A 124,804-nucleotide genomic window follows, 5' to 3' on the forward strand; every position below is an offset into this window, starting at 1 on the left:
GCACGGGTATCTTCAGGCCCAAAGCCAGGCCCAGCTATCCTGGGGAGTCTATGCAGCCGGAGAAGCCCCACCCACTCGCGCCAGAGCCTGGAGGCTGCCGCAGCTTCTCACCGGAGCCTGGGGCTGCCGCAGCTTCTAAGACCCCAGCAGGGAGAAGGAGGGGCCTTCGTGGGATTAGCGGGGGCCCAAGACACCCCCAGGCACCCTCCTCCAGGCAAAGCCTCCTGGGTGTGTGCGTGTGGCATGCGGGGGGGCACTCCCATGACTCCCCTCTAGAATCTGGAATCTAGAATCTGGAATCACAGCTTCTGGGGATGGTGAGATCCACACCTCCCCGCCCCCGCCCATCTGAGCTCCAGGAACGTTCCTGCGCAAAGTTCCACTTGTGCAGAGCTCCCACTTGGGAGCTCTGCCGTCTGGGTCCTCGGCCCTGCAGCCTGCCTGCCTTCCATCCCCTCCCCCTTCGGTCCCCCACAAGCCAGCTGCTCCCGGCCCCAGTACTGCGGGTCACTGTTCCACACCACACCTGCCTCCCACGGAGACCACCCGGCCCCACCGCGGCTGCCTGTTCCAGCCGACCCTTTGTGAAGGCTCAGCTCACCTCATTCACCCCACCTCCGCCCGCCCCTCCTCCACCCGCTGTTGGCTAGGAGGGACCTCATCCCCATGGGTCTCTGTAGCAGTTACTCTCTCCCCTCTCCTCACCTCCGTCCCCACCTGACCACCCCCCAACTCATCCAGGGAAAGGTGACCCTAAGAGACCGAGGGGCCAGGAGGACTGTGGCCAGCCCAGAGGAACTGTGCGCACGGCCTGGGGGAGGGAACAGAGGCCAGCGGGAAAGGGGGCTCCAATCCTGGAACATGGCAGGAGGAGCTACAGGGCACTGGGGAGCCATAGAGGACTCCTGTGAAGGGAGGGCCACTGTCAGATGGGCATCTGACAGCCATGATGCGGGCTGCACTGAGGGACAGGTTACAGTGGGGAGAGCCCCGGGGAGCCCGAAGCTACCCTGGAGATGGAGCAAAGTGGCCCCTGGGGGGCTGTGCCTGAAGCAGGGGAGTGTGTGTGTGTGTGTGTGTGTGTGTGTGTGTGTGTGTGTGTGTGTGTAGGAGGGATAGAGGCTGGGAGAGCGAAAGAGCTGCTGAGGCCGAGGATGGAGGTGACTCAGGGCAGCAAGGGAAGGAGGCTGGGGGTGGCGGTGGAGGAGACGCAGAATCTAGACTCAAGATGCAGCAGGGATGGGAAGGTCATCGCAGGGGCAGGACTGCCCGAGCAGGCGCTGAGGCCAGGCAGCAAGTGTAGACGGTGGGCCAGAGGGGCTTGGCGGCCCAGGGGACAGAGAGGAAAGAACGACAGGGAACGGTGAGTTTTTGTCGTACTTTCTTCAGAAGGGAGGCTCTCACTCAGGTTTACAAGCTGAGCCGCTGGACCCAGAAGAGGGGGCGTGAGCTGGCCTGTGGCCAGGCCGGAGGGGGTCCCTGCAGGGGGGGCCAGGACCTGGGGAAGGGGAGGTGGTCGGTGCACAGCGGGGGTTAGCCTGGCGTGAGGAGGGTCGGGGCAGAGCCGGCGGCTGGGTCTCAGTTCCAGCCTGGCCACTTCCCGGCTGCCTGACCTGGGGCGGGTGTGCTGAGCTGTTGGTATCTCTCTCGAGGAGTGGCGTTAGGATGGGACTTTCTGCCTCCATTTCGTCTGATACTGAAGGTCTGAGCCAGAGCAGTAAGTAACATCTTGCCTGGGGCTCCCAGCTTTAGGGGCCCCTACCCCACCCCTCCAGCCTGCTCATCCTCCGCAGGGGACACGCTCCCTGGCGCTCACCACCCCGCACCTCGGCCCAGGTACGTGGGCCTGGGAGTCGTTGCCCAAACGGCACAGGGTCCAAGTCCAGGCTGTGCGGGCACCTCCCCCAGACACGTCCTCCCACTGCGGACCTCGCCTGGGGCTGCATCTCCGTCACCTTGTTCTAACCCAGAGGGGTCCAAAAAGTTCTACGTGGCACTACCTTCCTGGTGTTATGTGTCTCCAATAAATAGTTTGGAAGAGCTCTCCTCAGAGCCCTCTCCTAAGCGAACAGAAGAATTTTGTTACATCTAAAAAAAAAACCCACTCATGATTCTTAATATCATCAGAGTTATTTTTTCAAGCAGGATATGATCCATCAGGATCTCCCTTTTGTCTATTTTTTTTTTTTTTTTTTGGCGGTACGCGGGCCTCTCACTGCTGTGGCCTCTCCCGTTGCGGAGCACAGGCTCCGGACGCGCAGGCTCAGCGGCCATGGCTCACGGGCCCAGCCGCTCCGCGGCATGTGGGATCTTCCCGGACCGGGACACGAACCCGTGTCCCCTGCACCCGCAGGCGGACTCTCAACCACTGCGCCACCAGGGAAACCCCCTTTTGTCTCTTTTTATCCAGAAAAATCCCTCCACCTTTTTTTTTTTTTAATAATGGCATTGATGTATTGAGAATGATTTATCATTTTAAGTGGCAGGCACAGTGCCGGGCCTGCCCTGTACTTTGGCCCTCCACGTGCTTGGGGTGAGGGTCCTGCGGAGGAGAGCCTGATTCCTCCAGCCCGAGGGCGACGGACTCGCTCCTGTTTGCCTTGACCTTCCCAGCGTTAGCTCTGAAAGTTCTGTGTTCTGCGAACCCCTCAGTTCCGGGCAAACCGAGATGGCTCATCACCCTAATTAGTCCACCGCCCACCTTGAGAGTAGAAAAGCGTCCCCTTCAACCCGAGACTGGCAAGAGGGGCTTCGAGGAACCAGGTGAACATACGTTCCCTGGAGCTGTGGTCCGGGTGGGGGACAACGCATGGGTCTGCTGCTTGCTCCATGCCTGACACGTTAAAGGCCAAGGTTAGTGCTGTAGCTGCCTTGCCAGCCGTGGAACTGGATAGGTAGCCATGTTTCCAGGACGACTGGTCAAAGGCGTTATGTCCTGGGGGTCAGGCACCACCTGAGAAATATCTAAGGTCCCACAAAGAGCCTCAAAGAGAAAGATCAACATTCAGGATCCCCCAAACCTACAGGGTCCCAGTCCCCTCTGGCCCTCCCTCCATCCCCAGCCCCAGCCTGGAGGAGGAGAGGGAGGCGGAGCTAGCCCTCCCCCACTGTGGCTCCCCTGCCTGCAGCCCAGTTGAGCTGGAGGAGGGGAGAAGCTGTCACTTTGAATAAACTTCCGTTTTCATCATTAAACCAGAGCTGGAACTGCAGCTCCTGGGCTGACGCCATTCCTGGGACTAGAAGGCAGCCGCACACCTGTCTGGCCCAGGTGTCCATCCAGGTGCAGGGAAAGGTCTTCCTGCCTTGCCCTGTGGAGTCCTGCCTGTTCAACTAAGTGAACGTGGTATGCCTGGCCTCAATAAAAGCCAGGTGTTTGCAAGCCACCATGTAATTCCAGATAGCTCCTCAAGGTCAAGGATGATGGGCCGCCCACTAGGTCCAGTGGACACGTGTCCATGCCCATCCCACTCATCTGGCAGCGCCACACGTGGCCCTTCCCCTCCAATCACTGTCTTCCCTGGCTCCTGGGAGCTGCTCTCTTCTGGTCTTTCTCACCTCTGAGCTTGGGGGGCCCCAAACGCTCAGCCCTTGAATCTCTTTCTTCGTAACTGTTCCTCTGGGACCATGGCCTTAAATACTGAAGACTCCCACGTTTCTAAGCCCAGCCCAGCCCTCTTCCCTAAAGCCCGGTCCCTGCCCACGCTACTCCTCCACTGGGAAGTCTACTAGAATCTCAACTAGACAAGTTCAAGGTGGGACTCCAGACCCTTCCATTCACCAATGCTTTCGTCTCAGTGAATGGCAGCCCCTCAGCCGGCCTCCTTGGTCCCTCTCCTGACCCTTCAGTCTCGTTCCCACACAGGAGCAGAGGATCTATAACATGGAAATCAAGTCCCATGGTCCCTCTGCTCCTGGCCCTCTGATGGTCCCCCAGCTTACTCAGAGGAGGCAGCTCCCAAGACCCTGCAGAGCTGGCCTGCTGCTCTCTGACCTTGGCTGTCTCAGGCCCTCTGGCCCCTCACTGTGCCTCAGGGCCTTTGCACGGGCCTTCCCTTCTTCCGGGTCTCTGCACAAATGTCACCTTCCTAGGGAAGCCTTCCTCACCCCTTGCCCTGCTTTACCTTCTCTAGAATGGGTATCACCCCGCTAGAGCAGGAGTGGGCAAACGCGTCTATAAAGGGCCGGTGGGTAGACACTTTAGGTTCCACAGGCCACACGGCCTCTGTTGTGACCACTCGCCTTTGCCGTTATCATATAAAATAAGTTGGAGATGATACCCCTGGACAAGCCCTTACCTCTCTGACCTCAGTTTCCTTCCCTGACAAATGAGTTTGTGAAGATTAAGGACTGTGTTAGACTCCTGTGGCCGCCATGACAAACCGCCACCAACTGGAGGGCTTAAGACAGCAGCTGGTCCTCTCTCACCATCTGGAGGCCAGAAGCCTGAAATCCAGGTGTCCGCAGGGCCGTGCTCCCTCCAGAGGCTCTAGGGGAAGACCCTTCCTCACCTCCTCCAGCGTCCGGGGGCTCCAGGCATTCCTTGGCTTGTGGCTGCCTCCCTCTGTTCTCTACTTCCAGTTTTGCATGGCCCTCTCCTCTTCTGTTATCAGACAATGTCATCGGATTTAGGGCCCACCTGGATAATCCAGGGTGACCTCCTCCTCCTTCTTTTCTTTTTTTGCCCTTGCCACGCGGCTTTGCGGGATCTTAGTTCCCTGACAAGGGGTTGAACCCAGGTCCTGGGCAGTGAAAGCCTGGAGTCCTAACCACTGGACCGCCAGGGAATTCCGTATCATTCCCATTTTATGAATGAGGAAACTGAGGCTCGCAGAAATGAGGTTCACCTGTGTCCTTCACACCCCAGCTGTCTCCGTAGAAACCAGGAACGCTACCTACTAAGCCTTTGCACTGCCCACCACCGCACACCGATGGCAGCCCTTCCTTGCCTGCTCCTGGTGCAAGATGCTGGGCACTGGTGCCACTGCAGGGAGAGGTCTGTGGGGATCCGAAGGATGGCCAGTCAGTGGACGTTCCCACTGCGCGCCTCCACTGAGCTGCCCTCGGGAGGACGCCTGAGGCTCAGAGGGCCCGGAAATGCTGGAGCTCAGGGCACACCTCTGACCACAGCGGCCAGGCCTGCCGGGCGGGAGGGCTCGCATGCCCAGAATAACTCACCAGAGTCAGCATGTTCCAGCTTGGGAGGGAAACCAAAGAGGCACTTTTCCCCAAGTGTCATGGGGCTGAGACGTCAACCACTGATGGGCCCTAAATGGAACCCAATTGAGGCCCTGTCCACAGAAACGATTAGATCCGACAGGTGCTGAGCCCCGCCCTTGCTTCATTGTGATGGAACTCACATCTGAGCAATGAACTGAGAGTGAACACTTCCAAACGCACGGCCTAAGAAAAGTGTGGTAGCGTGATGATCTGTGACAGGCAGCCTTCTGGGGAAGTGGAAGCTTAGCACGTTCTCTGGTTGCTTCTTACATTAGTGAAGAGTCTAAAAATTACTGCCCTTGTGAGGTTAGAATTCTGCAGAATCAAATAGTGCTTCAATCTCATTGTTCTTTGCAAACAGCTTTTCTCAAAGCTCTGATCAGAGTCAGGCAACTTGGGCTATCGTTCTGATGCCTTGAGACCCGGGGCACAGTCCTTTCCCTCTCAGGGCATCTCTGGTGGCCCCTGCACAGCTGACATCCCACAGGAAACCCTGGGGCACCCCAGGAGATGCTGCCAGCCCTGCCATTCCCTGACTTAAATGGCCTCGTCCGTATTTACTGAATTCTCCCATTCTGAGACTCAAGCTTTCTATCTCCCTCTTTGAGAATAAAGAATCCCATGGTGGGCTTCCCTGGTGGTGCAGTGGTTGAGAGTCCGCCTGCCGATGCAGGGGACACGGGTTCGTGCCCCGGCCTGGAAGGATCCCACATGCCGCGGAGCGGCTGAGCCTGTGAGCCATGGCCGCTGAGCCTGCGCGTCCAGAGCCTGTGCTCCGCAATGGGAGAGGCCACAACAGTGAGAGATCCACATACCACAAAAAAAAAAAAAAAAAAAAAAAAAAAAAAAGAATCCCATGTAATAACTGTAAATGGAAAGTAACCTTGAAAAATTGTACAAATGTAAAATATTTTTAAAAGATTAAAAAAATGTAAATCCAAGGGTAGTTACTTCTTTCTGAAATTAACTGGGGTGTAATAGAACTAGTGACTACATACAATAAAAATGTTCCAAATTTGAAAAAAAGAAGAATCTCAATGTCTGTCAGTTTATATTCTTGGTTCACTTTCCTTTTAATCATTTGCATAACTGAGCACAGGGTCTTCATCTTCTCCACATCCTTTCTCAGATTTAGAAACTTGACTTGAACTTTGGACCAGCTGTTGTAATAAATGTCCCCTAGCAGAGCCCCTATGGTGGGCCACCCTGGGCCCCCTTCCCCTCATCCCCACAGCCAGTGCCCTTAGCGAGTCCCATGAGCTCTTCCTAAAGCATCCTGAATCCAGTGCCTTCTTGCCATTCACGATCCCCCCATCGCTACCCATCCAAGCTGCCATCTCTCCTGGGTGCTACCATGGTATCCACCTGCTGACCAGTCTCCAGCATCCTCTCTTCCCTCCTGACAGTCCTGTCCCCACTCAGAAGCCAGAGTGCTCCTTACATAAACATAAATTGGGACTTTCCAGTTCACTCGGTCATTCAACAAACATTTATTGAGCACCTACTATGTGCCAGGCCCTGGTATAGGCTTGGGGGATACACGTGGAACAAAACAAGTGAAAGTTTGTTCTTGTGGAAGGAAGAAAGATAAGTAAACACTAGTATGTCAGATGTTGGTCAGTGCAAAGGAGAAAAGTGAAGCAGAGAAATGGGGCAGGAAGTGCTGGTGAGGATGGGCGGTGGAGGGGGTGTGGTTTGCAATCTCCAAAGCGGGTCAGGGAAGGTCTGGCTGGGGAGCTGAAGATGTGATGGAGTAAACCATGTGGGTAACTGTGGTAAAAGAGTTCCAGCACAGAGACCAGCAAGTGCAAAGGCCCTGGGGCAGCAGTGTGTGCTGTGTGCATAAGGACCAGCAAGAAGGCCACCGTGGCCAGAGCCCGGTGAGGGAGAGGAAGAAGAGTGCATAAGGAGGTTGGGGAGACAAAGGGAGAGATGTAGCCAGATCAGGCCCTGTAGGTGCCATAACGCCTTTTGGCTTATATTCTAACTGGTATGGGAGCCATAGCAGGTTCTTGAGCAGAGTAGGGATGTGAGCTGACTTGTTTTGACAGACTCACTGGCTGCTGTGAGTTTAGGTTGAAGGAGGTCAAAGCTGGAAGTGGGAGACCCACTGGGGTGAGATGTGACCCAAACCGGGGTGGTGATATTGGAGGTATAAGAAGTGTTAAGAGTCTGCCTCTATTTTGAAAGTAGAGCCAATAGGATGTGCAGCTGCTGTTGGGCATAGGGTGTGAGAAAGGAATCGGAAAGGATTTTGCTACAGAAACCCCTAAATGGCTTCCCATTGACTTGGGATAAATTCTTGACTCCTTTTCCAGGTCTGATATGCACCGGCCCCAGCTGGCTTCTCTGACTACTCCATCTGCCCATGCCACTCCTTGGTGGTAGCTCAAACGTCCCTACCTCTCTAAGTAAGAATTTCCCCAGACATTGCAGCGCAACACGCTTCATGTTTTGGGGCCTTCCTTGGTCTGTTAATGGTGTTTTGGTTTGTTTGTTTTGGTTTTAAATTTATCTATCTTCTTTTTGTTTTTGTTTGTCTCCTTCCCTACAATATAAACGCCATGGGCCAGAAACATTCTGCCTGACCACTTGCTTTGTAAAGTCGTCATGAACACGTGAAGAACGCCTGCACCCATGTAGTACCGGCTTATTCATGTGAGTTGCCTATAGTTGTCTCAGCACCTGCAAGGTAAGCATTGTTCTCACTGTTCTATAAGGGAGGAAAGTCTGCCCAGAGAGGTTATATTTGGACCTACCCAAGGGCACACCTAGTTCTAGGAAGCCACAGAAGCAAAGTTTGAACTTGGGCCTATGGGTTCCAGAGCTTGTGCTGCCCCTTCCCAGGCCTTCCCGTGCTCTGAGGGTTCAGTGGCTGAACTTGATGCTTAGGTGGGCACGGCGGAGGGGGGGGGATGGGTCGGGGGTGGCCGGGCTTGTTGAATGATCAAAGGTGAGGTCTGCCATCCTAGAGGCCGCCTACAAGCATATTTGGAAGAACAACGTGTCTACCGCTCGGCCTTCGAGTACCATAATTAACGTCTAGGGTACACATTTAGTTTAAAAATAAAACCTCAACCCCCCACCCCGTCCCACCCCACTTCCCAGCCCGTGCAGCCCCCACCTGACTCCATCACCCGCCTCTGTCCCTGCCCTGCACCGACTCGCGGTCGCCCTCCCCAGTGTGAACAGGTGTCGCAGGGCCGCCCCCGACTGGACCCCGGCCGGGGTGGCTGCGGTCGCTGAAAAGCGCACGCACCTGGCTCGGGGCCCCTGGCTTCCAGCCCAGAAACTGCCTCACTGTGTGCTCTCGAGCAACCCCCTTCGCACGCTCCGCCCCCGTGCCTTAGTTTCCCCAACGGTCAAGCCCGGTCCCGGCAGCTCTACAGGTAACACACCTGCTTCCGGGACTTGATCGGTCCCCGGGCCCCGCGGGGTGCAAACCCGGCGCCCGACCCCGCGCCTCCGCGGAGCCCCGGCGGCCGGCCCCAGGGGGCCGGGGCCCCAGGCAGAGCAGCGGGGACCTCGTGCGGCGGCCGCCTCGCCGCGGGCCCGCTCCGGGGGGCGCCCGCTGGAGGGCGCGGCCGGCGCGTGGGGCGCGGGAGGGCGGCGGCGGCGGCGGCGGCGGCGGGGGGCGGAGACGCGGAGCCGCTTCCGCTCCCGCGCCTCCTGCCTCCTCCCCCGTCGTCCTGGTCCGCGGCGCCCGAGGGGGGAGGCGGCAGGCGCCCGGAGCCGCGCGAGGAGCCGCGGCCGCCGCGCCATGGAGCCCGAGTGAGCGCGGCGCGGGCCCGTCCGGCTCCGGACAACATGGAGGCGGCGCCGCCCCGGCCTCGGCCGCCGCCGCTGCTGCTGCTGCTCGCGCTCTGCTGCAGCCTGGCCCCCGCCGCGGGTAGGTGGGCGCGGGCCGGAGGGACAATGGCCCGGCCGCCCGGGCGGCTCGGCCGCCCCGCGGCCAAGTGCGCGGCGCCGCCTCGGAAGCGACTTTGGAAGTTGGGGGCGAGTTGGGGCGCGCGCCGCGGGTCCCCGCCGCCCCCCTGCCGCGCCCGCTGCCCGGGGGCTGCGCGCGGGCCCTTTGTTTAGCCCGCCCGAGCCCCTCCTGGGGAAGCCGGGTCCAGTCCCGCGTCCCTGGCCGGCGAGGAGGGCGCGCGGGCGGCGTCGACCCCGCCAGGTGCGGCGCGGGCGGGTCCTCACCTGCCCGGCCCCCGGGGCGCGCTCGGAAGTGCGCCCGCCCGAAGCCCGCCGGCCGAGGCCGTGCGGGGACCGGGGGGGACCCCGGCCCGCGGGCACGCACGGCGCGGGGACTTTCGGCCCGGAGGCAGGCCTTGCCGCCCTGTGTCGGGAACTCCTTCCCGACCCTGTTTCCGATGGCCGCGCGGCCGGCCTGCGAGCTCCGGGAACTGATTTAAATTGCAGAGAAAGTTCTGAACCGGGCGCCGGGCGGCCTGGCCTGTGGCGCTACCCCTTTCACCTGAGTTGCTGTCGGTTTCCAAACGGACTGACACCTGCCAGGTGCCCGGACGACCCGTTTGGCCGCTGGGGCCCCAAACAGTGACACCCGGCCGGTGTCCACCCCGGGCGCCGGCTGCGTGGGGCCGCCTCGGGGTGACGTGGTCCCAGCGCGCGGCGTGGGGCCTCAGCTGGACACCCAACCTTTGGGAGATCGGGGACTGGAGACCTTTCTCTCCAACTTTTGGTGTGTCCCAAGGGGTGGAGTTGAGGTCAGGAGGACTCAGGAAACGAAGCGCCTTGTGAAAAGCTACACATGTTCTTTTAATTTGGAGATTGCCATGTGGTTTTTGAAGCAAGCCTCTCGCTACCTAAATCATTCTCTTCCGACGTGAGTGTTTTGTTTTTCTGGAGTGTGGCTGGCCAAGTGGACACGGGAGTGCGAGTCCTGTGCTCTCCAGGCTGCTGTTCTGCTGCGGGCAGTTGCGGGTGGGTGGGGGGCGGCTCCGGTCCCTTTGTCTGGGCCTCTTTAAGGCAAACAGCTGTCTCCCTGAATATTTCCAGTGTGGACACTGCAGGGAGGTGTCCTGGCCTGGCTCTGTGGTCACATTCCCAGCGCTGCGGCCCCTCCATTGAGGTTTGGGGAGCGGAGAGGGGGTAGTTTCCTCAAGTCCTCTCCCCTCCCAGCCCAAGCCCGGAGACTCTTGACGGTTTCACCCCAAATTTGCCTGTGTCTCGGGAGCGTGTTTACATTATTGGCCCTGTCTGATACGAGCAAAACAAGGTGACGACAAAACAATGACAGTATCTGGGTAGTTCAGGCCAACCCTGCTCCTTCTCTTTCCGGAAATGCCTGGATCACGGAGGCAAAAGGGTTTTTTTTGGGAAGATGTTTGTTTTAAAGGTGGGGTTTCTCAGCCGGCTGCGTTGCTGTTCACTGTGTTGCAGTCTTGGATTTCCTGGACCTTTGGGGTGATGTTGCTGGGCTCCAGTGCCTGTCCTGCGGTTCGAGCCCCCAGGGAGAAGGAATCACATCTGTGGAGTTCAGTTGTGGAGGAGGCAGAAACAGACTCGATTATTTTAACGTTAGAAAGCATGTCGACGCGAGGTTTTTAGAGCACCGGCTGATGTGGAAATCTGGTCCTGAAATGGGACGAAAAGGAGGGATCTTGCTGCATAACTCTTTTGACTGTTCTTGACATGTCATGTCCCTGATCTCTGTGTTAGATTTATGCCACAGTCCGGAGTGGAGCCAGTAAGTTGGTAGCTAATTATTTTTCCTGATTGCTTCCTGTTGCCATTTGAAGCGGTGAGCCCACGGAAATGCCTTTGTTCTAGTGGTCCCGGTGCTGGGAATGGCCTGCCCCAGCCCCACGGCTCAGGCCTCTCCCTTTTAGCCGCACAGAACTTGCTCCAGGACTGCCCCCTGGGTGGTTACTGCAGATGCTTACTGCCTGGCCCACGGGGAGGGCCCGGCAGGTGGGTACTGAGTTAACTAATTGCTGCGGAGAGTCCGCTGAGAGTTCCCCTAAAGGACCCTCTGCTTCCCAAAGCAGGGCCCACGTGCCTTGAACCCTCCCGTTCAGTTCCAAGAATTTACCCAGTGTACCCACATGATCCAGCATTTGCTGTGGAGATCCCGTCATATTTGGAACCCGTTTAATTTCAGCTGCACTGTGTCACCGCTCAGGCATTTAGCAGAATTTGCACACGGGATGGGGGTGTGTGCAGTTAGGTGAGGACTCAGCGTGCCTTCCTGCCCCACAGCTTGGGCTTGCCAGGGCCGAGGGCGGGGGCTTTGGGGTCAGATCACTTGGGTCGAGAGGCTCAGTACCTGTTTGACTTGGGACACCTTACTTAGCTTCTTTGTATTCTGTGTCCTCACCTGGTCCCCCCACCCCCCAGCCAACATGGTCCGGAACGTTAAATGCTGCCTGGGAAACCCTTAGCACCATTCCTGGCCCGGGTGAGGAACCGGTGGTGGCAGAGCTGCAGTGCCTGTTGTGTAATGGGGTCCTTGATCTTTCTGCCTGGAAGGTCTAGAAGCTATTATCACACAGTCCGGATTTTTCTACTGTGTGGGACCTTGGACCTCTAGCCCGCTGTCTGACTTGTTTATCGCTGCAGCACTGGGTGAGGGTTCTTGTGGTGGTTAACAGTGTGGGCAGAGCCTCGCTTGTCGGGGGAGCTTGGGCAGCTGACTCCACCTTTGTGTACCCTAGTTTTCTCTTCTGTAAAATGGGTATAACAATACTTCCTCCCAATAGTTCAGTGAGTTGACGCGTGCCTGTATCAGGTCTTATTATTGTTGCTGCTACTCTTGGTGCCTGGTGAAGCCCTGGGGAGAGGATGGGACGGAATGGCAGAGGAGGCCCGGGCCTTCGCTGTCGGGGTGTCCGGTTGACGGAAAGGCAAACAGAAGCTGACTGTGCAGCTCTGGGAGAGGTGGGCTCAGTCCCAGAGCCCTGTCCTCGAGAACTGGCGGGTCTCTGCTGAAAGAGGCCGGATCGCGCGGCAGAGTCTGGACATGGTCCAGAGAGCGATGGAAGCTTCCGGAGACTTTAGTTGGAGGAGGGGGATAGGAAACGCAGGGGAAACGTGTTGAATTGATTTTTTTTTTTTTTAAATTGAGGTGAAAATCACGTAACATAAAATTAACCATTTTAAAGTATACCATTCAGTGGCATGGAGTACGTTCACAACGCTGTGAAAGTTCCCCTTCTGTCAAGATAAAAACATTTCCATCACCCCAGAGTAAAACCCTGTACCCATTAAACCATAACTTCAACGACTTCCCATCCGCCGATCCCACGAATCGGGGTCTCTGTGGACTCGCGTGTTCCGGACGCTTCGTGTACAGGGAATCATAGGCTGTGCTGCCTTCTGCGTCTGGCTTATTGAGCGGGATGCTTTCGAGGTGCGTCCACGCTGTAGCACTTGTCACTGCTCCGCTCCTTTCACGGCTGAACAGCCTTCCGTCACGTGGAGAGAGCACATTTGCTCATCCGTCCACCTGCTGATGGGTTGACCTTGCTTGAGTACTTCTCCCAGTGGGCACGGGATGGGAGCCGGTTGTCCTTGCGGGGTTTGGACAGTGGAGGCTGTTTAAAGCTGGGCCGGGGACGTGAGCAAATTAGCTTCAGAGCTGGGAGAGCCGGGCCAGGGGACAAGCTAAGGGCCCAGGGCTGGCCTCTGGCAGGGGAGGGGCGCTGGGAGGTGGACTTAATGCCATGTTCATAATTACAGAAGCCCTGGGAGGAACTGGACATCTGCGGTTTAGGAGGCCTCTGGGCTGGTCACTTACCACGCTCTCAGAATGGGGAGCCTCTGACGGAAGCAGGGGGCCACGTGCAGCCCCTTCCCCTGCTGGGCCTGGGACACATTTGTGCAGGAAGCAGTGACCTCTCTGCTCTGCAGGCATCCTGGTGACAGAGTGGTTCCAAGCGCTGCTGACAGCTGTGGGCGGCAGAGGCACAAAGAGCCGGCCCCCTGGGCCCACCCGCCGCTGCGGGCTGCTCTCTGCTTTCTCTTCAGCTCAGGAAGTGGTGGTCTGCTAACTCTTGGCCTCAGCTTCCTCATCCACAAAATGGGGACGATGGCGTGTACCTTGCAGGGTGCTGGCTGGGGTTCAGTGAGGAGGAAGCTGAGGCGGGCCATCATGGGAAGGACGTGGTGGCAGGGGGAGTCCTGCCCTAGGCGGCCGTTTCCTTTTAAAAGAGTCCAAGGGTCAGAGTCCCAGACACCATCTTCCAGTGGGGGACTGGGAGAGGGGAGGGGTGTTGTGGGCGTGTTGACCTCAGGCTCCAGCAGTGGTGGCAGCTGCCTGGGGCTGGAACCTCAGGGTCTGATCGTATCTGTGCCCAGGGTCACATGTCCGCTGTCCTCTGTCCCCCTGACTCAGGATCTCTTTTGCCCAGGACCTTGGGAAGTTGTCCTGGTGACATCGCCTGTGAGCCCTTTTGCAGGGCTGGGAGATACTGTACTTGCTGGGTATTTTCTTATTTTCTTGGTTGGTATTTGATTCAATGTAGATTTTTTTCAGTGCTTTCAGTTTGCCTGCATGTAGTTTTTCTAGTGGTTAAACTGAAGCCAGGAGGTGCCTCATCTGCCCACCCCCGGGCCCCACTGCCCTTTCTCTGCTGGGCCTGGGCCGTGTGGCTTCCCCGAAGGCCCAGCCGGCTCCACCCTTACCCCTCTGGGACCCTGCACTCTCAGGTCTGGAGTGTGGCCTCCTGAGGCTGTGGCAGGCCCCAGCTCTGCCATCCCGGCCTGCTTTTTCCCACCCTTAAGTATACAATTTAAGAGCGGCATTGATTACAGTCACAATGTTGTGTGACTGTCACCACCATCTGTTTCCAAACAAAATTTTTAGCACCCCAAACAGAAACCGTATCCATTAAGCAGTCACTCCCCAGTTCTCACTCTACCCCCAGCCGCTGGTAACCTCTGTTCTTCTCTTCTGTGTCTGTGAATTTGCCTTTTCTAGGTATCTCATATTTGTGGACTCACATGATGTTTATCCTTTCGTGTGTGGCTTATTTTAATACTTTGTTTATCCATTCACCTGTTGCTGAACACGTGGGTTGTTTCCACCTTTGGCTATTGTGAAATGCCACCGTGAACACGGGTGTGCAGGCATCTGTATGAGTCCCTGCTTTCACTTTCGGGGGATATACCCAGAAAAGTGAAATTGCTGGATCACACGGCCATTCTGTGTTTAATATTTGAGGAACGTGAAACTGTCTTCCATAGCAGCTGCACCATTTTACATCCCCGTCAGCAACACACAAGGGTTCCAGGTTCTCCCCATCCTGGCCAGCGCTGGTTATCTTCCCTCTGTTCGGTCCTCACCAGCCTAGCAGGTGTGAAGTGGTGCCGCACTGTGGTTTTGACTTGCAGTTTCCTGGTGGCTTATGATGTTGAGCATCTTCACACGTGCTTGTTGGCCACTTTCTTTTACAAATATGTGTATTTTAAAATGCAAGACCTACATGAATACCTATAAACAGCTTAGACCCTTAACTGCGTGGTACCTCTTTCTGGGAGGACCAGTGTCCTGGTCAGAGATGACCGCACCTTCAGCACGTAGTTTAGCGTGTTATTTTTGTTTTGAACGTGTACTCGTATTTTTAAAAGCTAAGTAGTATTTTGTAGTACGGGCACACCGTATTTCATGGCTTTTACGCGCTTGCGGAGCACTTAAGTTTTTCCAGGCTTTATTGCTATTACAGGGCGTGACACAGTGAATAACGTTGCATATGCATCTGTGCACGTGCATACAAGCATTTTTGTAGGATACCTTCCTTGTCAAAGAGTATGTGCATTTATACAATATTTTTTTAAATGAGTTAAGATCATGTGCTCTTTTGTTTATTTGTTTGTTTTTTGGCTGTGTTGGGTCTTCGTTGCTGCATGTGGACTTTCTCTAGTTGCGGCGAGCGGGGCCTACTCTTCGTTGTGGTGCGTGGGCTTCTCACTGCGGTGGCTTCTCTTGTTGCGGAGCACGGGCTCTAGGCGCATGGGCTTCAGTAGTTGTGGCATGTGGGCTCAGTAGTTGTGGCTCACGGGCTTAGTTGCTCCGCGGCATGTGGGATCTTCCTGGACCACGGCTCAAACCCGTGTCCTCTGCATTGGCAGACGGATTCTTAACTACTGCGCCACCAGGGAAGTCCCATTTATACAATTTTAAAGATACTGACAAATTCCTCCAAAAAGGCTGCACCAATTTATACCCTACCAGGCATCTCTGAGGGTACATACTTTTCCTTCTCCTTTCGGTGCTGGGAATCACCAGATTCTATTTTTAAAAATCAATTTGGTTAAAAATTATAACACATTTGGTTTGCACTTCCCTTCATTACTGGCTTATGTGCAAATTGCCTACTCTTATCCTTGGCCCATTTTCCTGTTGAGTTGCTTATCCTTTTCTTATTGATTTGTAGGAACTTTTTATCTGGTGTGGACATTCATTCTTTATTATATTTCTTCCAGATTTTTCTTCTGATCTGTAGCTAGTCCTTCATCCTTGTTTCTGGTGGTTTATTATGACGAAGACATTAGAAAGTTTCATGTAACAAAACTCAAGTCTTTTCTCTTATGGGTTCTGGGTTCCATGCCTTGTTTCTCTACCCCGAGACTATAAATACATCTTCCTTTATTTTCTTCCAAGACTGTTATTATTTTGTTGTTTTATATTCAGACATTATTCTGTTTTTTCGGTTGGGAGGAGGAACATGGTATGAGGTAGGGATCTGAACTGTCCCCCCTGTAAGTGGATAGGGAGTTGATGGCATGGCCTGTCCTGTCCTCATTCATTTAAAATGCCACTCTTTAACTTGCAGTGTCCGCAGGTGCTTGGCTCCTTATTCTGGAACCTTCTGTCCTGCTCCCTTGACCTGTGGCTGTCTTTCTGTACCAGCCTGCTGCTGTGTTAATTTCCATAGCATCATAGTATATTTTGAGGTCGACTGTGCAATTACCCCTTCGTCGCTCTTCTCGAAAAACTGTGTTGACTCTTCTTGTGCATTTATTCTTTGGGGATAAACTTCAGAGTCAGCCTGTGAGGTTCTGTCCTTTGATCCGGGGACAGTAAACGGTGACATTCAACAGGTGTCGGAGGGCTGGACTTCAGAAGTGGCCTCTGACCAGGCAGGCTGGTCTCCGTGAAGGAAATCCACCTGTGGCTGCCGCGGAGCTGGCCTTCGCATTTTGGGTGCCTCCTGGCATGTGGCGTGTGCTTCAGAGGCGGTGTGTACGCTGGATTGCCTGGGACGCGCCTGCTCCCTGGCTCACGCCAGCGTCTGCTCAGGAAACAGGCTCTAGTGCAGCTAATCCCAGCGCTTGCCCAGAGGCAAATATAATTACTGCGTGAATGATGGCTCCCCTCCCCTCGTTCATTCCAGAGCAAAGTGTGAGCAACTTTAATAATTTCTTCCCTGGGCTGTACCCTCTATTAACCCAGATGGGGAGGCGGTACCTGCCTAGGTAGGTCCCCAAAACTCTCAGGAAATTGCTCAGTGGGCATTAAAGGTCACCTGAGTGCATGGCCCCGGCCCGGAACTTGAGCCCCGGGGGCCTGGGTGCTTTCCAGACTTGCCGCGCGCGGACAGCTGCCACCTGGGACTCCGCCCTGGAAGGAGCAGGCGTTGTCCACGATGGGAGCTGAGGGGATGTCCTCCCCGCAAGCCGGTTGTAGGTCAAGGTGTGTTCTCCAGCTGGCCTTTGTGGGGGAGGCCGTTTCTCTGAACTTTCCCCAGAGTGAGCTTGGTTCCCCGAAGGAGACTGAATGCGGGGAACCGGGGTGCGGCAGGCGTCCGTCTTAGCCCCGCTGGATTCCTCTTTACTCAGGCCGGAAGCGGGGAGCACTCTGATGACCGTCCGTCCTCTGCTGTCCAGATTCAGGCCTGTCTCCGTTCCCTCCCGCACCCAGACCCCCCGGCTCTGAGGCTTCCCCCTGGGGCCTCCACAGTTACCCCATGGAGGACTAGATTCCAGGTGGAGGATTACATCAACTTCTAGTTGGTCTCTGCTTTCTAGAACCTTCCCCTTGCCCGTTTATCTTTCACTCTGGCCAGATTAATTTTTCTAAAACTAGTTTCATCATATCCTTCCCTTTCTAAGAAACACTACACTGGTTTCGAGGTGTCCAGAGTTGGAACTTTTTGGCCCAGTATTCCATGCTGCCACTGAGGATGTGCCTCTGCTGTCCGGGGTGAGCACTTTTCCAGGCAGATCCATCTCCTTGGAGTCCAGAACCTTTCATGGTCCACCCAGCCTGAGAGGGCCTGGAGGACAGATAGTCTTCATCTTCGTCCTTCTGCCTCTGGCCTGGTGTCTGGTGTGTAGTGGACGCTCAGCGTAGCTGCCCTGAGGATTCCCGAGGCCTTGTCTGTCCAGGGAGCGGATAGTTCCCATCCTTACTTCCTCCGGCCCCTGAATCTACAGCGTTGCGAGCTCCCGCCTGCATCCCAAACTCCAGCCTGGCTTTGTTTCCCAGATTGTGAAACAACTGTCCTGCTACATGACAAAAGGCTTCTGGGGCCAAGTGTGGGACCCCCCTCCCCCCTCTAGAGCCCATATTTCTGAGGTCTGGATTCTAAGATGGCCTGCAGCAAATAAAGCTGGCCTTTATTCTCCTTCAGGAAACCCAGTGCATCCTAAACGCACTGGACTGCGATGTCCTGTGTCCACGTGACGCCTCCCCACCTTCCGCAGCCCGGACTGAGACGTGACCGTGGGGCCTGGCGCCTGCATCCTTCACCTGTCATTTTTATCGTCTTTCAAAAAACTGGAGAACATTTTCAGTCATGCAAAACACGTAGAGATAGTGGTACAAGAATTTTTATGCTAAAAAAGGTTTCTGTGCTTTTGAGTTACAACTACAGAGTAGGTAGCTGAGTGACAATATTGGTGATGAACTTTCAGGAGTTTAAGCATTAAGAGGGCATTGCCCTGGGACTCCCCTGCCGGCCCAGTGGTTAAGACTGTGCTTCCGCTGCAGGGGGCACGGGTTCGATCCCTGGTCGGGGAACTAAGATCCTGCAAGCCGCGCAGCGCATCCAAAAAAAAAAAAATTATTTTTACGAGAACGTTGCCCCTTCAGGGTCGCGCCCTTGAGCATCTGAAGCTTGTTCCAGTCGCGTTGTCACTGCCCGGGTCTCTGCATGAGTTTACTGAGCCCTGGTTGACTCCCGGGGCCCGTGCTGTATTGTGGGTGGGCGGCTCCCGAGCCCGGCCGCCGTGGGCCTCCCACTGCTGCCCTCCCTTTCAAGAGGCTCTTACACCGGTCGTGCCCACCGCAGCCTGGGTCCTTGCCTGGCTCCCTGCTGCAGCTCGTAGGCTGCCCAGAACCCACAAACTGCTGACCGCTTGCTCTGGGTGCCGCCGGGGGGTGGTCTGTGCCGGCTTTCACGGCGTCGTCAGTGTTGGCAGAGTTCTCTCCGAGTGGAGTGTCAGCTCACAGGGCTGAGATGCTGGCTGTCTGGCTCTGCCGGGGCGGGGCTGGGGGCGGTCCAGGGGACCCGTGCGGGTGCCCCTGCCCGGGAGAGCAGGGTCCTGGTCACCATGGTGCAGGCGGTGATCTGCCCTCGAGGCAGCCCGCCCCACACCTCCCTTCAGAAGGCACTGGAGCAGTGAACGGTTCAAGATGTACAGAGGATTGCCCAGAGCCGAAGAGCAGTTTCCATCCTTTTGGCTACCAGGTCTAGCTTTTTAAAACTTTCCCCTTTATTTGGAAGGAGTTTATCCTTCCAAGGAAAGTACATTTGGGAAGTAGTAACCTTTTCTCCTTATTGATCCCAGACACTCACGATCACCAAGCCGGGCTGCTGGGGCTTGCAAGGTTTCCATCAGCCTCTCGCCGGGGAGTTTCCATTTGGCTTTTCAGCCGTGAAAGTGCCTCTTGGGGCCAGCACACCGCGTGGCCCCTTGGGCTGTGGGCCCGGACTGGGAATAACTGATTTGGAGGATGAAGCGGGATCTGCTCCAGGATCCAGGAAGGTCGGGCTGCAAGGTGGGCCCTGGGCTTCAGGCAGCCCCCTTGCTCTGCTCCACCCACGAGGATCCCAGAAGATGCACTCAGAGCACCTGCCAGGCGAGCCTTTCTCCCCCGGCCTCCTGTGTCTTAACATCACTGGCCTTTCTGGAGCTTCTTGTCTAGGTACCCAGTGCCCCGCCCTGCCAGGATGGACGGTGGCTGAAGGTGGGACCCTACCCCCCACACCGCCCCCCAGCCCTGGATGCCTAGAGGGTCGTGTTAGGGACTTTGGACCTGTGAAGAGAGAGTTCTCCAGAAACTCTGGGGGTGTAATCACTAGTCTGATCTCACTGCAGTAAGGTTCAAGGTCTCTGGATGGCTGGGATCTCAGGGGATGCTGTATTTTCAGTGGGGAACTGGACAGGGTTAGGGTTTTTCCGGACTTCCCTGGCTGGTGTCAGCAGAGCAGGGTGGTGACGCAGATGGGGGGGTGCCCAGTTAGGAACGCGTTCCGATCTGTGAGGGACACCAAGGGACACATTTGGTTCAAGTGTCCCCTGCCCACTCTTCGTAGATGTGAAGAGGACAGGTGGGCCTCGTCTGCCCCTGCCTACCCGTAGCACCTAAGGCCAGCTTGGTCCCTAGTGGACACTCGGGAAGGTCACCCCACCGTGGCACACGTGGCGTGATGTGTTGTCCCCTCCAGCAGCCGTGTCCAGTGCTGGCCTCCGAGCAGACCCGCTGTCTCAGGCACCCCTGGACAGAGGACACACTGAGCTCCCGGCCTGCTTCCCTGTCGTTCCCCCCCACCTTCGGTTTGCTGTGAACAGCTGAGGGAGCTGCTGGAGGAATCCCAGCCGCGAGCCTGGGGGCCCTGGGGGCTGCCCGCCCAGCCTCCCCGGCCTGGAATCCCAGGGCACAGCAGGCCCCTCCCACCTGTTCTGGTTCGGTTCACATTGCTGGCTCGCTCCCAGCTCTGCAGCCTCGAACGAGTGAGCTACCCCTCTGGCCTCAGTTTCCCCACCTGTTGGGGTGTGTGTGGGGGTAATCGTAATGCCACCACATAGACACACCTGAGGATGCAAAGAGGTGAGGCCAGCGCCCGTGGGCCCTCAGTAGTTATTAGCTATTAGGGTTACTACGCAATCATAATTGTTATTCTCTGGGGCAAGGGCCCTCAGGGGATTCTGGAATCAGGTTCAACTCCAGCTGAAAGGTGGCTTGGTGGGAACCGTCTCAGCTCGGCCCACTCAGTCCATCTCTGATGAGAAGGTGAGTGTTGAGTTGCGTTCATTGCCCCGAGTGGCCTGATGGCTCCAGTCCTGGACTTGCTTCCTTGCCGAGGTCAATCCGGCATTTATTTTGGAGCTGGAAGCCTGGTGGGGTGGGTGCCGGGAACCCTGGGGCTGCGGCCGCAGGTACAGGTATCTGAGGGCAGCGTCTCTCCTGGAACCTGTGCTCTGTTAGAGGCGTGGCCAGGAGGGTGCGGCCAGGAGCTCAACCCCTGCCTCTCCCTCCTCAGAGGATGTTGTCGGAGACCCTGCTTCCTTCTTGCCTGAGCCAGCCTGACCGACCCTCGGGGTCTCCTCTCTCATCGGCTGGCCAGCATCCCCCTCCTCCCAGCCCCCCCAGCATCGCTGGCCTGCCTGCCCCCGCTTCCTACCCCGTCACCTTCCCCGCTGAAGGCGGACGAGGCAGCCCAGGTGCTGGCTCTTCACCCTCAAACTGAGGCCCCTACTCCTTGTGGCTCCCCTCTCAGCGCCCTTTACCTTCAGGGTGGAGCCGCTGCTCCTGTGCGGCCCTGAGCCCCCCGCCCTCCCTCCGTACCTGCCCTCTGCACCTGCTCAGGTGGGACCGGCCTCCTCCTTGACCTGGGAGGCTCCCGGCTCTCCTGACTCTGCTGTTGCCTCTGGCCCGTGTGCCCGGCACAGAACCAGGCCCCTGGGAGCGGGATGAGCACAGGCAGGCAGGGGCTCCATCCTCATGGCTGGCACCGGCCAGCGGTGACTGTACCGGTGAGGGCTGTGAAGGGCCTTCCTTCCCGCGCCTGCTCCCCGGAGGTGCCCCCTGGACCCCGTCTTCCTCTGGATCGGTCTCCCTTGCGAGAAAGCACGGAGGCCTCTCTCCCTGAAATGTTTACCTTCTGGAGGGCTATTGCTCCACTCCTCCGACCAGCTCTAGAGGCAGGGAGGTCAGCCTCATCTCCATGGTCACTGATGAAGCTGAGGGGCAACGTGAGTTTGTGGAGTGACCCAGTGATGGGACGCGCCCCCTTCCTCCACCCCCAGACTCAAGGCTTCATCACGCAGGAGACACGTAGCTCCACGCTTAGAACCCCTGAGGCCCCCCCCAGAGCCCAGGTGGTCCTTGTGAGGAGGGTTCCCGGGGTGGGGGGAGGGAGCGTGGACTTGGGCTGTTGGGTTGTTGTGTGGCTACAGATGGGTGCACAGGAACGATTGCCTTCCCTGCCCACCCCGGCAGGTGGGAACCCGGGGTGGGAGCCCCAGAGATGAGCAGGAGGCGCTGTCGGCCCACCAGCCTGTTCGGGCTCGCCCTCCGGAGCAGTGTCCCGCTCTCTGGGCCCTGCTCCCTCTGCCTGAGAAGGAGGGGCAAGGAGCATCGGGCTGCAGCACGCATCTGTGCTGCCCGAGGACAGAGGGGCTGTCGTGGGACACACGAGGGGACCCAGACAGAGGCCGAGGGGCCGCGATCCTCCTGGGACGGTCACGGCAGTGCCTCAGGGGGCGGTCTCCCCCTGTCTGGATGCTGCCCCGGTGTCTAGCCCTTTTGCAGAGAGTTCTGGGGTCATTCGATGGCCCCGTGAGGTAAAACGAACGGATTTCAAGTGTGGAGAGAACCTGAGCGCTTTGATCTCTCGTCGTTGATTGGCTGAGTGTGACTTTGGTCACCTTGTGCCTCACTCTCCTGGTCCATAAAATGGGGTGATGGCAGCCCCACCTCCTATGAGGACCAGGTGACATCGGGTGTGACTGACTCACGTGCTGTGGTCAGATGTGGGGAAGTGAGAGGCATCCAGGCCCAGGGACTGAGCGAGGGGCTGGGGGAGGGGAGGAGGGGGGCTCCTCCAGGTTTTCTCTTTGGTGAAACCTGCTCCGTCTTTGCCTACCTGTCTGCAGGGTCCCCAGCGTGCTGCACGAGCTCAGCTGGGGCCCCGCGAAACCCTAATCGTGGGCTTCTTCACGTTCTTATGAACCTCCAGACCTGATGCCCAGCTTGGTTCCAGAAATAATCAGTGTGCTGGTCCTCAGCGCTGGACTTCACAGGCAGCCCGCAAACTCACATAAATATGTGGAATTGAAAACTGACAGCTCCTCAGAGAATGTCAGCGTCCTGAGCGGCTTCAGCTGGGGCCGGGGGCAAGAGGTTTGAGTTTTCTTCTATCTGATGGTTTTCGTCTGTCCCCTTCTGTCTGTGGGACTAGGTGTCCTGAGCCCGAGGTCCTGTTGGCTCCTGGGGGAGTCTCTGGGTCCTGGCACCCAAGTGGCAGCTTTTTTCCTGGAGCAGAAGATCATTGGAAAACAGAGCCTCCCCATTTTGCCCCAAAAGAAGGAGATTTTGTGAATGATGGTCAACTTGGCACGTCCTTATTATCATTATTTTTTTGCTACACTTAAAGAAAAGCTGGTACAAAGGTATGTTTGTTTCTGAAGCGTGTTTCCTTTCCCAGATGTTCTTTTCTGCTGATTCCAAAATGCATTCTGAGCTCACCTCTCCAGTTTCCTCTCTGCGGGGCAGAACAATGAGGTCTCTGTAACCACACGGGGAACACGCCGCCTTCCTTGCCAGTGGGCATGGGGGGAGGTGGGACGATCCCACCTTCCCCCACCTCGGTGGAAATGACCAGTCCGTGCCAGCCTGGTGAGAGGCCCTGGCTGACTGCCGGAGGCCGGGCGGTCTGCTTGCCTGTGGGGGGGGATTTGAGGGTTGGGACTTAGAGGCACAGGAGCCTGCACCTTTGTCCCCAGTCCTTGAGTTAACCGCGTGGCCTTCGCGCTAAATTCTTGTGTCTGCATCGCGTTTGCGGACCCTGGGACTTGGTACTGTCTCTCTTACCAGGCGTTGATCCGGCCCCTTTCCTCTTCTTTTTGTCTTGTATCCAATACCAGTCCTGTGCCAAGGGCAGGTCTCCAGGACACAGTGCAGATGCAGAGTTGGCTGGAGAGCCAGGTAGAACCAGGTGGGGCGTCACCATGAGCCCAGGGGCTTCAGGCCCTCCTCCGCTGCTTGGCCTCTCGCTTCGTTACTGGAGACACGGGTGTGTGTGTGCTCCTTGGGGGAGCTGTGAACCACACGGAGGCATGTGCGCGCTCACACACGCACACACGTGTGCGCACACACGGTACCCTTAGAAGTTCCTCCTTGCTTGACTCCCAGGGACAGCTAAGTGACCCTGAAAGCTTGCACTTAGGGCAGTTCTGATGCTGGTCTCCATTAAGAACGACCCCTATGGATCACTGTATTTGAGGCCTGCATTTAACGAAAATCTTTATTTTTTGGTCAATACATCCTGCCTCAGAACACCCGAGATAGACATCTCTAGACGTGATAGATCAAAATAGCTCACATTTATTGGAAACTCAGTGCACCAGGCAGGTTCTGAGATGTTCATCGATTGACTCATTGAATCCTTCTGGCCTCTGTGGGGGCGGGATGCCATCAGACCCCATCACACAGGTGAGGAAGCCGAGGCCAGGAGGGCCTGGGGAGCTCTCCGGGTCATACAGGGACTGCAGTGGGCAGACTGAGGCTCCAGGGCCCACCTCTTCATTGCTGTTTGAATTGGCTGACGAGCCACAGTGCGTTTAAACAAGCGTGGCGCTGAGCCCTCGGCGCTGACAAGGAAACAGGCCTGGAGGGGGCAGTGCCGTGAGAACCCCTCTCCGGGGTGGCCCGCCTCCTGTACAAACCTGGGGTGCCACCTGGGGCCTGTTTAGGTTGGGGCCTCGGGCCTTCGGCTGAAAGCCACTGACTTGCCTTCTGCCAGAATGGACAAGCGTTGTCATCCTCCAGGGCCCGAGTCAGTCCCCATCCCAAGACCTGTCTCTCCATCTTTGCCGTGGCCTTGGGCCGCTCCCGGGAGCCTGGCAGGCCAGGAGCCATGGAACCGAAATGGTATGTAATCAGAATGCTATATTTTGTCGAAAATAAGAATGTTAGGAATGGGCTGGTTTCTGGCAAGTCAAACTGGGACTCTGAAATACATATTTTTCCTGCTCTGCCCTGAACCTTCTAATTAGTGAGAACGCACATGGGCAGACATAAATCAAATGTCATATTCCCTGAAAACTTGTCCTAGGTATCACTGAGTGGGTAACATCCCGCCGTTGCTGAATTAGGGCTTGCAGAGTGAGTGCATGTGTGGGGGTGTGTGTCGGGGTGTTTGTGGGTGCAGGGGAGGGAGGGAGGGACAGAGGTGCCTGAGGTGAGCCCTCACCACCTGTTTCCTTCCCTCTCAGACCCCTGGGCCTCTGCTTCCGGCCCCCCCAGCCCTATCTGCACCTGCACAGCCACTGCAGGGGAATATATATATTTGCCCAATTAAAACATAATTATGGGGGAAATGGCTTTCATGGAGAAGCGCTTTCCCTTGCAGGAAAATCTCCGCTGTGCAGTGTTGCGTAGACCCCGGCTTCCACCACCGATGGGCTACAGTAATGGACTCGGTTTTGGGAAAGGCCATCTGTCTCTGCTGACTGGCCCTGGCGTGGGATGTGTCCTCCCCTCACTGGTGTTCGGACTGGACTCCAAACAGTAGTTGTGAACCAGCTCTGGGTGGCCTGTGGGCCGGATGCGAACACTCGGCCTGGGGGTCCCAGTCAGTTGGGTCACCGGTTCTGTGCTGCGTTGGTCGTGGAGGGTGGACCGATGCCTTGGAGACTGTTGGGTCGTCTGTGTCCCGGGTGGTGTGTTGTAAGCGATTTCCTCGTAACCAGATGGAGGAAGCCTCCCCACCTAGGCTGGCAGCCACCGGCCACAGCCGGAGGGGCTCCTCGTGGCAGCTGCACGTGTGGGGTGAGTGAGGCCCCCCCCCAGGGAACCCCGGATCTCGGTGGCCATCAGCCTCCTTGTCCGTGAAAGGCGGGGGAGGCAACTGCGGGGTGGAAAGTGAGGGTGCGGAGCTGAGATCACCAACATCCTAGGACCCCAGGTTTTTCAGAACGTATCCCCTGGGCCAAGGGTAGAAACTACTTGTGATCAGATACATCTGGGGAGTCCTGGGGCTTAGGAAGTGAACTAGGTTTCTCACTGCGGGACTTCTCAGAGCCTTGAGACTGGTGGTCACGTGCCCCTGTGTCCCCCTCTGCCTAGGCAGCCTTGACAGGTTGGGGAGAGAGGGCGCTGACTGTCCTGCGAGCTGGGTTGTGCCCAGAGTGACACACGGCATCGCCGGCACTGCTTTTCACGGTCACCCTCGCTTTGGGGTGGCTTCTTCAAGCTGTCACCTCTGCATGGCGGCCCTCTCTCTCTCCGAGGACCGTGTGGGATGACCCAGCGTCCTGTTTGAGTCTTAAGGTCAGAGTAAGCTCCTGGCCGTTCTCATCGAGGGATTTTGTGTGAGGAACATAAATGTTCCTGGAGGTACTTGTTGTTGCTTTGGGGCTTTGTCCCCTCACACAGATTTAGTCTAGAGTCCATAGGGTTTTGGGGCAGGGGAGGTGGTGGAGGGAGAAGCCCGGCGCAGCATCGGGGCTCCACCCCCACCCCTGCCAATTGCATGCTGCGTGGCCTTGCTATGTGACCTTGGTGACCCCTGTGCTTTGGACACCTTATCTGCTAAAAAAGGTAGATAAGCTAGCTCCTCCCTCAGCAGGGGGTCATGAGGGTAAGTTGGGCAAAGGTAGAGGGTGGGGACCACACAGCAAGCATTTCTTCCTCTGCCTGGCCCCCTTGAGTCTGTGGTCCCCCGTGGGTGTTGGGCTGGGGGCTGGGCGCTGGTGGTTACCACTTGCAAGGTGGGAGGCTCGGTGACAATCTGATATCATCCCTGGGGTGACCCTGGGCTGGGGGTGACCCTTTGCTGGGTGGGAATTAGGGCCACACGGTCATTCCTGGAACGGGCCAGGTCAGCTGGGTCGGGACCCTCAGGGTAGCCCTTGGGGGCGGTTGGCTGCCCTGACTGACACCCAGGGGTCCCTCTGCAGGCACTGGGCCTGGATCAGGTTCTGACCCTTTGTCCCCCAGATCTTCCAGTAGCTACCAAGCCCAGGCTCTTCCCAGAACGGAGGTTCGGTCCTGTCCTCAGCATGGCCAGTGTGCCCTCCTGCCTGCCCTGGGGCCTGAGTGGCCCCGTGTCAGGGCCATAGCCCCCCGTGCAGGGGACAGCCCCCCAGCCCATCTCCCTGTTTCCTGAAGCCCGGGAGGCCCGCGTCCTAAGGTTCTTTGTGCTCTAAGGTGTCGGAAACAAACGACCTCATTTTCTTTTTATCTTTTGCAGCTGAGTTCTTCTTTCCTGCTCCACCCCGCCCCCCCAAACCTGCCCCCCGACCGTTTCCTGTTCACCTGCTTCCCTGACCTTTGAAATGTGGTCCCTGCTTCCCTGACCTTTGAAATGTGGACCCTGCTCGGGAAGCTTGCCGGGGGCCTCTGGGTTAATTACCACCTTCCTATAGGTTGAGTGCGCGCGTGTGCGTGCGTGCGTGCGTGCGTGTGTGTGTGTATGTATGTATTAGAGAGACTGGGATGGGGGCTGGGGAACATCAGAAGTGGGGGTGACCGAGCTGGAAGGGAGAGGATTGTCTCCAAGCTGAGTTGGGAGCCTGGGCCTGGCTGAGGGTCGGGGCGGTGGGGGACAACGTGCGGAAGGGGGTGGGGTGGGGTGGGGAGGCAGGTGGGGAGGCACTGGGAGCCGGGCAAGTGTGGGCTGAGTGCGGGGAGCAGGGTGAGACCACATGGCTGGGCTGGGACGGGGGTGGGGGGTGGCCTTTGTCCCGCACCCAGCCATGTGCACAGACCTTAGGAAAGCAGGTTGGTGAATCCACAGCTCACCTGTCAGCCCGGGGCGAGCGTAGGACTTCCAGTGTTCCGGAAGTGTCCTCGAGCTCCTTCCCAGCCCTCACCCGTGCGCCCGGCCCCGGGAGCCACGTTCTAGTTGTGTCTGTTCCGAGCGCCCCCACCGCTGTGGTCGCGATAAAAGCTCTTTATAACCCGAGCAGCGTTGGTTGGGGAAAGGCAGGCTGTCCTTCCGAATGGTTTACCGTTGTCTGCCCGTCGTGGCGACATCTGCTACAGATTTGGGGCGAAATCTGGCGTTTCTTCGTTACTTGTATGCGAATGGCAGCAACTCAATCAATCGGTCATCGTCAAGACAGCGCCTGGAGACTTCCCGGGTGGCGCAGTGGTTAAGACTCCACGCTCCCAGTATAGGGGGCCCGGGTTCCATCCCTGGTCAGGGAACTAGATCCCACATGCATGCCGCAACTAAGAGCCCGCGGTCTGCAGCTAAAGAGCCCACGTACTGCAACGAAGATCCCGCACACGAAAGATCCCACGTGCCACGACTGAGACCCCGTGCAGCCGAATGAATGAATGAATGAATGAGTAAATTTAAAAAAAAGCACCTGGAATGGGAAGGGTGGACCACCGCCCCTTTGGCAGCCAGCCCTGTTCTGCATGGGGCTGTGTGGGTGACACCCCCATCCCTGCCCTGGGGAGTGGGGTGTGGCCCGCCTGGTGAGGGTACACACAACACCCTCGGGGAAGCGGGGCAGGCTGGGAGGGCTCCCGGAGGACCCAGGCTTTCATCTGGGCCAGGCATAGCCACCAGGGAGGGTTTGGTGGGAGTGGGGGCGGTGAAAGGCTTGGGGGTGGAGAGGGTGGGGTCCGTGCAGGGGAGCCTGGGTGCCTGAGGCCATGGTGGGGGGACAGAGAGAGGAATTTGGGGATATTCCCTGGCTCAGTGGGTTCTGAGATGGCTGGGTGGGGGCTGTGATAACTCAGCCGAGGTGGAAACTGGGGAGTGGAATCGTTCCCGGGCGTTCGGAGATGTTATCAGAGATTCATCACTCGGGCTCAGCCCTTTCAGGCCTACAAGTTTGAGTTTGCTGCGCTCTCCGTAAACGGCAGAACATCTGTTCAGTTAAAGGAAACCCAAGGTTTTATTATTGTTGTAAATGTCCAGTCTGTCCTTCAGAACATTTAGACCACTGCAGGGTGGTGTCACCAAAAAGAGCCCGTCTCAGTTGGGGCGAAGCCTGAGATCCAGCACGGGGTTCTGTGGCCGGAATTGTGGCCGCCGTAGCTGCACGAGGGCTGCCGTGGCCGCTGCCCCCGCCGTGAGAGCAGCACAGGTGGCGAGGGCCTCCCGGGAGCTGCGGGCAGGGACGGAAGTGTGGGGCGGGGGGCCCTCGGCTTCGAGGAACTTCCCCCATTAAAGTGAGCTTGGATTTTTAGTATTGCTTCTCCCTTAATTACGGAAGTTCCGTGAGACACCGAGGTGTGATTTTGCTGAGATGCTACTAATGGTACAGCAGTGACTATTTCCAGCCATTTTAAGGTCTCCGAGCCTCATTCTGGGCCAAGCCGCGTGTGGTTCTGTTATTGCGCTTGGAGGGGAGGGACGGAGCTTTTCTGTGCTCGGAGCTGGGGAGGCTCGTTCGCTTGCACTTTGGGGGACCGCACAGGTTTCTCCTTGGTTCCCATCGTTTTAGCCAGATCAGTGCTTTTCACCCGTTCCCTCTTAGAGGGGACGTGGAGCTTTCCCGCCTGGGGAATGGGGGGCCTTTGTCCCCATCCCAACCCAAGTGTCTTTGAAGTTTCCTGTTTTATCATAAGATTCACGGGAACTTGGCAGTCTCTCTCTGTTACAGTCATGCTAGTTTCATTTTTTTTTTTAATGCTTTGAATTTTATTTGAAGCACCTGGGGGTATATTGAGGAAATAATGTGCCAGAATGTATGCCAAAAAAAAAAAACAACAAAATTTTACGGGGACGCTAAAGAAGACCTAAATAAATGGTCGTGGATAGGAAGACAATATCGTAGAAATGTCAGTTTTCCCTCCATGATGTAGAGATTCAGCACGGTTCCGAGGAGTGCACTTCCCTTCCCTTCCCGGTGCAGAAATGTTGGTGCCTCGCATTTGAGGATGTGAGGTCATGGTGGGGTGCCACGTAGAGGTGCAGCTGGTGACATGGGCTGGGGGAGGTTAGTGCCGGGGAGGCCAGCAGAGCTTATGGGAGTGGTTGGGAGTTGGTGATACTGAGCAGGTAAGTAAATATATTGACAATCACAAAAGCCACGTTTCCACTTTGGAGAGCGTACTGACAAACGTAGAAAGAGGGGAGACTACAAAGTACCCCGAGGAAAGGTTTAACATTGCAAGGACAGCCATGAAGTCATGAATTTTTACCACGTGTACACACACACACACACACACACACACACACACACACACACACAGAAATAGAGAAATGTTATGGGTGTGTGTGTAGGAATGTGCGTACATACACATACAGTGGGTTTTCGTTATTCACAGTAGTTCTGGTGTATAAAGCCACCGCAAACACTGAATGAGTGAATTCTGAACCACTGGTCCTGGGGGAGATACAGGCTTGGGTTCCCCCCCAGAGCTTCCGGTCACATTTTCATCTGCCGATCGACACGCAGCCTTGTTGGACGTGTGTTTCTGTTTAAAGACACCTGATTTAATAGGTATTGTTGGTTCATTCACACTGACCCATGACCAGTAATGCTCTAAGCTCATCTAACACCCATTTCCTCTGTGCGTACACCACGCTGCAGCCACCCTGCACACCAACAGCCCCTCAGCCCTGTGCCTGGGGCCGTCTTCAACAGTGAAATCACCCACAGAAAGCACAGAAAGTGCCAACAATGTGGCACTAACGACTGGAGAGGACGCACGTTTACAGTGTGAGCTGAGACGGCAGGGCAGAGCTCGCCTGTGCCACCTTGGCTGGGGGCTGGCGTATCAGGTGACTGTTTTTCCGCCCCTCTCTGTGCATGTGCACGTCCAGCCTCTGGGCATCGATGGGGTTATAAATAAATCTGAGCCAGTGGGCGACTCTCCAGGCTGGCATCTGTGAATAAGGAGGAGGGACTGTGTGTATGTTCCCCAGCTCCGTCTGCTGAGAAGGACCAGAAGCAGTGAGCACACCCAGCACCCAGGTCTTGGCTTCTAAGGATCACTCTCCACTCAAAGGAAGCAGAGCTTCTCGAGAAAGGGCCGATTCTCCAGCTGAGGCAGGGAGAAATACACATGAGCCTGGAGCATGTCACTGTCCCAGAAAGAAAGTAAAGAAATCCTCAAGCGATGGTGGGGATGTGTCAGGGGGACCCAAGAGCCAATGCAAAGGGACTCTCACCGTCCAAACGTAGGAAACATTTGAACATCAAAGTAAATGGGAATATTAGATCTTAACCCATTTCACGAAGTAGGTATAGATGAGTCTACACTGGCTTCAGTTAATGAATACATAGTACATAGTAGACGTGCTTTAATGACCAGCCAACATGTAAAATAAAAAATCCGGAATGAAGGCTGTAGCTGCAGTTCCGAGTCATTCTTTTTAGTAGCTTATAATCTACAGTATTACTAGACCATCAGTTTTTATTTGTTATTATTTTGAATAGTGTTAAAATACACATAACTTAAAATTTACCCTCTTAGCCATTTTAAAGTGTCCAGTTCGGTAGCATGAAGGACATTCATGTGTTGTACAGCCATCACCCCCATCCATCTCCCACCATAACTGAATAAACTAGTAAACCCAGGCTTTCACCACCACAGACAACAGTGTCATGAGCATCATCGTCTGTCTCTCTGTCCTGCCAGCTAAGCTCTGACATTTTTGCTTTTTTCGTATCGTAAAAACTTTAAAAGCAATGCCACGAAAAATCCCAACACGGAATTTATGGAACTTGGGGAGCTGGTTGTAAAATGTGTAAGGGGATGTAGTGGACCCAGGGCAGCCGGGACTTTCTAAAGGACATGAATTAGGAGGGACTGCCCCTTCCGGCAGTCGGGGCTGGTTAGAAAGCCTGCTCAGCACGTGGTGTGGTGCAGGGCTGGGCAAGTAGAGAACAGAGGGCACGTGGAAGCAGACGCGGGCACAGCTGGAGGAGGAGCTCCTGCCCCTGGGGATGCAGGTGTGAGCAAGTGCGAAGGAGGGGTGGCGAGTGCCCAGTTGGAGAAGCCCAAGCTAGAAGCCACCCAGAGCCGTTAGGCGTCAGGAAAGTTACTGTGGGTAGAATTCATTGCCTTGAGCACATAGCTGCATCTCGGGGTCGGACCTCTGCATGCTAGGCATTCGCTCAGTCTCGTTCATGTCTCCCTCCTCCAGGGAGCCCGCCAGCTTCACCAGACAGTTTGTTCTCCTCCAGGCACCTCCTGTCCATGTCACTCATCTGCCTTTTCTTCCTGCTTAGGTGGTTAACCGCATGTGTGCGTGTGTGTATAATGTGCGTCCTGCCCAGCTGCGCTGTAGGCTCCCTGAATGTACCCCACGTTGTCTTCCACTTCTTGGCCTTCCCCGTGGGGCTGGTGTGGGACGAAGGACCATTGCTGACCCATAATCCATAGTTTGCCTCCAGCCTCCAGCCTGCTCCAATGAGCAATGTAACGCTTGGTGAATATCAATAAGGCATGTACTAAAAACGTTGCTTATTTTGGTGTAGTAGCAGAGGATTGGGTTACAGTGAGTTGGGTTGTGTTTAGTGTAACCATGTGAACAGTGTAAAATACAGGCTATTGGAATGGAAGCCCAGACATCTGCTATGAATTCTATATATAAATACTGGCTATGCTTACATGGGTTAAAATGGGGTTGTTGGCACTGGGATCTTCAGACTCCTGATTCCACTGTGGTAGGGACTGCACGTTAATCACGGGTCCTGGTACCCGGGCCAGGACGGGGAAGAGTGGCCTTTTTCTGACACCGATGGGCCGAGGATTCTGGGAACGGCATACCTACCCTAGAAATAGGTGGGAGTGGTCTATCCCCGTCCCCTGGCAGGGAAACACGGAGAACCCACAGAGCTCTGTGGGTGTTCTGAGGGCCATGCCAAGAAGGGGCTGCGTGAATCCAGGGTCACAGAAAGGGTCATCCCTGCCTGAGTCAGCCAATTGGGAAGCCAGGATGAGGGAAGAAGGTCACGGGGGGAATTCAGTGGGCTTGGGGTACAATGGTGCCTTGAGAAAGTATCTATTGAGGTGACATGTATGCAACGTAAAATGAACCATTTTAAAGTGAATAATCCATTGGCCTTCAGTGCATTCACAATGTTGGGTAGCCACCGCGATCTAGTTCCAGAACATTCCATTGCCCCTATAGGAAACCCTGTCCCCATTAAGCGGTTTTGCCTCATCCCCCACCCCCACCCCCACCCCCCAGGCCCTGGCCACTATTAATCTGTGTGTCTGTCTTTGTGGGTTTGCCTGTTTGGGGCATTTCATGTGGCTGGAATCCTGTGCTGTGTGGCCTTTTGTGTCTGTCTTCTTCTGGAGCATGTTTTCAAAGCTCATCCATGTTGTAGCCTGTGTCGGTCCTTCACTGCTTTTTATGGCTGAATTATATTTCATGGTATGGATAGAGCACGTTTTGTTTATCCATTTGTCCATGGATGGACATTGGGGCTACCTCTGCCTTTGGGCGACTGTGAATCGTGCTGCTGTGACCATGCATGTACAAGTATTTATTTGAGTCCTCTTAGTTCTCTTGGGTACACACCTGGGAGTGGAATTGCTGGGTCACGTGGTAGCTCATGGGTAACTTTTTAAAAAGTTAATTATTTTTGGCTGCGTTGGGTCTTTCTTGCTACGCACGGGCTTTCTCTAGTTGCGGTGAGCGGGGGCTACTCTTCATTGCGGTGCACAGGCTTCTCATTGTGTTGGCTTCTCTCGGTGCGGAGCGCGGGCTTCAGGCCGCGGGCTCAGTAGTTGTGGCTCATGGGCTCAGTAGTTGTGGCTCGCGGGCTCAGTAGTTGTGGCGCACGGGCTCTAGAGCTCAGGCTTACTAGTTGTGGCGCATGGGCTTCGTTGCTCCGCAGCATGCGGGATCTTCCCAGACCAGGGATTGAACCCGTGTTCTCTGCATTGGCAGGCGGATTCTTAACCACTGCGCCACCAGGGAAGCCCCTCGACAGGTAACTTTTTGAGGACCTGCCGGGTGCTCTGCACTGCAGCCCCACAGCAGCCAGCGGCGCCTTTTAAGTCGTTACCATTTCCTGCTGGATGGATGAGGAAACAGGCTCAGAGCAGAGATAAAAAGTCTGGCCCCAAATCTCGCAGCTGGAGGCCAGGCTGGGGTTTGAACGAGAGTCTGAGCTGACGTGCTTTCCTGTGTAGCAGGACCGGCCCGGGACTGGATGAAAGAAACTCTTAATGAACTACCAGCACAGGTGCTGCCCCGGCTGGTGTTCACTGAGTGCCTGACATGTGCTGCTACCGGGCTGAGGCTTTGTATGAATTGCTCTGTTGAAGCCTCACAGTCTCTGAGGTGGGGGTGCAGTGAGGACCCCCATCTCACAGGACGTTGAGCTCGGAGAGGCCCAGATCTGAGCCGTGCCCCTGAGCTGGCTCCAGGCTGCTCACTCGGGGGGGCCGACCCGGTCTGTGTACCCTTGTGATACGTGGTCCTGAAAAAAAAGAACTTGCACAGAGAATGTCATAGCAGCATAAATGGAACCTGGGGTTAAAACATTTCAAGATAGTTATCCAGAGGCTTAACAAAGTCATCTTTCATCACGCAGTCCTTTCTTCAATCTTCATCCCCACCTAGCACCTTCTCATACCCGCAATTCTAGTACAGATCGGGGTTTATAGCTACGTTGTGTGTTGACTTAACGTTTCTTACACATTTTCTGGTGTCACTGCAGTCATTTTCTTACTACTTTAACGGACACAACTTTCTACTGAGAGAACAGACTAGGTACCCCAATGTTGGAGATTTTTTATTTGTTTATTTTTCTTATTATAAGGAAGGCTGCAGCGAATATTGTGTCTAGGACCTTTTCCTTCCTTCAGGTGTTCCTTGGGATAAGGTCCTGTGAGGCCCGTCTCTAGGGAGAGGGTTTAAACGTTTTATGGTCCTTAATACCAGACACTGCGGTATTTCCTAAAAGGGCTGTTCCTGCATCTGCGGTGGCCAGGTGACCCCGCGTGAGTCCTGGGGTGCGGTGGCGGCTGGGCTGCCGGTCCAGCTCTCAGCCCCTCTGCCCTGCACTCCTCTCCCTCCTCACACTGCTTGTTTCTTCTCCTTGCTGCCCCAAAAGCTTGGGCCACTGGTCAAGAGATCACCCCTGGAGTAACCTGGGGCAGGTCAAAGCACCCTTCCAAGAGCTGCAGTCTCCTCACCTGGGAGATACACACCTGAACCCCTTGACCTACAGGGTCTTGGGCCCGTGGGCCTGTCACCTCGGGAAGGAGCACAGAGGACCATCTGCCGCTTCCTGCGTGCTTCGCCCCAGGACCTTTGCACTGGTCACCCCTCTGCCAGGATGCCCTCCATCCGGCCCTCTCTCGCTGCCCCCTTCAAGTCTTTGCCCAGGTGTCACTTTCTCAGCGAGGCCACCCTGACCATCTTACGTGAAACGGCAGACCCCACTCCCCAATCCTTTACCCTGCTCTGTTTTGCAAACCGCAGCATCGATGTTGTGAGGCATAACTGACATCGCCTTACCCATCATGTGGGTCGCCTGTTGTCTTTTCCCCCCACGTCGTACAGGACACGAGGGTGGGTTCTGGGATCGGTTGTGTGTCCCAGCCAGGCTGGCATGTGCTACACGACACCCCGCTGCCTGCCCACTGGCTGGCTCTGTCGCGGTCTCAGCCCAGTGCATCACTCCTCAGGATAGCCTGTCCTGACGTCAGCCCCTCAGCTGGCCACTCTAATCCTGCCCGCCTCCCCAGCCTCCCTCCTCCCGTGGGGAAGGAGGGGTCCCAGGCGGCCACATCTCCCAGATGAGCCAGGGTACCCGTGGCCCCTGGTAGGCTTGAGGCCGCATCAGCCGGGGCTCCCCAAGCCCTAGGAGGGGCACTGGGAGGGTAGGTGTCAGCTGGGGGGGGGCAGCCCCCCACAAGAGGCCCCCATCGCCATGGGTCCCCAGGGTAACCGGAGAGTGAAGTGGGTGCCTCTTCAAACTTAGGACTTGAGTGTGTGGTGGTTTCTAGATGTCTTTGAAGCAGGAGTGGCTTCTCCTGGAGAGAGCCTGCCCGCCCTGGCCCTCCTAGGAGTCTCAGTTTGGGAAAAGCGCAGGAAATTGAAATCCACCCCCCATCACCTGTGGCCTTTGAAGGGTGCACCTGAACTGCCCAGAGTGTAAACTGCGGGGAAAATGTGGTCTTTCCAGTTTGGGGAGAAAGAGCAGAGCAGAGTTAGGATTTTTTGTGCGGGGGCAGCTTCCAGGGCTCCCCGCCTCCTGATTCTCCCCCAGCCCAGGCTCCCTGGCCTCTGGGACTTCGGCTGCGGGGAAGGGTTAACTTACTGGGTGTCTGGCCAACAGCTGGGACTGGCGACTCGCCCCGTGGGTACCTCCTTCCAAAGCGCTTCCCCTGGGGGCCGGAACGCCTCTGATTGGAGACTGCTGTCTGCGGGGCCATCCATCTGTTGATGCTGATGCCGGGTGAGTTTCGTCCCTCACCTGTGGCCACCAACTCCCAATGGAATACCTGTGGCAGCGGGGAGCTTGCCTCCTCCTGAGATGGTCCCTTGCACTGTCGTCCAGAGGTGCTAGTTTAGAGAAGAGTGAAGCCAGCGTCCTCCCTGCTGGCCTTCGCGAGGGGTTCTCAGGCGGGAGCTGGGTCCATCCTGGTGGGGGAATGTCACGGGGCTTTGGTGTGCGCGCCTGTGTCTGCTTCTGGTGAGAGGGTCAGCTTATCAGAGGGCTCTGTGACCCCCGAGGTTAGGAACCACCCGGGCCGGTCCTGCCTTTGCCGGATGAGAGGGGAGGAATCTCAGGAGGCCGGGCACGGTGAACCTCGCAGGCGGGGTGGGATTACTGGTCGTCTGTGCTCCAGTGGCCGGCAGGGCCCTGGTGACGATGAATGGGCAGGTGCTCTGGGGGCACCCGTCACCCTGCATGTGCTGCGGGGTGTCTGCAGCAGCTTTTCTGCCTCGGTCCACGGGCCTCCAGATCCCACACGACTCTTCCTGCGAAGGCCCTCTGCCTCTGGTCTGTACGATTCTTCCTCCTCTGAAGGTCTGGACCCTCCCTCATCTTGGGTATCACCCCCTTGCCCACCGTCCTCCGACCGGCTGGCCTCTGACCCTCGGAAGGCACCCGACTGCCGGCAGCGCCTCCGGTGGTGTGTGTCACTGCCACTCTGCTCTGTGGAACCTCTGGCTGACAGTGGGGACCCAGACCCTTCTGGGCACCCCGCCCTTTCCCTTCTCACCTCTCACAGAGCAGAGGTGACTCACTGTCTTGAAATTAGGATGCTAGGATGCTAGTGGGGTGGGTGAAATGTATTTATAGAGCAGCTGCTGTGTGCTGGCCCTGGGCAGGGCAGGGCATTCTTAGACGGGCAGACAAGCCGTCCTGGAGTGCAGGGTCCACTGGGACCCTCAGCATATTGTAGCAGCTGGGAAAACAGGGAAACTTCCATTTTTAATTAAAAAAACCTTTTTACTGAAGTGCGTATACACAGAAAAGTGATGCCTTTTTACAAACTAGATACACCTGTGCAGCGAGCACACGATGCCTGTTCCGGAGTGTGGCACCTGGTGTGCTGTTGAACTTGGTTCCTCTCGAAGCCTTGTCTTACCCTTCTGTAAAATGGGTGAACTGTCACCCACAGCCCAGGCCTGTGTGCCGAGAGCCCAGGGGGCCCAGAGAGGAGCCTGCCCAACTCTGTGTGCCGTGAGTGACCTTCAAAGAGCCGTCAGCCTGTGAGGATGCTCACTCTTTATCACCTGTCTGTACCTGCCTGGGGCAGGGAGGGGTGAGATTAGGGACAGAAGTTCTTTGGTGGCCATCTCCTCCTCGCAAGAGGTCAGGATGCCCAGCTCGGATGTAGTTGTTACACCCCTGTGTTTGATCTTTGCCGTGTCCCTGCTGCCACAAAGAACTGTAGACGTGACATAATGATGGTGGTGGTGGGAGGGGTGGAGCCCCGGAGACGGTCCTGACCTCGAACCCTCCGCGCGTCCTCCTACCCTGCAGAGGAGGGGCCTGGGTGGGACACACGGTGATTTCAGGAACTGCAGCGCCGTCTGCTGCGTTGAAAGAGCCTCTGCATGGGTGGCTGGGCCCGCCCAGGTGCCTTCCCGGCAGTGGCTGGGGATGGAAGGAAGGAACCGGGAGCCTCGGGCACGGGCCGGGCGGGGTCCAGGCACCTAGCCCCCCGTCCTGGTCTGTGCGGCCTGCGGCTCAGCCTGCGGTCCTCACGGTTTGCTTCTACCCCCACAGCCTCGCCGCTCCTCCTGTTTGCCAACCGCCGGGACGTACGGCTGGTGGACGCCGGCGGAGTCAAGTTGGAGTCCACCATTGTGGTCAGCGGCCTGGAGGATGCGGCCGCGGTGGATTTCCAGTTCTCCAAGGGAGCCGTGTACTGGACGGACGTGAGCGAGGAGGCCATCAAGCAGACCTACCTGAACCAGACGGGGGCTGCCGTGCAGAACGTGGTCATCTCCGGCCTGGTGTCGCCCGACGGCCTGGCCTGCGACTGGGTCGGCAAGAAGCTGTACTGGACGGACTCGGAGACCAATCGCATCGAGGTGGCCAATCTCAATGGGACGTCCCGGAAGGTCCTCTTCTGGCAGGACCTGGACCAGCCGCGGGCCATCGCCTTGGACCCCGCTCACGGGTAAACCCAGTGCCTCTGCTCCCTGGTGCGAGTGGGTGGGGTCGTGATTTCTCTCTTGAACTTACTTGAGCCCACGTACCTTTTTTAGAGAAAATGCGGCAGTCTTAAATGGGTTCGCTTTCAGAATTTGTTGTTGTTGAGAACCATTTCCCCGTGATACCCTGTGTTGTGGGTTTTTTTAAACTCGCTGCCTCTGCTTGGCCGTGGATTCGAATCACTAAACGTCCCAGATGTGTGTGTGACGGTGTCCGAGGAGGTGCGAGCGCTCTGACAGGTAGAACTCACACCTTTCACTTCCTTTATGACTGCATCAGCTGAAAACGGGGGGAAAAAGTGAAACTCCTTGTCCAGAAGGGGAACTTGCTGCAGATGGTTTCTCTGGTGTCTTCTGGAAGCCCTCTGCTTCCCCCTGCCTCCCAGTCTGGCTGAGCTCACGTGACCTACGAAGGCTCAGGGCCCAGCCATGAGTTCCAGGTGGGGTTTTGTGAGTGGCGGCAAAGCTAAGAACATGTGCAGAGTTGAAGGCTGGGATGGAGAGATTGTGGGGAGATGACCGAGCTGCCCAGCCAGGCCAGGCTCATTGCAGACTTTCGTGAACGGTAGCTGTTCGTTCGGTCATCCCTCGGCCCTCTATTCCCTCTTCCTGCCGCCTGGGAAGGACACACTCTTAGCCAGGCTGCATCAAGCTAGGCACCTGCCTCCTGGCCGTGCTCGACCCACTGCTGGGTCTGCCCACTCCTCTGCTGTTCATGTGTCAGAAACGGCTGTTGGGCATCTGGAACAGAAACACCGTAGGACTCTGGGTTCTGGTCCTGATGCCCCTGACTTGCTGTTGCCCCTGGCAGTGCCCTCCCCTGCCCTGGAGGGGTGGTGACACTGGCCGCACTGCCTGCAGCCCAGGCTGGAAGGACCTCTCAGCCCACCCTGGGGTGGGTGGAATGAGGTTTGGGAGGCAGAGGCCTGTCCTGCCAGTGCAGGTGCGTGGGTAGCTAGGGGAGCACCCTGGGTGAGGGGGCGCTTTGGTGGCCAAGTAAACCTCCTTACGGGGGCCTTCTCGGCGTGTTGACTGAGAAGGCACACTAGACTGGCTTCTGATGTCGGAATAGCTGGAGCCTTCTGGAGCTGCTGGTTTAAAAGCTGAGTGTTTGTGTGTGTGTGTGAGCTCCATTGGGAGGTGCTTAGTACTTAGTTGGGAAGTGCTCAGTTGGGAGGTGCTTGGTACTTGGTTGGGAAGTGCTCGGTTGGGAGGTGCTTGGTGCTTGGTTGGGAAGTGCTCAGTTGGGAGGTGTTTGGTACTTGGTTGGGAAGTGCTCAGTTGGGAGGTGCTTAGTACTTAGTTGGGAAGTGCTCAGTTGGGAGGTGCTTGGTACTTGGTTGGGAAGTGCTCAGTTGGGAGGTGCTTGGTACTTGGTTGGGAAGTGCTCAGTGAGGAGGTGCTTGGTACTTGGTTGGGAGCAGTCGTCTTCATGCTCACACCTAGTCTGGCTTTGCCTGTAGCATCCCTAGGAGTTGGTCCATCTCTGGCCCTGTCTTTTCTTACTAAATGTTTGAAATCTTTTCTGATCTTGCCTCTGAATTCTTCCCCCAGATCCTGCTGGGATCACACCCCTGCCCCTGAGGTAGAGTTGACTTTGGTGTTGATGCCCTGGGCAGGATATCTGAGGCCCCAGCCTCTCCCCCACATCTCCCGCCGCCCCAGTGATGTGTCTGATGCGTGACGGAGCGAAGTGGTGGTGCTAAGTGTCCCACTCACCAGATTGAATGGCGGTGAGAACGCTGGACTCTGGTCCCAGCTTCGTCTGTGGTGTGATCGAGGTTAGCAGTGTCCGCTCCATCCCCTTAGACACCGTTGCCCAGGAGGGAAGGACTCCAGGCCAGTGCATAGGCACCATGGGCAGCGCCCCACTCTGCCGAACACTGGCCTGGCGGTGGTCCTTGCCATGAGTTCAGACTGAGTCCTGAGAGCGGGGACAGGGGGCTTCATTCTCTGTCCTGGCCACACACTCGTGTCTGCAGGGAGCATCACTGCCTCCTCCTGGCCCTGTTGGAACCTCTGTTGTCTCCGTGTGTCTGTCCTCTCGTGATGCAGCCTTTCTGCCTCACAGCTAGGGTCCCTCCTTAGATGAGGAGATACTGCCCCTGCTACGTCATCAGGAAGGAAGGTTCTCAGTCTGAACGTCAACCTCAGGGTGCACGTGACCAAGAGCCCCATAGCCAGGAGGACCACAGACCCCAGGGCCTGGACTTGGTCAGGTTCAGCAGCACAGGTGGCAAAGGGCAGGTGTCCCGGCGAGGCTGGGGAGGCACCTCCGCTCCCAGCACCAGGTGCCCACTTGGGCAGCAGAGCGGGCTCCAGGGAGGACTCTCTGGCCCTGAGGACCTGGGGCCGGGAAGACATCAGCCCAGTGCTGTGGGGTGGCCCGGGCCTGTCCCAGCCCATGAGGGGCTGCAGTGGCTCCTGGGTCTCGAGTTAAAGCCGGGCTGAAACCCAACCCCCTCTTTAAGATGCAAAATGGCCCTTCCCTAAAATAACACACAACCACAACCGCAGCCAGCCTCTGCCCTCTGCGCGCTGAGACCAGGCTGCAGGGCTTTGCTTCAGGAGTTGATTTTCCTCCGTGGAGCTAGGCTGGGCCTGTGGCAGCGTTGAAGGCTCTGCACGAGCACATCCACGCCAGCTGGGCTCTGGGAACAGGGTGGCTCGCAAATTCCCCATTTAAGGAAACCAGCCGGGCCTCTGTTATGAAACCCGGGGGAAGGAATGTGAATTATGCTCCTCGCGGAGGTCCTGAGCCTGCACATTTTCCGGCCTTTCCCGTTGGCCACCAAGGAGCGTTCAGGAGCATGTGAGTGGATGGCTCTGAGACTGATTCTCCTGACACCTTCTGGGCAGCCGGCGGGAGGGCTGGGCTCTTTCCAGGCTGCTGGGGGTGGGAAAAGCACAGGGAGAGAAAGGTGCCTGCACCAGGCCGGCGGGAGCCTTTGCTGAGAGCCTCGGGTGCCCGGAGAAGTTCGCCACCACCCCAGGCTGGGGGGTGGGTCAGACAGCGGCCAGGCTCTGACCTCAACCGGAGAACCGTGTTGTGCTCCCAGAGCTTGTGACCTGGGGCAGCGCAGCCTTCCGGAGCCTCGGTTTTCTCACCTGTCCAATGGGAATAGTCCCTGCGTCACTTCTTCAGTGGAGAGCAGAGTGGAGAGCTTGTTGGAGAGGTGTTCCAAGTTCCCTGTCCCCATGGGGGCTGGAGAGCAGGGGAGCTTGGTGACGATGGCCGGGTGTGGTTGGCCCCTCGCCGCACGTGAAGCCCCCAGGAGCTCATTATCATCATCTGTCATCACCCGTCTAGCAGGTGGCGACAGTGCCAGCTCCGAAGTGACACCCCTCTGGGAAGGCCCCACGGCCCCGTGGACGGGGGTGGCCTTCGGAGCTCCCATCTCGGGGGAGTGGCAGCTTGTGTGCGTGTCATTTTCTCTCTCCTGCTGGACAGAGACCCCCACCAAAGGGCAAGGCTGGGCCTGTTCTCCCCACGTCCCTGATGACTTTGCTGGTCCCTGGTGGACGGCAGCTCAGGCTTTGCTGAAAGGCATGAAGTTTTACCTCTGAAGCTGTGGAGGCTGAGAGCGGGAGTGGAGAGGGAGTGCGGGGAGGGGACTTGATCCGTAAGAGAAGCAGCTCGAAGGGAAGCAAGCCTGTGGGCCCAAGCAACTAGGGCGTCTGAGAAGTGGCCTGTTTTCGCTCCCACTGTGTCCCACGGCCCCGCCTCTCCCCATCCGGGCTTGCGCTGTCTTCCCTGGCAGACCCTCCCACGAGGGCACAGGTGGCTCCCAGGAGCCCCCTGCCCTCCCCTTGCAGGCCGACTCCCATCTGCCTGTCTCTAAGCGGCCACTAAGGCTGAGGGTAATGGGGTTTGTTGATTGCTCAGGACTGACCTGTGCCCACTCCAGGAGGGGGTGTGGGAGCAGACACACCACCTGGAGAGGTTCATGAACCTCGAGTGGAGGCGGGGCTCCTCCAAGGGAAATCCAGGCACTGTCCCCCTTCTCTGCGGAGAGACACCGGTGGACAAAGTAAAGTGAAACAGGTCTGCCACCCCTTGTGCCCCATGGCTTGTCCACAGCCGACTGGGCCAGAAACCCAAGGGACTCATGTCCTCAAGGCTGGTGCGGTTCCCTCTGCTCTCCACTGAAGAGCCATGCTGGGAGGGCGCCCCGCCTGGACATCTGGGCACTGGTGGGGTTTGAACCCATCAGCCCAGATGCCTGCCTATTATCTCTGCTCATGTGAAGGGACATCAAATAAGGAAGCCTCTAAGGAGGCGGTGGTTTCTGGCTGGAAACTCTAAGAACATGGTTCAGCAGAGCTGACTCACCCACAACCCACCCAGGAATAACTGGTATGTTTCAGTGAATACCTCACCTACGCATTGTTGTTTTTAACAGACTTCTTTTTTTTTTTTTTTTTGTGGTACACGGGCCTCTCACCGTTGTGGCCTCCCCCGTTGCGGAGCACAGGCTCCGGACGTGCAGGCCCAGCGTCCGTGGCTCACGGGCCCAGCCGCTCCGCGGCATGTGGGATCTTCCCGGACCGGGGCACGAACCCGCGTCCCCTGCATCGGCAGGCGGACTCTCAACCACTGCGCCACCAGGGAAGCCCCAGACTTCATTTTTTTAAAGCAGTTTTAGGCTCACAGATAAATTGAGGGCAAGGTACAGAGAGTTCCTGTATACCCACGTACATTTAACCTTTGTCTTTTGACAAAGATTTAATGTCACGTATCCATGGTTGTATTATCCTACAGAATCGTTTTGCTGCCCTGCAGATCCTCTGTGCTCCGTCAGTGCATATCCCTCCCCAGTCCCTGGCAGCCCCTGATCTTTTTCTGTCTCCATAGTTTCACCTTCAACAGTGTTGTATGCGGGAACCATAGAATGTATAGCCTTTTCACGTTGGCTTCTTTCACTTAGTAACATGCATTTAATGTTCCTCCGTGTCTTTTCATGGCTTAATAGCTCATTTCTTCTTAGCACTGAATAATATTCCATTTTACATATTTTAATTGCCTTTTAGAAGTTCATTTACAGCGTTTTCATAGTAGCAAAAATTCAGAAGCAACGCAAACGTTCAAAGTGGTTTCACTTAAATAATTTACCGTACTCTATAGCCATTAAAAGAACAAGGAGGGTTTCGACTAGTAAGAAGAGGATACCTAGAATATGTTGCTAAATGAGAACAAGTGGAAACAAGTATATTTGATTATCCAACTTTGATTAAAAATTAATATATTACACGGAATTCCCTGGTGGTCCAGTGGTTAGGATTCTGCGCTTTCACTGCCGAGGGCCTAGGTTCAATCCTTGGCTGGGGAACTAATAAGATTCTGCAAGCAGTGCAGCCAAAAAAAAAGAAAAAATTAATATATTACTGACTGCTTGGAAAGCAAATCGGGAGTAATGATACCCTCGGCCCGGAACATTGGGCGAGATTTCAGGGCAAATTCACTGTCTCTGTTTCATATGCTTGCATTCATATAGACAGAAATCAAAAACGAAACAAACACGAGCTTTTCTCATCGTGCTTCTGTCCTCCTTGTTAGGTACATGTACTGGACAGACTGGGGAGAGATACCCCGGATCGAACGGGCAGGGATGGATGGCAGCACCCGGAAGGTTATTGTGGACTCGGACATTTACTGGCCCAACGGGCTGACCATCGACCTGGAGGAGCAGAAGCTGTACTGGGCGGACGCCAAGCTCAGCTTCATCCACCGCGCCAACCTGGACGGCTCCTTCCGGTAAGTTCCGCCTGGCTCTGGGCCCCCACCTTCCCCACGGGGCCCTGGCCAGTCCCAGCTGGGCGTTGGCTGATCCTTCCCAACTCAGGCCAGTGGTCTCAGACCTGAAACCCTGGGGGCCTGAGGCCTGCAGGCCTTTTCAGAGCTGAGGTCCATAACAGTGCACACACCATGTCTGACATCCCACCCAAGCAGGGTCTGGGGTGGCATCTGCATCTATTTTATAGCAAAATGTAGAATGCTCATTCTCAGTGGGATCGCAAAGGCCAAAGAGCCCTACATCCAAAGCAGTTTCATGGCTCCTCAGGGTGTGAGCATCAAATTAACGTAGGATCTAGCAATTCTGCTCCTAGGTTTATGCCCCCAAAGAATTGAAAATTGGTATCGAAGTAAATACTTGTACACGAATATCCATCGCAGGAGCGTCCACAATAGCTAAAAGGTAGAAATGTCCACCAGCAGATGAGCGACGGATGGATAAGCAAGATTGTGGCATATCTGTGCCATGGAGCGGTGCTCAGCCATAGCAAGGAATGAGGCACGGGTGGATGCCACACCACGGATGGGCCTTGAAAACATGCTGCTAAGTGAAAGAAGCCGGACACCAAAGGCCACATATCGTGTGACTTCATGGATGTGAAAAGTCCAGAACAGGCGAATCCTTAGGGACAGAGGGCAGACGGCTGTTTCCAGGGGCTGCGGGGGGAGGGGAGACGAGGAGTACCTGCTTGGTACATTCAGGGTTTTCCTGTGGGGGTGGAAATGTTTGGGAAACAGCTGGTGGTGATGGCTGCACATGGTGAATGTGCTATGCAGCCCTGAATTAGTCACTTTGAAATGGTTGATTTGGTGATATGTGAATTTCACCTCAAGACATTTTTTGTATGTTTGGTTTTCTTTTCTTTTAAATTTATTTATTTAATTAATTTATTTTTGGCTGCGTTGGGTCTTTGTTGCTGCGCACGGGCTTTCTCTAGCTGTGGTGAGTGGGGGCTGCTCTTCGTTGAGGTGCGCGGGCTTCTCATTGCAGTGACTTCTCGTTGCAGAGCACGGGCTCTAGGCACATGGGCTTCAGTAGTTGTGGCAGGTGGGCTCAGCAGTTGTGGCTCACGGGCTCTAGAGCGTGGGCTCAGTAGTTGTGGCGCACGGGCTTAGTTGCTCCGCGGCATGTGGGATCTTCCCGGACCAGGGCTCGAGCCCGTGTCCCCTGCATTGGCAGGAGGATTCTCAACCACTGCATCACCAGGGAGGTCCTGTTTTTGGTTTTTGATTGCGATATAATTGGCACATAACATTGTATTCATTTTAGGTGTATGATGTCGTGATTTGTTGTGATTTGTTATATGTGTATGTTGCAAAATGATGACCGCAATAAGTTTAGTTAACATCCATCACTATAGAGAGTTACATTTTTTTCTCCTTGTGATGAGAACTTTTAAGATCCACTCTCTTGGCAGCTTTTAAGTATACAGTACAATATTGTTAACTGTAGTCCCCGTGCTGTATGTTACATCCCCAGGACTTACTCATCTTATAACTGTAAATTGGCACCTTTTGATCCCCTGTACCCATTTCACCCACCCCCCTCCCCTGGAAGCAGGGGTTCTCTGTATCTCTGAGTTCTGTTCTCTGTATCTCTGAGTCTGGGTTTTAATTTTTTTTTTTTTTTTTTTGCGGTATGCGGGCCTCTCACTGTTGCGGCCTCTCCTGTTGCAGAGCACAGGCTCCGGACGCGCAGGCTCAGCGGCCATGGCTCACGGGTCCAGCCGCTCCACGGCATGTGGGATCTTCCCGGACCGGGCACGAACCCGCGTCCCCTGCATCGGCAGGCGGACTCTCAACCACTGTGCCACCAGGGAAGCCCTAATATTTTTTATTGAGTTATAATTAACATACAATATTATATTAGTTTCAGGTGTAAAACATAGTGATTCAATTATGAAATGGTCACAATGAGAACAGTTAACCACCCATCACCAAGCAAAGTTATTATAGTATTATTGGCTGTATTTCCTATGTGTACGTTACATACTTCCCCATGACTTATTTTTTTTTTAAGATTTGATTTTTTAAAAAAATTTATTTATTTTTGGCTGCATTGGGTCTTCATTGCTGCGTGCAGGCTTTCTCTAGTTGCGGTGAGCGGGGGGCTACTCTTCGTTGCGGTGCACGGGCTTCTCATTGTGGTGGCTTCTCTTGTTGTGGAGCATGGGCTCTAGGCGTGCGGGCTTCAGTAGTTGTGGCACATGGGCTCAGTAGTTGTGGCTCATGGGCTCTAGAGCGCAGGCTCAGTAGTTGTGGTGCATGGGCTTAGTTGCTCCACGGCATATGGGATCTTCCCAGACCAGGGCTCGAACCCACGTCCCCTGCATTGGCAGGTGGATTCTTAACTACTGAGCCACCAGGGAAGTCCCCCATGACTTATTTATCTTGTAGCTGGAAGTTTGTACCTCTGATCTCCTTCATCTGTTTCATCTGTTCCCCTACCCGCCCCCTTTGGCAAACACCTGTTGGTTCTCTGTATCTATGAATCTGTTTCTCTTTTGTTTTTTAGATTTCACATATAAGTGAAATCATACGGTATTTGTTTTTCTCTGTCTGACCTTTTTCACTTAGCATAATACTCTCCAGGTCCATTCATGTTGCCACAAACGACAAGATTTCATTCTTTGTTATGGCTGAGTAGTGTTCCATTGTGTGTGTGTGTGTGTGTGTGTGTGTGTGTGTGTGTGTGTGTACACACAGACACACACACACACACACAGAGACACACCATCTTTTTTTTATCCATTCAGTTTATCTCTCGACAGACACTTAGGTTACTTCCATATCTTGGCCATTGTAAATAATGCTGCAGTGAACACAGGGGTACATATATCTTTTCAAATTTGTGTTTTCATTTTCTTTGGGAAAATACCCAGATGTGGGATTTCTGGATCATATGGTGGTTCTATTTTTAGTTTTTTATGGAACCTCCGTGCTGTTCTCCATAGTGCCTGCACCAATTTACATTCCCACAAACAGTGCACGAGGGTTCCCTTTTCTCCACATCGCTGCCAACATTTATCGTTTCTTGTCTTTTTGGTAATAGCTATTCTGTTCTTCCTCTTCTATTTTTTGGAATAATTTGAGAAGGATAGGTATTAACTCTTCTTTAAATGTTTGTTAGAATTCACCTATGAAGCCATCTGGACCTGGACTTCTGTTTTGGGGAAGTTTTTTGATTCCTGATTCAATTTCATTACTAATTATCGGTAACTATTCAGATTTTCTGGTTCTTCACGATTCAGCCTTGGAAGATTGTATGGTTCTAGGAATTTATCCATTTCGTCTAGGTTGTCTAATTTGTTGGTATATAGTTGTTCATAGTATTATCTTATGATCCTTTTTAGTCAATAAATCTTTTTAAAAAGTGACATGAAGGAAACAGGGAAGAGGCAATGTCAGGTCAGGCTGGGAAAGAGCGCGAGTGTATGATTTTTGGTTGTTCAGTGGTACCTTTTGAGTGTGACTCCCTCCTCAGTGCTGTACCAGGGACTGAGGACACGATGGTGACCACCCATCCACAGTGTCCACCTCAGGAAGCCTATAGTGGGGTGCGGGTCATTAAACCAGATAATCGCATACTACCAGCTGTGTGAATTACGATTCTATTATCGTCGTCCATAATCTCATTAAAAACAAGTTCTCGTTTGCTGGGTATCATAAATACACAGATGAGAATAGCTTTTTTTTTTTTTAACGCTGATACAAGTTTAATTTGCTTTGATAATATAAATTATTGACATCATAGGAATGAGCAAGTATCAGTAACTTTGGTCCGATTTGTGTTACGTTGTTAAAGCATCAGGCAGGACAGGTGTGCTTCTCATCAGCTTGTTGTCACCAGGTGTGGCGTCCTCCCTGCCACTTTTCTTCCTTCTTTCTTCTCTGTGGGGCACTTTGGCAATAGCCCCCCTTCTGGAAACGGGTTAGACAGGGAGCAGCTGGGTGTGCAGGGCCCCCCACGTCACTGTCAGGGGTGGCGGGAGGCTGGCTGGGTCTGGAAGGTGCCCTGCGCACCCTGGCAGAGGGTTCCTGGGATGCCCTGGCCTGGTCTCACGCTGCTCCATCACCGCTCCTGTTGTCCTGCGTGATGTCGATGGGTCAGCAGTGACAATGGAAGGCTTTCAAAATGGGGAGCACAGTGGGGACCCCCTGACGGCTCCTCCACCCGCCTCCCCCCCACCCACCCACAGGCAGAAGGTCGTGGAGGGCAGTCTGACGCACCCTTTTGCCCTGACGCTCTCTGGAGACACTCTGTACTGGACAGACTGGCAGACCCGCTCCATCCACGCCTGTAACAAGAGGACTGGAGACAAGAGGAAGGAGATCCTTAGCGCTCTCTACTCGCCCATGGATATCCAAGTGCTCAGCCCAGAGCGGCAGCCTTACTGTAAGTCGGGGCCAGGCTGGGGGTGGGGCAGGCTGGGAGAGGCCCCTCTGCAGAGCTGGTGTCGGGGTGGCTTCAGGCAGGGTCATGCCCCAGTGGTCCTCGGGGGTGGCAGAGGGATTCCCAAGGAAGGTTGCCCTGTTTTCAAGGCCCAGTGGAAGTTACGTGTTTATTCATGAAAAATCTGCTCCAAGTCAGAGTTCTCAGCCTGGGGTCCCCGTGGGGTCGTGGCAGGGGTCCCTGATGGTGAAAAGCTCCTGTGACAGGCAGCCAGCAAGCAGGGCCAGGGCCTCGGGCTCGCCCCCTCCCACGAGGACCACCACCTGTTCTTACGGGACCCCACTGGTTCCCATGGGGACCACGGAGCAGGGCGGATTCTGGCCACGGTGCTGTTGAAGGTTCCAACTTTGTACTTAAGAGTGGGCTCCCAGGGGTGGGGCTCTCTGGAGTGGTTTTCTGGGGAGAGCATCGTGGTCCTTACACGCAGGTGGGTTTAATGCTTTACCTTTCATGGGTACCACCCTCCACCCTGTCCTGGGCAGAGTGAGATGCCAGGAGTATTTGTCAGTTCATTTGCACGCTGGTTGTGCAAGGGCTTGGGAGAATGAAAAGCACTGTCATCAGCTACCAGAGGCTCGGCCCAGTGGCCATGTGTGGCCACCAAGCTTCTGTGCAGAGCCCATGGGGTCCAGGCATGTCACAGAGACAGGCCTCTGCTCCAGGACCCCCCCGACCCAGGGCCTCCCCTTACCACGCAGGCAGGTCCTGGGATCCTGCCAGGGAGGGCTGGGGACAGTCTCCGCAGAGGAGGTGTCCTTTGAGGGGCCCTTAGGAAGATGGGGTTTCTTGTGGTAGGAGATCGGGAAGAGGGGGCAGGGCGGGGAGGATGGGCACACTGGGAGTGGGGGGCGTGGGTGTCTAGGGCCCATCCGGAACCTTCTCCCGCCTGCCCTGTCTCCCCAGACCACACGCAATGTGAGGAGAACAACGGCGGCTGCTCCCACCTGTGCCTGCTGTCCCCGAGGGAGCCCTTCTACGCGTGCGCCTGCCCCACTGGTGTGCAGCTTCAGGACAACGGCCAGACGTGCAAGGCAGGTGAGCCAGGGAGCGGCTGGCGGGAGGGGCAGCCACCAGCCTGGGTGCCCCACGATCTGCTTTCCTTGGGGAGGGGTTCACGCGGCCCGGGCTCTGAGCGCTGACAGCCGAACAGCCGGGATTCAGGTCAGATCTGGGCTCTGCTGCCTGATGGGCGAACGACCTTGGAACTCAGGTTCCCATCTGTAAGACGAGGTTGTGCCAGATGGGCAGAGACCCCAAGTAACAAGCGCACTGCCGGCATGCGCAATCGCACCCTAAAAGCTGGCTGTCTTTGGCTATTAAATCAAAACTGTGTTTATTGTAACGAGAGCAATGGTGTTAGAGAGTGTGCGAAAGGAGGTTCCCAGCAGACACATCCTCCTCTCCTCCCGCCCCTTCCAAGTGCTCCCACCGCTGTAGTACCTCGGGCCCTCCTGGGAGCTCATGTCTTTGCTTTTCTGCTTTTTCATGAGCGTTGATATGGAATTTATAATTCATTTTTTTAAAAAATATTTATTTTTGGCTTTGTTGGGTCTTAGTTGTGGCACGTGGGATCTTTGTTGTGGCACGTGGGATCTTTCGTTGTGGCGCGCGGGCTTCACTTTAGTTGAGGCCTGCGGGCTCCAGGGCACATGGGCTCTGTAGTTGCAACGCGTGGGCTTAGTTGCCCCGCGGCATGTGGGATCTTAGTTCCCCGACCAGCGATCGAACCTGCGTCCCCTGCATTGGAAGGTGGATTCTTAACCACTGGACCACCAGGGAAGTCCCTGTAATTCATTTTTATCCTTGCATCCCATTCACATGGACTCTGTGCTGTAATAACCCTACCCCCTACCCCCATACCCCGGCATGCCGTGGAAACTTAGGTTGTGGACACATCCTTAACGGGAGCTTTCTTTGGATGCACCAAGTTCAGTTGATCTCCTGCCCCCCCACGCAGGTGATTCTCTTTGCTGTAGGTATTTTTGCACCTCTTGATTCTCCCCTTTGGTTTTCGGGCACTTGCTGCTTCAAAGACTTGTGCTGTTTTTAAAGAAGTGCCGCCCTTCTCCATCGCACTGCCTGGGGGCCTTTACTGCCAGGTGTGGGCCTCAGGATGTGCTCTCCCAGAAATGAGACGCATCCAGGATACAGCCTGTCCCTGGGGACATCCAGGGCCCAGCCCAGCCCAGCAGGGGGGGCCTGCCTACCTGAGATGGACGGCCAGAGAAGGTCCTTCCCAGGAGGCACCATTTAAGTTGAGGCTTAGAGGATTAGGAGGGAGAAGGAACAGTGAGAAGGAAGAGCCTGTGGGCTGCTCTGAGGCAGGAAGCAGTTGGTATCAGGACTGACCTCACAGGTGTCTGATCTGTGCAGTCACACGGGGCCTCGAGTTCAGAAGGGCCCCGTGCTTGGTTTCGCACTCTGTTGTTGACTTGAAATGCTTAATAATTGTTGCACAAGGGGCTCTGCATTTTCATTTTGCAGTGGTTCTTGCATGATATGGGGCCAGTTCTGCTTTGAGAAACTAAGGGAAATCTGGAGATGGTCTAAACATTTCCATGTATCTAACTCTGCTGTTTTGTCCACGTGTGTCTATACATTTCACTTGACATTATTGCAGGAGCATTTGCAATGACAAGAGGTATATATGCTTCAAAAACCTGCGTTTTAGTGCCTGAAGAATGTTTTATCAAGCGGGCATACCTTTGAACCATGTTTCCCTTGTCGGACATTTCTGTTCTGTTTGTGTTTTTGCAATTTCCGAGTCCTGCTGCCGTGAGAGTGCTGGCTTGGGGCTTGGCCCTGGAGCTAGAAGGATCTGGATCTGGCGTCTGTTGCTGCCATCGATGGGTGCTGTCTGCCCGAACCCTGTGTTGGATCGATTGGTGATGTCTTCTCTGGGAGAGGGAGGGGAATGCAGGCATGGTTGCCATCTCTGCCCACTCCGGGTGTCTGGAGCCAGGCTGCATGTGGACATTTGGGGAAGGAATAGGGATGGACACAACCCCCCAGAAAGGTGGGTCATGCAGTAGTGCCTGCCCCGACGGGGGACCTTGTGCAGCCGCTTCTGTTAAGGGGCCCAGGAGTGGGGTGTGGGCAAAAATGAGGTGTGAACCCTCGTAGAAGCCCAGAGTCATGGTCCAGTGAAGTTGCACAGCTGGAGAAGCCTGGAGTTCCAGAAGCAACTTGCCCAGGCTACCCTGGGGTACAGAGAGCTATTGGTCGTCTGGCGTGGATGGTGCCTGGTGCCTCCCTTCCTTATCTGTGAGATGAGGGTGGGTGCCACAGACCACCCCCTGCCAGGGAAGCTGTGGAGGACCCAGTGCATTAACAGGAGTTGAAAGTGCCTACAAGGTGCCCTGTGAGTAGTGGGTACACAGTATACAGCAGCCATGCCCCCCATTCACACCACTGGCAGCTCATCAGGCCCAAGGGGCTAGGTTTACCTCTATTGTCCAGGGGTCCTGCCACTCCTGGGGGAGGCCCCATTTCTTTTCCAACCAGAAGAGGCCGAGGCTGTAGGCTCCTTTCGGGTTCCCAGCATCCCAGTAGCTGGAGCCTCTGAGCTCTGGGGACCACTGCCCAGGGTTGAGCCCTTTGAGAGCATTTTGTTCCCTCTGCAGGCATTAACTGCGGGGCGAGGAGGCCTGGGGTGGAGGGCTTCCTGGAGGAGGGGCTGGAAGCTCTGCAGTGGGTGCTGATACCGACACCTATGGCGGGCGGGGGGTGGGGGTGGGTAGAAACTGGGGGATTAGCAGCAAAGCCTGTCCTTCCTGTCGGAAGCTGGTTCCCAGCCTCCTTCAGGAGGACGGCCAGCCCGCAGATTCCCCGGGATTCAGCTCTGCGGCCACCTTCCCTGGTCTTACCAGAACTGTTTTTGCGCCCCCCGAGCCGTGAAGCACACTTTTACAAATAACCCAGTTGGAGAATGCCAAGTGCGCGGAAGAAAAACGTTTTTGTTGTCATTCCGAGGGGCTCCTGCTTGGGTGGGGGTCTGCACAGAGGCAGGCGCGGGCTGTCTTTACACTGAGCCTGCGTCCTCCTGCTTTTGCTCCAGCTGCCCTGTCTAGGGTGTTAGGTCAGAAGGAGGGAGGAGCTCACAGAGGGACAGAAGCCATGGGACAGGAGCCTTGCTTTGCATGAGAATGTGACTGCTGGGGTCCTGGTTTTTATAAGACTGGTTCCCACCCCACTTGCTTCCCAGTAATGCACTGGTTGGTTCCGGGGGTCAATGGCGGCTCCTGTACCTTCTGCCCTGGACCTGTTTGAAGTTAAAGGGGTCCGGGGCAGCTGGGGTGGGAAAGGGTAAACAATTTTCTAAATGTTTTCGTTGAAGTCGAGAAGAAACCCACAAGCTTCTCAGAGCATTTCAAGGGTTTGACCCCAAGATGGCTTTCTGGAAATTCGAGGTGGTTCTCAAACACCTCTCCATATTCTTCAGCCGGGCATGAGTGAGAAAGGGGTCCTGTCCCCGAGGGCCTTTCTGTCTGTTTGGACGACAGAGCGAGTCAGAGACGGTTCTGTGAGCGAGGACCTAATGGGGCCTCGGGCCTCAGATGTCACAAAAAGTGACGGCTCCGTGGCAAACTGGGGGCTTTAGGACACGGGTCTCTCACCCTCCGGTTTCTATTCCTTGCCACAAAATATCATGTTAAAGGACAATGTTTGATTAAAAGGCCCAATCCTATCACCTGAGCGCGGTAGCCGCTTTCCTTTCCTCAGGCGGCCTTCTGAGCTGCCAGGCTCCTTCGGCGATGCAGTTCTGCATCCTGGTGGACATAAATTACACGTGGAATGTGGGTTTTGAGTGCTGACGACGTGCAGGGTATCAGATGCGAACGCTGCCTGGAGACGGTGGCTGGTAACACGAGGGTAATGGGAAGAAAATGAGACACTAAATCCTACTGAATGTCACCAGCAGAGCTCTGAGGACCTGGTGCAGACACCTCGCCGGCCGGAAGAGAGCGGTGCCCATGGAGGGCCGCCAGGGTCTTCTGAGGCCCGGTGTGTCCGGTGGGAGGATGGAATTCCGGGGCTGGCCGAGGAGGCCCTGGGATCACTTGGGGATCTCTTCTTGGCTTTGGAATTGGTGAGGTCCAGTGTGCTGGGGGTTGGTGGTGAAGAGCCCAGGCCACACAGTGGGGGCTCAGGAACTGGCCCTGGGCTAGAGGAAAGGCCTTCGGGAAAGACAGAAATGGACAAAGCCCGCACAGGTGTGACTTCCATCCAGAAGGGGCTGTGTCAGAGGCAACAGATATAACATGGCTTTGGTCTGCGGTTGAGAGCCTGCCAAAGATTTTTGGGGTGAAAAGGAAATTCCGTCTCAGGCAAACCCAGAATTGAAGAGTGATTTTCAATCACGTGATGGCTTTCTATGTCCAGTCTTCCTTTTACGATACCTTAACTCACGTCCAGGCTGTGTGATCTTGGGAAATTGACTCAGCCTCTCTGTGCTTCTGTCTCCTCAGATGTAAAAAGGGATGATCGTAGTACCCGATTCATGGGGTTGTTGAGAGGAAGGCCTGGATGCCCCACAAATATGAACTGTGCTTGAATTTGAACTTGAACTAGGAGCCAGGCAGGCAAGATGGCAGGAGAGCAGTTCTTCCCTGGACATTTGGAACCAGAAGTGGACGTGGAGGCCAGCTGGTGCCGAGAGGAGCTGGGAGGGGGCGTGGGGTTTGGGGAGCCCTCCTCACACAGCCGGTGAGGGCGCCGGGCACGTGGCTCTCCTTTCTGTGGGATGCAGGCCGGCGTCGGGCTGGAGGGTTTCTGGGTTGGGGGGGGCAGGGACCTGGCTGTGTTGGAATTGCTCGGCCCCTTATGTCACATCCAGGTTCCCCGGCCCCAGCAAATCAGTCTCCACGACAAGGGATAGGGCATGGGAGGTGGAGAGCTGCCTCTGCACTGGACACGAGCCCCAGGCAGCCGCTGGGCAGCGGGTCGGGCCACCCGCACAGCCGGAAACACCTCAGGATTTGAAGCCAGGGCGTGACTTGTGGATTCTTGGGGCTCTCATCCCAGGCGTCTGACCTTTTACGCTTCGTGGAGCTGAAGGTGAAGAAGTTTTTGTGACATGTGTGAATCCCATCTTTTCCTGATTTTGAGCAAATGAGAGCCAGCCCTGTGTAGGGGTCATTGCCTTCCCCAAGGAAGGAACTGAGATGGGGTGATGCTCGGACCCCAGAGAATGGGGGCCTGCGACATCCCAGGGACATGTAGGGGTCCCCCGAGAAGCAGAGGATGCAGTGGGGGCGGAATCGCTCGCTGCTGGACGCCGGCAGAGCGGGGAGTCCGTCAGCCCTCCGAGCTGCAGTTTCCTCGCCTGTGACCTGGGGAGATCAGAGGACCTCCCCCTGCTCCGGGTGCGGGGGTGGGGGGGGCGGAACACTCAGGATGGGAGACTCGGGACTCCCGGCCTTTGGCCTGAGGGGCGTCTCATGTCCCACGGCCCTGCGGGTTGGGTAACACCCACTGGCTCTGGGGTGCCGTGTCTCAGGTCCCCAGGGAGGGTCCTGTAGGTTCTGAGACTGGGAAGGATGTCACAGCAAGTGGCCCCTCCTCAGCTCTGGCTCTGCTGGGGGCTGGGTGAGACCTGGGGGGCCGAGTGACTCTTGTCCCCCAGGCGCGAGCGGGCCAGGAGCCCATCCTGGGCCAGGCCGTGCGCCCGCACGCCCTCCAGCCTGAAGCACGGGCCTCCCCGCACCCTCCCTCGCAGCTGCACAGACGGAGGTGCCCAGCTGGCTTTGGTTTTCCCCATGTTTTTCCAATTATGTGGAATGGGCTAAAAACGGCAGCAGCGGGGCCTTCTTTGGGAGTTGCCACCACGTCCGAGGGAGACTCCTGTTGCCCTTGGGCTGGACCTCTGTGGGACCTGCCCTGCTGTTTTGACTTTTGTCCCTGTGTGTTCCTCGTGCCCGGAGGCTTCTGGGCCGTGCGCCCCCCTCCTCCGGGCCTGAGCAACCTGGGCGAGTGACCCGTGGGCCCGTGTCCAGGGCGTGTGGCTTCACCGCCTGGGGGTGGCCAGGCTGTGCTGGGGTGTCATGCTCTCCCCCCGCCCCGGCCTTTCCAGATGAGGCTGCCGTCGGGGCAGGGCGGGAGTTGGGGGCCTGGTGATTTGCAGTCCGCCTGCCGCACCTTGCCAAGAAGGAGTTTTAACAGATGTTCTCGGGGACAGGAAACAAAAAGACGGCGGGGATGTGGCCGGCAGAGACAGCGGAAGGAACAGAGGCGTCCACTGTCGGGTCTGACGGGCAGACTGACAACTGGGCCCCTCACATCCATCCGTCTGTCCGGGAGGATTAGCCGAGGCTCAGGGCCAAGGAATAAGGGGTGCGTTTGTTCCCAGTCTGGCTGTCTTGTCACTTATCAGGGAAGTAGGTCGAAGGGAAAAGAAAAGAGGCCCTTGTGGCTGAGGCCGCCGCCGCCCGGGCTGTGATTGGCGTCGGCTCTGCAAACAGAAGGCAGCTGCCGCTCTCAGCCATGGACCGTGAATTTTTAACAGCAAGAAAATCAGATTGCACAGTCCCAGGAAATTGTGTAACAAGCCCAAGCACTAACTCTTTTTTTTGTAAGAAATTGAGGTATAACTTGCGGACAATAAAGTGCACAGATTCTAAGTGTACGTTTTGATGAGCTTTGACAGTTGTATACATCAGCCTAACCACCACCCCTCGACAGATACAGAACGTTTCCACCACCCAGAAAATTCCCTGGTGCCCTTGGCAGCTCCCCCGCCCCACGGAGGCAGCCGCTGTCCTGACTTCTATCACCGCGGATTAGTTTTGCCTGTTCCGGAGCGTCACAGAAATGGAGCCACACAGCATGTGTTCTTTTGTGTCTGAGTCTGAAGACTAACTTTTAAACCTAATAAAAGAGGAGAGGGGAGCATGTCATATTCTTAGAAAGAGAAAAGTGTCATCGTGGGGCTGGGGCCCAAGGCAGACGGCGCCTCCTGGGTGTGTCAGCTGTACGGATGCCCGTGTCCACTGGCCGCAGAGTTAGACTGCGGTCACCCCCCTCCCCTACTAGCCCCGTCCCTCCTAGCCTGTCGGACATGCCCCTTGCTTCTGCAGCTGAGCCCAGCTCCAACCTGGCCCTAGATTGACCCCGGAGCTGAGACGGCTCCCCTCAGCTTTGGAGACAAGTTCTGGGCTCTTAGGGTCCAGGCCCTTGTAGACCCCCCCAGCTCCCAGGCTGCCCTTCCTGGCCATGTGCCCCTCGTGCCCTCTCTGGCTTTGGTGACAGCTGCAGATTCCCTGTCTGGGTACCACTGACTGTGCCCTTGGGCCTGGGACGACTCTCCAATTCCATGTGCCCTGGGGGCGGTGACCAGAGGCCCCGGGTCTGCTGGGCTGACCCCTGGGGCTCCTTCAGGCCTCTGTTCAGACGCTGCCAGCCCCTCGAGAGGTGTGTCAGGCTCTGTTCCCACCTCCACGAGGAGGGAGGGATGCTGGCTTCCCGTGGGCCCCGCCAGGCCCGGGGAGAGAGCTGGGAAGTCGGCTAGCTGCCTTCAAGAGCTTTTGCTGTGGAAGAGCTGAGGTTCTTTGGTCGTCCTGGGACCGGGAACGACTCCGGCGACTGTGCCAATACGGGCCTCCCCATGTCCCTTCCCGGCCGCCCCCAGGGACAGGCTTGGGTGGGAGTCGAGACATCTGAGTCTGTCCCGGATCCCGCAGCACGTGGCTGTGACCCCGATGAAATGCAGGATTTTCGTGCCTCGTCGACCTGGGAGTTATCGGACAAGATCGCATCTCTGAAAGTGCCTTATAAGCTGTCAAGTGCAGGGCGCTTGAGTTGGGTTCAACCGTGTAAACCACTGATGCTTGACCACCTCTGAGCTAGAGAGGTGGCATTTTCGTATGGCTCAGCCCACTCTGTGATTTTGGCCTCCACTGCTGGGCAGGGTGGGCAAGCCCAGTAATAACGTTTCTGTGCTCATTGGTGCTCCTGGGGGCTGGGGGTGGGGGAGAGGGTGGCGCTGTGTGAGGGAGGGTCTGTGGCTAGCCTGCTTCATAGCCAAGGACAGGCAGAGCTCGCTCAAGGCCACGGAAGAAGGGACAGAGATGGGATCTGAACCCGGACAGCGTGGCTCAGGGTCTGCCCCAGCCCCTGCCCTGCACCGCCTGGGCCCCGGGGGCGGCCACATGTGGTGCACCAAGGCCGTCTGTGGGACACCTCTGGTCTGCCCTCCGTGTGGACCAGCAAGGCCCCCGTGTGGGCTTTTTAAAGAACTGAGCCACCTGCCTGAAGAGGTGGGACGCAGACTTCCTCATGCAAGTCCGCAGCTGTCTGACAGCCCTCAGCCCGCACTCCTGCCTTTCGGGGGACCAGGCTGCCCACTTCTAATTTGTCCAGCCGGCCACACTTCGTTCAAACGTGTCTCTCTCTCCCCACCCCCATGGGTACCTGGGTGTGTGCTCAGTGCCGCTGGGAGGAGACGTGCTCTGGGGCGGTGGCCTCGAGCTCCGGGGCTCACCCGCTTTGTCATGGGACCTCCCAGCCTCGCTGGGGACCTTATCCACACCCGAGTGCTACCTGTGAGGACACAGGCCAGGTTACTCGCTCAGCGTCGCTCAGTGAGGCAGTGGGGCTGGCCTCTGGGGGTCACAGGGCTGGCGCTAACCTGGCTGCTATCCGGCCACCCCTGGACGCAGGGCAGGGGTGACACCGTGCACACAGCCCCAGCTCCAGGCTGGGGTGCCTGTCTGGCTGGTGGTTCCCAGGGGCTGCAGCCTCCCCGAGTGCTGGCCTGGAGGCCGGGGGTGGGCCGTGCGGGGGGACAGCTGCTCGGGCCTCGGGTTTCCAGCGGAGCCGGTGCCCGGCCTGGCCACTTCCTCTGCGCCTTGTGACCCTGCGGCCGCTCGGCGCGGTTTCCTGGGCCTGGGTGCCAGCTTGTGGTCTCAGTGTTTGTCCAACCACTTACCCCCGGGGGGCAGTGGAGAAAATCAATTGCTAAAATACAAAAAGAAACCAGCTGCCTGCCAGCTGTGAAGCTGTTTATGGCCTCAGAAACTGCAGCGTGGAGGGCGGCCTGTGCTGGGCCTGGCTCTGCGCTTGTGGCAGGAGGAAGCTTCTGGGGTTGGTGCAGCCTTGGGGGGACCTTGGGGCGTGAGACTCTATGTGTGGGGGGCTGGTCCTTCCCGCCGGGGGCCGTGACCTTGGACCTGCAGTTGGTTCAGCGAGGGGTGGAGGTGATGTCCACCCTGCCCGCTGGGTTGGAGGGCGGGAGGTCAAGGGCCCTGCCTCTTTCATCGGCGTTAATTTGGTCAGTCTATTGCCTGGGATGCGCTGTTACTTTGCCCTTTAGTGAAAAATCCCTTTCCCCACGTTGGGGCTTGGAGGGGCTTAACCGTGAGGCCGTTTCAGGTAGGTTCCCACACTGGGCGACCGCCAGCAGTGTCCTGCTGGGCTGTCTGGGGGGCTGTGGGTGCTTCTGCCCCATCCTTTCCTTCTCCTGTTGTTCTGCACCCCCAAACAGCTCAGAACCTGGAGGTCGAATAGATCGCACCCCGTCCCCCCAACCCCGGCCTGTGGCAATTTAATGGAGGGCTAGGGCGCTTCTCCCACCCCCCCACAGGTGGCCTAGTGAGAAAGACCCGGTGGGTCCCCGGAGTCCAGACCCACCTCCCCACCTAGACCATGCGATCCTCTAAGGACGAATGCGTGCACCCCTCTTTTAAAGCCTTGGTTTTTTCTTGTTACAAAGTAACATTTGTGTTCACTGTAGGAAGGAAGACATCCAGAAAAATACCGGAGAGAATAAGATAGCCACCCAGAGATAGCCGCTGTTAACGTCTTGAGGTGCGTCCTGCCCTTTCTCCACGCGCACGTTCACAGCGCTCTGCGTGATTTCTATTGTAGGTGCAGCATCACGGCTGACTTTCCTGCTTGTCATGTCGCGAGCTTTTCCTGCCTCTGCCCTTCTCCAGAGTGTGCTGTCTGGGGTGTGTAACGGCTGACCTGGACCCCCAGCCCCTTCGTTTATGTAATGCTTTCCTTTGTGGGATCTTGAGATCGTTTACAGGTTCTTTCCCTCGGGTGTGTGGGTTTCGCTGTTTTCACCAAGCCTCTGTGACCCTCTGTGACCAGGAATCCATGTGCATTTCTAGCTGCTGCTTTGGGCTGGCTTCTCAGAGGGGAAGTTGCCGGGTCAGAGGGTCCCTGAGCCACACTGCCATCCAGGAAACGTGTGCCCGGGACAGTCCCCTGGGAGGTTAGGGGGACGTGCTACCCCCCGCAACAGAGTGTTAACCCGTCTTGCAACCGAGCTGGTAGCCTCTGGCCTCCTGCTTCTACTTGCAAATTACGGAGAAGTTACATTCTTTGTGTTTATTGGTTGTGTTTTTCTTCTTCTGTTAATTTGTGTTTATGGTTTTTGCGTGTTTATTGTTGGGGTCTGGGTAGTCTTCTTGTTGATTTATATGCCTTTTACCTTTCTTTAAAATACTTAACAGACTTTGTTTTTTAGAGTAGTTTTCGGTTTACAGGACAGTGGAGTGGAGAGCACTGAGAGCCCCTCTGTACCTGCTCTCCCTCCTGACGCAGTTTCCCTTAGTATTAGAATTGATTTCTAATATTGTAAAAGTCACACGTATTTCCCGTGCCGGGGTTGACACACCGCCACCCACGGGCCAGATTGCTCGCTGCCTGTTTTGGGGCAGCCGCGGGCTAAGTTTCGTTCTTACATTTTTACATGGTTGAAAGAACGTCACGAGAAGAGCGTTTTGTGACCTGGGAAAATGAGGGGACCTTCAGATGTCAGTGTCCACGGAGGACATTTTCTTTGCACACCTTTGCTGACCCGTCGTCTGTGGCAGCTTTCAAGCGGCCGCGGTAGAGCCGAGGGGTTGAGAGAAGTGGCCGTGGCCTCGCAGAGCCGGGAGCATCTGCCACCTGGCCCTTGACAGAAAGCACACAGACCCCTGCTGGAGACCGGAAGGCCGGCTGGAATGGTCCAGAGATAGCACTGCGGGTGTTCACCTGGGTTTCTTGCTGGCCTCTGTTCCAGGTGGCTGGCTCTCTGTGTGTCTTGTGGCGGGGCTCCTGCTACAAGCACGAGCTTCCATTTGCACGAGGCTTCCTTGCAGACAGCGGTGGGCTCAGAGCTGCCCCGGCGTCCTGCGGGCAGAAGGTATTCAGGGAAGAGTCGTGGCCTGCGGGACCACTCAAACCCTCGGGGGGCACCCAGCCTCCGAACTCAGACCAGACCCCACGGGGAGGGGGAGGTCGATGGTCAGCCCCACTCCTGCCCACAGGGCTGCAGGGCGGCCCCTGCGCCCTCCGGCCTCCACGCTGCTGCCCATGCCAACCCTTCTGTCTGGAGTTCCTGCCCTTGAACCCATCCTTCTATGGAGACTGTCCCCTTACCCTCTGTTCCGCACCTGTTGGGAGCTGAATCGTGCGTGTGTCCCCCCTACCCCCGCCGAATACACACAGTGAAATCCCCACCCCGGAGCCTGTGGATGTGACCTAACTTGGAAGTAGCGTCTTTGCAGTTGTAACCAAGTTAAGATGAGGTCATCCTGGATTGGGATGGGCCCTAAACCCAGTGACTGGTCATCTTATAAGAGGGAGATATAGACACAGACACACAGGGGAGGAGGTCACGTAAAGATGGAGGCAGAGATTGGAGGGATCCAGCCACAAACCAGGGAACATCAGGGATCGCTGGCAACCATCAGAAGCCGGAAGGAGCGAGGAAGGATGCTCCCCAGAGCCTTCCATGAGAGCGCGGCCCTGCCAGCACCTTGGGTTTTGACTTCTACCTCCAGGACTGAGAGAGAATCAGTCTCTGCTGATCCGAGCCACCCGGTTGGTGGGGATGTTACAGCAGCCCTTCTCTGTGTCCCCTCGTTTGCGCGATCCCGGGCCTGGCACAGGGACGGTGCCCCAGAACGGACGGTGGCTTGGTCTGAATGGATGTTGGCAGGGAGGGAGGCCGTTGAGCTGGACGTGTCCGTGGCATTGGGCCCTCTGTCCAGTCTGCTTTTCTGTTTTGAGGCGAACATACTGCCAGGAAGGCAGTGCCCTGGCCTGGCCTGTGCCCCGTGCCCTGCGCTTGGCTCCGAGGCACGGATGCCCCCGCTCCTTCCTGCCTGCGTGCAGGGGGAGGGGCAGAGGTCAGGAGCCTGCCCAGACGAGGCTCCAGGGACCTCTGCGCAGCCAGGAGGGAAGGTTTCACTTTCTCTGGCAGCTCTGTGGGGCAGGCTGTTTGTTTAAACAACCCCAGAGGAAACCATTTGGCCAAACTGTTAGTTTCTAAACAGTTTACTTCCCTGGTGTTTAAACGAACTCCTCCCCAGGCTCTGTGTCTGGTCCCAGGGAGGGGGTTGGCCTCTCTTCTTCCGGGCCCGGCACAGCGCCCTGCGCCCACCCCAGGGGGCCCGAAGCAGGCTGCCGCTCACACCTCCCTACAAACGACCCTGGAGGTTGCCCTGATGAGCATCTGTCAAGGAAGGGGCCCAGGCCCGTGGTCCCCTCTTCACAGCTGCCCCCGCTGGCCTGGCCCTGGATGGCGTGCCCCACGCCTCTGTGCTGGGCACCGCCTGCTCAGACCTTCAGGCAGACGGGCCGGGCCGCCGCTCTTTCCTGGGGGTCCTGTTCTCTGCATTTTTCTCGGCAAAACTCAAGTAAAAACCTCAAAGGCTCTGCAGCCCAAGGGTGTCGGAGACACCTCCCCCACCCCAGCCTTGGAGTCAATTAACACCTACAGATTTATCCCAGAGTTTAATTACTGCCTCAGCCACAGAGACTTAATCCTGAGGAATGCTGAAAATGGGGTTCCCTGATGGCGGGGTGTGCTTGAGGCTTTGTACTGACCTGGTTACCAGAGGGCTGGCGCCAGGCACACTTCGCCCCTGGTGGCTCTGTGCCCACGGGGACAGGCTGCTGGAATCTGCTGCATGGTCACAGCCACATGGAGCCCAGAGGCTCTTGCAGCTGGAGGCCAGTCTCCCGCCACCAGTCTCAGCCGGCCCCCTTCACAGGTGCCCGTGACCCCAGCTTTCCTTCCCAGCACTGATTCGTTAATGGTCTTGCTCACTGAAGGTCTCTGCCTTGTGACCCCAGGAGCACCGTGGGGGCAATTCCCGCATCTTTTGTGTCCACCCCGAGCCCCAGCACCTGGTCCGGGACCTGGCCTAGTGTAGCTGCCCACAAAGAGACCGGGGGGGTGAGCGAGCCTGCTGGGCCAGCGCATCGATCTTGGGCTTCCTGCGTGTACCAGCTCCGGGGATTGAAGTGTTTCGTGGTACCTTGCTGCCGTGTGTCCTTGGGCGGGGAGCTTAACCTCTCTCTGCATCGGGTTCCTCCTCAGGAAAATGGGGCGTGATCACACCTCAGAGATTGGTGTGAGGACTGTGCTATTTCAGGTGATTGTGTCTGGAGGATCATGGGAACAGGGACGGGTGACACAGGCTGGAAATACGTTTGGCGACCAAGCGTCTGGTTCCATCGGGACCCAGCATTTTCTGGGGAGCTCCCTCCCCCAGCCTCCATGGTGGCAGATTAAGGCAGAGCCCTCCGTAGAGTTTGGTTTATGGTCCCCTTGATGTCAGAGCTAAATGGGGACGCAGACACCATCAGGTTGGGCTGATTCTTCACTATAAATGAAGAAACTAAGGCCCAGAGAGGGTTAGGGACCTGCTTAGCATCACACAGCAGGGGCAGGGCCAGGAGGTTTCTGCCCTGAATTCTCCCTGCTTGTCCTAGGATGTTAGCACCTGTTCTGGGCATGGCCCTGTGCTGGGGGCTGCAGAGCGCAGAGGGGCAATGTGCCAGAATCCCTGTGAGCCAGTAAGGGCGGTGCGCAAGCAGAGGGGCAGGAGGCATGTATGTGTGGTCAGTCCATCCACTTGGAGGGGAGGGAGGAGCGGCTTCCTGGAGGAGGAGGAGGCCTGCGACCTGGCCCTCGAAAAACGGGTCTGATGTCACTAGAACATTTTGGGAATGGAGCCCAGCAGAAGACGATCGGTTGAAATGCAGAATTCCCCTCCCCTCCCTCCAGCACATACCAAACCAGAACTTGCATGGACACCTCTAACGAAATCTGAGTTTGGATCTGGGACGTTTCCGACGTAGCCGGGCACCTTGGGCACCTCCCTTTCCCCCCCATCTGCCCCAGTTTCCCCAGCGCTGGGCTCGTGAAGCCATGCTGTCCGTGCGCGCCCTCTAGCGGGAGTATCGGGTTATGAACTCTGGGCCTCAGAGCAGCACAGTCCGGATGGGGTTCCTGCCCTTAATTGAAATGCAGGGCAGGGGGCCCCAGAACCCCTGTAAAACGCTGGGTTCTGAGGGCTCCACCCCTGTGACAAAAAGCCGGTCAGTTGCTCGAGGGCTGTGGCTGGACCAGGCATGAGGAGACCAGGCAGTCGGCTGCAGAGCCCAGGCCTGGGGGCCTCGGCATAAGGAGGATGCTGGGCTGCCCCCATCCCTCACAGCTGTGTAACTTCAGGTGGGTCCTTCCCCATTCTGCGCCTTTCATCAAACCAGGCAAGTGGCCCCCGGGTGCCAGAGGTGTCTGTGAGCCTAATCTTCCTGCTTCAAGGAAGCAGGAGTCTGAAGACCAGAAAGGTCCAGAATGAGTGCGTGGACTGTGACCCAGCTCTGGGGGAGGGGCCACACCCTGACCCCAGCAGCCTCCGGAGGTGTCCGAGTCACGGCTGGCCAGCACCCCTGGGGTCCCTGAGTCCATGTGAGGCTCCAGGTAGTAGCACGTGAGGCTACTTCTGCTGGGAGTTCTGATGAGTCCAGGGAGGATCCAGGGCAGAGTCAGATGTGTTTTGTTTACGGCAAGTTATGCTCAGAGACCAAGACTGTCTTTGCCAATAATTTATCTAACACAGGTTCACTGTGGGAATTAGGATTTATAATATTAATAATAATAGTTCACAAGCCAATACCATATGGGATAATGTCTCTTAATAAGTCAATAAAGAAATAATATACTCCAAACCAATTACATTATTGTTCCAGGCAAAGGGAAAGTGAAGGATGTCAAGTCCAAATGTAGTTGAGGTGTAGCTTTCTACGAGTTGGCTCTCCGTAGTCAGTCCGTCCAACTAAAAGCTGGGTGTTGGGCTTCCCTGGTGGCGCAGTGGTTGAGAGTCCGCCTGCCATTGCAGGGACACAGGTTCATGCCCCGGTCCGGGAAGATACCACATGCTGCGAAGCGGCTGGGCCCGTGAGCCATGGCCGCTGAGCCTGCGCGTCCGGAGCCTGTGCTCCGCAACGGGAGAGGCCACAACAGTGAGAGGCCCACGTACCACAAAAAATAATAAAAAAAAAAAAAGCTGGGTGTTGGCTGCCAGCTCAGGTCCCTTGCTGCCGGGGCACGTCGCTAGCAGGTGACAGCACTGGTGACGGCGGGCCAGGTGGGCTGCTCTGAAGGTCGTCACTCCAGGGGCCCTTCCGTGGCTGTACCACTGCCTACGAGGAGGCGCCTCACCAGGGCAGGAACAGCTGTCTTCTCTCTTCCTGAGGCTGTTGTGCGCTCTCACAGCACCACCGACCAGGAGTGGCCTGTCCATGGCAGGAGCTCAGCCAGGAGTCGCCTTGCCCAGTCCTCACAGACCCTTGGTATTTAAAGCCTCAATGTCCATTGCGTCATTGTCCTTATGGAGAAGCCCCAGTGGAGCCCGTCGCCAGCTGAGTGTATCGACAAGGACATGTCGATGACGTCACCCTGGCACAGCTTCCTCCACGTAAACAGATTCACCTTCAGATAAAAACAACTTCACTTAAGTCGTAAACAAGCAGATTGGAAATCACAACAAACCAACACACAACAGTACGCAATACTGCTGGGGGGACAAAGGGGGAGATGGGGCGCCTGCCCCCAGGGCGCTCACCCCTGTGGGTGAGACGGCCACCTGGGAGCCATGGACCTGTGATGACGTGTATGGTCATGGGACCCGAAGCTGCCTTGCCGGATGGGTGTGGGGAGGCAGGGTGGGCTTCAGGGAAGAGGTGGCATTTGAGTCCAGTTGGGGCTTTGAGGAGTATGGTGGGCGAGTGGGGCCTGGAGCCCAGGGCCCAGGCGGGACTGGTAGTTGGGGCTGGTTTGTGGCCAGGAGAGGGGCTTGCAGGGGAGAAGGGGGACTGAGTGTGAGGCAGCTCTTACACAGTGATTGAAGCCAGACGACCGTGTGGCTTTTGGCTGGCTGCTTAACCTCTCTGTGCCTCCATTGTCTCATCTGTGAGATGATGATACAAATAGCGCCAGCCTCACGGATCTCTCTGAGGATGAACTAGTGGCTGTGTAGGAAGATCTCGGCGAACATCACCTAACATTACTTGTCCTTGCCAGGAAGCCCCGGGGACCTGGCTGAGCCCCTCTCCTGCCACGCCCACTGCAGGCCCGGTCTCCTGTCCTGCCGCCGGCCTCTGACCCCACTGCTCGTGTGTCCACAGGGGCCGAGGAGGTGCTGCTACTGGCCCGGCGGACGGACCTGCGGAGGATCTCGCTGGACACGCCGGACTTCACAGACATCGTGCTGCAGGTGGACGACATCCGGCATGCCATCGCCATCGACTACGACCCGCTGGAGGGCTACGTGTACTGGACGGACGACGAGGTGCGTGCCATCCGCAGGGCGTACCTGGACGGGTCGGGGGCCCAGACGCTGGTCAACACCGAGATCAACGACCCCGACGGCATTGCAGTCGACTGGGTGGCCCGCAACCTCTATTGGACGGACACGGGCACCGACCGCATCGAGGTGACGCGCCTCAACGGCACCTCCCGCAAGATCCTGGTGTCCGAGGACCTGGACGAGCCCCGCGCCATCGTGCTGCACCCCGTGATGGGGTAAGGCTGGGGGCGGGCGTGGGAGCCAGGCTGCGGGGGGCCGGTGGTCCTGGGGCTTTCTTCCCACGTCAGGATGAAGCAGATGGCTGGGCCCTGCTCCCAGAGTCCTGGTTCAGGAGAACTGGCCTTTCTAACAAGCTCCCAGGTGATGGGCTGATCTGGGGACCAGACTTTGAGAAGCTCTGACACAGAACTTGGTTACCTTTATAGAAAACCCTGGAGACCTTGGGTAAGTCATTTCTCCCCCTGGGCTTCAATCTCCTCACCTGTAAGATGGAGCCCTCCACTGGGGTGATTTCTGGTTTAATAATGGTAACAAGAGTGGTGGCCACTGCAACAGTTACTGCACACGTGCCAGATCTCTGCCAGGCACGTTCCACGTAGCCAGCACATTTTTCTCCTCCTCTCGCCCCGTGGGGTAGGTACAGTTGTACGGAGGAGGAAGCTGAAGCCCAGAGAGGTTAAGTGACTTGCCCAAGGTCACACAGCTGGGAGGTGGGGATTGGACCTAACAGTCTGGTTCCAACTTTGCAATTTAGGATTCTGTGAATCTGGTCAATCAGTGTAGGAGCCTTTCTGAGACCCTCAGCTGCTCAGAGGGTAGCAGCTGAGTGCCTTCCTGGGACCTCATGACCAAGAACACAAAACTGGCAGGCCCCAAGAGGGGAGGAGTGCTGGGACCTCTTGGGGGCTGGGGCTGCAGGGGAAGCCCCCCGCCCTCAGTGAGGGATGTGGGCCCACGTCCTGGGGATGGCCTGGAGGGGCTGGGAGGGCAGCCCTGGAAGGCAGCTGGTCCCGGGAAGGTCCCTGGGGGGTGACTGAGCTGCATTGACTGTAACTGTGCCCACGAGGCACGTGCCCCATCGGAGTGCCCACAAGGCATCAGGTGCTTCTCCCATTGCCCCAGGGCTGAGGCTCAGTGTGAGGCGACCCCGCAAGGTGCCTGCTGTGTGTGGGGGGCAGGGGTTGCAGCCCCTCTGCCCAGGGAGCCTGTACTCTGGTCCCCGCCCCGGGGCTTTCAGACGTGCTCTTGCTGTGGAGCCGCCTCTGTCTATAGAAGCCCAGCGGCACAGCCCTCGGAGGCGGGTCACGGGGCTGTGGCTGGACAGGCCCAGGGCTCGAGCAGCACCGCGGAGCCTGGGGGGGGAGTGGACAGACAGAGGCTGCTCTGTGTGCTGTCGAGGGGCAGGGCCGTCCCCCTGGGAGGGGGGGTGGGGGTGAGAAGCGGGCCCCCGGGGTCTGAGGGCCAGGCAGGCAGGAGCTCGTGGCCAGCTCCCGTGTCGGGATGCGGGCTCTGGGTTCGGGAGATGGGGACCTGCTCCCACTCTGCCACCGATGAACTCTGTCAAGTCACCCCCCTCTGTGGGCATTACCTGTGAAGTGGGGGTGGGGTCCCCCCTGGCCTCGAGTGTGAGGACCTCAGGAAACGGGGTCGGGTCAAGTATAAGATCACAGGGTTCAGGGGTGGGAGAGGAGAGGCCGCCAGCCCGGAAGGGCGCTGTGCTCAGGGCCCAGCTCTGGCCGCTTTCTCTGGGCTGAGCCCCCCCACCCCGGAGGGCCCCCAGCGCCCCACGGGATGTCACTTTGCTTCTCGGGGCCGCAGAGAGCACGTTGCCTGCTTTGCTTTGCACGTGGGAGCCCTTCAGCTACTCGAAGGAGGTTCCACTCTGCCTCTTCCTCCCCCTGGGAGCTCAGCCCCTCCCTCCCCGGGGTCCCTTGACAGGGCGTCTGCTGTTTTGAGTCCTAGCGCCCCGTGTAGTTAAGCCCCTGCTGTCCCCGTGGAGCCCCTGGTCCTGCACACGGGCTCGGACGTGGTGGGTGGGTGGGTGCTGTTCTCAGTCCTAGGGGTGCAGCCTGGATGGGACAGATGGGCAATGTCACGGACATGTACTTCTTCTCCAGCCTCATGTACTGGACAGACTGGGGGGAGAACCCCAAAATCGAGTGTGCCAACCTGGACGGGCAGGAGCGGCGCGTCCTGGTCAACACCTCCCTGGGCTGGCCCAATGGCTTGGCTCTGGACCTGCAGGAGGGGAAGCTGTACTGGGGAGATGCCAAGACGGACAAAATCGAGGTGAGTCATCCTCGTTGGTCCACGGAGCTGCTCAGCGCAAGTGGAGGCGCAGTGCTGCAGCCGTCGAGCCCTGATCTTTATGCAGAGGCTGGCCTGGCCGCCCCTGCAGCCCGTCATACGTGTCAGGTGGGCAGCAGATAGATGCCTGTGCTATGCTATTTGGCCAAATAGAATCCTTGAAGAAGTAACTTACTGTGATGTGTTTCTGACATACGGAAGGTATGTAGCTGAGTTAACAGCACCATAGGGTGTATGTGGTTATGTAAGATGTTATCACCGGGGACTTCCCTGGCGGTACAGTGGTTAAGACTCCGCCCTTCCACTGCAGGGGGCGCAGGTTCAGTCCCTGGTCAGGGAACTAAGATTCTGCATGCTGCGCGGTGTAGCCAAAAAAAAAAAAAAAAAAAAAAAGATGCTATTAAGGGGGAAACCGGGACAGGGTACGCAGGAACCCTCTGAACTCCGTGTGCAACTTCCTGTTTCAAAATACAAAGTCATAATAAAAGAAAGAAATAACACATACCCACCACCCAGCCTAAGAAGTGAAACATAATGTAGCTGATGCCAGAGGGGACCACTCTCCTAAGTTTGACGATTCGTTCCCAAGCATTAAAAGACATTTACTATGTGGACGTCACGCAGAACAGCACGCAGTCTTGTGTGATCTTACATGATTAAAGTGGTGCTCTGTACGCGTTCTTTAGCATCTTGTGTTTTGCTCAGGGGTGCGTTGTTTGCGGTGCTCTTGACCATACGGTAGTTAAATTGGTCCCTGACGTTGGTGCCTCTCCTCGGCTGGATGCCTCCCTCGCTTCCGGTAGCTTCTGGATAATCCTCGTCAGCTCTGGTCACATCACTGCTCGTTGATATCACCACCTGGGGGTCACCTTCGCTCTTCTCACGGCTCCATGGGGAGACCCCCACCAGGCAGCTTGCAGGGGGAAGGCGGGAGCGAGACTATGACCGTGCGTCTGTGTCGCGGGGTTTCAAGCCACGCTTCTGAGCAGGAACGCGAAGGGGACTCGGGGCTGGGCAGATCCCTCTCCCACGCAAACCCAAGGAGCTGCAGTTGGCACCATTTCCTGTTGGAGTTCCCTATGAACTGTCACTTTTGAAAGGATCTTGTTTGAAGACACTTGTCTCTCTAGCCTCTGAGCCTGAAGGCGAGACCCCTGTTTCCTGCGGCGTGGCCACGCCCACTGTGTCCGTAGCCACGCCCACCCCGGGAGTGGGTTGGGGATGCACGTGTCCAGCTGACACTGCCAGACGCGCTACAGGCATCGCTCGGTTTACTCCCACAGCAGTGGGTTGGTTGGGGTGGGTTTTTTTGGTAAAATAAACATAAAATTGACCATTCTAACCATTTTAAAGTGTACAACTCAGTGGCATCTAGTACATTCACAGTGGTGTCCAACCATCAGCACTCTCTAGTTCAGGAACATTTTCATCACCCAAACCCCATAACCTGTTAAGCAGTTGGCCCCCAGTCTCCGCTCTTCACCCCTCTGCCCTGGCAACCACTAATCTCCCATCTGTCACTATGGCTTTGCCTGCTCTGGACATTTCATGTGAGTGGAATCATACGATCAGTGGTCTTTTGTGTCTGGCCTCACGCAGCAGAATGTTTGCAGGGTTCATCCATGTGGCAGCGTGTGTCAGTACTTCATTCCTTCTCCATTGTATGGAGAGACCACATTTTGTTCATCCGTTCATCTGTTGGTGGACATGTAGGTTGTTTCCACCTTTGGGGGATTGTGCGTAATACTGTTATGAGCATTTGTCTGCAAGTTTTTATTTGAGCATCTGTTTCTAATTCTTTGGGGCACGTACCTAGGAGTGGAATTGCTGGGGCATATGCTAGGTTTATCTTTAACTTACCGAGGAACCGTCAGGCTGTCCTCCACAGTCTGCACCATTCTACATTCTCACTAGCAGTGTGCGAGTGCTCTGATGTCAACATATCCTCACTGACACTTGTAAAATTCTCCTATTATCACGGCCAATTCCACGGGTGTGCTGTGGTGTCTGGTGGTTTTGATTTGCATTTTCCTGAGGACGAGTGATGTTGAGCATCTTTCCATGTGCCTGTCCCACAATAGTCTTTTGAGGTATGTGGCATCGTCCCCACGTGTGGATGAGGCACTGAGGCCCAGGGGACAGTAACCTGCTCAGGGTCATGCAGCAAGTAGGTGCTTTTTGATTTTCTGCTTTCAGAGTCAATCCACAGACAGAGCCTGAAGCGTCAGGCTACTGTACGCAATATAAACGTTACCTGCCGTGGTTATGGAACAGTGGGATGGACCAAAGTTAGGAGCGGACAGGTGGGGAAGAGCTTCGGGGTAACCAACAGAGGCCCTAAAACGCTGACATTGTGGTAACAGGAGGATGGGGGAGGGGCGTGGCATAAGTGACAAAGTCATTGCCGGCAGAGTACGCGGTGGCTGGTACGGACAAACCGGGAACATGCGCCCCAGGCGTATCACCTGTTGATTTGGAGCCAATCACCAGGAGGCCCCAAAAGAGAGACAGAAGAATTGGAAGTGTTTGGGATTCTTTAATCCAACAAACTTGGGAAACGTGCGGAGGCTTTCCTGCCTCACTTCTCTCTTTGGAGCCTCTAATACACTTTAATAAGCAGACCTCCCACGGGGCACTAAACTGCGTAAGTGTTCTCCAACTACACGATCTACGGCCCCCTTTCTTTCCGTGCTGTGGCTCCGGTGGCACACACTTTGGGAACGCTGACCTAGGCCGCCTGCCCACACGTCCAGAGCTGACCCCGGCTTCGGGGTTAGTGCTGGACTCTCCCTCCGCCCCTGCCGCAGGGAAGCCACGGACATGGACGGACATAGAGGTGGTTCTCCGTGTGAACTCCAAGGGTGGGAAGCGCCCCGATGAATCGCAGGTGCATTAGGTCATGGCAGCTTCTTGGAGTCAAGCCCGGAGCCCAGGGCAGACCCTTCTGGCATTCTTTTCGGTGGTGAAATGCCCCAGGGTGAGCTTCTTGGAGGTGGCCCGAGCATGCCTGGGGACTTGCCCACGTGTTCCTGCTGTGGACACCCTCCCCCTACTCGGGCCTCAGGGTTTGCTGCTGAACACCCAGTGGGCGTCAGCTCTGCACCAGGTGCTGGGTCACCTTGGTACATACGCCCAACAGATGCTCCTCTGGTACATGTTACATGAACCTTGGGATCAGGCCACCAGCCCAGGTGCAGAAGCCCCTGCTGGGGTCACGGTGGATTCCATGGGCTTCGGGGGAATAGCCGAGGGCAAGGGGCCGTGTCTCCTTTCCTGAGGACTCAGTCAGACTCCAGGCCGGGGGACGGTCAGGGGAGGGCTCTTCCAGGTCAGCACAGCGACGGGACACGCTTCCAGCAGTGGTCACGTCTCTAAGACGTTATGCCCGAGACAGATGCTAAGGAGCCTGAGCGTGTTTCTTGGGCATATCTTGCCGGGTTGCTTTGGATGGGAGAAGGGATTCTGTTCCGCGTGGTTGTGCGCGTGGCCTGGCTCCGAGCTCAGGCGCCGGCAGGAAGGAGCTCCACGCCGTGTCCGCCGGCTTCCCTTTGAAGAGGCATCAGTCAGGTTCCCGCTTCGCCCGCCCGTCCCGAAAATGACTTCCCAGGGCAGCTGTGGCTGATACCCCGACAAGCTGGGAGGAGAACAAAGGTCTAGAGGGCCGAGTCCACGAAGTGGGGATTCCTCTGGACGGCGGTCCTGGCACATAGATGGATTTGAGCAACCGAGTCCGGACTGCGGGCAGGGCCGCGCCGCCCTCCAGGTGGGCCTCCTGCCGCCTTGCCTGTGACGGCATCCTGGACAGCGGGTTCAGGCCAGCCTCGGGTTGGCAGCCCCTCGGGGGATTAGCTCGGGGTGGCTCCCCGTCTGGGGGTGGGGGTGGGCCCGGGGCTGGCTCACTCTGGAAGGCAGCCCTGAGGTCCCCTCCCCGTCCTCAGGGACCAGGGATGACCGCCAGGGCAGTCCTGACATGGCGCAGGTTGGAACCATGTGGTGTGGACATGGGTGTGGCCCCCGCCTCTTTCTGCACCCACAGAGCTGCCTCTCTGCTCCCTGCTTTCGCACCCTCTTGGTCTGGGGGTTCCCTGGGGCACCTCCTTAACCCTCTTCCTGAGTCAAGAGCCCTTGGGGTTAGAGGTTCCTGCCCACAGGTGCTTAGACTTTCCCGTGGCTCCAGCCACATCCTCAGGACCCGGCCTCTCGCCCTTTGCTTGCGTGTTTCCCCCTCCCCCTCCCTGCCCAGCTAGGCTCCCAACCCAAGAGCGTGTCCTCTCCTCCTCCAACCTGCCACAGCTCTTCGGCCTTGTGCCACAGGGTTCAACTTAATTGGTAAAAGTAACTCGGACTCACTGTCTCCCTCTTCTGTCTCTAACTGATGGCCCCTCGGGCCCTGCACTTCCCTCCTCTCCCTCTGACCAGCTTCTTGGCAGGTGCTGGGCCCATGACAGCCCAGCGTGGGTCCTCTCCCAAGCAGATTCTTCCATCCGGAGCTCTTTCCTGAGCCCACGTGCCCAGCTGCCCCCAGCCCTCTCCCTCGGAAGCCTGAGCCGCCTCCCGCCACATGCCACGGTCTCACATATGGGAGCTGCTCACCTCATCCACGCACTTGGCCACACGGTGTAGGGTCTTCCTTTCCAAAACAGCAACATCCTGGTTCCGGCCTGGAGGCTGCCTCTCCCAGCCAGAGGCTGTAAGGCCTTCCACATCTATGCAGGGCTTGTGCTCTCACTTAGCTATGGAGTCATCATCATCTTTTCACTTGTTTGTGAGCGGCCATGTCTCCCAAAGCAGGCGGGAGCTCTCTGGGCTTGAACTGGGGTCTCTGTGCTGATCCCCTGGCAGGGAGTCAGGACACACCGGGTCTGCATCAGAAGCGACCTCTCCCTCTTAGGCCTTCCCCCACTCTCTCTGTCCCCCACTTCCCCTCACCGGCCCGTCCTTGCATCCTCCTTCCCCACAGCTGCCTGTCGGATCGTCCCTGAGTGGAACTCCTGTCCTGTCGTAGCTCGCGCTGCCTCTTTCCCTCAACCCCCCTCCCCGCCCCTGGGCGAGCATCTGTTCATCCTGCAGCACTCACTGAATGTCACCTCGTGCTGGAAAAGCAGCACAGGACAGACCCATGCCCTGGTGGGGTCAGTGTTCTAGAAGGGGAGATACAGACAGCAGTGACCGGGACAACCGCAGCCCGTCAGGTGGTCAGTGTTCTAGAGGGACGCCGAGCAGAGAGGATGGGGGCCCAGGGGGCGGGGGGGCGGGTCGTTCAAACTCCCCTGACAGCACCCTAGCTGCTTTTCCAGCCGCGTTGGTTCTGAAGCCCTGCCTTCTCCTCTCACTGACTTGTGTATATCCTGTCTATTTCCTTCTGTTTCTAGAGTAGCGGGAGGAACGGTGCCCATTATTAATCCTGAAATAGGCAAAGCGTTTAAACACCCTTGTGCTCACACAGTGATCAGGCAGGTCTCTGGATGGCAGTTTTAGCCATTCCTGGGTAAGAGCAGGCTCGGGCCTTGCCCTTTGCGGACTGGAGCTGTCTTTCTAAAGCTTCCTCCCCAGCTGTTTCCCCGCCCCGAGGATGGAAGAAGAAGTTTTGCAGGTCGACCCGTAGTCCAGGCTGTTTGGCCCGTCTCTGGGGCAGGAAGTGTCACCTGTGTGTGGCTTGCCTTGTACTCGTTGGAGGCCCCGGGGGTCACTTGGGCTCTCTGCAGCCCCCCCCCCCATGTCTTCCTCGGCCGGGACCACGGGGAGGTTGTGTCCCTCGCAGCCGCCATCTGCTGGTGGCCGTCTACTGTCAGGGTAAGCATTCATGGGGAGTACCCGGTGGGGAGTGACACACCCGGTGGAGCAGGCGGGCCAAGGATGAATCACAGCCTGAGAAGTTAAAAATACATCCGTCCCCCTGTTCCTGACATTTCCTGAGTCGATGGAGGTGACTTCCAGCACGAACAGAATAAACACTCATTGCAGGAGTGACGGATTGGCTGTGTGTCCGGGTCCATGAGCCCTGGGGGAGAAGGGTGCAGGGCTTCCGGGCAGCGGGGCCACAAGCTGTGCGGGTGTGTAAGATCTCTTTTGTTACGTGAAACAATAACCAGAGCAGTTTTAATTTGGGGCTTTGTGTCTGAGTATAATTGTTCCATCAGAGAACAGAACTCTTTTTTTCTTTAAACGTGTGCTTTCAAAGGGTTGGTCTTGGGCTCTCGCCTCTTTGCACGGCCAAGTCATTAGAAACAGAGGATTCGGTGTAAGGCGATTGCACCTCAGGTGACTTTTTGGGGTCTACTGTTTTGTGGGTGGCCGTGCAGACCCCGCAGCTGTGGGTTCTGCCTCTTGGAGTACGGCTGAGGGCGGGCTTCTCTGGGGTCTGCCCACCCTTCTGCGCATCACGCAGCTGTTGATCTGCGGGTCGTGTGATGAGCTGGCCAGGGGATGGATGTGTGCTCTGCTTGCCCTGCCTCTACCCCACTCCAGACCTGGGCTTGGTGTGTGGAGTCAGCCGAGCACAGGAGGGCGGAGGCCAAAAGGTCGGACAGCAAGGCTGGCTGGCACTCGGGCGCCTTCGGCACCTGGCTTGACCATTTTGATATAACTTCCTGGAGGTATCTAGTTTCCTCTCCTGAAAATCAAGGGCAGGGGAACTTCTTGAGCAGGGGTTGAAACCCGTGGACCGGAGGCCAGAATGACTATGTTTGTGCCACTTTCAAACGCACGGTGGTTTTTACACTTTTTTTTTTTTTTTTCCGGCACTGCACAGCATGTGGGATCTGAGTTCTCTGACCAGGGATTGAACCCAGGCCCTCGGCAGTGAAAGCGCAGAGTCCTAACCACTGGATTGCCAGGGAATTCCCTACATTTTTAAGTGATTGAAAACAATCAAAAGAATGGTATCTCGTGACATGTGAAAATTATATGAACTTCCAGGTTTTTTGTTTTTAATTTTTGTTGTTTGCACAAATAAAGTTTTATTGGAACACACTCGCGCTTGTTTTAGGCACCCTCGGTGGCTGCTTTATCGCGACAGGGACCTTATGGCCTCAAAGCTGAAGGTATTTACGATCCTTTTCAGAAGCAGCTTGCCAGCCCCTGTCCCCGGCAATCCGCCTCCTGTGCTCTCTCCCGGCTCCCGTGTTATCAGGTGGCCCAGATTCGATTCTGTTCTTTCTGGGCTCCGCTCAGGGCCCAGGAAAGGGGGAGGCCCCCGAGTTGGCCCCAGAGGGAGCCTGGGGACGGGGGGGTTGACACGTGTGCTCCCTGTACACAGGTCCTACTTGTCTGCTCCAGGATTTGGGAAAGGCCTGGTCCAGCAGAGTTACTTCTACAGGTGTGTTGGATTTGGTCAAGGTGTGTTGAAAGCTGCCGTAAAAAGGCCGCTTCGGGACCATTTATTTTCTCAAGTGTTAGAGTCTTGTTGTCCTCCCAAGTTGGAGGGCCTGAGAGGTGTTTCATGGGGTCTGTAATCGTTCAAAGTGGGATGGGGTGAGGGAGGGGCTTCCGAGGCAGAGGGAGGCCCTGCCAGCCCGGAGCCAAGGTTCTGTCCTTGCGGTGGGTCCCGCCAGCCCAGCCCGGGGAGGAGCAGCTCACACCCTCCTCACTTTGTTCTGGGCAACCAGAGGGTGGGGCGAGGGTGTGTGTGGGGACAGAGGTTGGGGGAGGGATTGCTGCTGGCCAGCGGCTGTCTCCCCGCCCCCCACATCTGGCCCCTTGTCCTCTGCGGGCTCACTTTCATCCTTCCTAAGCTGAGGAACATGTACTTCCTCCCCTCAGTCAATAGAACATGCACTTATTTATGTCTGGAATTGAGCTGTTAAAGGAAATAAAGAAAATGTGGACATAGAGAAGGATGAGAAAAATCTCTTCAAGAGATGCTGTTGGCATTTTGGTTTATAAAAGGTGGAGTCTTTATTTTCCAGATGTGGGTGCTGTCTTTATAGCGATCATGTCCTACCTCTACCATTCTGCCCGCCCCCGCCCCCAGCACCCAGCCCTGGTTATTCTGTGTCAAGGAAGGAGCAGGGGGTTGAGCCCTGCCTCTCACGGGCTGTGTGTTGTTAGAGACACTCTTTCTCTTGCTGTGCGCCTCCTCGGCGGGAATCCCAGGCGAGACCCCTCCCCACGTCTGAGTTCTGTGCGAAGCGTGTGTTCATCGCCTTTATGTCGCCTTCCTCTTGTGGGGCCGAAGCCGGAACCAGCACCTGCTGGTAATCTATCACCTGCCCTGTATGGCTGACCAGTGGGCCAGGCCTGGTGCCCAGAGCTCCGCACGGAGATCCTACAGCCCAAGGTCTACACTCCAGCTCGTGGTACAGGACGGGATCCCATCCGGTGTTCTCATCTGGGCTGCTCATTGGAGCCACCTGTGGGGAGCTGCTTTCAGGACTCGTACCTGGCCTTCCAGTTTGGTGTAATTGCCCCAGGTTGGGGCCCAGCCACTGTTCTTTGGTTAAGTTCCCAGGGTGACTTTATTTATGTTTTAATATTCATTTATTTATTTGACTGCACTCTTAGTTGCAACACGTGGAATCTTCACGGTGGCATGCGGGATCTTTAGTTGTGGCTTGCAGGCTCTTACTTGAGGCATATGGGATCTAGTTCCCTGACCAGGGATCAAACCCAGGCCCCCTGCGTTGGGAACGTGGGGTCTTAACCGCTGGACCACCAGGGAAGTCCCTCCAGGGTGAGTTTAGCTGCTACCCTCAGTTACAGGTAGAGAAGTTGAGGTCCATGTGGGATGCAGAGGGACTTGGCTGTGGGGCAGAGCTGGGGTGGGACCCCTGGCTGTAGGACCCAGAGCTGCCTGCTACTCCTGGTTGGGCCAGCAGTTTTGTCCTGTGCTGTCCAACAACAGAGGACCAAAGTCTTTTCTGCTCAGCACACACCCGATCTGTCTTATGTGTCTGCCACCTGCAAACCTGAAGGTTTGTAGCCTTTCTGATGAGCTGGAAATATAATCCGGCTGCAGGAGACCTGTTGAGACTTGCCTTTAATTCATCATGTCTCTTTCATCCTGGCTTGAGAGCCAGGAGAATTTGGATGTTACATTTTTATCTTGTTTTTCACATCAGCTCCTACAGGGTCATCTGTCATCACAACCACATCTTATCCTGATTGTGTGTTTCAGTTGGTTAAGGCGTTTTTACGTTTGATAGTAGTTTTCTCCTCTGTGGCTTTTGTGGTTGATGCTTTTAATCAGTGCCGACTCTTCAAGAAAAAGATCTAGCTTTTACATCTCAGAGTAAACAGCCACTAGTGTGTCTGGTGTTGGAAAGCACCTTAGAGCTGTAGGCTCAGACTTAGACCCAGAAGCGTCCTCAGAGTTCACCTGGTGCTGACCGAGCAAGAAATTAGTCCACAGACAAGTGGGAGGCTTTGCCCAGGGCTTGCAGTACGTTGGCTGTCCAGCCTTTTGGAACTGAGCTCCGCGTCAAGGGTGTGAACTGGTGCCTCCCCGTTCTGCATCTTGGCAGACATTACTAATCAATGAGCCCATCCCGGGTCGGAGACCCACACCTTGGTATCCCAGGCAGCTACTGCTAGTCGATCAGCAATGGCGAGAGAGAGGACACCTGTTTGTCTTGCCTGCCCCTCTCAGCCCAGCATCCACCCCCAGGTAGGGGAGGCAGTGGGGAAGAGCCCCTGAATGGCCCCATCACTGAAAACATCACTCATCCAGCTGCCCCAGTGAGCCGTGGCTTTGTTAGGTGGCCTCGCCAGGCGCAGACGCTGCTGGGGCCCGTCCTGTTCCAGGCAGTTCAGGCCCGAGGCTGGTTCAGCCCTACGTCTGCCATCCTGCAGGTGATCAACATCGATGGGACAAAGAGGCGGACGCTCCTGGAGGACAAGCTCCCACACATTTTCGGGTTCACGCTGCTGGGGGACTTCATCTACTGGACCGACTGGCAGCGGCGCAGCATCGAGCGCGTGCACAAGGTCAAGGCAAGCCGGGACGTCATCATCGACCAGCTGCCCGACCTGATGGGGCTCAAGGCTGTGAATGTGGCCAAGGCCGTCGGTGAGTCGGGTCAGCCTCCAGCCATGGGTCAGCCATGCCACAGGCTCGTGGCTGCCCTTTTGGTCCACAGGCAGCCCAGTTGGAGGCCAAAGCCGGGGGTGTAAGTGACCGGCTGGGGCACCACTCTGGGGCTGGACAGCACAGGAGATGGTGAGAATATTGGTCCAGGACCAGTGGCATGGGGGTGGGGTATCGACCAGGCATGGTGACTGGGCACTGCTGGCAATAATTGTTCTCACGAGGGCTAACACTTGCGGAGCGCCTGCTGCGTGCGAGGCTGTGGCTAAGTGCCGTAGTGCCCAGAGCAGTTCTCTACGTGAATTACGATGTGGCCCTATTTGCGCTGGGGAGAGGGTGGCAAAGCCGTGTAGCTAATGGGTGGCCGAGCTCAGGACTCATGCCCGGGTCTGCCTTGACCTCGTGGCTGGGCTGAGCTGTGGTTGTTGTCCAGTGTGACAGCCTGGACCCTCAAGCACACACCTTTTATCTGAAAGCCAGGATCTGCAGAAAGCTCCCTTAACAGAAGGATTTGCCTCTTTATAAATATGATTCCCAGTGCAGGTCGACAGGCTACACTGGGAACAGTGGTGTCCAGCTGTGGTGGGAGGACAGATGGGGGGACGGGACTGTGGGCTCTGTGGCGGCAGGGACCCTGTCCCCAGCTGGGGCCCTGCACCCAGCACTGCACCTACACATCAGAGACACTCAGCAACCCTTTGCTGGAGGGAGGGAGGGAGGAAGGACCAGAGAGGCCCCAGTGCCTGCCCTTAAGTCTAGTGGGTGAGACACCCCTTAGGTAGCTCTGCTGCCAGGCTGGTGACTACAGTTGAGGTGTTAGAGGGATGCCTGACTTTAAAATACGAGGGAGGGCACTTGAGCTTGGAAGTTAGGGAGCAGGTGGGGGTCAGGGTTTGCCCGGCAGAAGGGACAGCTGAGCAGAGGCCTGGAGGGGAGGCCGTGGGCGGAGACCCTGGGGGGATCTAGTGCATCTTGGTCTCCGGGAGAGGCCTTTAGTCACAACCTGCACTCCTGAGACAAGGCGATGGCATCAACACACTCAGTTTACCAGCGCCTTTGAAAACACGTTCCTCATCCACTGTGGAACGTGAGGTCCCCCGGTTAGTGAGTGTCTGAAAAATAAAAAAGAAAACCCTAGAGGTAAGAAACATGATATATCCATTGGGTGTGATTTAAAGTTGAGAAATTGGACCCCTCCCTCCCTCTTTCTCTCTCTCTCATGTAGGGATTTACTGGGAAAGATGGGGGAGAGGATTCTTTTTCTAGCTGAAATACTTAACACTAAATTAAAGCCAATTTTAACAGCACTGCAGCAGATGAGTGAGACTAACGGCCTGGCCAAAAATACACGAATGCTAAGTACAGTCTGCTACAATGAGAAAGAGGCGCCTTTGGCCGTCCTGGGTGCATCTGAGTTCGAGGGCACCGAGAGTGCCGGAAACGGGAGGAGGAACTGTCTGGGTGGCGTCTCGGGCTGCGGTCCGGTCAGCAGGCCGGGAGTCCAGGCCCGGCGGGGTGGGGGCGGCAGGGGGTGCGATTGTCCCCAGGTCGCCATGAGGATGGAGGAGTCCAAGTGCGGAGATGCCCTGGGCCCAGAGCCAGCCGTTGTTACGTGCCTTCCCCGTGCCTGGGGAGGCCCTGGGTTTCCATCCACCCACCTGCTGTCCCTGTGTGACGTCTGGCAGAAATGAAGCCTCGTACAACCGTGGAGCCACTGCCCACCCCCTCTTTGCTGGGCCTCTGGCGTCTAGAGCCTGTGTCTTTCCGTCCAGGGACCAACCCGTGTGCAGACAGGAATGGGGGCTGCAGCCACCTGTGCTTCTTCACGCCCCACGCCGCCAAGTGCGGCTGCCCCATCGGCCTGGAGCTTCTGAGTGACATGAAGACCTGCATCGTCCCCGAGGCCTTCCTCGTGTTCACCAGCCGGGCCGCCATCCACAGGATCTCTCTGGACACCAATAACAACGACGTGGCCATCCCGCTCACGGGCGTCAAGGAGGCCTCTGCCCTGGACTTTGACGTGTCCAACCATCACATCTACTGGACTGACGTCAGCCTGAAGGTACGGCAGCTGGGAGTCCTCCCTGTGTACCTTTCCCGTGAATACCTACCTGGTGATGGTATCGCCTCAGAGGCTGAAAAAAGGTTTTCTTCCTTTTTAAAAAAAAAAAAAAAATTATTTATTTGGTTGTGTGGGGTCTTAGTTGCAGCAGGCGGGCGCCTCAGCTGCAGCTCACGGGCTCCCCAGTTGTGGCACATGGGCTCCTTAGTTGAGGCACGTGGGCTCCTTAGTTGTGGCATATGAACTCCTAGTTGTGGCATGCGGGCTCCTTAGTTGTGGCATACGAACTCCTAGTTGCGGCATGCATGTAGGATCTAGTTCCCCAACCAGGGATCGAACCCGGGCCCCCAGTGTTGGGAACATGGAGTCCCATCCACTGCACCACCAGGGAAGTCCCTTGTTTTTTTAATGGTTTGTTAAAATTGAAGTTTACTTGCTGTACAATATAAGTTACAGGTGCACAATAGAGTGAGTCACAATTTTTAAAGGTTATACTCCATTTATAGTTATTATAAAATACTGGCTACATTCCCCATGTTGTACAATATATCCTTGTAGCTTATCTTATACCTAATAGTTTATACCTCTTACTCTCCTACCGTGACGTTGCCCCTCCCCCTTCCCTCTCCCCACTGGTAACCACTGTATCTGTGAATCTGCTTCTTTTTTGTTGTATTCACTAGTTTGTTGTATTTTTTAGGGTTGCACTTATAAGTGATATCGTACAGTATTTGTTTTCCTCTGTCTGAATTATTGCACTTAGCATAATACCCTCCCAGTCCATCCATGTTGTTGCAGATGGCAACATTTCATTCTTTTTTATGGCTGAGTAGTATTCCCTTGTAGAAAAAGTTTTGGTTTTTTTTTAAAGAACTATAGGGAATTCCCTATAACCACTGGACTGGTGGTCCAGTGGTTAGGACTGGTTAGGACTGCGCACTTCCACTGCAGGGGGCACAGGTTCGATCCTTGGTCGGGGAACTAAGATCCTGCAAGCTACACAGTGCTGCCAAAAAAATAAATAAATTTAAAAAATTAAAAAAAATAAAAGAACTATAATATTTATCGTAACTCGATTCACACCATTAGAACATTAGTGAACCTGTGTTAATAAACAAGCATGAATGATTACAATGAGCAGGTCCAGTGGACACACAGGTGGCCATTTCTAGAGTGATTGTGTGTCCGTGTATTTTTCGATTCACCCCATCCACTCCCTCACGAGTGCCCACTTACTTAGCAAGCTCTTTCTTTGTTCCGGATGCTAACATAAACATCCTGGATGAATACAGGAAAGCCTCTTTCATCTTCTAAAGCAGGGTTTGGCATACTGGTCCGTGGACTGGCCTCTGTGTTTTGCCAATAAAGTTTTATTGGGTCACACTGGTGCCCACTTGCTCATGGATCGTCTGCACCTGCTTTTGTGCCACTAGGTTGTAATGGATCCACATGTCCTGTGACACCTGAAATATTTACAGAGAAGGTCTGCTGACCCCTGTTCTAAAGCACCGGACAACCCAAACAGTTTAATCGCCTATCTTTTATTCTACTGTTGGTATTACATGGCTCTTAAAGATTTTTCTGATTTTAAGAGTCACAGGGTTCATTGTAGAAAGAGAGAAAAGTATACAGAAAAGTACAAAGAAGAAAATAAAAACACCTACGTCCCCACCATCCCAAGTCAGCCACTGATGTCATTTTACTGTATTTCCTTTGAGTTTTTCCCTATGTTAGTATTTCTCATAATCACAATCATATGCTACGTAGAATCCTGTATCCTGGTTTTTTCCACATCTCATTATAACAGGTATTTTATCAGCCTGTTACAAACTCTTTAACATAATTCTTTAAACGTGTAAAATATTCCTTATCATATATTCCTTATCATACTTAACCGTTCCCTTATTTTATTTATTTTTCTTATTTTGCGGTACGCGGGCCTCTCACTGCTGTGGCCTCTCCCGCTGCGGAGCACAGGCTCCGGACGCGCAGGCTCAGCGGTCATGGCTCACGGGCCCAGCCGCTCCGCGGCACGTGGGATCTTCCCGGACCGGGGCACGAACCCGTGTCCCCTGCATCGGCAGGCGGACTCTCAACCGCTGTGCCACCAGGGAAGCCCCGTTCCCTTATTTTAAATGTTCTTCCAGTTTTTTCCGACTCCAAATGATACCACAGGAACAGGCATCTCTGTGGGTAAAGCCTCTTCTGTGTTTTCATTCCTATGGATAAAGTTTCAGGAGGAAGATTACTGGGTGAAAGGATACAGTGATTTTTTTTTTTAAGGTTACAACTATTTTGAAGGGTCATGATACATATGTATATATATATATAATATAGCCTATATATAATGATATATTTTTATAATTATATACTATTATATAAAATATTTTTACATATTTTTAAATGAAGTATATATTTTATATATATTACCAAATTGTTTCTTCTAAAAAGGTTGTATTTTGCTGCTTTTCAAATGTTCCTTCAAAAACTCAAATGTTGGGAAAAACTTATAAAATATAAAAGAAATAAAAAGAATAAAACCTCGAATGTTGGTGATTTGGTCCCAGGTGTGATCAGTAGTTGCTCCAGGAGACATCTGCAGAAACTCTGGTTTCTAACCGTGTCCCTTTCCTCCTCACCTGCTCCCAGACCATCAGCCGGGCCTTCATGAACGGGAGCTCCGTGGAGCACGTGATCGAGTTTGGCCTCGACTACCCGGAAGGCATGGCCGTCGACTGGATGGGCAAGAACCTCTACTGGGCGGACACCGGGACCAATAGGATCGAAGTGGCCCGGCTGGACGGGCAGTTCCGGCAGGTCCTTGTGTGGAGGGATCTGGACAACCCGAGGTCGCTGGCCCTGGACCCCACCAAAGGGTAAGGACCATTTTTGTCCAGCAGGCGTGTCCCCGTCACCTCTCTACACCAGCCAGTGCCTTGATGACCTGAGGCCGCGGCAGACGGCTGCCCACCTGGCGCTCTGCGGTTGGAGCAGTAACGACCGCTACTAGCTTTGAGGTGGCCGGGGCCGGCGGGACCCTTGGAGGTCATCTGGTTCATTTCATAGAGGGGACACTGGGGCCCAGAGCAGCAGGCAGGAAGGGAAGCCTCTGTATCAGGCACTGCATTGGGCACTCCCAGAGGGGTCATCTCATCTGGGCGTCCAGGGGCCCTGCAAGGGGTGGGTGATTTTACAGATGCAGAAACTGAGGCTCAGAGAAGCTCAGTGATTTACTGAAGGTCACATAACTGGTTAGAGCAGGGCTGGGCCAGGAAGTCCCATGCAGTCCTTTCTAGGCTCCTGTCCTGGGCTTCTCCCCTCCTGCTTCTTGCTGGCCACTTAGCGGCGGTTTAAAACCCACCTTGCAAGCTTGCAAGGCACATGCTTTTATGTGTCAGGCAGCCTGGGGGCCCTGCCCTGGGGCCAGAGAGGCCAGGGTGGAGTCTTCCTCTGCGCTCAGTGCTCAACCCATAAAGCATCAGTGGTGTGTAGGGAGCGCTCCGAACCCTGCCTGCCACGTGCTCTTTCAGGGAAGGGAAGATTTCGGCAGAACAAAAAGAAAGGTCCAGGTTTTAGCGAAAGAACCAGTAAAACGTACACAATTCTGGAATGGGGATTCCTTCCCCGGAGCCACTGCTGAAGAGAGAGGAGGGAGGACCCGTTGGTGGAGACGGCAGAGCTGAGTTCGAGTCCTGACCCTACGATGCCTGTTGGCCTCAGCGTCTTGTTTTCTACCTTCTTTAAGGAGAGGAGACTGTGCGCCCCGATTTGCCCACGTGCTTCCTGCCCGTCCCGGTCACCCTGGCATCCTGTCCAGCTTAGTTAGCGTTTGTCCCTGACACAGGTGTCCCAGCCTGGATGTCGTGTTGCACGGTCACCCTGTCTGTGCACCCGAATGGGAATATCAGGGCTTAGCTTGCAGGGGGGCTGCTGTGGGACCCCAGGAGGCAGCATGTAGCTCCGTGACTGCTCCCAGAGGGATGGTGGGGTGGAGGGGCCTCCGAGGGTCTCACCTCTTCCCTGCTTCCTGCAGGGATGCCATCGGCACAGCCGAGGAGATGGCGGCAGGTGTGCCCCCTGCCCTGCCGTGAGGGTGGCCGTGCCTGAGCCTGCCCCCCCCTGCTCCCATGTCTTCCAGCTACATCTACTGGACCGAGTGGGGCGGCAAGCCCAGGATCGTGCGGGCCTTCATGGACGGGACCAACTGCGTGACGCTGGTGGACAAGGTGGGCCGGGCCAACGACCTCACCATCGACTACGCCGACCAGCGTCTCTACTGGACGGACCTGGACACCAACATGATTGAGTCATCCAACATGCTGGGTGAGGGCCGGTGCGTCCTGCCGCGAGGGGGCGTCCCTGCCCTGGGCATTGGCCATGCTCAGCCCCCATAGGGCTGTGCCCTTGGGCCCGCCAGGCCCGAGCCCCACAGGAGGTGCGGCCACGCCCCGGGTGCTGACCCAGCCTCGCCCCCTCCTGAGGGTTGTCCCTTTCCGCCCCTGGTGCTGTCGCTGTAGATGTGTCAATAGAGACCCCAGTGACAGCTGTTCCCTACACATCAGCTGAGAGCCGGGTCCCGGCCAACCCCGTGCCAGGATTCTAGTTTGACCCTACACCACATAGCGTAGGTTTTCGTTGATGGCGAAACTGAGGCCCACGGAGGTCGTGGGACTTGTGTAAGGTCACAGAGTGCCACTCAGACCCCACGGCCACGTGCTACAGCTCCATCTGACCCTGAATACCTGCTGGGCGCTAGGCATTGTTCTGGGACCACTCAACACCTGGGATTAGATTAAAAACAAAAACAAAGAAACCCTCGCTCCAAGCCACCCAGCGGTGAGGGCAGGATTTGAGCCTAGAAATCACATGACTCTGGACTTCCTGCAGGGGGTGGTTATATTAGCTCCCCTGGGTGATACCACATGATGGGGCTGCCCTGTGCGACCGAGAGGATTTGGCTTCCTTCCTAATCACTGCTGCTGCCGCCACCTGTGGTGGGTGTGGTTGTGCCCATTTTACAGATGAGGAAACTGAGGCATAGGTGGGCCGAACGGCTTGTCCCCAGGTACTGTGTGAGCAGAGCCAGGACTAGAAGCTCAGTGGCCTGGTTTCTGCTTGCGGCGGGCTGCACCCACCCTGCATGCTGACTGTCCTGGTGTATGAGGCCAAGAGCAAGGCTTGAATGTGTCTTTGAGACTGCCACCCCCAGCCCCACAGGGAATTACAAGAGGCTGGTGCCAGGTGGGAAACCAGTCACAGCACAGCTGTGGTTGCCCGAAATAATCAAGCTCCCTGATTACCCCAGAGTAAAGACACACTGGGAGGAAAAGCAGGAACAACCCTGGAAACCCCCTCGACTCTGCAGATTGAGGGTGGTGGTGTGCGTCCAGTCAGGCCGTTTTCAGCCGTATTCCCACTGAATGGCGTAGACGTGTAGGGAGCACTTGGTTAATAACAGGGGAGGCCCCGGGCAAGGGAAAGGTGGGAATGTTGCCTGGCGTGGCACGAGTGGGCATGGAGCGTGAACCTGGGGCCCCGCCATCCTGGTTGCATTCCTGGCCTTGCCATTTGCTGTGTGACTTGAGCCAGGTGACTTAACCTTTCTGTGCCTCGGTCCTCTAATGCCGATGGTCCCTTCCTCCTACAGCTGCTACTGTGAGAATTAACTGAAGGCACTTCTCATCAAGTCTGGAGCACAGTCACTGCCCTCTGAGTGTTTAGTTAATGATCGTTGTTGTTGGAAAAGTCCACTGCGAGTCCCAGTCCAGGGCCCGGGGTGGAGTGGGGGCGGGCAGCGTGTGCGTGACAGGCAGTCAGGGAGCACCTTTATTTCAGAACTATCTTCTTTCTAATGATAAAATAATCAGCTTAGAAAATTTCTAAAAATGCAGAAAAACAGGAAGAAAAATTTTAATTATCCATTATTTCACCAGTCAGTAATAATGTATATTCATCTGTTGGCATATCTCTTTCCAGTCTCAAAATTTTTTTGATTGATTTTTTTAAGCAAATATTTTTAACTGTTCATCTCTGAAGATTTTTTTCACTTTTTTCCTTTCTAAAAATCATTTTGAAAACATTATTTCAAATCGTGCCACATATGATTTTCATTTGGCTTTCTCCCACTCCTGTACAGGAGGAGCATGTCCCCAGGTCACCAATATGTTTTCACTGGTACCGTTTTTACTGTGAAATAGAGCATACGTGAGGCATTCATACAACACACACACTTTGACAAGTGAAGACTTAGAAACCCATGCCCAGGTGGAGGGACAGAACTTGTCGAGTGTCACCGGGCCCTGCACCTGCTCTCCCTCCCTCATGCGGCCCTGAGCCTGCGTGTTGCCGCAGTAGTCCCAGCAGGTGCACACAGGTGTGTGCTTTGCGTGTAACTGCTCGGCGGGTCACGTGATCAGACCCTGGTTCGTTTCACAAGCCCTCTGCTGCTGGCGAGAGAATGGCACCAGCGTTCCCAAATGAAAGCAAGGTGTGGGCAGGGCTACCTTCCATCTGGAGGCTCTAGAGGAGAATCCATTGCCTTTTCCATCATCTGGGGGCTGGCTGCATCCTTGACTTGTGGCCCTTCCTCCATCTTCAAAGCCAGCTGTATAGCCTCCACCAGCCTCTCTCTCACTGTCCTGCTCCCTCTTACAAGGACGCTAGTGTTTGCACTGGGTGCACTGGGATAATCCAGAATCATGTCCCCATTTCAAAATCCTTAATTTAGTCACACCTGCAAAGCCCCGTTTGCCGTGTAAGGTACTATATTCAGAAATCCTGGAGATTAGGATGACCTCTTTTGGGGGGAGAGGGGGAATGTTCTTCTGCACGTAGTTTTTATCAAGCACTTAATTTGTGCCGGCATTTTGACCATTCTACATGCATGATCTCATTGAATATTTATCACAATTATATCACGAACCTCATTGTTCTTTTATCATAATTTATTACATTTAATTATCATGGATACCCATGAGGGCACTGTTACGAATAACCATTTTGGGACTTACCTGGTGGTCCAGTGGTTAGGACTTGGCGCTTTCACTGCCGTGGCCCTGGGTTCGATCCCTGGTTGGGGAACTAAGATCCCACAAGCCACATGGCGTGCCCCCCCTCCAAATACCCATTTTTCAGATGGGGAGACTGAGAGTCAAGAAGTTTACATAGCTTTCCCAAGGTCACATGCTGGTCAAGGGAGAAGCGAGGGGGCCCAGGCTGACTCCAGAACCTGGTTTCAACCACTGTAGTAGACTGCTAGGCAGAAGGTTTTATTTTATCAATATTTAAAATTTTTATTGACATATATATACAGTCAAGTACAAAAAAGTAGTCAAGGGGCTTCCCTGGTGGCGCAGTGGTTGAGAGTCCGCCTGCCAATGCAGGGGACGCAGGTTCGTGCCCCAGTCCGGGAAGATCCCACATGCCACGGAGCGGCTGGGCCCGTGAGCCATGGCCGCTGAGCCTGCGCGTCTGGAGCCTGTGCTCCGCAGTGGGAGAGGCCACAACAGTGAGGCCCGCGTACCGCAAAAAAAAAAAAAAAAAAAGTAGTCAAGTTGGAGAATTTTTACATACAGATACTTGTGCATACACAGAGGCATCAACATAGCCTGTGTAGCTCCCACGCAGATCAAAGTAGGGAAGTTTCCAGCCCTCAAAAGGCTTTTAGTCAATCTCACCAGCCTCCTCGGGTCAGTGCTGCCCTGACTTCTATCTGTGTGTACTAGCTGTGCTGTTCTAGAACTTTCTATCACTGTGACCGCACAGAGTGTGCTCTTCAGCATCTGGATTCTGTCACTCAGTGAAAGTCGCCCACATTGTTGTTATTCTTTTTTATCATTTTATCATTTTATTCTTTTTTATCATTTCCATTGTATGAAGATCCTACCTTTTAAAAAAAATTTTTTTATTTTATAAAGTTACATTTTATTTATTTTATTTTATAAAGTTACATTTAATTAATTTATTTATTTTTGGCTGTGTTGGCTCTTCGTTGCTGCGCGTAGGCTTTCTGTAGTTGCGGCGAGCGGGGGTACGCGGGCTTCTCCTTGCGGTGGCTTCTCTTGTTGCAGAGCATGGGCTCTAGGTGTGCGGGCTTCAGTAGTTGTGGCACGCCAGCTCAGTAGTTGTGGCTCGCAGGCTGTAGAGCGCAGGCTCAGTGGTTGTGGCGCACGGGCTTAGTTGCTCTGCGGCATGTGGGATCTTCCTGGACCAGGGATCGAACCTGCGTCCCCTGCATTGGCAGGTGGATGCTTAACCACTGAGCCACCAGGGAGGTCCCAAAGATCCTACCATTTTTTAATTCATCCTACTATTTTTTTTTTTTTACTTTGGCTGTGCTGAGTCTTAGTTGCGGCACGTGGGATCTCTTAGTTGAGGTATGCGGGATCTTTAGTTGTGGCATGTGGGCTCTTAGTTGCGGCATGTGGGATCTAGTTCCCTGACCAGAGATCAAACCTGGGCCCGCTGCATTGGGTGCTCGGAGTCTTAATCACTGGACCACCAGGGAAGTCCCTAATCCATCCTACTATTGACGGACGTTTGGGTTGTTTCCCGTTTGTGGCTGTTACACATAGTTGCTGCCGTGCACATTCTCTTCTGTGTTGTTTGGGTGGATGCTGCATGCATTTCTCTTGTGCTGCAAGAAGGGAATTGCCTGCCCTCAGGGCAGGTGCACATCCAGCCTCAGTGGACCCTGCTCGTTTCCCAAAGTGGTCACATGCTTTATGAGCCCGACGCAAGTGGCCAGGCTGCAGGTTGAACTGGTTCAGCCACAGGACGCCCGTGCGGTGCCGTTGCTGACTCGGTACCCGTGTGTCTCCACGCAGGTCAGGAACGGGTTGTGATTGCCGATGACCTCCCGCACCCCTTCGGCCTGACGCAGTACAGTGATTACATCTACTGGACAGACTGGAACCTGCACAGCATTGAGCGAGCCGACAAGACCAGTGGCCGGAACCGCACCCTCATCCAGGGCCACCTGGATTTCGTGATGGACATCCTGGTGTTCCACTCGTCCCGCCAGGATGGCCTCAATGACTGCATGCACAACAATGGGCAGTGTGGGCAGCTGTGCCTCGCTGTCCCCAGCGGCCACCGCTGCAGCTGTGCCTCACATTACACCCTGGACCCCAGTAGCCGCAACTGCAGCCGTAAGTGCCTCGCTCTGCCCCCGTCCCTCACTCCCACATTAGATCATCAGTCTGACTCTGGCGGTTAAGGTGGAAAGAAGCTTTTTATCTGGGGAAACCTTGGTGCACATGGGCAGTCGGGCAGGTTGTGCACTGCACATGTTGCCTAATGTTACCTGGAGGCTCAGGCTGGGTGGAAGACCTGTTGCTTCATCAAGACACGAGTAGATGGTCCAAGCCCTCAGCGGGCACGTCGCATGGGAGGCTCTTTGGATGTGAAAAACAGTCCCTGGGGGAGAGCACCCACTTCTAGGGCCAGGCATTGTTCCAAGTGCTTTTTATGGCCCTTAATCCTCCAGCCTATGGGGTAGGGAGTATCACTGTCCCCATTTCACAGACTAGGACCCTGGGCACAGAGATGTGTAGTTACCCACCCAAGGCCACACAGCTGGTAAGACTTGAACCAGGTTTGGATCCAGGCAGGCTGGCTCCAGAGTCCCTGCCCTGACCCCTTGCGTGTGGCCCCATGTCCACGGTGTAATCCTCACACCGACCTTCTAAACGAGGTAGGCCTTTTCACTTTCAATTCTAAGAAAAGCGAGGTTCAGAGAGCCTGAGAGTGACTTTCCCATGGGCCCGCAGGGAGAACAGGTGTGTCCTGTTGGCAGGCTTTTCTCCTGTGACATCAGCAGAGAGCTAGTTATAACTCGGCCTCTGTGCAGCGCTAGACAGATTGTAAAGCTCTCTGTCATCCGGGCATTGTGTGAGCCTCTCGCAGCCCCGGGCCTTAAGAGGACTGAGCTTCCTTGGCCCAATTATGTGGATGAGGGACCTACAGCTTCGAAGGGTTAAGGGGCTTGGTCGAGGCCCCAGGCTGGTATGTGATGGGCCTGGGGCCACAGCCTGGGATTCCCCACTCTTGGGCTCCCTTTGGTCCTGTTGTCCTTGCCCCTGGGGGCCATAACCTTGAAGGGTCAAGCGGAGGTGCAGGTCACCCTCTGCCCAGAGGGGATGTGACTCGGGTGCTGGCTCCCAAGGCCGGCAGACCCAGGGCTGTGACTTGGATTCATGTGGCCCAGCTGTAACTCTTGACGTGGCTGCAGCTGGTGGCCTCTACACATCCTGGGTCCCGACAGCCCTGAGGAGTGTCCCCTCCCGGTGTCACTGTTCACGTCACACGGTTTTCAGCCATTCCCTGGAGCACGTAGAAGCCCCTGGCGAATCCCACCGTCACCAGAGCATCACACACACTTACGGGTGGGAGCTGGATGTTCACTACCTTTCCCTCCCTCTGACTTAAGTCTTGATAATCTGAAAAGAAGTGGATATCTAGTTTTAAAATAACACACACACTTATAAAATATGGAAACAGCAGCGACGTGTAACATGGAGAATAAAATTACCCATAGTCCACCCCCAAGAACCAGTTTTGTGTCTTTCCAGCCTTTTTCCACGTACATCTCGTAGGTGCGCACGCAAATCTACTTTTTACCAGAAAATGGAAGGCCGTCCTCCCTGCCCCACTCCCTGTTCGGCTCCCAGACGCTGACGCGCGCCCGCCCCCGTTTGCCTCTCTCCAGCACCCACCACCTTCCTGCTCTTCAGCCAGAAGTGTGCTATCAGCCGAATGATCCCTGATGACCAGCACAGCCCAGACCTCATCCTGCCGCTGCACGGGCTGAGGAACGTCAAGGCCGTCGACTATGACCCGCTGGACGAGTTCATCTACTGGGTAGATGGGCGCCAGAACATCAAACGAGCCAAGGACGACGGGACCCAGGTAAGTGTGCTTGCGGGGGGCGCGGGGGGCCCTTCCACGAGGGGCTCGCACTGGCGGCTCCCAGGCTACCGCCCCCTTTTCTTAGCAGAGGGGGTGCCAAGAGGGCACAGTTTGGGGTAAACAGTGATTGGGCTCCGATTATGTCATTGCCAGGTATAAGGCTGAGCCGTGTGAGACCCTTAGACTGTGATTCTGTGTAGAAACTGGATTTTGCAGCTGTTTAAGTAGCAGTGGTGGGCGTCAAACCCCATGGGGTTTTTTTTTCCTTTCCATAGTGGTTCTGTGCAGGGATAGTTGATGTTGGTTATTCTAGATTTATCTTTTATTTCAGGGGAGTTGGATAGTCAGTTCTGTTATAATGCAATGTACATGTGTCTGAAAATCACTGCACTGTACAGAATCGCCCAGTGCAGACCACGGGTCTGATGGGGGAAAGGGGGCTAGGTGTGCAGCCCTCAAAAGGCCATCAGTGACAAACTGAAAAAAAAGAGAGGAACCTGGCAACACAGGGGCCCTGTCCTTTGAATGGTAAATGGTTCGGTACACAAATGCTCCAGCAGATACGGCTCCTGACGTTGCAAAGACCTGAAGCTGGCGGAGGACGTGGGGGTCGGAAGGTTGCAGCTTGTGGGTTTTTGTGGAACGCGGAAGGAGGGTTGTCTGAGATGGGACGTATCGTTGTAACCCCGGCGTGGATGGCGTGGCTCCCAGTGCCCGGGGGCTAGGGGTCGCTGGAGGCATGTGTGTTTGTGGGCCCCTGCTCGGTGCGGTGCTGCTGTGTGCTCTGCACTTGCCTAGGCTTTCTCCTGGGTGCAGTTGTGCAAAGTGAATGCGAAACCTGCTCTCTGCTCAAACTGTCCCTGATACATCACTGCATGGGGACGCATACATGTTTTCCAGACGTGAGTCTAGCAGAACTGACTCCTTTTCTGTGTTAGGTGTTTGTGACCCGTGCCAGGAAGGACACTGTCACTGCAGCCTCGGGGCACACCCGGCGTATCCAGCCATGTGACAGGGAACTGTGGCCAGAACTCCAGTAGGACGTGCCCGGCTGGTCATGCCAGTTTCTAAAGACGCCTTTCACAAAAGCTACCGAACCCGATGGTCTCTTTCTCAGTCGAGTGGTCAGTGTGACAGCTTCTGTCGTCGTGGTGAAATCTTGATACTGTTAGAACAGCGATGCAGATGCTTGTGTGTGGAGATTTTCAGAAGATTTTCGTGTCTGTAACGTAGGTGTTTCTCTTTCCTACCCTGAACCGGGTGCCAGTACTGCCTGTACGACTGGGCCTCACTTGCGACAAAATACTTCATCCACCCACGATGTAAAGTTAACAAGTCGTCCTTTGACGTCTGTGTCCTTGGTTGATGCTAAAAGCCCCAGCTGTGCCCGAGCAGCTGTGATTATCATCTCTGTGGGAGCAGAGCCTGGTGGAAACGGTGGGAATGGATTTCTTTCGTCCCACCCTGGGCGCAGGTGACAGTCGCTTTGAGTCCTTTGGAGAACAGGGAGTGTTAATTGGTGGACCATGGCTTCCTGCTGAGAAAGTTGCTGGGGCACAAATTACCTTAAGGTCCCCTGGAGAGGCGTCCTTTTGCATTCTTGTATGGTGTCCAGCAGGAGTGGGGGAAGACTTTGAAGAAGAAGCCCTTCTAGGAACACTTAATCTGGAAAATATTCATTTCCCTTCCTGTGTCTCTTGCTAAACTCCACCCTCTGGTGGCTTTGATTATTAGGGGTGCCACCCCACCTCCAAGGATGGTATTCTAAATTATCATCTACTTGGCTGTCGTTTTTCTATTTAATTTTTGATTCTTTTATTGTGGTAAATATACGTTACATAAAATGGGCCATTTGAACCATTTTTAAGTGTACAGCTCCATTACATTAAGCACATTGATATTGTTGTACACCCGTCACCCCCATCCATCTCCAGAGGAAACTCTGTCCCCATTAAACACTAACTCTCCATCCCCCGCATCCCCCCAGTCCCTGGCGCCCACCCTCCTGCCTTCTGTCTCTCTGCATTTGACAGCACTAAGTCCTTTATATAAGTAGAATTACCCAGTATTTGTCCTTTTGTGACTGGCCTATTTCACTTAGCACAATGTTCTCAAGGTTCATCCACATCATAGGAGGTATCAGAATTTTCTTCCTCTGTACGACTGAATAACACTCCATTGTCTGTATAGAAGACATTTTGCTTATCCGTCCGTCCATCAGTGGACGCTGGGCTTGCATCCGCCTGTGAGCTGTTGCTGCAGACTTTCCCACTGGGTTAAGTACCACTTTGTACTGGGGAGGGGGCGGGGTGTGGATTGTGACGTTGAATCGGATTCTGCTAAGATTTTTTGCACCGGCCTTGGTGCTGTTCCTCATGGTAAAATTGGAGTTTGGGTTTTATAAATCCGGCCAACCGTGTAGAGTTTACCTCCTCGTTCCCGTGTGCCTGGGGTGGGACGTGGGTGGTGTGTTGTTACAGCACGCACTTTTTTCTCAGCTGGTTGTTCCGATGAGCGTGTGCCCGGCTCCCACACACCCACCCTCCGCAGGGAGCCTGGCTCTGGCCAGGGCTAGCTGGAATCTTGCTTTACTCCCGGGCCGTCGGCTGCACTGGGCTGTGGTCTTTGGCCAGAGAGCTCTGTGGCTCTTGGGAAAGGAATGTGCCGGCTGGAGTCGACGCCTGGCTCCTAGGGCCCACAGCTCCCGGGGGTGGGGGTGTTGTTACCTGCAGAGATGCGAGTGACATGCTTCCAGCTGCCCAGCGGGGCTGGACCAGAGGCTGCTGTGTGTGTGTTTGGGGGCGGGTGGTTCCTCTCCAGCTGAGTCCAAGAGGCTGGGCCTGGGGAGGGGGGCTACTTTTTGGCTGCAAGCCCCCTCTTGACCACCAGGAGACTTCTTGTTTTATTGACTGCTGAAAAGAGGTATGTTAAGAGGGTCTGCAATGAGCTGTGATCAGAACATCATCTAAAGATGATTCCCTTCTCAGAGGAGGAACTTTTCATCCAAACTGTTGGTGGCAGCAGCCCAGGAGCTTGGGAAGCCCCTTTGCACCAGGTCAGGTCACCTGAGAACCCGAGGGGACCAGATCCACCAGGGAATCGGCCTCTAGCCTGTGAGGGACGTGAGGGAAGCTCTGGGCACTCTCCTTCTCCTGCATCAGTTCATGAAACAAGGTCCCCTTTAAAGGAATTCTCTGTCGGTGGCTCCGAAAGCCAGGGCTCATCCCTGAGAGGCAGTAGACGGCATGGAGTCCAGCAGCGCTCCTGGGAGAGGCTCAGGGTGGAGACCAGCAGGGAGTGTGAGGGGGAAAACAGACCCCGCGAGGGGCACGTGCTGCCCCTGGGCTCCTGGTATGCGCTGCGGGGCAGCCCTGCACCCTCACCTGGCCTTGAACCCCTGGCCTGTCTCCCTCAGGGAAGAGGCTATGAGAGGTGGACCTCTGTGCTGGACACCTATTGTCCTGGCATCCTAAATTTAAAAAACAATAAGATTTGAGGGCCTTCACTCTGGAGAACAGTATGGAGTTTCCTTAAAAAACTAAAAACAGAACTACCATATGACCCAGCAATCCCACTACTGGGCATATACCCTGAGAAAACCGTAATTCAGAAGGCGTCATGTACCACAATGTTCATTGCAGCTGTGTTTACAATAGCCAGGACATAGAAGCAACCTAAGTGTCCATCGACAGATGAATGGGTAAAGAAGATGGGGCACATATATACAATGGAATATTACTCGGCCATAAAAAGAAACGAAACTGAGTTATTTGTAGTGAGGTGGATGGACCTAGAGACTGTCATACAGAGTGAAGGAAGTCAGAAAGAGAAAAACAAATACTGTATGCTAACACATATATATGGAATCTAAAAAAAAAAGGAAATGGTTATGAAGAACCTAGGGGCAGGACAGGAACAAAGATGCAGATGTAGAGAATGGACTTGAGGACACGGGGAGGGGGGAGGGTAAGCTGGGACGAAGTGAGAGAGTGGCACTGACATTTATACACTACCAAACGTAAAATAGATAGCTAGTGGGAAGCAGCCACATAGCACAGGGAGATCAGCTCGGTGCTTTGTGACCACCTAGAGGGGTGGGATAGGGAGGGTGGGAGGGAGATGCAAGAGAGAGGGGACGTGGGGATACGTGTATATGTATAGCTGACTCACTTTGTTATACAGCAGAAACTAACACACCATTATAAAGCAATTATACTCCAATAAAGATGTTAAAAAAAAATCCAAGGGAAGGAAAAAAGATAAAAAAAGATTTGAGGGCCTTAATCCAAAAGTCTGAGTCTAAGGAAACAAGAAGTGAGAAGATGTCTTGAGCCAGGGGCCTGTGATCCCGGGCTGACCGCTCAGCTGCTGGGCGGTCCCTCTGTACGTGCGGGCGCAGGCTGGCCAGCCCGGGTGGGGTGACGACCAGGCAGCCGGGTCCAGTGCCGTCACTGGTGACGGGGCCCAGCTTCGGAGCCCACGGGCTAGAGCTTTCCTGGAGGCTGTTGGGGGGATCAGCTTCACTCTCAAGCGGATGTGTGGGCAAGAGCTGGTTTGAAAGGAGAGATTCCCAGACACGGTTGGGCTTTTGACATTTGCTCTGCACGCGGGCACAGGCCTCCGCCCTCCCCACCGTGACTTCAGCCGGTGCTCGTTTCTTACCACCCTACAGCCCTTCGTTTTGACCTCTCCGAGCCAAAGCCAGAACCCCGACAGGCAGCCGCACGACCTCAGCGTGGACGTCTACAGCCGGACCCTGTTTTGGACGTGCGAGGCCACCGACACGATCAACGTCCACCGGCTGAACGGGGAAGCCATGGGCGTGGTGCTCCGCGGGGACCGCGACAAGCCGAGGGCCATCGTCGTCAACGCCGAGCGAGGGTGCGGGGCCGCGCGGGTGGGGTGCTGCACCCGCTGGGCTGTGCCAGGGGCCCCTGCCGTGAATGCCGGCCTCTCGGGCCGGGAGGGATCTTCCACCCCCGACACTCCCATCTGCAGCCGGAGTGGGGCAGGGAGACACCAGCTCATTCCCAGGCATGGCAGGGAGGCAGAGACGCCCAGGGATGGCCTGGACTGAAAGCCTGTGCAGGGGAGAGGGCTTTGCTGAGAGGCACAGGCAGGATGTGATTCATAGGTTTCATACCATCCCATCCAACTTGAACCCTATTCAACCATCCCTTCCATAGTGTCCCACGCAGTGGTGGGTTACTCACTTGCCTAGGGGAGGTCACTACCTGACTGGGAGCTTCTTCCTTCCCTGAAGCTCCCTGATGGGCCCTCAGGTTCTCTGGTAGGTGGGAGAGCACCTGAGACACGTTGACACATGTGGAGGGTCCCAAAGGGAAGGACCAGGGCGGGAGGGTGAGGGGGCCGAAACCACATGACATGAGATTGGGAAATAAAGCCAATCGGGGAGGATTTGGGGGTGGAAGGCAGGAGGATGGTGACCACCTCAGGTACCCGCAGGGCTGCCGTTCAGGGCGGGAATCAGACTCATCGAGGCACTGTGTGCTGAAGCTTGTGCCCGGGGACCGCCAGGCAGACCTGAGTTCAAATCCCGACTCTGTCACCTACTGCCTATGTGACCTCAGGCAGGTGACGTGACCTCCCAGGGATTCAGTTTCCTTGTGAGGACAGCCCTGCAGCCCCCGGGGGCTCAGTTACTGAAGACGGTTCTTTAGGAATCAAAGGAGGGGGCGTGTACTAGTCCCAGGGGCTGCCGCAAGTGACCACAGACTGGGGGCTTGAAACACAGAGGTCTATTCCCTCGCTGTTCCAGGGGCCAAAGTCAAGGGTGGCAGGGCCGTGCTCCCACTGGAGTCTCTAGGGGAGGTTGCTTCCTGCCTCTCAGCTTTGGGGGCCCCGCATGCTCCTTGGCTTGTGGCCGCGTCCCTCCACTCTGCCTCCGTCTTCACGTGGGCTTCTCTCTGTGTCCGTGTGGCCTCTTCTCTCTCTTGAGGCCACTCTCACTGGTTGCGGGCCCACCCTAACCGGGGCGGCCTCATCTTGATACTTAGTTACATCTGCAAAGACCTTGTTTCCAAGTAAGGTCATATTCCGAGGTTCCAGGTAGACATGAGGTCTTGGGGGACATTTTCCAGCTCCTCCAGGGCCTGACCTTTCAGCTCCGCATCCAGCCCCTAGAGGCTGGGGTCGTATGACTGGTCACTTTCCGAAGCCCCGCTGGGTGCCCGCAGGGTCTGGGGCCGGTCTCTCTGGTGCTTGGCTGAGGACGTAGCGGACGCAGTGCCCGTCCTTTACCTGCTGTTCTCTCGCAGGTACCTGTACTTCACTAACATGCAGGACCGAGCAGCCAAGATAGAGCGCGCGGCCCTGGACGGCACGGAGCGCGAGGTCCTCTTCACCACGGGCCTCATCCGCCCCGTGGCCCTCGTGGTGGACAACACGCTGGGCAAGCTCTTCTGGGTGGACGCCGACCTGAAGCGCATTGAAAGCTGCGACCTGTCAGGTGCGCTCCCTGGAGCCTCCCCGAGGATCGGTCCCTCGGCGGCCACCACGTCTGACCCACCAGGACGCCCGCTGTCCTGGTCATCAGTCATGGCATAGCAGTCACCACGTTTGTGGGGGACCTACTGCGAGCAGGCACTGGGTTGGGGCTTTACCATGTATAGTGCCCCCGCCCCGTTCCAGGATGTGGGTCCCAAGTGATCCCCAGGTGGCAGGGGCCGACGAGGCTCAGAGAGGGTGAGCCAGCTGTGCAGGGCCCCCAGCGTCGGGTGGAAGAGGAGTCCGACCGCTCTGCCCCCAGTGCCCATGCTCTCAGCTCCTCTGCCGTGGCCGCCTTAGTCCGGGAGGTCCCTGGGCCAGAGAGGAGTGAGAATCAGTGTTTAAAGGGGCTTTTCTTCCGGAAGTTGGGGTGGGCTGGGGGCAGGGGAGGCACCGTGCTTGCCGGGGGCCAGCGACTGGGGCCACGGCCCTGGCCGAAGGGCAGCCCAGGTAGAAGCAGGGCTGTCCGAGAGGTGGCCTCAGATCTGCCTGATTCCAGGGAACGTGCCCCAGCCCCCAGCCCTGGCCAGAGCCCGGCGTCCCCCAGGCTCCCGGCAGCCCACCCTTCTCCCGCGGCAAGCGTGGGCCGAGCTCTAGGGGTCAGCCGCCACTCAGGGGGAGCGCCTCCCTCTTGCAGGGGCCAACCGCCTGACCCTGGAGGATGCCAACATCGTGCAGCCTGTGGGCCTGACTGTGCTGGGCAGGCACCTCTACTGGATCGACCGCCAGCAGCAGATGATTGAGCGCGTGGACAAGACCACGGGGGATGCGCGGACACGAGTCCAGGGCCGTGTCGCCCACCTGACCGGCATCCACGCCGTGGAGGACGTCAGCCTAGAGGAGTTCTGTACGTGGCGGGTGGGCAGCGGGCAGCAGGCAGCGGTGTGTGCAGACACCGCCGAGGGGAGGCTGGGCCTCTTCACAGAGCACAGCGGCCCCTGAACTGGCCCCCTTGGAATAAGGCAGGAGGACAGGCCAATGTGAGAGTTGTAGGACTGAGATCCTCTTTCCTTTCTTTCTGTCGGCCAAGTCTACTCTTGGCTCCTGGAGGCCACCCTCAGGCCCTCTCCCCATCAGTGACAGACCGAACCTCTCTGACTTCCTTTTCTACCAGCTGGAACCCACTCCGCTTTCCAAGGGCTTGCGATTAGATTTGGCCCAGTTTTAGACGAGTCTCCCTTTAGATTGACTCCAAATCAACTGATTAGTAACCTTAATTATATCTGTAAATCCCTTCTGCTGAGTAAGGTAGCAAAACCACAGGCATAATAGCTCCTCACATCCTCCCCAGCTGGGGAGTAGGGTAGGACATTTAGGGGGCATTTTAGGATTCTGCCTGCCACAGTCTGGCTGTGCCCAGGGGCCTGGGAGAGGGACGACGTCGGTAACTGGGACCTCTGGTTCCTCTTCCCACCTCCGTATATGGCTGTATGTGGATATGGAGGGGTGCGTGTGTGTGTGTGTGTGTGTGTGTGTGTGTGTGTGTGTGTGTGTGTGTGTGTGTGTGTGTGTGAAGTGTCTACCTCTCCCTGTGTCTTTTCGCTTTTCTCTCTTCATTCAGTAAATACACCTGGGCTGCCAGCTGGGTGAGCAGAGCCATCACTGTCCTTGTCCTGTGATGCCCACGGTCTGGCCGCCTTCAAGGCCCTGGAGCCCCACCAGCCTCACCCCAGCCCATTACTATTGGCCTCCTGCCTCGGCCACACCATGTGTTGACTGTTCTGCACCCCAGGTCCCGTGCTCAGCATATTATTACATTATATGTGTTATTTCACAATAATTCTACTTTACAGCTGAGGAAAGTGGGGCTCAGAAAGGGTACCACCTCCCCCTGTCACCTAGCCAATAAACCTGATGGGGCTTGGATTTGAGGCCAGAGCCCACAGTTTAGGCACTGGGATTTTTTTTCTGTTGGGCTCCCTGCTCAGGATGAGGAGCATGACCTCTGAATCAGTCACTTCTGTGTTGACTGCTGGGCAGTGGGTTCTGTCCTTGTGGGTAATCGGCTGGATCCTGGATAAGCGAAGTCACTAGGAACTAGCTTCCGGATAACCGAGGCACCCCCACGCCTCTGGGTTGGAAAGCCTGCGTTCACCTGGCCCCTTACACCATCCTCAGCCAGGTCCCGGTTCCTGGTTGTTGCTGGCAGATGGTCAGAATGGTGAATGCTGAGCCCACAAATGTCGAGACCCACTGCCTGCTGGTGTCGGCAGAAAGCCAGGCTCATTGACCGGCAGCTCCTTGGAACCGAGCGGCTGGAAGGGCCAGGAGACGTTCAGTGAGCAGATTTGAGGTTGGAGACCGGGTGCTAACGAGTGCTAATGTGTGGGGTCTAGGGTGACAGGGAGAGGCTCCTCGTTTTGGATGAGGGCGGGAAGTCCTTGGGTGAGCTCTGCCGTGTTGATTTGGGACGTGGGCCATCCATCCTGCCTCCCCACAAGATGCACAACTAACCTCTAAACCAGGGGTGGCACTCTGCAGCCCGTAGGTCTGTGTCATCCTGGCTGCCTTTGCTTTGCGGCTGGCCGACAAGGAGTCATGGTCACCTAGATAGGTGGCCTAAGCCCATGAAACCAAAATTATTCGCTTTCTGATTCTTTATGGCAAAAGTTTGCTGACCCTGCTCTGAACCATGAGTCTGTCATTTTGAAAACACCTAATCCTCAAGGTTGAGGAGGAGAAGCTGTGATTTGCCTTTGGGGGTCCGGCTGAGGAGCAGAGTGCTTTGCTCCATTTCCTCTCACCCGAGGGAGCTTAGCCACCCTCCCAGCTCCTAACCATTGTCAAGGTGTTGGGCACACGAATGAAGTTAATTGAATTGAAATGTTCAAGTTCCCCAGGGTTCAACACCCTTATTATTGTAACTTCCATGTGTATTAGTTTCCTGCAGCTGCTATAACAAGTCACCACAAATTGGGTGACTTAAAGCAACAGAAATGTATCCTCTCACAGTTCTGGAGAAATCCAAAATCAAGGTGTCTGCAAGGCTGTGCTCCCTCTGGAGGCTGGAGGTGGGGGTGGGGAGGCAGAGGAGGGGATGGTTCTGTGCCCCTCCCACTTCCTGTGGTTGCCGGTGTTCCTTGTGGCTGCATCATTGCAGTCTCTGCCTCTGTCATCACATGACCACCTCCCCTGCCTTCACCTCTTATGTCGTCTCTTATAAGGACATTTGTCAGTGCATTTAGGGACCACACAGACCATTCAGAATTAGACCCCATCTCAAGATCCTTAACGTGATTACGTCATTTGCAAAGACCCTTTTCCCGAATAAGGTCACATTCACAGATTCCAGGCATTAGGAAGTGGACATATCTTTTGGGGGGCCACCACTCAGCCCACTACACCATGAGAGACAGACACACAGGTGGGCAGTGTAGCATGATGGTCATGGGCACAGTGGGAGCTGGTGCAGACAGGCTGGGGTATGATGTAAGGAAAGTTCTATAAGTGCTTTTGGCCTCCGTTTCCTCATCTGCAGAATGCAGTGTCAACAGAAACAGACTCCATAGGCTGCCCTAAGAATTAAGTGTGAGGATCCCCCACACTCCTACTGGAGTGCCAGTTCTTGTGAGTTCCTGCCCGGCATGCATCCCCTCCGTCCTCCAGGCCACAGTCCTGAGGTAGGAGGTAGAACCCGACCCCCTCCCTCTTTTCTCTCCACAGCAGCCCACCCTTGTGCCCGGGACAATGGCGGCTGTTCCCACATCTGCATTGCCAAGGGTGATGGGACGCCACGGTGCTCATGCCCAGTCCACCTCGTGCTCCTGCAGAACCTGTTGACTTGTGGTGGTAGGTGTGACCTCAGCACTTTCTGTTGGGACGTTGAGCAGGACCCGATTCTCTGCCTGCCAGGTTGCTACCTGACAGTCTTTTAATACATAGTCCCTGTGGCATCCAGTATCCTGAGCAGACTGTCTCTTTGTCCTCTTTTCTAATATATGCATTTCAGGGCTATGAATTTCCCTCTAAGCACTGGTTTTGCTGCATCCCACAAATTTTGATAAATTGCATTTTCATTTTCAGTTAGTTAAAATATTTTAAAATTATTCTCAATAATTCTTGGCCCTTGTGTTATTTTGAAGTGTGTTGTGTAACTTCCAGATGGTTGGGAATTTTCCAGCTATCTTTCTGTTATTGATTTCTAGTTTAGTTCCATTAAATTTTTGTGGAATTAATTTCCATTTCCTCATCCCTAAAACAGAAGCAGCCATCCTCCATCACAGGCTCCTCATGGGAGTAACAAAGACAGCGGAGAAAGCATGTGCACACGCGTGTGTGAGCGAGTATGTGCGCATACTCCCCCTCCTCCTCTGAGCTCCTGGGGGCCGGTGTTTACCCTGTCCCTTTTCTTCCCATGCTCACCCCCATGACCTCCACGCTATGTCTCACACACGGCATACGCTTTGTATGATTTCTGTCCTTTTAACTTCATTCAGGTATGTTTTATGCCCCAGCGTGTGGTCTACCTTGGTGAATATTCCATGTGAGCCTGAGAAGATGTGTCATCTGATGTTGCTGGGTGGAGTGTTCAGTAAATGTTGGTTAGATCCAGCTGATGGATAGTGCTGTTCAGGTTGTCTGTATCCTTCCTGACTGTTTGTGCTGTCAGTTACTGATGGAGGTGTTGAGGTCTCCAATAGTGGGTTTGTCTAATTTTTTAGTACTGTCTTTTCTCCGCCTTCTACCCTTGATTGTCTTCTTCCCTAAGGTTGCACAGGGAGTGGCCAAGAATGTAAGCTGCAGTGTCAGACAGACCTGGGTTCAAATCCCAGCTTTGCCACTTCCCAGCTGAGTGACCCTGGGCTGGTCACTCACCTCTCTGAGCCTCCACTTCCTTCTCTGTGAAATAGAGAAATTGAGAGCACTTACTTGATGGGGTTGTTATTAAGTAACAGAGTACTTTACATGGTCCCTGACACATGGCACACAGGACTGCCAGCTGCTATTAGTTGTGAGAATGGCAGTAGTGATAAAAAGGAATAATTGTCATTGTCACCATGATGAAACCCAATCCCCAGGACTTCCTCTCCTCTTCCTGCAGGTCCCCCAGGTGACCTTGGATGTGCTGTTTCTGTGTTCCTCTCTTCTTCCCTCCTCCTCTGAGCTCCTGGGGGCCGGTCTTTACCCTGTCCCTTTTCTTCTCATCCTCACCCCCACGACCTCCACGCTGTGTCCCACACACGGCATATGCTCAGCACATCTCGGGAAGCAGGACCATGGGCCTGTCCTTCTGGAGCTTTCTCCTGCCCCACCTCACACTGTGAACCCCAGAGAGCTTGGCCAAGAACAGAGGGGATGTTTCATGACTGTCCCGTGGTGGGGGCCACCTTGACCCTCCTGAGCTTCCTGGTGGCTTGTTTCTGAGTTCCGGCCCCAGGGCCCAAGTGGTTGTGCAGGTCCCACAGACGTCCAGGCTGCCCTGGAGGAGACGGGGCCGGGGAGAGAGCTGCACAGAGTGCTCAGCTCTCCCTGGGACCCCAGCCCTGGGCCTCCCCAGGGGAGGACGCATCCCTCTGTCACCCGCCCCCGGGCTTCGGCCCTCAGACTTGAGGATGCCAGGCCCTTCCTCACGGCCTAAGAGGCCTGTATTTACTGTGTCCCTGGCCTCTGCTCTGGGGGCTTACAGGAGGATAAGGGCTGACTGAGATTCCCAGGAGGTGCCATGGACCCTCGTGCCTCGTGCACCGGCAGAGCAGCGCCACTGCCAGTGCTGCGCACGCTCACATTACCAAACCAGGCGCCGCGCGTGTGCACACACTCGCTCACACGTGCCCGTGCGCGTGCTTTCTCCGCTGTCCTCGTTACTCCCGCGAGGAGCCTGTGATGGAGGGTGGCTGCTTCTGTTTTAGGGACGAGGGGACGGAGGCTCTGGGAGGTTGGGGGGTCCTCGGGTCGCACAGCTGCTGGGGGAGCCTGGGCTCAACCCCAGGTCTGTGCAACCCCCATCCTGTCCCGTCCTCACTCTCTGGCCTCTGGAGCCTGCCCCACGTGGACCCTCTTCTTCCTGCTGGGCTGTGGGGGGCTGGAGTCCAGGAGCGGGGCCTCGGCCACTGTCCACATGCACCTTTCCGTGGCCAGCATCCCTGTGTTCTCTGTTGGTGGCTCAGTGTGCACACATCCGTCGTTGGCTCCTTTGTCCCCGGCTGTCCTCTGTGGCCAAGCCCAGTGGGAACAGCGGCCTTGTGTTCATTTTTGCTCACATCTCCTCCCCCATCTCACATCCCTATTCAGCCCAGTGTGGACCCCGCAGTTATGGGGGAGGCATGTGGGTTCCCAATGTTGAAAGGCTTAGTACATCTTGAAATCAGTACTTTTGTGAAACTGAAAGCTTTGTTGTTTTTTTGACCGTGCTGCATGGCTTGTGTACCTTAGTTCCCTGACCAGGGATTGAACCCAGGGCATGGCAGTGACAGTGCCGACTGCTAACCACTGGACCGCCAGGGAACTCCCGACACCTTTTTCCTTAATCAGATTTCAAGGGTATTGAGGACTGTTGCTAAACGTTAAAACGAAGTTTGGACCAGTTTCTGGGGCTCAGTTTCCTGTGATTTTCCAGACCGAGGAGTGGAGAGACGATGACGGGCCCCCTGGGAAATGGGGGCAGCCTGGGACCAAGGGGCTCCTCCTGTGTCTCTCTGCCAGTGCCCTGGCATCCGTGCCCACCTGCGTCTCGGCCTCCAGGACAGTGCCACTCATTGAGTGCTACTGCGCGTCTGGCCCATTCTTAGCCTGCACTGGGGAAGTTGACCCCGAGGGGGAAGTGACTTGCCATGGCCACCTGGTATGAGGTGGCCCCAGATCTCCTGTCCTTCACCCTCCCAGCTCCACGACTCCCTCCACCAGGGAGCCTTCGAACCCCATCCTCATCCACTCTGCTCCCCACTGTGGAATCCTCACCACCTGCCTTTCCTCAGCCCACTCTTCAACAAGGTGCCCGGGTCTTCCACCGGTGCCCCCCCCCCCCGCCATACCTGTGGGCTCGCTGGCCACCCACAGAGTTCTGGCTCCGCTGCCCCAAATGTGTAACAGGTGTGGGTGCTGACCACCCACTTTCTGACCCTCCTGTTTCCGGCGGGGGTGCAGTGGACACTCCCCTGTAGCCAGGCCGTGCACACGGACAGCTTCATCACACACTGGGGGCTGGAGGTGGGACGCAGACAAGACGCAGGGCAGTGGAGACCGGGTACAGCACTTGTGTATTGGGCGTGTTCCCCGCTTTGAAACCCAGAGGTGTTTCGCCCAGTTTTTGCCCTGCTGGGCGGCCTGTGATGGTCTTTCTCTCCTCCCCAGAGCCTCCTACGTGCTCCCCGGACCAGTTTGCGTGCGCCACTGGGGAGATCGACTGCATTCCTGGGGCCTGGCGCTGCGACGGCTTCCCGGAGTGTGATGACCAGAGCGACGAGGAGGGCTGCCCGGTGTGCTCGGCCGCCCAGTTCCCGTGTGCGCGGGGCCAGTGCGTGGACCTGCGGCTGCGCTGTGACGGCGAGGCTGACTGCCAGGACCGCTCGGACGAGGCGGACTGCGACGGTGAGGCCCCGCCCCTTCCCTAGGCTCGCGCTCTCCGCCCTCCTGGAGCTTGGGCTCCATCAGGTCACGCATAAAGCCTTGGCCTGGAGCGAAACTGCCGTGGCCCCTCAGCTTGGGAGGGGAGAAGGTTAGTTGCAGGCCCACTGAGAGCTGTTGCGCTCTGCCTCGCCAAGCACTTTGGCTTGAAGGCAGACTGAGGGCCTATCTTGCCTTCCCTCCTTCAGTCAGGAATTTTACAGAGACCCAAGTTAAGTCCAGTAGTCAGCTGGGTTTGCATGGTTTACACCCTGGTTAAGCCCCATCCCAAAAGGCAGTGCTGTCCTCCACCAAGCCGTCTGTGGGATAACACTTACATCTGGGTGGTTTCTAGTATCCCCTTGAACCAGGAGTTACAAAGAGATTTGCTTAGTCAACCTGGGTCCACGCTGGCTGGCAGTATCTTCCTTTTAGACCGTGACAGTGAAACAAATCTCTGTGCTCCCTCTGAGGTTTTCTTACATAAAATGACCTGCTCCGTTGGTTCCTGCCACACACCGTCAGCACCACGGCCCCATGACTGCCACGGAGCTGTTAATGGGTCGTTCTAGCTGCCACCCCACAGCCACCGGTCCTCTTCTTGGATAACTCAGATATTATCTGTCCACTGTCCCCATTCGTGGTGAGCAGCCATTCTGTGGAAGGTGAAGGCCTGGGGGTCATTTCCCCAGATGTTTCTGTAAAGCCGCAGTTGTTAAGTCTTTCCAGCTCACAGCCCCTTTGAATTCGATGGAGACTGTAGACCAGGGATGAGCACGCTGCGGCCTGAGGGCCAAATCCAGATCACCACCTATTTTGGTAAATGCAGTTTTACTGGGACACAGTCAGGCTCATTCATTTACATATTGTCTCTGACTGGTCTTGCGCGGAAACAGCAGAGTTGAGTAGTTACAAAAGAGACCTATCTGGCTCTATACAGAAAAGTTTGCTGAGCCCTGCCTTACATCCTTGGCCCCAGCACAGTCTTGTGTCCAAGATCTCAGCAGGTGGCAGGAGCCCTGATTAGGGACCGTCCCCTCCCTCCTCCCGCTGTGACTGTTTCTCCTGGAGAAAGGAAGCATCAGGAGGACAGCAGGCCCTAGTGGAGGCTCTGGGCTCTGCCCTCTGTTTCAGAAGCCTCCTCTCCTGCTAGGTTACCAGCAGACCTGCCCACTTATTGCAAGGACAGGGTTCCTTGTCTCTGGTTTCCAGAGTGGGCGCCTGGGGCAGGGCGGGTGGGGAGCTTAGACGGCAAGTACTGGGGGCGGGTGATGCCTTCCTCATGGGGCCATAGCCCTTTCCAGGTCAGCAGGGAGGCAGCAGTCAGCACCCAGCCTTCCTCGTCCTCCTTGCGTGGCCCGCCTCTGCCTTTCCGGTTGCGCTGTGCTCCCCCTTCCTGACCCTCAGAGCTCTGCTGGTGCATCCCCTGTCCCCTGCCCCTCCCACTCTAGGAGCCCAGTTCCTTGTGGAGCCAGCGGCTGTCCCCTTCCTGGTAACCTGGGAGGGCCTGGGCACAGGGGCCGTGGTAGTCCCGGTGCTTTGCGGGCCTGACCCATGGTAGGAACCTGATGAATGAATACCTCCCTGGGTCGTTGAGGTCTCTTCCCTGCCAGACCGCCCCCAGCATTGCGTGGGCCTCGGAACTGGGGTCCTCGAGGGGTGGGTGAAGACTGGCTTTGCTGTGACCACGCCCCGACCTGGTCCTAGAAAGGGTCCGTTTGTCTGCTCTGTATTTGGAGCCCAGACCTCTGTTGTTGGGTCTGGGGGGGCGGGGCAGGGAGCCCCGGTGGAGGTCATCTGCTTAGTGCTCCTGGCTGCATCATGCCCTGCAGCCTCTCTGAACGCAAGGCCCCTCCTTGCAGCCGTCTGCCTGCCCAACCAGTTCCGGTGCGCCAGCGGCCAGTGCGTCCTTATCAAGCAGCAGTGCGATTCCTTTCCTGACTGCGTCGATGGCTCCGACGAGCTCATGTGTGGTGAGCTGGCTTCCCCGAGGGCGGGGTTGGAGGGTCGCCCTATGCTGGGGTTCTGTCCCAGGACCGTCGGGTCTAGAGGGAGGACGTGGCAGGGACTGAGGAGGCTGGGAGGTCAGGAGTATTTGGCCTCGGTAGGGAGTCAGGGAAGCCTTCCTGGAGGTGGAGGCGGCTGTGAGGAGGGGGAGGGGGAAACTGTGAGCCAAGGGGCATTTCAGCTGGGACAGAGGCACAGAGAAGGCATAGATGTGCCAGGCCAGACCTGAGTGTAAGGCGGCATGCTTCTGCCCAGAGCCCTCACTCAGCAGCATCTGTCAACAAGATCACCCTGACAGAGTAGTGGGTGAGTCCATTCCCTGGCAGCCTGCTGTCTGGCTGAGGAGGAGTGGTGTGTGCCCATGCACACACGTACACGCACACACACGCGCGCACACACACACACACAAACACACACACACACACACGCTGCATGCCCCTTGAGTGATGTAGCTTGTACGGCCAGGGATGTAGGGGCTAGAGAATGTGAAACCAGGGCAGTCAGAGAAGGCTTCCTGGAGGCGTTGGCTCTTGAAAGGCTGTCTGGTTCAGACAGGAAGGGAGCTGGATTCCCAGACAGGAAGTGGGAATGTGTCTGTGTGTCTGGGGATATGGCCACTTCGTTCACTGCAGAGGGGCGGGGGCTGAGAGCTCTGCCTGCAGGATAGAGGCGTCTTGTGAATGGGGAAGAAGGAGGCGTCCCCAAGGGACTCACTGAGCGCTCTTGTGCCTTCACATAACCCGGGTCAGGCCCCTCAGCTACCATCTCAGGAGCGTGGTCTGGGGGCCAGAGGGTAGCAGTGGGAGCCCCGAGGGGTCTGAGCCCCGCGCCTCTGCTGGGCGGGTGTCCGGTGTGACGGCGTCTGTCTTCAGGCTCCCATGTGATCGTGGCCCCAGCCGCTGGGGGTGATGTTTATCCCTAGTCAGGCCTCGTCGCCGGAACCAGCGGCTTTCCTCCCTTTCCTTCGGGCTTTGGCCAGAGGGGACGTTGTCACTTGCTCTCAGACACGTGCCACCCTGATGGGAAAGTGAATGTCCTTTTGTCAGAGTTGAGTCTGGAGCCCAGACATGCCCTCCATGCCGCAGGTGGCTTTGATCGTGGGGCGAGCCCCAGGAGTGCCCCTGCCCTGGAGCCCTGGGTGAACCTTTGCAGCCCTGAGCTGGCTCCTGGCTTTTTGGGTTTGACTGGGCCCCCGAGGCCAGGCCCTTTACATTCCACTTCTCACGCTTTCCCTGCCTAGGGCCTTCAGGATTCCCGGCCTCTGTGGCAGGCAGGCGTGAGGGGCTCAGATGGAGGCCCCCCCCGGCCCTGGGTGCTTGGGTCAGCCCCGCCCCTCCGCGTGGTCCCGTCTCCCCGCCCCGCCCCCTCCTGCCGCCTGGGGCTCGGGCTCAGCTGGACTAGGGACGTGGACGTGGGAGGACCCAGCGCCTGCTTCCAGCCGAGAAGCTCCGGGTCAGGGGCATGAATAGGAGGCTGCTTCGGAGGAGTCGCTGCTGAGGGGCCGGGGGCCGTGGCAGAGCTGAGTCAGGCCGAGGAGGGGGAGAAGGTGCTGCGGCTCCATCGGCGGGTGCTGGGCCGGGGCGGGAGCCGCCCGCCAGGGCACACAGCGCCTGCCCCGCAGGAGGCCCGCTCCCTTTGGGTTAACGTCCGCTGTCGCTTCCTGCCCGTGCTCTGGCAGAAATCACCAAGCTGCCCTCGGACGACGGCCCGGCCCACAGCAGCGCCATCGGGCCGGTTATCGGCATCATCCTCTCGCTCTTCATCATGGGCGGGGTCTACTTTGTGTGCCAGCGCGTGGTGTGTCAGCGCTACGCCGGGGCCAACGGGCCCTTCCCGCATGAGTACGTCAGTGGGACCCCCCACGTGCCCCTCAATTTCATCGCCCCGGGCGGCTCCCAGCACGGTCCCTTCACAGGTGAGGACCCTGGGCGGCGGTGCGGAGGCAGACAGGGCGGGATATGGGGCGAGTGGATCAGGAATGCTCTTTGGACTTGACCTGAGATGTTCTCGTGGGGTGTGTCCTGAGTCGTCCCCCGGGGACTCAGGAATGCTCTTTGGACTTGACCTGAGATGTTCTCGTGGGGTGTGTCCTGAGTCGTCCCCCGGGGACGGCTGGGCGGGGACACATCTCTCATAGGGCTTCTGCACCTGAACCTGGGTCTCCCGGGCAGCGGGGCTGGGGAGAGTGCGCCGTGCGCGTGGGGCGCCCCTGCCCCTAACTGGCCTCGTTCCCCCACCCCCTCCCCGCAGGCATTTCGTGCAGCAAGTCCATGATGAGCTCCGTGAGCCTGATGGGGGGCCGAGCCGGGGTGCCCCTTTACGACCGGAACCACGTCACCGGGGCCTCGTCCAGCAGCTCCTCCAGCACCAAGGCCACGCTGTACCCGCCGGTGAGTAGGGGCAGGAGGACGCCTGGCCAGCTCAGGGCCCCCCGCCCACCAGGGGCAGGCCCGTCCTGTGACCTCAGGATTTCGAGAATTACTTGCTGTTCCACCACTTAGAATGGTGGGTGCGTTCAGCTTTCTCCCCGTCCTGACCTGTAGTTTTTCTCTTCAGCATCATTTTCTGTTCAGAAAAGAGTGCTTCCTGTTCCTTGTGGATAACCTGGAAGCCACATAAGATTCTAAAAAGTGGGAGTCTCACCCACAATCCCACCTCCCGGGGTTGCCGTTGGGCGTTTCCCTGTCTGGGTGGCCCTCTGGTTCCTCGGGCCCGCCCCATCGGCAGGGCCTGTCTGGATGGACGCAAGCTTCCCCTCAGCGTCCCCGCCAGAAACACTCTATTTTCCCACCCACAGCCTTGCTGGTTCCCAGAAAATAGCCGGATGGTTTTCTAAGGACAGGCACTCCTGGGGTGACTGTCGTGGCTGAAATGCTCCCTGGAGCTTCCGGCAGCCTGAGTGGGGTGACGGGCTGGCCCTAGGCCGAACCACACCCTAGAACGAAATGACTCTACAGAGGGTGAAGGGCCAAAGCCCCCAGTATCCCAGCCCCACACCAGGATCCCGAGGGGGACCCTCTCCTCGAGGCTGGAAAAGACCCCCATTTCCAAGGCGTGGCCCCAGGGTAACTGGGGCAAGCGTGATGCACGGATGTGAACTTGGTGTTACATATCAGGTTCTGCCTTGATACGGTTCTGTGCTCTATAATTCTCCAAAACCTGACTTCCTGTGACGGCATGCTCTTCTGACGTGAAGACAGCCCCCTGAGCTTTCTCTGGGGGGTCGCCAGGGAGCCCCACCCACCAGGGCTGGGCCTTCCTGCCCTTCTGGGTGTCCCCCGTATCCGGGGTGTTGCCCCTCCTTATCACACCTGACCTGGCAGGACCAAGGAGTGGGGGGCAGGATCAGAACCAAATCCGGCAGCTCCAGGGCCCGACTGTGTTTCGGGGCAGAGGGAACAAGCAGCCTGGAGCTTCACACTCCTCCCCACCGTACCTCTCATCCTTCCTGCTGCTACTGACACCTGGCTTTCAGATGTCCCATGTAACCAGCTGAAAGCACCAGGAACCCGTGTAAGACTGAGCTTACCCCAGGACAGCCCCCTGGACCCCCCCATGCAGGCAGCAGGTTGCTCGGGAAACTGGCTTCTCCATCCGCAGCCCCTGCTGGGAGCTGGGGAGGTCTTATCTGACAGCAAGAGATGACGCTGACCACCAGCAATCTTTTTCAGCGGCTTTATTGAGATATAATTCACATACCCTCCAATCCACGCATGCACTTACAGTGTACAGGTCGGTGGTTTCTAGTATATTCACAGAGTTGCGCAGTCATCACCATCGTTAAACGTAGAACATTTCATCATCCCAGAAAGAAACCCTGCACGGAGCCAGCTATGTAAAAATTAACTACATTAGTTTGAATCAGTAATATCTGTTCGTGGTACAGAATTCAAAGGGCACAGTGAAAGGAGGGCCCAGCCCTGCTCAGGAGCTCACCCCTCCCCCGGAGGTACATCCTGTGGTGAGTTTATCGTGTGTCCTCCCAGAGGAAGTCTGTACGTAAGCGAGTATACAAGAGTATGAACTTTATTTTCCCAACAAAGAGAGTAATTTTTTTTTTTTTGGAGATAATTGTAGATGTATATGCAGTTGTAAGAAATAATACAGAGAGGTCCTATCTCCCTTTCACCAATTTTCCCCAGTGGTAACATCGTACATAACTATGGTTGTCTCAGCCCATTCATGCTGCTCTAACAAAAATACCATAGACTGGGCAGCTTAAACTACACACATTTATTTCTCACAGTTCTGGAGGCTGGGAAACTCAAGCTCAAGGTTCTGGCAGGTTTGGGCCCGGTCCCTGGTTCATAGTAGTTGTCTTCCCCACTTCCTTTTCTTTCTTTCCTTCTTTCTTTTCTTTCTTTCTCACTGCGAGGCTTGCAGCATCTCAGTCCCCTGACCAGGGATTGAACCCGGGGCCATGGCAGTGAAAGCCTGGAATCCTAACCACTAGGCCACCAGGGAACTCCCTGTAGTGGCCGTCTTATCTGTATATGGTGGAAGGGGTGAGGGGGCTCTCTGGGGTCGCTTCTTTAAGGGCACTGATTCCGTTTATGAGGGCTCCACCCTCGTGACTTAATCACATCCCCAAAGCCCCACCTCCTAATACCATCATGTTGGGAATTAGGTTTCGACATATGAATTTGTGGGGACACAAACATTCAGTCTATAGCAATAGTACAGTAGCATAATCAGGGCATTGATATGATACACTTTGACTTTATTCACAGTTCACCAGTTTTATATATGTACTTTTATTTTAAGACAACTTTTATCTATCTATACCCATCTATATCTATCTATCTGTGTATCTATGTATCTATCTATCTATCTATCTATCTAGCAATTCTAGGTTCACAGCAAAATTGGGAGGAGGGTAGGGAGGTTTCCCAAATCCCCCTTCCTCCCCCTTTATCAACATCCCCCACCAGAGTGGGGTACTCGTTACAGTCCATGAATCTACACGTCACCATCACCCAGAGTCCATGGTTGACATCTTGAGTTCGCTCTTGGTGGTGTAGTATTCTGTGGGTTTGGACAAACGTGTAATGACATGTATCCACCATTTTAGTCTCATACAGAGCAGTTTCATATGTACTTTTTAAAACCTGCATGATAGCATCTGAAGGTAATGACAGCTCCTCTCTGAGCCTTGCTTTTTGCTACCAAGGATCAGTGAAAGCTGGCCTTTACCCAGCACTTCTGAGGAATACACTCTTCGTGTGCTGTTGTCACCCCGACTCCAGAAGGGGGCGCTGTCAGCCTCCTATTTGGCAGATGAGGCCAAGGAACTGAGTGGTGATTACCCGCCCCCCTCCTCCCTGGGGCCATTCTGTCCAAGCTGACCACTCCCCTACCCTGCCTCTCCTGCACCCTGAAGTTTGTTTTGCTTCTCGGGCAGAGCTGTCCCCCTCTTGGTGACTGGAGAGTGCCCTTTTTTGGGGTGCGGCTGGGCCCACACCAGTGGGTGTCCAGTCATTCCCAGAATCTCGTTACCCTAACAGTGATGCCCGGAACTCCTGCGGTTTCCTCATTTCCCCTCCTGGGTAGGGGCCAGCGGGAAGATGCCCTGCAGCTAAGGCTGAGCATCGGTCATCTTGACCTTTCTTGCCAAGGGTCCCTCACAAGGGGACAGTCCATCTTCCCGCTAGCAGAGGGCCACACCGGCACGACCGTCCCTCTCAAACACACTCTCGTCAGGTCCACTTTAGGGTAAAAATGGTATAGTGGTGTAATTTAAATTTATATTTCTCTTATTACGTATGATGTCAAAGATCTTTTTGTATGTTTAATAACCTTTGTAGTTTTATTTTCTCAGATGGGTGCGTTTATGTCCTTTTTCTATTGGGTTGTTGGTATTTTTAAAATTTATTTGTAAGGGCTCTTTATATAGAGATATATTAAGAAAGTTCGCCTGGGATAAGGGTTGAAAATATTTTTCCTAGCTTTCTGTCTTTTGATTTGGTTTATGTTGCGTTTTGCCATTTATACAATGAAATTATTCATCTTTTATGGGAGTTTGGGGGGTTTTTGGTCATACCCAGAAAGGCTTTCCCTTCTTGTAAAAATGTTTCTTTCCATGCTCTCTTTCTTAATGTTCTCAAGGTTTCGTGTTTTTTTGTTTTTTTTTTCCCCTAATTTTTGGCTGCGTCGGGTCTTCACTGCTGCACACAGGCTTTCTCTAGTTGCAGTGGGCGGGGGCTGCTCTTCATCGCGGTGCGCAGGCTTCTCATTGCGGTGGCTTCTCTTTGCGGAGCACGGGCTCTAGGTACGCGGGCTCAGTCGCTGTGGCACATGGGCTCAGTAGTTGTGGCTCGCGGGTTCTAGAGCACAGGCTCAGTAGTTGTGGCTCACGGGCTTAGTTGCTCCGCGGCATGTGGGATCTTCCCAGACCAGGGCTCAAACCTGTGTCCCCTGCATTGGCAGGCAGATTCTTAACCACTGCGCCACCAGGGAAGTCCCTTGTGTTTGTATTTAATTTTGATTCTCCTGGAATCAAGTTTAACTTTGATTCTCCTGGAATGTAATTAGGTGTACTGAGTGAGGCTGGAGGCATCCGACTTTATTTCTGTGCTGATGGCTACCAGGCGGCCTTTAGGGAATTCCCTGGTGGTGCAGTGGTTAAGAATCGGAGCTCCCACTGCAGGCGGCACAGGTTCAATCCCTGGATGGGGAACTAAGATCCCACATGCCAAGCAGTGCAGCCAAAAGAAAAAAAAAAAAAAGCGGCCTTTATTAGTCGAGGTCCAGTCAGGAGACGGAAGTCACATGGTGATTTGAAGAGAGAAAGTTCAAATATACAGAATTATTATCAGGGATTAGAATTGCAGGGAATTGGCCAGTGAGAGGTAAAGAGAACTCTTTAGAACGCAGGAAAAGCAGATGATCTGAGCGGGGAAGAGCCCCTAGCCCCCACGCACCAGGCGACCGAGAAGTCGCCGAGGTGCTGCACCAGCAGAACTTGCTAGAAATATGCCCATTGTAGTATTGGGGAGACTTCTTCCTTGACCTTCACCTCCCCAGCACCCTGCGGGAAGTAGCACCGACAGCAGCAGGGGAGGGGACTTGGGCAGGATCCCAGAGTTCTCCTTGGAGGCAGCAGTGAAGAGAAGCCAGGTCCAGTCAGGTTCATGGGCAGATGCGGAAATAGGAGCGCAAGGGCCTGGGGTGTGGGAGCCGCTGGGGGAGGCCCTTTCTGCTGGGCTTCCCTGCCTGGTTTCTGCTCTCTCTCTGAACACCACCCTCTTCCCCCAGGCGTGCCTTCCTAGCTTTGGGGTCACACCCCGAGGAAGCCGCAGGCTGGCTATCTGGGCTGAAGAGGGCCCTCCCCCACAGAATAAGGACAGGGGTCCGTGCCAGTTCCTGACGGGTAGGGGAGGGGTCTGGGCACGTCCTGTAGGTGACTCACCTAGTGTCAGGACAGCCTTGGGAAGCGGGTCTCCTTAGCCCCATTTTAGGAATGAGGGTCCTGAGGCCTCAAGAGGTGAAGTCCCTCACCAGGGAGCAGCTGGGAGGTGATAAAACAGGTCCCAACCCACATCTGCCGAAGCAGGGGGGGGGTGTTGGCGAGGGAAGGCCGTGCCCTTTCCATCGCCCCAGGGACCTGGGGGAATTCAGTCCCTCAGGGCACTCAGACTCCCAGGTCTGGCTGTGCCCCTGGCAGGAACAGCTCAGAGGAGGGGCGGGGGGCGCAGGCAGCGATGGTTGCTGGGGAAGGTGCAGACCCCGCGGGTGTCTGGCCCCCAGGTCCCTCTGCCCCTCTTGTGGGGCCGGTCATGTGCCACCTGGCTCTTGAGGGCGCATTCATGGGGAAGAGCTGTGTACTTATTATCACAGTTCGGGGCCAATATAGTCCCTTGAGAATGGGGCGCCCCTTCCTCATTTGCTGAGAGGGTGGGGAGGGCGGGCAGCAGGGCTGTGGCCCCTCCTTCCCGTGTGGTGGTGCGTGTGCCTTGTCAGGGTTCAGGCTGGGATGTGGGTCCCCTGAATGTTAGGAGTGAGGAATGAATTATAGAGATTAGACTTTGCACCACATGGGAGGAGATGGGGGAGTAAAAGACCAAAGAGGGGAGTTGACAGAAAAGCCCCTGAGGAACCTCGGGAGGCACTCAGTGGCGTGGGGACACGCCCGGGCCTGCAGGGACCCTTCCCTGCTGGTGGCACGGTGCAGAGGGGGCTTGTGTCGGGGTCCTGAGTGCGCAGCCGAGCTCCCGGGCCTGGGGTCACCACTGATCAGCGGGCCGGGCTGTCCCCCTGCTCGTGCCCACCCTCGGGCCACAGCTGCCCCTTCCCCTCCCCAGACCAGGAGGGGCCCTGGGAGGAGGGCAGCTGGTTGGGGGTGGCCGGTGGGCGGTGGGGACCGCCGGCTCCGGGGCCCGTGTGACCTTGCTTGGCTCCCCTCAGATCCTGAACCCGCCGCCGTCCCCCGCCACGGACCCCTCCTTGTACAACGTGGACGTGTTCTACCCTTCCAGCATTCCCGCCACCGCCAGGCCGTACAGGTACGGAGCCCCCGCGCCCCGCGGTACCGGGCCTGGTCCCCATTTCCTGCGGGAGAAAGCGCGGAGGGGTCGGGGCGCCGGTGGGCGTGCTGAGTTCAGAAACCATCCTGAGCCCACGGTTGGCAGCCCTGGGGGTGTTTTGTAAGCCGGGCCACACGTGGCCTTGAGTGACGCCCCCAGGGGTCTCCACCGCAGCCGGCCCCGTCCCCCGGAGGGCTCTGCGCTCCGTGCCTGAATCCAGCGCTGGGACCCCGGTGGGGCGCCAGCCCTTGGTACCTCGGCTGGCCCTTGATGGGGCGATCCTTCCCCCTTTCCCACTGCGAGGGCCTGCTTGGGCCCCGGGCCTGCTCAGCTCCGACCCCGCACTCCCAGCTGTCCCTTTAGGGGTCGCACGACCCCCTCCTTGGTGGGGAGCGGCCAGCTGGAGAGCGTTGAGGAGAAACGGGATCCGGGTTTGCTGGCCTGTGGCCAGGGGCGGGTCGGAGCCAGGGTGGGCGAGGTGAACCTGCTGACCTTCACCCGGTGGTCTCAGCCGACAGGGCCCGCCCACCAGGTGCGCTGGGCCCCCCACCCCCACCCCCGGGCGAGCTACCTGATGGGGTAGGTGGAGGGTCGGCCCCGCCAGGCTCGCCCCCTGTGTAGAGAGCAGGGCTTGGGGGTGGCGGAGGCCCTTGGTTCTCCCGGAGCGGAAGACCCTCCGAGCGCGGCACCGCCTGCCACCTGGTGGCCGTTTGGGGAACTCCGGGGCCTGGCCGGGGAGCCGGGCAGCCGGGCAGCCGTGCAGATTCCGGGGAGGCCCAGCCGTTTACTGGGTCACTGCCCTGTTCAAGAACCTGCGTGGGCTCCCCAGTGCCTCAGTGTCACCGTGTGTCCCCAGAGCTGTCACCTCCACACCAGCCAGGCCAGGCCCCTCAGCCTCCAGTCTACTGCATGCTTTGCTCCTTCTGCCCTGGTTTTGGTCCCCCTCCAAGACCTCTGCCCTCCCCACTGTCTGTGGGCGTCCCTTCTTGCTCCCAGGGGTCCACGAGGCACATCCTGCTGCTGCACCTTCCTCAGTGTAGGCGCCCCTCGGGTGCTGGCCCCACCTTCCCGCCCACTGTGAGCCCCACTGTGGCTCTTAAACACACCACGATCCCCACCTTGGACTCGGGCCAAAGGGTGATGTCACGGGGGACGGTCGGGAGGCATCTCTGGGATCAAGATGGGAGGCCAGCTGGTCTCCAGTATTTACAGTAATGGTAGAAGGGGGAACGGTCGTTGACCACTTTCTGGTGTCAGATGCTGTTACTAGCGCGTTCCAGGCAGAATCTCATTTTAATCCTCACAAGCTCCTTTGAAATGGATACTGTTTCATCTTCCCCATTGTGTCAGTGAGAAACTGAAGCTCAGAGAGGTTAAGTTGCCCAAGGTCAGCCAGGTAGGCTCTGGAGGCCTCGTTCCCCGTAAAGGTGACCTTGGCCTCGGGCTGCAGTCCTTGTCAGGGCCTGGGCTTGGCAGCCTGCAGGTGGCAATATTGAGGCTCAGAGAGGCCACACAGCCAGGGGGCCCAAGTGCCCAAAGGTGGACGTGCATGTGGGCCAATCTGAACCCAGGTCCCCTTTCCCTTGCTGTATCCCCTCCAGACCCTACATCATCCGTGGCATGGCGCCCCCTACGACGCCCTGCAGCACAGACGTGTGTGACAGTGACTACAGCGCCAGCCGCTGGAAGGCCAGCAAGTACTACCTGGATTTGAACTCGGACTCAGACCCCTACCCGCCTCCGCCCACACCCCACAGCCAGTACCTGTCGGCGGAGGACAGCTGCCCACCATCGCCCGCCACAGAGAGGAGCTATTTCCACCTCTTCCCGCCCCCTCCATCCCCCTGCACGGACTCGTCCTGACCTCGGCCGGGCCACCCTGGCCTCTCTCTGCCCCTGTAAATAGTTTTAAATATGAACAAAGAAAAAATTATATTTTATGATTTAAAAAATAAATATAGTTGGGATTTTAAAAACATGAGAAATGTGAACAGTGATGGGGGGTGGGCAGGGTGGGGAAAACTTTGTACAATGGAGAAAATATTTATAAACCTAATTTTTTAAAACATCATTGCCATTCTTTCATGCCGTGTGTGTTGGAGCTGAGTGTCCCCACGGAGTGAACGCTGACCTCTGGCCCTCCCTGGACAGCTGTCGGAGTCGTGCACTTGTCCTGGGCATGGGCGTCTTGCCATCAGGCTCCCACAGGGAGGGGTGAGACCTCTGGGCAGAGGCCTGCGGGCGGGTCAGCTCCGTGGATGCCTGACTCGTGCACGACCTGATGCTTGATTTCATGCTCTGCTGTTGCCGTCCCGAAATTCTAAATAATTTTGAAGACCGAGGCCCTGCATTTTCATTTCGCATTGGGCTCTGCAGGTTACATACCTGGGCTTTGGGCTGTTCCTGGCTGGTCCTTGCTACTGTCTGACCTGTGCGCGCCGGCCCAGGGCCGCTGCTGCCCGTCAGGACAGTGCTGGGGTGGGGTGGGGGGGGCGGGGGAACTTCCCCGGTGGTCCAGTGGTTAAGACTTCACCTTCCTCTGCAGGGGGCGCGGGTTCGATCCCTTAGCTCAGGGAGCTAAGATACCGCGTGCCTCGCGGCCAAAACACCAAAACCTAAAACAGAAGCATATTGTAGTAGATTCAATAAAGACTTTAAAAAAATGGTCCACATCAAAAAAATCTTTGAAAAAAAGTAGTGCTGGGGGGACACTTCCCTGGTGGTCCAGTGCCTGGGACTCGGCGCTTTCTCCGCCAAGGGCCTGGGTTCAAGCTGCGGTTGGGGGCCAAAAAGAGACAGTGCTGGGGGCCCTGCCATCCGCGCTGACCCCAGTGGATGGCGCTGCCGGGCCACACTTGCCCCGGGTTGGGGAGGGAGCCCCCCCAGGCCTCCTGCTCTCCGGGCCCCCACAGTGTCCGTATCTGCAGTTGGGCTGTGGAGAGCCTGGTCCTCACAGAGGCCTGCCCTGTGCCCACCCGGCTGGTACTGGAGGAGACATGGGTCAGGCCTGGTCCCTGCGCCTGGGGGTCCCCAGTCCGTGGAAGCAGCGGTGTGTCCTGAGGAGGCTGGGCTGTTCTGCGGCCAGGCAGGAAGAACCACACTCGCAGGGCTGGGAGGAAGGAAAATGCAGCAGCCAGGAAGGGCCTGACTGCCCCACCCCCACCGGAACGTCGGCGGGAGGTCAGGGCGGGCAGAGTGCTGGTGTGCCCTGCACTCGGGAATCAAACCACAAAGAGCCAGAAGACGTGCCTCCCCACACGACCCTGAGATTGCACCCTTGAGCCCTGAGGCCTGGAGTGCCGAGGTGACAGCAGAAGGAGGGGAGTCTGGTGGGATGAGGAGGGCTGTGGCCCCGAGGGCTCCCAGGCTGTTGGGCCAGGGGACACAGCTGGGGATGGGCCTGGGGTCCTGGGACAGACCTTTGAGGGGTAGCCTCCCCTGACTCCTGATTGCCCAGGAGATTGCCCGGGAGTTCCCTGAGATCGTGGGTCAGCGTTGGCGGCGACAGAAACAGGTGGGCTTGCCGGTGCTGCAGATGCTGGGGATGGGCCGCCTGCCGTCGGTGCAAAGTAACAGCGAGCATGGACGGCCCGCCCTGAGTGCCGAGCCGGGCCAGCTGTGCCACCCCTGGTGGGCATCTACACTCAAGGCCCCTTTGTAGACCGCAGGGGGCAGATCCGCCTCTGCCTGAAAAGCTTCATTTCTTATCTGCTCCATCCAGCCGCCCCGTCCGTCTGTCAAGGAAGGGTACCATCCCTCCCCGCCCCTGGGGCTACAGTAAGGCTTCCATGAGATCAGCCTTACTCAGTTGGGGCCTGGCAAGTAGCAGGTTCTCCGTGAGTGGGAGAGGTGACATACTTGCCCAAGGTCACAGCGCTAAGGACCAGCAGAGCTAGAGTGCACCCGGCCCCCCGGGCCCAAGGCAGAAGCTCCTGCCCACAGAGCTGCCTGCGGAAGGAAGCTCAGGGCTCGGAGCACTTGGGCCCCCTCACTCTCAGGTGCTCGTTAAAGCACCAGTACTGATGCAGGCAGCCAGTGGGGCAGCGGGGGGCGGCTGCATCATGGGGGAGAACTCCCACCCCCCAACTCTCCTGCCCGGTCAGCCATCCAGTCTGCTCGGGAAGCCAGGGATCTAGCCCAGGGTGGGGCAGCGGTGGCTGGGCCGCTGCTCCCTGGTGGCCTATGTGCACTGGGAGGAAGTCCTCCCCTCCCTCTCCTGCAGGCCCCGGATAGAGCCATTGCATGGCCGGGGGCCAGAGGGTCAACCCACTGGCCTCCTACTATATGTCAAGTAAATCTATCAGCCTTTATTAAGTGGCTACTGTGTGCAGAGCTCTGCACTTAAGTCACATGCTGGGGCCCCAGAGAGCAGTGAGATGTGACCCCCTCCCTTAAAGGTGCTCAAAACCTAGTAACAGAGGCAGTTTCCAAAGCTGTGGGGAAAGCACAGTGTTATATCCTGGGAAGACAAGGAGGGCTTCCTGGAGGAGGTGATGTCTAATCTGTCTCTCAAGTATGGGGGTGAAGTTAACGGGCTTATTTCATTTAAATTTCACAACAGCCCAGCTAAGTCAATGGTATCCCCAGCTTGTAGTGGAGGAAACCAAGGCTCAGGGAAAAAGAAGTAAAGCCAGAATTTTTTTCATTCATTTGTTCAATCCTTCCTTTATCCAATAAACATTACCATCTGGCTACTGGGTGCTGCTCAATGTGGCCAAAAGGGCTTCTAGTTTCCCTTTAAACCCTCTCAGCTCTGCGGTGACACCCACTGCTCCCCAAGTCTCTGCCATCCCTTACTGAGCCCTGCGGGGTTTCCCTCATGTGATGGCCCCCTCCCCACCAACCCCATCAGAGGGGATCCATTTGTTCATCTCGGCCGGCCTCCAACCCCAGGACGGGTGTGGGAGCTCCTCCCTGCCTGAGGTCCAGACCCCCCTGGGTCTACAGCTGCCCTGGGCAGCTGAACCAAATCCATGTGCCCATATCTGGGGCACGTCCACTGTCAGGCAGGACGCTGGGGAACCAGGATGTGGGCAGTGCAGAAAGTTCTGTCCCTGAGAAGCCTGGGTGGTTGTGAAGCTGGGTGGGCTTGGATCCCACTTGGCCCCTGTTCCTTCTCCAGAGCCACTCAGCTGGCGCTTCTAGCACTGGGACCCCCTTGTTGGACCACACCCTCTGATGATGGAGCTGGGGTCCCACCAAGGAACACCCAAAGGCCATCTTCTCTTTTCTTTCCCTGCAAGCTCGATGGTGGTCCTACTTATTAGCAACCCTAGTGGTTCCCCTTTCTATCACCAGTCCTTTGGTGGGAAGGGAAATACTCACCTCCCCCCGCAACGCAGACTGAATCTTAACGCAGTGAAGAAAAGGAAAAGAAACAGAGTTAAATTTCCATGTTAAAATGGGCCTACCCTTCATATCCCCCTAGATTTCCTCACTGGCCCCTTCTCTCCAGCCTCAACACATCCTAACCTGACCCAGCAACCACCCAGCACCAGCTCTGGCCCTTCCAGAGCATGTCCTCTGCCAGGGAAACCCCACTCCAGCCCTCAGATCAGGACTGAGCCTTGGTGACCTAGCAGAAGGAAAGACAATGGTGGTCTCTGTTCTCAAGGCAAGCTCATCCAATTTAAAGCCTTTTCTTTATCCTGAGCTGGTCTTTCCTATCTGAGTGCATGTGTGTGTGTGGTAAAACGCCCCTTCTTTTAGGAAATCACAGTAATAGTAAATAGTATTTTTTAAAAATCACTACTTGATAGAATTAAGATCTGGCAGCTCTGCGTCTGTTCCTCAAGGTTAAGGAGTCGTAGCTGGGTGGTGGGCATACGTGTGCTCACTAATACTTTTCTCTCTACTGTTGAGTATGTGTGAAATTTTTCATATAATTTTTTTAAAAGTCTAGATGGGTTGAAAATTGAAATATTAAAAATTAAATTACAAAGGGATTAGGGAGAAAAAGACGAAGGTGGCAATTTGAGAAATCTAGAAGTTTTATGATGGTGAGGCCACTGCAGAGCTTTTGAAGTCACTCTCCTCCTTAAAGCCTGTCAATGGCTCCCCATGGTCCTCAGGAGATACGCTCAACTCAGATGCCTCCTCCTCCAGGAAGTTCTCCCTGACTTCAACCCTTCTGGTTAGGCTAGGAGCTTATCATAATTGGAGACTTTGGGTGCCCACTTACGTTGGACGAGGTACTGCGTTATTTCTTTTCTTTTTAATATTTATTTGGCTGCGCCAGGTCTTAGTTGAGGCACCTGAGATCTTCCTTGCGGCATGTGGGATCTTTAGCTGCGGCATGCAGGATCTAGTTCCCTGACAAGGGATTGAACCTGGGCCCCCTGCATTGGGAGTGTGGAGCCTTAACCACTGGACCACCAGGGAAGTCCCTGCATTATTTCCTTTAATTATAGTGCACATGGCTCTGTGACCCACCTCAGTCTGGGATGGAGGAGCCTGAAGCAGATACCGGCAAGTCCTTTGATGATGAATGAGTAAAGGGATGCACGGATCAGTGGGTGGCTGGGCCACCTCCTCCCCAGGAGGGCAGGTGCCACACTCAGAGGTGTCCCTCTGAGGCACCGCCCCCTGTCATCAACAACACTGACTTGTGCCAGAGGACCAGAACTGGGACACGGACAGGCAAGAGAGAGACCAGATTGAATAGGACGAAGGCTTTGTGCTGGATTACTTGGAAAGGAAAGGCAGGAGATAGGTAGGCTTAAGACTTCCTCACCAGACAAAAGGTAGCCATTGGAAGAACAAGGCGGGCCCAGCTGCAGGGAAGGGTCACACGAAAGAGCATTGTCAGAGCATCGGTCAGTCAGAAAGACCAGGAGGTCTTTAAAAAGAATTTGTAATGAAATTAACAATGAATTACTGAGCATCTACTGTGTGCTAAGTACTAGGTACTGTAGTACAGCAGTGAATAAAACAAAAACTAACCTCAAGAAGCGTTTAGTCCAATGCATCTAGAAACAGAAAGTTCAGTTTTCAGTCCTGCTCAAGAGCACAGGGTTCATCTCATATTTAATGTTATTTAAAGCATCACATTGTATAGAGTGCTTTTACTGTCCCGGGGTTCCCTGCAGCCCCTCCCCTGCTCCTAGGTCCAGTCGCTAGGCACTGCCCCTCTGGTCCTGTGCTACTGCTATAGCACAGCCTTGCTGCTCGTAATCCAAACAGTCCTTTCTAAAGTATGGCCAGCCCTGAATTCACCCTTCGGTTGCTCCGAAGCTTTTCCTGGCCCTCGCTGTCTGAGGATGAATCCCAAGTTCCTCTGTGTATCCTCCAAAGCTGCTGAGTCCCTCCCATTGTTTCCCCCCAGACCTGTGATCTCCACGACCTGGTCCTCCAACAGTTGTGCCTCCCCCAACCATGCTTCTGCAGTTCCCTCTGCTGGGTATGCCTGCCTCTGCCCCACCCCGGACTATCTGTATGTATGTCCCCCTCCCTAACCCTCTGCACCAAGCATGTCTTCTGAACTGGTTTCAATCTTGACTGTGTTCTTCACTAGCTGTGTGGCTTGGGCAAGGCTCTGAGCCTCTTCCGAACAGTAGAATCAAGGCAAGTAACATCTGCCCTTGGTTGCTGCCTTCCTAGAGGCCCAGCGCCCTTCAGGGCATGGACACAGGCGGGTAGGTATTATCACCAGCACTTTACAGACGAGGCCTGGAGATTCAGAGGGGCACTGACCACCCAGCCAAGGTCACTCGGCCAATACGGGTGTCTAAATGCTTTCTGGGTCTCAGTTAACTAACATGTAGTGTTGGGATGATGAACTCCTTCTAGATTCTGCTTCTAGCCACAGGCTCGCTGAAAGGGGTGAGCTGGGGCAGAGGCATGTTTGCACCAGAGACCCAGCTCCCCAGGTGCTGGGGTTGACCCAGTTCAAGCTGAGCTCCATTCTCCCTGCCATTTGGCACGGGGGCTCAGAGAGTCTGAGTCAGGGAGGTGGAGGGCCAGCTGGGGCGGGTGCATAGGGGTGCAGCGGGACGCTGAGCATTGGGAAGGCAGCCCAGGGGCCAACTCCAATGGTCCTGCCATCCCGCTACCCCCAGGGGCCAACTCTGTCACTTTTCTCAGGCCTGGCCTCTGGGAGACAGCCCGGGGAAGCCCCGCAGGGAGCCTGCCTCCTGCCGTTGAGGTGGAGTGGTCATCTCTGACCAAGCCAGTGCCCCCAGGGAAACCTGCCGTTCTCCCTGCACGGGGTCCTCTTTACGACTCCAGGCCCGGCACGCATCTGAGCATTGGGACTGTTGGTTTCCCCCGGGGCGTCACCTCTCCCCCCACAACCCAACCTGCTCCAAAGCCCCATCCTGGGGTCTCAGGTCTCTCTCCCTGCCTCCCAGACCTAGGCCCACGGTTCTGTTCTCCCTGTCCCGTGGGTGAAAATGTAACCTGCTCAGGAAGACCCCGACCACTCTGCGGTCTGCTTTACTTACCTGGTGTTGCCCAGGTGGAGTCTGACGTCTCCCACAGACGTCAAAGCCGGGACCGTCTGCTCCCTGCGCACCCCCGCAGGCTGGGCACAGACCAAGTGCCCGCTAGATTCTAAGACGCTCCTGCGTAAATCCTTCCGCGAGGCAAAACAAAGACCCCCGCCTTTCCGCACTTCGCCTCCCTCACGGAACTGGGCGCACAAATTGGGACACCTGGCCCCTCACTTTGCCCCTGTAACTCCTGGTACTGTCGCCGCCTTTGAGAACAAAGTGACCATCCCCGACGGGCGACCCCTCGATCTTTATAAAATTCAACCGTGGAGAATGCGGGCGTCGATCCCGCTACCTCTCACATGCTAAGCGAGCGCTCTACCATTTGAGCTAATTCCCCAGCTCGAAAAGACTTCCGCCGCCGAAACACATTGTGGCTCACGTCATCACCCGTTTCCTCCAGGCCCTCCGACCCGCCTGCCCGCCGGTCTCGCTACCCCATTGGTTCTCTTGCAGCTCCCAGAGCTACGGCCATGATTGGTTTGGCTCAATTTAGTTTTAAAAAGCATTGGCTATCGGATTGGTGGTCCGAAGCGTCCGTCAAGCGGAGGCCCTGCTGTTGCTACGGCGTAGGGGGACCCGGCCAGGTTTCTCTCGGTTTCTGATTTGTTTCTCCAGACTCCGGGGTCCTAGAGGTTCCGGA

General features: G+C 56.1%; 1 protein-coding gene across 1 annotated transcript; it reads left to right on the forward strand.

The window, feature by feature from the left end:
• Positions 1 to 9,024: 9,024 nt before the first annotated feature.
• LRP5 (LDL receptor related protein 5) lies at positions 9,025 to 117,668 on the forward strand (the record flags this gene model as incomplete). Its single annotated transcript, XM_082659760.1, has 23 exons — positions 9,025 to 9,106; positions 37,522 to 37,918; positions 43,510 to 43,707; positions 47,946 to 48,142; positions 49,103 to 49,234; positions 65,612 to 66,008; positions 67,911 to 68,082; positions 77,890 to 78,106; positions 79,897 to 80,186; positions 82,836 to 83,062; positions 84,325 to 84,509; positions 89,012 to 89,335; positions 90,895 to 91,094; positions 95,767 to 95,975; positions 97,373 to 97,563; positions 98,239 to 98,448; positions 101,265 to 101,390; positions 104,892 to 105,128; positions 107,006 to 107,116; positions 108,829 to 109,065; positions 109,401 to 109,540; positions 115,554 to 115,651; positions 117,274 to 117,668. 23 exons carry the CDS (start codon positions 9,025 to 9,027, stop codon positions 117,533 to 117,535), a joined length of 4,839 nt encoding a protein of 1,612 aa, XP_082515886.1. The 3' UTR covers positions 117,536 to 117,668.
• Positions 117,669 to 124,804: the final 7,136 nt, after the last annotated feature.

This window comes from Grampus griseus (genome assembly GCF_964374135.1).
Source record: "Grampus griseus genome assembly, chromosome: 8".
In the NCBI taxonomy this organism is placed as follows: domain Eukaryota; kingdom Metazoa; phylum Chordata; class Mammalia; order Artiodactyla; family Delphinidae; genus Grampus; species Grampus griseus.